We start from the raw sequence: 144179 nt of genomic DNA on the forward strand, positions 1-144179 counted from the left end.
TTTGGCATTAATTCGTGTCACATATCAGTTTGCAGACAATGTAAAAAAAATATCAACAAAAATCATTGTGTTAATAAAGCTGCATACAAACCTGGAGCGTAGGGGTTGGTAATGTTCTCTAGTTGCGCCGTGGGGTTGGTAATGTTCTCTAGTTGCATTCTGTCACTCATGGGGACACTACGTCACCACAAAATGTACGTGTTGGGCTCAAAAATTCAAGCCCCTTGAGTGCTGCCATAGTTACATTAGAAGTGCCCATCCAAGAAGGCTCAGGGTCATTGGCCACAGATAAAATGAAGTCAAATCACATCATATAAAGAATAGCTTTGATTGGACTGAAAACATAGCTAGCAATCATCTTCATGAATTAAGATGACAATCTACTGGCAAATCCTTTTCAATCCTTCTCATATGAAGAGAAATTATAGATAAAACGTATCGGTGCTCATCGTTAATAAACATTACATAAGTTGGAAATCGCAAATTCAACAAATGAGTGGTTTGGACTGAATCAGTGGCTAAATACAAGCATTGCGAAGCCATCACTAGCCTGATATTTAGTGGAGTGGGTGTGTAGTCCAAGTTTGGGTTTAAGAATCTCTTTTCCAAGCTTAAAATGATAAACATTCAACATTGGCCATGCTGTCAATCCAGCATGACTTCTGCACGCTCAAAACAGTTGGAAACTCTGAAAAAAATGAGTTCCGACTGGGAAAATACGTTTTGAATGGTCATCCAACTCGGAATTGCAAGTCGGGAACTCGGTCCTCTTTCTAGAGCTCTGACCTGAAGATCACTGACGTCATCATGATTCAACCTTGTTTTTTCTTGAGTTCTTCTTGAGTTCTTGAAAGCACCATAAATTCAGAGAATGCCAGACTTTGATGACAAAATTGTTCTGTTCAAGTGAGCACAGCAGCATAAAATGTATTGGTGCCTCACCAAAATAAATTGGTCCCTTTTACACTGTTCTGTCCTGGTGGTGCACATGTAGCCTAGAGCCTGTTTTAGAGAAATGTAATCACTGAATATTCTTTCATTTTCTGCTTATGTACCCCCTTTATTTATCCTAATGTTCTGACTTGGTGTACAGGGAGTATACTATAAGAACGACCATGTTCTGAATTATGTAGGTGTTGATTTCAAAAGTGCTGAACAAATAGCTATATTGACTACGTCGGTCCTAGCTCGCTCATTGTTTTAATCGAAATTACGGATTGCCTCTCATCCGCTCAGTCCCTTTATGCCATAGTTTCAACATCTCAATTGTCAGTAGAAACCACATTTGTTTAAGCAAGTTTTTTAAAGGCAGTTAATTAGTCTGAATTATATGTTTCCCTGGCAGACCCGGCTCTGCTGATAGCCAGGTGTAGCAGTAGTAAAGTGTTGGGACTGCTGTTGGGATATCTTTATGTAGGCCCTAACAGTTTGCGGGCACCGTTTGTCACCATTATAGTGAAATGAATGTATTGTTTAGTGCTGTGTTGTGTAGTTAAGACGCATGCCCACACAGCCACTTTTTTTTTGTTGGTATGCCCTACCAAGATTTACGTGCTAAAATCGCCACTGGCTAGAAAGATAACAGTTTTTGTCAAATTGACATCAATTGCATTTTAGCTAACCCTAACCTAATTATCCTAACTTGGACCTGGTTTCCCAAAAGCATATTAAGACAACATTTATTTTAGAACCATAGGATCGGGTAGACTAGTCTACATAATGAGATTATTATGGATAAGAGCAAGAATAGGCTACTTGTATTCGTCAAAAGGCAGTCAAGCATCGATCATCATGTTACCAGAATCAGACCCTCGATATTTATTGTATTGGAGCATCAAGATCACGTCCACTTGAACCCCCTGTGACGTTCAAAAGTTATTTCATCTGAAGCCAAATAAACTGCATTTTTTTCCCGGGTCGTAGAGGGAGGACCACACACACCATATCAGTGCGACTTCAAGTTTTACTTCGATATATTGGTTATTATATCAACATTTGCATTGCGTTGGCAGTGCAATTTCTTGCATAATACATTTTACACACACAATGTTCCCACCTTGTCGAATGAACAAATGACTTGTCGGCATATCTAAAATTGTACTGAAACGTCCTGTTTCCATCACAACTGTTTTTTAAATATTTTTTTCTAGAGTAATGTTACGACTTTACTCACCTAAAAACTGTGGATGGGAAACGTGGTTAGAGGCCTATAAGACACAATACAGGCGTACAGTTTTGACAATCATGTTTTGCATTAGGCTATTTAGTGAATGATGAGTTTCGTCATACAAACAGTGTAATAATTAATGTTATTGCACAGTGGAATTAGGGGTCTTTGTTTCAAGCAGAGCTGATGATCTCTGAGTTACAAGAAGATGTATTGCTGGAATGGAATCAAATCCTGCACAGCCTGTAGATCCCCAGGCCCAAGTTAAAGAGCCAAGATCCTCTTCAAATGGGTAACTTTTAACCAACAGCCCATGAAATGTTTTGCCATGGTGAAAGGCAAGGCCCCCCCCCCCCCCCCCCCAAAAAAAAACAACAACAACATTTTAGAATCTTCTCCAAACTCCAGCTGAAAGGTTAATGATATTTGACTGCGTTTCAGATTGAAGCGAGGGACACAGAACGGGGCAACACAATCAACAGGTCGTAGGCAATAATGACACTTTTAATGGTGAGGCAGTACTGTATGTAACACAGTGACCCGAAACTGTGACACACACTCCCCTCCCCGTGTCACATCAATCATCATCCCAAATATCAGATGCAAAGACTAGAACACAAAGGGACAACAAGAACAGAGGACAAAGCCTTCCACCCAAGCATTTACAAGATTGAGAAAGGAAAACAAACTGCTTTAGAGGCCACTTTAGAGATATAGATTGTATATAGATTGTGTGTGTGTGTGTGTATATATACATACATACATACACACACATACACACTAGGTCCCCCTCACTGGGGGCTGATTAGTACACGCTGTGGGTATTTCATAGGCTTTTTTAAATACACGTTAAAGTGTCATTATTATATATATTTTTTATACAGAGACACGTTGGTTTCGCTACAGGGAAGAAACACTGCCTGTCACAGAGTTTATAACTTCACATAGCTGCATGTCCATTGTTCCACTGGTCTTATTCTTGCACCAGTCACTGGCCATATAGAGGAAGAGACAGGGTATGTCTGGACATAGCCCACAAGTCAAAATGTACTCTCCACTGTCCTTTTTAGGCAGCATAGTAAATACAACAGAGCCAACTGGTCCACCAGGGAAGAAACAGTATGCTTTTCTATTGTTGCCTTCACGAATAAAGATCCAAAGAAAGCAAAATAAAATGATGGTTTGCTAATCATATATAGCTTCCAGATGTATTGCAGGATGCTGACAGTAGGCTACACTGAAACCCGTTGTTCATTTTTTTCTAGCTCGTTTCAAATGGACGATACAGAGAGATACTGCAAAGTAAGACTAGAAAGGGTTAATTCCCCATTACAGAATATAGAAACAAATTTCAAAGAGAGTCTCTCTGGAGGAAACATTTTTCCTAAATGAAAGTGTAAAACAAAGGAGAGGAGGACTATTTCCCCTCTTCTTTTTGACAGGTAATAATAGTACATTCTGCATTGGAAGAAGGTCTTTGATGTTATGTCATTGTCGATGTTCCACAAGTTAGTCAAGGTTGTCGTCTAAGTTGTTGAGCCGCCCGTCACCCTCTCGTCACCCTCCCACACAAAGGCTTGCCGGTGTGCAGGAAGGTACAAGGCCATCCGTCCCTTAGACTGGAGTCGAAACCACGGCGACGACCCTCACGACTTGTTGTCGTCGTAGAGGTCGAGCGATGCCTGGATGTCGGGGAGCTCCATCTCACAGACCACACTGCGCGGGGACAGGGAGTTCCGGTTGAAGAAGTGGCCACCTGCAAAGGAACATGGGAAAATGTCATTGTCAGTGACACCAAGAAATACTACACACCTCCCAGTAAGATACTTACACTACATGGCCAAAAGTACTTGGACACCCCTTCAAATTAGTGGATTTGGCTACTTCAGCCACACCCATTGCTGACAGGTGTTTACAATCGAGCACACATTCATTCAATCTCCATAAACAAACATTGGCAGTAGAATTCCCAATACTTAAGAGCTCAATGCCTTTCAACGTGGCACCGTCATAAGATGCCACCCTTTCCAGCAAATCAGTTCGTCAAATCTCTGCCCTGCTGGAGCTGTCCCGGTCAACTGCAAGTGCTGTTATTGTGAAGTGGAAACATCTAGGAGCAACAATGGCTTAGCCGCGAAGTGGTAGGCCACACCAGTTCACAGAACAGGACCACTGAAGTGCGTAGCATTCAAAAATCGTCTGTTCTCGGTTGCAACACTCACTACAGAGTTCAAAACTGCCTCTAGAAGCAATGACAGCACAATAACTGTTAGTTGGGAGCTTCATGAAATGGGTTTCCATGACTGAGCAGCCGCACACAAGCCTAAGATCACCATGTGCAATGCCAAGAGTTGGCTGTAGTGGTGTAAAGCTCGCCGGCATTGGAGCCTAGAGCAGTGGAAACGCGTTCCCTGGGTTTGGTGGATGCCAGGAGAACACTACCTGCCCGAATGCATAATGCCAACTGTAAAGTTTGGTGGAGGAGGAATAATGGTCTGCGGATGTTTTTTATGGTTCTGGCTAGGCACCATAGTTCCAGTGAAGGGAAATCTTAACGCTATAGCATACATTGTAGACTAATATGTGCTTCCAACTTTGTGGCAACCGTTTGGAGAAGGCCCTTTCCTGTTTCAGGATGACAATGCCCCTGTGCACAAAGAGGTCCATACAGAAATGGTTTGTCGAGACCGGTGTGGAAGGACTTGACTGTCCTGCTTAGAGCCCTTACCTCAACCCCGGCAAACACCTTTGGGATGAATTGGAACGCAGACTGCGAGCTTGGCCTAATCGCCCAACATCAATGCCCGACCACACTAATGCTTTTGTGGCTGAATGGAAGCAAGTCCCCTCAGCAATGGTCCAACATCTAGTGGAAAGCCTTCCCAGAAGAGTGGAGGCTGTTGTGGCAGCATAAGGTGGGACCAACTCAAAATTAATGCCCATGATTTTGCAATGAGATATTTGATGAGTAGGTGTTCACATACTTTTGACATAGTAGTGTATCTAGAGAAGATGATGCCTGGCACCATCAACAAACAACAAAGAAAAATGTAGTGTCATTCATACTTTAGTCTTAGCATCTGTAAATTAACCTCATTACAAGAGTCACTGGGATTGGACACCATCATGGACATTGCAGTTGAGTAAAAGTGTGAGTGTAAGACATGGTGAGGTCAAACTGTGACATTGTGAATCCTCAATGATCCTCAAACTGCTATAGAACCACAAGCCAAGAGAGTTATATGTGGAAGAGCACCCGGACCATCTTTTGAATCATAGTAATCATCAATATCATTGATACCTCAATAAGATCTAAGCAGTGTTATGTAAAAAGGTTTGTGGCCTGACGATTCATATGTGAGGTTAGACATGTAATGTATTATCTAAGAAATAGTGCCATCTACTGGGGATAGTTTTGCATTACGGCCAAATACACAATGAGCAGACAAAACATTAGGAACACCTGCTCTTTCTGCGACACAGACTGACCAGGTGAAAGCCATGATCCTTTATTGATATCACTTGTTCAATCCACTTCAACCAGTGTAGATAAAGGGGAGGAGACAGGTTATAGAATGATTTTCAAGCCTTGAGACAATTGAGACATGGATTGTGTATGTGTGCCATTCAAAGGGTGAGAATATTTAGGTGTCTTTGAACAGGGGTATGGTAGAAGGTGCCAGGCGCACCGGGTTGAGTGTGTCAAAAACTGCAACACTGCTGGGTTTTTCACACTCAACAGTTTCTTATGTGTATCAAGAATGGTCCACCTCCCAAAGGACAATCAGCCAATTTGTCACAACTGTGGGAAGCATTGGAGTCAACATGGGCCAGCATCCCTGTGGAATACTTTCGACACCTTGTAGAGTCCACGCCCTGAGGAATTGAGGCTGTTCTGAGGGTAAAAGGGGGTGCAACTTAATATTAAGGTGTTCCTGATGTTTTGTACACTCAGTCATGGTCACGGATGAGCACAGAAGAACATTCAACTTTCTGTAGAGAGGTGTGTGTGTGTGTGTGTCTGGTTTAGATGAACAAGAATAATTGGTGTCATTCAATCAATATAGTAACGCATGCACACACACACACACACAACGTAGTTTTTGTGAAATTTCCGGACTTTTTGGAGTAAAAATGTTTGACCATTAAAAATCCAGATTTTCCCTAACCCTTCAGCTTAAAATAGCATTGTAACACATTCAAGACCTGAAAAATGTCAGGACATTCGGGTGAAATGTTAGGAAATTGTGGTCCTGATAATGTATGACAACCAAATACAACACTTACATTCACATAACAAGTCAAAAGGAGGGATCCACAGTGGTTTAATGTCTCAAAGCGCTTTGCCCTTTTACAACAACAAAAAAATACTAACAATACAGAAAAGGTACAGTAGTACAAGCTTACAAATACAATACAGAAAAATATGTCACAAGAAGGCAACATTGCCACGAGGCTCCGGCAGAGAAAGGGTCTAGAGGGGCAACCACGTGATGGTCATTACTCCTCCCACTCCAGGCTGGAAGATAAGGAAGAGGAAATGAATGACATTTAGAAAATAAGGTGGCAGAAGAAAGAAATAGCATGCAAGCAGGATCAGAGAAGGGAAATGCAATTGATCTGAACATAAAAAAAATACTTTTCTCTTGTGTAAGGCACCTAGCTCTAACACTTTTTATTTCCATTTGATTTGGAGTAGAGGGGATGGATGGAGGCTGTGGCTTCCGGAAATGGTTGTTCTGATCTAGTGCTACCTTATTGGGCAATATTATGAAACACTACTCACACTGTCTCCGTTAATAGATGTGCAAACATGCACAATCCAATATTATCTTACTTTTTTTTTAAACTCTAACCGCAAATGTATCAGATACATGCCAGTACCCATGTCAACTGTACTTGACTTCAGTACAAATATACACTATGCTACAATTGTGCTGTTAAAGTATTTTTCGATTTATGTTAGCTGGGATCAAAAGTTTAGTAAATTAATGGGACACTACCACATTTGCCACATCTGAATAATAGTCTCAGATTGTTTTGCATCTTTCTGGACTGTATTCAAACTCCATTGTCTTGGCAATGGTTCAAAGTAGTCAGAGTTTAGCCAATTTCAGATATCCACAAATCCAGGAGGATAGGCCTGGATTCCGGCTTAGTTAACAGGAAATTAAATAGACAACAATATTCTGTGACAAAACCATCAGGACTATTTGAAACCAAATCTTGAATGAAAGTACAATTGAATCCAGTAGTAGAAAGATTTATAGAAAGAACTATGGAAGTGGATGGTGGTACTCACTCAGGGCTGGAGAAGCTGGCAGTGGCCTTGATGATCATATAGAACAATGTGAGAGCGCTGAGAAGGCCGAAGCTGGCGATTATAAACCACTCCTCTGTCAATAAAAGGAAAGGAGGGGGGGGGGGGGGTTGTCACTGCAGCCCACCATGCAACGGGTTAAAAACCGAGTCCCCACAGGAAAACACAAAATATCTTTCCTCTCTTTGAAAACCAATGTGAAGCGGAAAAGTCAGGAGGATGAAGAGACGAGAAGATGAAGAAAGATGGGGCGTGTCCTTAAGATCCAGAGGAGAGCGACAGAGGAGAGAGGCAGGATGAGCTCGAAGACAGGAGATAAAGACCTGGAAGCACGGGCATAGTAGACAGAGTGTTATGCACACACAGGCAAATGTGCACATACACAGACAGACACATAGGCATGACCTCCAACGCACCCACACACACACAAAAGCAAAGATCGCACGCACACAAGCACCCACACAGTACACACCAACTGCGACAGAAAGAGAAACAGAGGTGTATGTAGGCCTACAGTGCATGTATCTATACAATGCATGTACACAGAGTATACCAAACATTAAGAACACCTTCCTAATATTGCGCTGCAGGGCATGGATTCTACAAGGTGTTGAAAGTGTTCCACAGGGATGCTGGCCCATGTTGACCCCAAAACTTCCCACAGTTGTGTCAAGTTGGCTGGATGTCCTTTGGGTTGTGGACCATTCTTGATACACACGGGAAACTGTTGAGTGTGAAAAACCCAGCAGCTTTGCAGTTCTTGACACAAACCAGTGCACCTGGCACTTACTACCATACACCCCCCCCCCCCCCCCCCCCCCCCCGTTCAAAAGGCACTTAAATATTTTGTCTTGCCCAATCATCCTCTGAATGGCACACATACACAGTCTCAATTGTATCAAGGCTTAAAAATCATTATTTAACCCGGTCTCCTCCCATTCATCAACCTGTCTCCTCCCATTCATCTACACTGATTGAAGTGGATGTAACAAGTGCCATCAATAAGGGATCACAATGTTTTGTATACTCAGTGTATAGTACTAATGTAAAGGCAGTGGCACTGGACACATTGAAAGAAGGAAATTGAGTCACATTATCAAACAGCATAAATTGGGTGGATTTAGGAAATAATGACTGATTCATTTATGGAAGTAGGCCTAGGTACTAAGAGTTTTATAAGAACTCACCTCACTCTATTATTTAGCTGTTGAAGTATTCACACTGATTAGCTGTGTTGTATGCATTACTGAATTACAATTACTAGCTTTAAGCGAAAGGACAGTACACAAGTAGTTGTCGTAATAACTGCAGTGAAATTTCTCATTTTGTTGCTGCAGCGCTGTGAAAATACATTTCTTTCCCCTTCATAAATAGTTATGCACAGTAAAACAAGAGTGGGGTGTAACATTTGTTTTGGTAGGGGATCGGTACATTACAGAATGGCTTTTTGCCAGTTGTGCTTTTAGCCTTCTCGTGGTTGAGGTTAGGATCAGGGTGGGATAGGGATTATGGATTATACAGACAGTGGCAGCGGGATTCAGGAGGGGGGGGGGGGGGGTGACCTACAAGAGACAAGTCTCTGGGGCTGTATTGTGTGTGTGTGTGTGTGTGTGTGTGTGTGTGTGTCAAAAGAGGGGATGAAGAGCGGTACAGAGGGGGCAGGGAGGGATTTAGGAAAAATATTGTGTGTGTGTGTGTCAAGTCAATTTACCAAAGGTTTGCAGCTCCAGTAAATATTTTGCTACTCTAGTTATTCAGTTTAAAAAGTCTGTTTGGCCTTCACTCATTATTTAAAATAGCATTACCAGAGACATTTTATTTTGTCAAGGTGCATTCCTTCACTTAGTGTTTTGATTTGAAAAGACAGAGCTTGCATTCTGATTTGCCAGGATAAAATACAATTGTGGGACACTTTTAAACACTTTTAATATGTGCGTGGGTCACAGTGTGCCTGAACTCGAAAGGTTGAGAAGGAGAGAGAATTAAACAAAAAAAGAGAGAATTTCTGTTCTATTGTGTTCCAATTTTACAACACTGAATGTAACCTTTCATATCAATAAAGTCACTTGAAATAAGAAAGAGTGTGTCTGAGGCGTAAGCTGCTTACTGGTGACGGCGATGTTGATTTCTCCGGTGCGGGGGGTGAGTTCTCCGCTCTCGGAGGGGATCTGGGGTCCGGTACCGAGGGGGCCTCGGTGCAGAGGCTCCAGGCTGATGGACGTCTCACTGGACAGGTCCACCAAGGCCGTCCGCTGGCTGGCCATCGTCTGGCTGCGCCCTATCCTGTGGTCCATGTCAAAACCGGCGTTGTCCACGCACGGCAGGTTGGGCTAAAGGGGGAGAAGTAGTAAAAACACAGGGGTTAGGGGAATGTTATGGTTAGTGGTTGAAGTCCAATTTGTGATATATTAACTTTTGCCAATGTTAGCTCACGCTAGAAAGAACAGAGGCAAGGCACGTTTTGATCGCTGACCCCGATTTTGACCCTGAACCCTAGCAAGTAGCTCTTGTAGCAGCTCATCAGATCCAATGATACCACTTTAGTCTGTTCTGGTATGACTCTAATTTCTGGTGTCCGAGCGATGGTTCCACAATTTGCCAGCAGGGGGCATACTAGGGCTGTCTATACATGAGGTCACACACAGCTGGCATAAACTGAGGGTTACGCAATCGCCTGGATAAACATCTGTCACAATGACCGGGAGCAGCATGTGAAGGGCAATCACATCTTAATCTACAAAAAAACACATGCAGTTTAATAGACAGTGAAAGAGTTTGTTGTATTCTACAGTTAATCAACATAAACATGTGAAATTGAGACATGTTTACATAATATCTTCTAAGGTCATCTTTTTCCTCTCATTATTTGGGTCAAGAGTATCGTGTGATCAGGTGAGGGGAAAAAAAAGGGCTGAGGCCATACCGGTACTGGCATACTAACTTTAACACATTTCCACTGATAAGGCACTAAGACATCGACAACACTAATACTCACCATGATGCCCAGAGCCTTGAGGATGTTCAGCTTACACATGGGGCAGGTACAGTGCTCGTTCAGCCAGGGGTCCACACACAGCTTATGGAAGACATGTCTGTGCAGAGAGCGAGACAGAAACAAAGAACACGGTTGAAGAGCACAAAGCCACCTCCACAAACGAGCCCCCCCAAATGGTGGACATGGGGCTCTTCAAAATCCGCTTTGGCCCTCTTTTCCCCCCTTTACATCCTACGACTGGAGAATGACTGCTCTGTTTGAGCCAGCTAGGAGGGCATGTTGTGTCTTTAACGGCAGCAGAATGTTGGTGGGAAAAGGAAACGAGTCACGCTTTATAGACACAGTGGTCATTGTGGGGCAACTTAGACACAAAATGGACATTGTGTGTCTTATGACACAAGGCGGCCATTGTGGATATAAGAGAAACATCCTTTAAAAAATATATACAGTGCCTTGCGAAAGTATTCGGCCCCCTTGAACTTTGTGACCTTTTGCCACATTTCAGGCTTCAAACATAAAGATATAAAACTGTATTTTTTTGTGAAGATATTTTTTTGGTCTGTTCCATATTATTACATAACGGCGGATGGCCAGTTTCACTGCACTTCAAAAGGACCATTACGACCACATTCACGGTAGCTTCTCCTGTCTACCTGAGCTCCTTAATGTCTTTATTAAAAGGCATGGTACGCAAACCATTTCAACGTTAAATATCCTTATGTGGAGCATCCATAAAACAATACAAGGCCCCATTTATTGCTAAAGAACACTTCCTTAAGTGCGAGTAAAAACAATGCATAATAGAAAATACTCCTAAGGACAAACATAAAAGTGCAACGGTTGATTCTGCTAAGTGCCTGTCTAACATAGACTGGCATTTCCTGGGCATGGAGTGTAAAGTGCTGTTCCTTTTCAAAGCCTCTAACAGTGGGGGCACCTGGCCTCTAGCACTGCTTTATTGGCTTTCAAGGCAGGCACAGAAAACAAGGGCTTTATACATTAATGAGGAGTCTGTTTACCATACAATGGCTTGGGGAGAAAGTCGGTGTGCAGTCAGAAGCAGAGCTGCAAGAGAGGGACTTCTGGATAAGCCGCGAGTGCAGTCAGACTCGGATAAGAGCTTGCGTTTCAGTTTGTTTGTTTCACAGTTTAAATGTGTGTGTGCCACAGGAGGTCGGTGGCACCTTCATTGGGGAGGACGGGCTCGCGGTAATGGCTGGAGCGGAATGAGTGGAACGGTATCAAATACATCAAACACATGTTTCCATGTGTTTGATGCCATTCCATTTAGTTCGTTCCAGCCATTATCGTGAGGCGTTCTCCCCTCAGCAGTCTGTGTGCGTGACTGTAACGAGTGTTGGTATCGGTCTGTGTATGCTATAAGTGAGCAACTACAGTCAGGGAGAGATTGCGCTCAGAGTATTTGGGTGGTATCCCAAATGGCACCCTATTCCCTATGTAGTGCACTATAGAAGGAATAAGTAGTGCACCACATAGGGAATAGGGTGCCATTTGGGATGCTTCCTTTCTTAGAGCAGCGGGGGAAAAAATTGACGGTCAGACAGACGGGTTATTAGATACCATACCAGATGGCATCACGGAAAAAACGCAACATACCAACCAGAATAAATCACATTTGTTTTTCCTGTCTTAGTTGGTATGTTTGGTTTATCCGGATGGCATCTGTTTTGACATCTAATATGTTTGCCTGCCTGCCTGCCTGCCTGTATATCTGTCTACCTTCCTGTCTGTCTGCATGTATATCTGTCTACCTGCCGGTATAACTGTCTACCTTTCTGTCTGTCTGCATGTATATCTGTCTACCTGCCGGTATAGCTGTCTACCTTTCTGTCTGTCTGCCTGCCTGCTGGTATATCTGTCTACCTTTCTGTCTGACTGCCTGCATGTAAAGTTAAAGTTAGAAGTTTACATACACTTAGGTTGGAGTCATTAAAACTCGCTTTTCAACCACTCCACCATTTTTTTGTTAACAAAATATAGTTTTGGCAAGTCGGCTAGGACATCTACTTTGTGCATGACACAAGTACTTTTTCAAACAATTGTTTACAGACAGATTATTTCACTTATAATTCACTGTATCACAATTCCAGTGGGTCAGAAGTTTACATACACTAAGTTGACTGTGCCTTTAAAACATTTGGAAAATTCCAGAAAATTATGTCATGGCTTTAGAAGCTTCTGATAGGCCAATTGACATAATTTGAGTCAATTGGAGGTGTACCTGTGGATGTATTTCAAGGCCTACCTTCAAACTCAGTGCCTCTTTGTTTGACATCATGGGAAAATCGAAATAAATCATCCAAGACCTCAGAATTGTTTTTGTAGACCTCCACAAGTCTGGTTCATCCTTGGGAGCAATTTCCATAACGCCTGAAGGTACCACGTTCATCTGTACAAACAATAGTACGCAAGTATAAACAACATGGGACCAAGCAACCGTCATACTGCTCAGGAAGGAGACGCATTCTGTCTCCTAGAGAGGAACATACTTTGGTGCGAAAAGTGTAAATCAATCCCAGAACAACAGCAAAGGACCTTGTGAAGATGCTGAAGGAAACAGGTACAAAAGTATCTATATCCACAGTAAAACGAGTCCTATATCGACATAACCTGAAAGGCCGCTCAGCAAGGAAGAAGCCACTGCTCCAAAACCGCCATAAAAAAGCCAGACTATGGTTTGCAACTGTACATGGGGACAAAGATCATACTTTTTGGAGAAATGCCCTCTGGTCTGATGAAACAGAAATAGAACTGTTTGGCCATCATTATGTTTGGAGGAAAAAGGGGGAGGCTTGCAAGCCGAAGATCACCATCCCAACAGTGAAGCACGGGGGTGGCAGCATCATGTTGTGGGGGGTGCTTTGCTGCAGGAGGGACTGGTGCATTTAAAAAAATAGATGGCATCATGAGGCAGGAAAATTATGTGGATATATTGAAGCAACATCTCAAGAAATTAGTCAGGAAGTTAAAGCTTGGTCGCAAATGGGTCTTCCATATGGACAATGACCCCAAGCATACTTCCAAAGTTGTGGCAAAATTGCTTAAGGACAACAAAGTCAAGCTATTGGAGTGGCCATCACAAAGCCCTGTCCTCAATCCTATAGAAAATGTGTAGGCAGAACTGAAAAAGTGTGTGCAAGCAAGGTCTACAAACCTGACTCAGTTACACCAGCTCTGTCAGGAGGAATGGGCTAAAATTCACCCAACTTATTGTGGGAAGCTTTTGGTAGGCTACCCAAAATGTTTGACCCAATTTGTTGGAAATGCTACCAAATACTAATTAAGTGTATGTAAACTTCTGACCCACTGGGAATGTTGAAAGAAATAAAAGCTGAAATAAATACATCTCTCTAGTATTATTCTGACATTTCACATTCTTAAAATAAAGTGGTGATCCTAACTGACCTAAGGCAGGGAATTTTCACTTGGATTAAATCTCAGGAATTATGAAAAACTCAGTTTAAATGTATTTGGCTAAAGTATGTAAACTTCCGACTTCAACTGTATATCTGTCTACCTTTGTCGGTCTGCCTGCCTGCATATCGGTCTACCTTTCTGTCTGCCTGCCTGTATATCTGTCTCCTTTTCTGCCTGTCTGCTGACCTGTCTGAAAAATCCCCATTAGTTCCTGCCAAGGCAGCAGCTACTCTTCCTGGGGATTATTAGGGATTATGTTGGTGTTATGGTTTCAGAACTGAAATACTGGTAATTGTTGTTACTGCATATCCTTGGATATCCTACAATAATTGGCTATCGAGACTGTTCTGTATCTGCCTACCAGCCTGCCTGTCAGTCCATCTAAATCTGACCAGAAAACTTCCCTCCATTGACAACACACTGTCCTATAGACTGATATTAAATGTACAGAGACACAAATTGAGTGGCCGTCAAGTATACGCCCATTACTTCAATGCATTTAGTTATTGATTGGGGATAGCAGTGTGTACTTAAGGGAGGCTCCAATGGGGTTGGTGTTCAGAGATACTGAATGCAGACAGAGAAGGACGCAAACATGCACACACATGATAAGGACTGATAAACTCCATTCTACATAAACAGCCCGGTTGTCGCCACTCGTTCTCTCACTCCCTCACCCTTGTTTACTCGTTTGTCCTCATTTCCTCCCCCTCTCTGTTCGCTCTCCTCCAAGTCCGTGAGAATAAACCATGTGTTTGCCATCGGATCAAGTCTTAGATCTACAAAACTACAAGTACTGAGGTTACCCAGAAAAACTACTAGTGCATTCTTGGTATCATTGCAGTGTGACACACACAGGTAGCGATGAAGGGCAGGAACCAAGGGTACATTTACCTTTGAACCACTAACATGACCAGTCAATCGCACATGTTACTCTAAATCTGTAATTAGCTTATCCATGGATTGTGGACAAAGAAAGATCTCTTTAGCTAGCCTAATTCTGACACTAATTCAGTCATTTTGAAATGGTGATTATCCTGCATTGCATTGTGTCTATTCCTTAAATAAACGATAGCAGGTTTTGAGGCCAGCCAATTCTAACTTTTCAATTTCCTTTCAAATGTTTGAAACATGTAGACAATCAGCATGTCCACAATTTCTGTGAGGACGTACACGCAAAGAAGACTCGCCCCTTTCAGCCTCATAAGAAGGACCTGTGTCCTTCACTTCCCCTTCTCACAGCAATCTGAGTGCTCCTCTTTGACAGAGACTGGATAAGCAGGATGGATGGAGAGCATTAATGGCGATTGGCCAGTTTAGTCCTGGACTGTGTTTACATTTCTGATATCTGATCTGTACTGAGCTGGTCTGTGCTGGACTGAAGAAGGGGGTACGTCGTCCTTGCGTCAGTTGGGCCAAATGAAACACAGCCCCAATGCAATTATGAGATTGGCCGGCTGAGTCAGCTGCTACTCAAGACCAAGGGTGCATCTCCAAAGTCTAGGAGAACTTTGGAGATGCATCTGCAGAGACAGGATAGGTGAAAGCAATGTGGTCGGATGCCTACTGGGAATCGTCATTCACCTGTCCAGTTCTTTCACATCAGTGCAGATGAAAGAGAGGAGGCAAGTAGAGGAACACTTTCTGGATGTGCCATGTTCTGACCGAATGACTGATATGTCTTGACATGTCTTCAGAAGGACACCTTGGGACACATCTTGAGAGTGAGTGACTGTGATTACCAGCAGTGTGCTGTCCCTTAGTCCTGTTTCTTAGTTCCATCAGCAAAGGCCAGAGAGGACACGGCAGATGGCGCAGGGTGTGTATACGTGTGTACGAGACAGAGAAAGACAGTGTCCGTGCCTGCGTGATCATGAGCCTAAGTGTGTGTGTGCACGTTGCAGAGTGTGTGTGTGGGTCGGAGGAGGACGTTTAAGTACGTGTGTGTGTGTGTGGGTCGGAGGACATTTAAGTACGTGTGTGTGTTGGTCGGAGGAGGAGGACGTTAAAGTACGTGTGTGTGTGTGCGGGGGGGGGTGATGGTGCTGGATGCGCCTGGAGGTCATTTGGCAGCGCTGGGTCTAAATATAGCCGGAGCGAGCTTGCAGGGGTTACGACTCACAGCGAGACCCGACGGCCTTGATAGCAGAGCGTCTGCATTTCCAAAACAGACCAGACTCCATTTAGCCAGAGCTCCTCCCTCTCTCCCTCACTCCCCCTCCTTTTTCCTGGCAAGAGCTTAAATGTCAACTCTAACAGACATTACATTTTCCACTTCCTTTGTAAACCTTAGTGATCCACTACACCAACACATGCAGTATGTGTCCTACAACTGATCCTAAATCAGATCCAAATGGTCAAACCAGAGGTGATTGACAGGTAGTAAAAATGGGATTTTATGGATTAAACATTTTTCACCTGACCTGCACACATACAGTAATTAATTTTCGCTCGTCCTGTTTTCATATTCCTGTGGTGTTATGTATGTGTGCAAATGACCTACGGCTAAATTGTTGTGGGGCGTGTCTCTGGTCTAGCCTGATGTGCGTCAGTACATTCGTCCCACTGAGCAGAGCTGCAGGAAAGGTGTGTGACGGATGAGTGTGGTGATTACCTCAGACAGGAGGAGAGATGTCAGGGACGGGTAGAAACGCACGTCACAGGAGGAGGGAGGGAAGGAGAGGAGGAGGGAAGGAGAGGAGGAGGGAAGGGGAGGAGGAGGGAAGGGGATGTAAGTGGATGGTGTGACATTGAGAATGAGTGGATGGCGGACATGTTGCATTCCAAATCCGAGTGAGTGTCTGTTGCGTGTAAGAGGGGCAAGGACGGCGTCAGGCTATCAGCTAAAACTCCTGGTTTAGGATGTATATACTGGAGGTACTAGGACAGACACACACAGTCTTGTACAACTAACATTGTGGGGACACAAAATTCAGTCTCATTAAAGATCCTATATTCCTTAACCCCTAACCCCAAAATGTAACCCCTAACTAACAAAATGTCTCTCCCCCCAATCCCCACACGCACTCACTTGCAGGGCAGGATGCGGACCACGTCGTTGAGCTGGTAACCCTCGATGCACACAGCGCAGTGGTTGAAGTCCGGGTCTGTCTCCTGCAGGAGGGAGACAGTACAGTCAGTGTTAGATAGCCACAACTAACAGGAGGTCATCTACAGAGGGAGTGAATGAACAGTGACAATGAAACAAATGCTTCACTTTTGACCATTCGTATTCAATATCAACCCGCTTACAAATAGCTGTTTTGTGCGACAGACCCGAGGTGGAAATGGCGCCAAACATGGTCAGTGTCTGACGTGTCTGTGGCTAACTGCCCTGGCATGCCCATCAGTCGGGGTGATGCTTAAGCATGACATGGGAGGAAACGAGGGAGAGAGAGAGAGAGAGGGGAGGAGTGGCTGGTAAGTGAGAGAGAAAGAGGTGTGAATAGGGGTGGAGAGGTAGAGAGAGATTGCGTGAAAGACAGTGACAGACAGGGGGATGACAGTGAAAACATGACAAGAGAGGTATAGAGAGCCCAGGAAGAGAGGGGGGGATGGTGGGATTGCTGCCAACGTTCTTTGAATCTAAGAGAGACTGACAGAGAGGGCATGGAGAAAGCGAGAGAGCGAGGTGGGGGGGGGAGCGAGAGAAAAAAAAGTGATGAAGAAAGAGAGAAAAATAGAAACAGTGTGATGAAGAGTGTGATGAAAGAGAGAGAGCGAGAGAGTGCGCGTGATAGAGGGAGGGAGAGAGTGTGAGGGAGGGGGAGAGAGAGAACAGAGTGTGATAAAAAAGAGAGAGAATGTGATAGAGAAGGAGAGATGGAGAAAAAAGAGAGAATCAATGCCATATTATTTATGGAGTGTGGCTATCTGTCTCTACTGACAGAGGAGAAGCCGCCACAGAGGCACAAGGACATACCAGCGCCCAGCCCAGCCTGGTCGGGGACTGAATTAACCAGAGCAAGCAGAGAGGGGCTGATCGATATGACAGGAACAGGGCTCTGAGAGAACACAGACCCGCTGTCTGCTATCTCTCCAGTCATACCTGGGAACACTAGCCTAGTCCGACATGCATGTGCTTTAGATAGCTCCACTGACGGTGTACAATGGTGGCCCCATAGGACCATACAATTGCATGGCAATAATAGTCAGAGGAGTTGGCTTAAGCCCATATAGATATGGGACCAGGCAACGTAAAATACTGATAATAATAACAATAATGTCTGTGTTAAGCTGAGAGTTTTTTCATCCAAAGTGACTTATAGTTATCGAGTATGTAAGGTCCCTGCAGAAATCAAATCGCCAACTTAACTTTGTTCCAACAAACCAAGCCATCATAACTGGCCATGCTGTTGGCAAAATTGGATGCACAGTACTTCTGGGTATTCGAGTATTGATAAAGTCTGATAGCTTGTGTAGAACAGTAAATGATCTGTACCAGGTTGCCATGCAGATATCAATATAGAGAACAAAACATAGTTGTGAGGCCCATCTGACCAAGTGGGGCTGGCTGCTGTAAATGGCCGTCTGAATAAATATGAATGCTGTCGTCTACAGCGACTGCTGGCACAGAATGAGGCCAAGGCACACAGCACAGACCAGGGTTGAGTAAATGTCACACAAAATATCTGGGTGCGCCATTTCTAAAAAGAGAGAGATTTTTTTTTTTTTTTATAGTTTCCCGCTATAAATCGTACCTGTCGTAAACTGTGCATATTAAGCATTATAAATCCACCTGGAAAACGCCCATCGATGACCTTTTATGGTGAAAATAACGCCTTTATTTGCGGTTTGATTTGGAACTTTTGGAATTAGGCCTCAGCAGTTAAAAAAAAAAAAGAAGAGCCATGACAAATTAGATCAAATATTCTTGGAAGTGGTGCCAGAATGTTTTGCAGTGACTCAGACTTTCACTGTAGTATTCAGCAAAGGACAGTGACTATCTCTGAAATAAAATCAACTATGACAAATTGTTGTGGAGTTGGCAGAACATTTTATTTAACAATGTTTTGCATCAAGTTTTACCCCCCAACCTAAATATGCTCACTGCCAGCAAATTCTGAAAAGTTGTCTTGGCCTACTTGAGACATTTGGAAATCAAAGTGAACTGTCTGTTCTACCGTTATCTTAATTAATGTAGCCAACATTTTAACTGCAATCCGGATCCGATTATAATGAGCGAAATAGGCCTACTTGAAATAGCTTATATATTTAGTACTGGGAAGTAGGCCTAATTAAATGAGAGATGGGACGAATTGTTTCCTAATTTGTTTAGGCTACGTTGGGAGTGTGAAACCATCACAGTCGGAAAACGTGAGGAATTTATTTTGCAATGAGTATGCAAATAAAATAAATCAGGAAATTGACTCCTAACGGCCCTAAAGGCATATTATTGTAGTTTGTTGTTATATTTTCAATTTTTTTATGAAAAGGCATGTAATCTTATCTCCCATTTGCACAAAATACCACTTGCCTGCTTGCAATGCATTACTTCAACCACCATAAATTGTGCACACGCATGGTCTAAAGTTCGAGGAAGTCATGTGCACTCTCTCTTAAAGTAACATTTTTTACAAATGTCAACTTCTGTGTGAAAAATGGCGCAGGAACGTTTTGGGGTATATTCTGTACATATGCAGAGTTTAAAAATGAGGCCCCAGTCCCTGTGTGAAATTGGCCCCTGCTAAAATAAAGCAGATCTGTGTCACTAATGGCAGATTTTCAAGATGTCAGAATCTGAGACTTCTAGGGCCCCGGGGATGACAGGGGTTGTAGAAGAGCAGAGATCAAATAGTTACTCACCACAAGTCGATTTGCACTATGAGACACAACGGATGTTTTATCTTTCGGCTACTGATGTGATGGAATAGTCCCTGATGTGGCCTGAACGTGTCCTATGTGGACTGTGATTAATGGCTTACGGAGCTGACCAGTGCACTATTGAACGTGACCAGCATTGGCGTTGACGGATTTGACACGGGCCTGTCCTAGTGCCTGGCAAAATAGGTGACGGCACTGACCTTTTCATGTTGGCACTGGTCTTTTAAATCAATCGATCAATAGCTTGGCCCTTTTGAGTTGGACAGTGATGTTATTGTTCCTGAACAGATACCGGACGACAGGTCCATGAAGGAAATGTCCCTCTGGCTGTGCAGTAATGTTTAATTAAACTAATGACCTTCACAGCTGTAACAACAGACCTCCATAGCAGCCGCAATATAGCAGTGAATGCTGCTACATACAGGTCTGATACACAGTATAAGTTATGTCTCAATTGGTTGGGGCATGTTGCTCGTAACTCCAAAGCTACTGCTTTGATTCCGGCATGGGTCCACAAACAGTGAACTTACGTGTTTGCTGTAATGACCGTATAAAGGTTGTGTCAATAAGGAAAGGGCAGCTAGGCTAGAATGCCTCGTATTGTGTCTGGACAGTATCACGTATAATCTCTTTATCTCTCGACTGCAGCTCTCGCAAGCAGTCCTCGTCGGCTGTCAATTGTAAATGGCCAGGCAAGATCTCTCCATTACGTGCTCTTACGTCCAAACCCTGCCCGTGCTTGATGGCTTGTCCAGAGAGACGTCGTGGCCTGATAACTGGCAGGTTATTTGTGACCGGTGACACTGTAGCCCGTTTTCATCTCCGCCATCACCGTAACAGGCTGTATTTTCTACCAAGGGCCTTGGCCCCTTAGTGCCTGCCGGTAATCTCCAACTCCTAGTTGCCCCCCCCCTCTCTCTTCCTCCTTCCCTTCCTCAATATCCAGCCTTGACATCCGGCTCAGTGCGGTCAATCACTCCCAGGCGGACTTCCTCCTGATGGAAGGTTTCAATTTCTGCAGCGCACTCCAAGGCCCATGGTTAATTCATGGCCAGAGACCTGTCTCACCCTTGACGAGGGCTCAGAGGTGAGAAGGGAAGAGGCCTGGACGGAGGGAACCAACACTCTCCCACAACGCCAACCAATTCTCCTCCATGCCCCGTCAGCCCTGACGCTTGTCTTCACTCGAGACATTCTAAGGATCTCCGTTACACATCAATAGCATTATACATTTTCAGTCAGATGTGATTTGCACTTTTTCCTGCATGTGTCAATGTGAGAAATACATTTGGTGTGCTCATAGAAGGATTTAGAAAGGTTTTGAACCTTGGGTCTTTGTTTAGTTGTTCTGGTTACTCATGTTGACTACCAACCACATATTCTGGAATATTTGAATAATAAACACAAGCAGGTTTTGTATTGAACATTCACAAGAGTGGAAGATCCCTTGATCAATAAATCTCCTTTGACACGTATGGCTTTAGCCATTCTCTGCTTGTATTTTATAACCTACCCACCCCCACAACCCACGTCGGTGCTAAACGACATCCTTTAAGCTGATCCTTCAGCAGCCTGCCATCCTGCCCTATCATCCGTCCATAAACTCATCAGTCACCTTTGATGACCTCATCCAGAGCTGTAAACCCTATGCCTCTGCGAAGTAAATAAAGAAGAAAGCCTAATACAATGATAAACGTCCCGGTGTCAGATGCCACAGACCCTAGAAGGACTTGATTAGTGAGAGAAACATGGCCGATGACATATCATCAATGGCAAACCTTACACCAATCATTGGTCACGAAGGGAAGAAGACCCAAGAAAGGAAAGTATGGACGGGTATTGGGAGGGACATCTTAATCTGGACTAGTTGCTGCATTCATCACCTCTTCCTAACATCAATTAGACAAGGATTGACCAAGGTCAGCTAGACTGGATCTTCTCCAGATCTGGAATGGAGCATGGTTCCCGCTATGGACTATGTTGTTCTGTAGATCTGTTCTACTGTATTCGTATGGACAGGGGGTGACATTGACAAGCTCGTAACCAAGCTTAGGACCCTGGGACTGAACACCTCCCTCTGCAACTGGATCCTGGACTTCCTGATGGACCAACCCAAAGGTGGTGAGGGGAGGCAACATCACCTCCGCCAAGATTAACCTTAACACGGGGGCTCCCTAACAAGGTGTATGCTTAGTCCCCTCCTGTACTCCCCGTTCACCCATGACTACATGGTCACGCACGACTCCAACACCATCATCAAGTTTGCTGACGACACAACAGTTTTAGGCCTAATCACCGGCGACAATGAGACTAACAGGGAAGAGGTCAGTGACCTGGCAGTGTGATGCGGGGATAAAAACCTCTCCCTCAACATCAGTAAGACCAAGGAGATGATTGTGGACTACAGGAAACCGGGGGGTGAGCACGCCCCCATCCACATCGACAGGGCTGCAGTGGAGTGGATCGCGAGCTTCAAGTTCCTCGGTTTTCAAATCACTAACGACTTAAAATGGTCCACTCACACGCGCACAGTCAAGAAGAAGGCGTGACAACACCTCTTCCCCCTCAAGAAGTTGAAGAGGTTTGGCAAGGGCCCTCAAATCCTCAACAACTTCTACAGCTGCACCATTGAGAGCATCTTGACTGGCTGCATCACTACTTGGTATGGCAACAGCGCCACCCTCGATCGCATGGAGCTACAGAGGGTGGTGCAGACAGCTCAGTAATTCACTGGGGCCGAGCTCCCTGCCATCCAGGACCTCTATATCAGGCGGTGTGAAAGGAAGGCCCAGAAAATCATTATCCAGCCACCCAAGCCATAAGACTGTTCTCTCTGCTTCCGCATGGCAAGCGGTACCGGTCCATCAAGTCTGACATCAACTGGCTCCTGAACAGCTTTTATCCCCAAGTCATAAGACTGCTACATAGCTAACAGAATAGATACATGGACTATCTGAGTTTACCCTTGTATTTTCTTTCTCTATGCACACTAACAGGACTCTCTACACACACACGCACATACAATCCACAGATACGCTGCTGCTACTCTGTTTATCATATATCCTGATGCCTAGTCACCTTACCCCTGTACATATCTGCCTCTATCACTCCAGTATCCCTGCACGCACATTGTAAATGTGGTATTGAAACTGCCCCCGTATATATCCTCTTACTTTCTCATGTTCTTCTTATTTATTCTTTCTATTTTTCTCGTGTGTTACTGTTCTAGCTTATGTTATTTTTAGTGCTACATTGATATTCATTACTGCATTGTTGGTTTTTGGAGCTCGGAAGAAAGGCATTTTACTGTACTTGTGCGTGTGACATAAAAAAAAAAAAGTGAAACTTGAAACAAGAAAGCAGTGCTGGCAGGTGTACCTTGTCCCCTTTCTTCACCGTCCTGGTTGTCAGCTTCCCGATGGCTTTCTTAGCTGCATCTCCAAGTCGACGCTGCCAGAGAGAGAGAGAGGGAGAAAGAGGAGTGGAGAGAGAGGAGGGGTGAATATAAAAAGGCGAACATGGAGAGAAAACGCAGCCTGAAGGTTGAATTAACAAGAACAATTAAATATACCTTACTCAGCACAAATTACTCTTCTCAAACTCATTTCCCAAAACTCCATAGTGTAGCACTATTAGAAATAGCTAATTGAAGGACATAAAATGACATTCACACTCATTTCAATGGTTGGGAACCTTTTTTGCTTTAAACATTTTGAACCATTGGAGAATTGGAACAAAAATAGTGCAGTACATTGAGCTCTAGCCCAGTCAACCGAAGACATGGCAAGTTCTACTGTAAAAAATAACGTTAATAATTGACCTTTGGACTTTTCAACCGAGGGCAGAATAAGGTGCCAATGAGTGAGGTTCAGTACATTGGGACAATGTTGAAAGACCTAGAGCCAGAATCATAAGCATTTTGCAGTATTTTACATTGGAGAGGAATAACAGGAAAATGTTAATTGGGAGGTCACAGTGTACAAAGAAACAGAACACCATCTCATCTTTAAGGCATGGTTCTTCACGTTTCTAGAACCCCTCTAGAACCCTTCACGTTTCTAGAATCCTTGCACAGATGCCGAAGCTTAGATGTCAGGGTCTAATTTTAGCTATGTACTCACAGTGTGGAGAGAGACAGACATTTGTAAAGCACATTTGCTGCAGAAGGGAAAGACCCGGGTTCAGTTTCTTTCCACTGATTAAACAGGCTGCTGATTTTGCACCAGTACTGTAGACACAGTGACATTGATTGAGAGTGAGAGCGAGAGCGAGACAGTGTGTGTGAGAGTGAGTGACACTCCCCCTGTGCCAAGTGATCAGCAGCATTAATAGGTCTGGTCTATCCTATTAACTACTACTAGGGCTCAGTGTGTGTAGTGGACTTATCTCACTGACCTAAGTGGATCTTCACTCATTAACACAGCCCCCACTGATAAATACTGCACTCTAGTGTGAAAGAATACACTGCGGTGTGTGTGTGTGTGTGTGTGTGTGTGTGTGTGTGTGTGTGTGTGAGAAGCAGTTGACTAGGCAGTTTAATTAGTTTGTGGGGTTAAACTAAAACAAACAAAAGTTGGTGACCTCTTGCCGCCTCAGAGAGGAGAGACAGTCTTTAAACTCCCAGTACTTAGTATTTAGTGACCACAGTATTTAGTGGCCCACAGTATTTAGTGACCACAGTATTTAGTGGACCACAGTATTTAGTGGCCCACAGTATTTAGTGGCCCACAGTATTTAGTGACCACACATAAACACAGATGGTGAGGGGTTGTTTCCGATAGATAGCTAGCTAGAGAGGAGTCTCGCCCTGTCAGATGCTACATAGATCAGCACTGTTTGTAAACAGTCTTAAATGGCTCCTTGTTTTGTCTCCTTTTCCCACAGTTGTGAAATGACATTGAAGGTTTATACCACAGAGGGAAGGACAAAAGGAAATTAGGCTATTTAAAATAATTGGGACAGGACCCACTAACCTCCACTGTCCTCCACTATCCTGGATTAAATTTCTGGCACAATTACGGTACTAAAGGTAGTGTCTTAGACCAGACCAAGTGAAAAGGGGTGTGTGTGTATTTTTAAAGATGCCAGACGCTAAGGAAGCAGAGTTTTACACCAACGACCCTCCATTAAGGATTCATGAACGATTTACCACATAAACATTTCATGGCTGCTTCCTCTCACAAAGAGAGAGCGAGAGAAGGGGGGGAGACAGAAAGAGAGAGAGAGCAGAGGAAGGTCAACCGAGCCAGACATACAGTCAACATTTGGAGGTCATGAAGGTGACTGGCGCTTCACCTGCCATCCACTTCCTTTACCTGATATGAGTCCTCACAGACAGTCGACTGAATACTAGTATGTCAAAGTGACATTGAGAGCATATGCCTCAACAACATTTGTCACCACTATCTAAAGATGTTTGCACTCAATTGTTAACTTCCATTTTTTAAAAGAAGCTGGATTTTTTTGTAGCGCTGTGTATTAATATGGGGACGTCTGCCTCCATTCTTAAGAAAAATATGATGGGAGAACTAATTCTATTAGTACCTGACTGCAATAAAACCATTCAAGTGTGGTAACTATGAGCTAGATGTGTGGATCTCAAGTTAGGATTGTATGCGAAGAAAAGATGTGCAGTTTTTCTGTTACATATATTTGAAATACGTAATACAAATACTTTGTGGAGTATTTTGTCATTTGTATTTCAAATGGCCTGAACTACAATCCAATGTACTGTATTTTGTAACATGATACTTTTGAGACCTGTACAATTGTATTTATCTGTACATTTTTTTTTAATAGTGGTTCATAATTTGGTGGCCCCCCTTTCACCCTGCATTGGTATCGGAAGTCTGATGGCACTATTGTGCGATAAGTGTCTGCTAAATGACCAAAATGTAAATGAAAAAATTATCACTTGCAAAGCATGCTGGGTATTATTATAATGAGCTCCACCCCTGAAAGAAGGCCAATAATAATAATACCTGTTGTGCTTTGCAATTGTTCATTTTTACATGTACATTTTGGTCATTTAGCAGACACTTTTATCCAGGCAGTGCATTCAACTAATTTAGATAAACAACCACATATCACAGTCATAGCAAGTTAAGTGTTTATTTGTTACCGTTACTGAGAATGTTGTTGTAGTGAAGGCGTGTACTTGGAAATGTATTTTGAAAATACAAAATACCTGTAGGTATTTGTATTGTATCAAAATACAACTCTATAAAAGTACATTGATAAATTGATATTTTTGTAACGAGATTCATTTTGATGTATCTTCTTGCCCACCTTTGACCCTAAGTACATAAACGCCAAATAAATACCATATTGTTAAAAAAAAAAAGCGTAACCATTAGCAAACATACTCTATGTCCTACCTGGCTGCGGTCACGTGCGTTCGTAAAGCGGATCTTCTGGATGAAGTAGAAGATGAGCCAGGCAGAGGAGATGATCATGAGTACGATAAAGGAGATGGAGACGAAGACCAGGGAGCCGCGGTTGATATTCTTGGCCTGGCCACGCTGGCCCACCACCACACTCACCAGCACCGTCAGGTTCCTCTCCAGCAGACCCAGGATCTCCTTGCCGTACGACTCAGTGATCATCACTGCCACAGTGTCACCCGTACCTGATGAACACAGTAGAGGGGAGTTAATAGCATAGTGGCTAGGTTTTTGTGGTAAACCAATCAGTTTTTGCATGTTTTCTTGTGACACGTCAAGTCAATGAAAGCAATAACCAGTTAGTCCCGATCCATGATTTTGGAGGCAGTCAGTTAGCATACACTTATTCACAGTTTGCACATGTTCCCTCCACTATATTCAATCTGCCAGCTTTTTTATGTCAGATCCATAACACAATACTACTATTGGATAGGTAATTTTACATCACCCATATTGACAGGATCCACAGAGCAAAGTCAATAACAGAGCCCCTTCCGATCCTGAATCAGTAGATTTAGAGGGTTCCCAACCAATTTCTCTTTAGCCACTATGAAAAGATTACACAGAGCCAGTCAACAGATTCTCATTCCTCTACATGATCATTAATCAGTTCCCTGCGTTAGCATTTCAAGGCGTTAAGGTCCTGGAGCTGGGTTTTAATAGGGTGGCATAGAGAGAGTCTGCCACCCATCTGCATGGCATCACCAGCCAGTCCCAATAGACAGTGTCAGCGGATCAGATCTACTCTCCCTAGATCCGATCTACCCATTCCTCATTTATTAAGACAGGGTTCTGAACCCCTGCACAGCCAACCAGAGCTGTGTAGTGACGGATCGAATATCCCATGGCCTGAGGGAATACATGTGGAGACAAGAGAAACGTGTAAGAGAACGTATAATATATCCATTATGTGAAAAGGGGCTCCTGAATTTTTGTATACCCTATGTTGAAGAAATGTGAAATACGATGCCAACAAAGGTGATGTGGTATAATGGAATTCATTCATGGACAATGACCGCAATGCATTGCAGAGAAATTAGCCAGTGGAAAATAATCATTGTTTATTTTAAACTACATAAGCAGTGGTAGAGCCATCTGTGATCATCATAATCATCTCCATGTTAAGTTGGTGGTAGTAAGAGGGTCCAGACAGCTGACTGCTACAGGCCAGGGGGAGTCATGTTACTGCTGGAGACCACTCCTCTCTGTCCCTCTGGGCTCTTTACCACAGCTTGCCTTACCACTAATGGCAGCTGAAAGTGCACTGTGTGTGTCTGTGTGTGCTCGTGTGTGTAAGTGTGTCTACTGTACATCAGTGTGTGTGTACGGGAATCTGTCTAAATCTACGTGCCTGTTTACTACACATCTGTGTGTGCGTGTGTGTGTATATGCGCAGTTTAACTTGCCTCAGTGTTGACGAATGGCACACTGGTCACACACACACACACACACACACACACACACACACCTGTGATGAATTAGTTTGATGAGGGCTCTGTCTTGGGCAGGAAACATCCACTTTGAGTGGAGAAAACATGAGGCCTCTACCTTTCTCCTGTGGCACACATTCTCTATTTTCTAGAGACAGTGACTACCTGCATTCTCACTGTGACATGAACCTCTTTTTCTTTTTCTTCAGACATCCCTCCTTTTAGAACATGTATTGTTTTTCTTACAGACATCCCCCTTCCTCAAAGATGTCAAAACGACAAACAAGCCAAACGGCTTCATCCTCTTTCCCTTGTCAGATATTCTGTTTGTTTGTTGCACTTCCAGAATTAAACCAACATTGTGACGAAAGAATCATCAAGACTATCCTTCACCGATCATTTGGCTCCTAAAATCTACCTCTCTCTCCATCTCTTCCTCTCCCTCTCCCTCCTTCTCTTTCTCTGTACCTATCCTTCCCTCCCTCCCTCGCTCTCCCTCAGTGGAAGCCCTCTCTTAAAGGTGCCCTTTAGCCAAACGCCACCTGGCTACTGACTCAGTGTGTTTGGGGAGCACGGGTGCCACGGGATATGGGGTGATTGAGAGCACCCTTGCACTGAGCTACCTGACAAACAGCGGGAAGATGGAGGGAGGAAGGGATTTCTTCACGTCAAACTCATGTGTCAACTGACCACAACCATCTTTTTTCACTTCAAATTTGTGTCAACAGACCACTACTTAATTCAACCGCACCAAAACCACATGGCAGTGTCATTCTTGCTAGCAATCTGGCCATCCAGAATCACAACAGGCTGACTTCAGCCTCATGGAAGCGCACACATCGTTTTTGTGACCATGGTCCCAAATTGAAGGGTGTCCACAGAACAACCACATTGTGGTTGGCTTGTGGTCAACCGCCGCAAAACAAGGTTCAAATTAACAGTAAGTTGTTAAACCACTGACCGACAACCTAGTTGGTCTACTGCTGACTATTGCAGTTGAGCTATGTCTACTCAAACACACAAATATGCATACACTTACGGATGACACGTATGCACAGAAAGACCCAAACACAACCCTCTTTAGATAGGAATTGCACCTAATTTCAATAGAAATTGGCCCTCACTTCACTATCTAACGGCCATAAAGCAAGCAGGACAAACAACAAAGAGAAAGAAACCTTGACCTGAGACACGCCCCCTTGCCCCCGGTCCTAATACTGTACATACACACGCACCAGCTCCGCTTATCACGAAAGACGTGCAGCTGGCTTGACAATATGCTCTATTGCCCAGGGTTAATGAGAAATCACGGCCAGTCAAAACTATGGCGCTGCACAATGGGCCGCTCCCATTAATCATTGGTTTTATGGGGCTAGGCTATGCTAGTTCACCATAGACCATGCACTGAACACACATGTAGGGACCTGGCCGGGCTAGACTAGGAAAGGGTACCATATACCCAGCACAGTGCACGTGATGTACCAAAGCCCAGGGGGGAAATCAGCCATGACATGCACGTTGACTTATTAACTCCAGTGCCTCATGCCAAAAGGTGGATGTGAGTTTGGGAGATGGATAGCAAGAAAGCAGATACGAATGTGTGCGTTTCTGAAAATCTGTGGTTATGCCTGTGGAAAACATTTTTTTTTTAAATGTAATATTAACTAGTCCCCTTCCCCCCACTGTAATGCTGAAAACATAAAAACAAGCTGACACAGAAAAAGGAGCGATACCTCGGGTTGACCTTGGACTTTCAAACTTCACTTAATTTGGATTAAACATAACGACTTCTGGACACGTGATGTCTTCTGATGGAACCCCACACCAGTTACTCATAAAACCGAACACATCTAAAGTAGTTTCCTTTTATTACAATTCAATCATTGTTTGTTTTCTACAGCTACTGAGGATAGCTAAGTAATTCGATTTTAGTTGCCAAAATGTCGTCCTACAGTAAATACATGATGGCACAAGGGCAACGTAATGTTAAGTGGAAGGTAGCCTAGCGGTTAAGAGCATTGGACTAGTAACCGCTAGGTATCTGGTTCGGATCCCTGAGATAACTAGTTGACAAATCTGTTGTGCTAATTTTTTGTGTAAATAGCTCTGGATTAGAGTGTCTGCTAAATGACTAAAATGTAAATAATGTTGCTAAGTGTCATTGACTTTGCGCAGAGGGGAATGATATATGTGACCGACCACCTCGATTCGGTCTTATGTAGCAAAATCTGAAAGTGTTTTTTATATTGGATAAAAATAGAGACTCAGAGCTACTAAATGGTACATCATACGCTGCGGTTAAGGAAGAGTGGGAAAGCAATTCTGCTTTGAAAGTTGATGCACTTGTAACCCCACTTTTGAGAAAATGGCCTCGAATGTTTGGTACACCTACAGTACTGGAGAGCTCATTTTTGTCTACAACTATTCAGCCTCTCTCAAACCCTCAAGTCTTAGCCCCACCCATCTCTTTAAGGATTCACATGTGAGGCCATGTACTAAAAAAATGGAAAAAATATGAAATGCTAATGCACTGAGTGTCAGCAAATTGCCCACTGCTTATTGAGGACACACACATGCGCTGCTTCTATTCTGCAGCTACTTTTTGCAGTGAGAAAGTGCAGGGAGGTATCTATTTCGGCATATTAAAACACTACCATTTTTCCCCCGATCACGAGTATCATCCGATCCAACTAACAATTGTCTATTAACAGACACGATTACGAGTATGGCCATGTCGGCACACCCCTACCAGACACACTTGTCTAAATTGATGGGTAATGTGAAAGAAATGCTGTAACCACCCCACAGCCACAACTAGCTAAGTGGATGGGTCACTACTGTCTGGACATGTACACAGTGGTGTAAAGTACTTAAGTCGTATGGTACTTCACTATTTATATTTTTTGATTACTTTTACTTCACTACATTCCTAAAGAATTTAATGTACTTTTTACTCCATACATTTTTCTCTGACATCCAATGAATTTGTTCTTAACTGATTTGCCTAGTTAAATAAAAAAAGATACAAATAAAATAATAATAATAAAAAAACATTTCGAATGCTTAGCAGGACAGGAAAATGGTCCAATTCACGCACTTATCAAGAGAACATTCCTGGTCATCCCTACTGCCTCTTATCTGGCGGACTCTCTTACCTGGCGGACTAAAACACACATGCTTCATTTGCTAATTATTTCTGTTGGAGAGTGCCCCTGGCCATCCGTAAATTTAAAAAAACTAACATTTGAAATTATTTAGACTTTTACTTTTGATACTTAAGTATATTTTTTCCCAATTCCCTTTACTTTTGATAGATAAGTACAGTGCATTCGGGAAAGTATTCAGACACCTTCCCCTTTTCCCCATTTTGTTCCGTTACAGCCTTATTCTAAAATTGATTAAATACATTTTTCCATCGCAAAGATTCAACCAAGACTTCAAACTAAACTTGGTTTTGAGCCCTGCACACACCCTACAGGTTTTGGGCTGATAACCACCCAAAACACAGTAAGACGCTGAACTAGAATGAGACTGCAGGGACAACAAGAGCAGGCATAAACAAGTTGAGCTCTCTCTTGCTCTCTCTCTCTCTCTCAGCAGTTATCTGTAAATCTCCAAAGCTAAGTCAAGTCTCCAGACAGGCATTCACCACAGAGGAAATCAGACAGAGCCAGGCAGGCACGTGCCCAGGCATGTTTACGTGCCTCACACTTTGGCTTTGTTTTATGGGTGGCGCCTAATGGCTGAACCTCGCCCTGCCGTGATGGCTTGCTTCCAGATACTGATCCAAGGTCTGGTTCAATTTTTTCCCCTTATGGTCAAGGGTAGGATTGGCGAAAGGTCAGCTTTTCCTAGACCTGTGACTATGAGGAAATTCTATTCAGAGATTGTGTGACTAAATCACATCCTTTGCACCCCATTACAATTACAAGCAATTCACAGTAAAAGCACCAACGCAAGGCTTTTTCTCATTTTCGTCCGCTCTTTGTCTCACCACCATCCCCCATCCACCACAGTGATCAGAGGCATGGTTATGAACATTAACACGCCCACATAAATCCTCGTCAGCAAAGGAAAACTTGCTGTTGTCAGTGTACCATCTTCTGTGAGGCTGACGTCTCTCTCTGCCCCACATCTCTACACATCATCTCTGGTACAGTGCCTTCCGAAAGTATTCACACCCCTTGATTTATTCCACATTTTGTTGTGTTACAGCCTGAATAAAAAAAAATAGATGAAATAAAACATTTGCTCACCCATCTCAATATAATTACCCCATAATGACAACGTGAAAACATGTTTAGACATTTTTTCTAATTTCTTGAAAATGAAATACAGAAATATCTAATTTAAATATGTTTTTTTTTACATTCCCACCCCTGAGTCAATACATGTTAGAATCACCTTTTGCAATGACTACAGCTGTGAGTCTTTCTGGGCAAGTCTCTAAGAGCTCTGCACACCAGGATTGTGAAATATTTGCACATTATTATTTTTCAAATTCGTCAATCTCGGTCAAGTTGGTTGTTAATCATTGCTAAACAGCCATTTTCAAGTCTTGCCATAGATTTTCAAGCTTATTTAAGTCAAAACTGTAACTAGGCCACTCATGGACATTCAATGTCATCTTAGTATGAAACTCCAGTGTATATTTGGCCTTGTGTTTAGGTTATTGTCCTTCTGAAAGGTGAATTTGTCTCCAGGTTTGTGTTGGAACCAAGTCTTCCACTAGGATTTTGCCTGTGTTTAGTTCTATTCCTTTTCTTTTTATCCCCCCCAAAAACTTTAGCCCTTGACACTGACAAGAATACCCATAACATGATACAGCCACCACCATGCTTGAAAATACTAAGAGTGATACTCAGTGATGTGTTGTGTTGGATTTGCCTCAAACATAACGCTTTACATGTGCTGACCAACTCGCACGATGTTGGACGATGGATTGCACAAGCGATGTATAAGATGCCGGAGCTGTGTCTATTTCGGCCAGTTCCGAGATAAAGAAAAACACCTGAATTTCCAATGGAGCAATTGCCGAAGGCTATAGAGAAGAAGTTGCTACTTTGAGTAAACAAATCGCTAATTTGCACCAGCTATTGGGGAAGCCACGTCCTCCTACCTTCTCATTCTCCACTCCATTGGCAGCAAACACCACCAAGCTGAGGGGAGTCTCACCATCGGGCAGACTATCGTCATTGGATTGGCCATTGCCGCGGGAGGGTGCTGGTTCTTCTACAGAGGCTGCAGCTAGAGGCTGCATCACGGTACGGCGTGGGATTCGATGCCAGCGAGGACCACTATCTTGACCCTCTACAGCAACGAAAGCAATGAGTGTTCTCCAGACATCAAACAGCTTTGGATCCTGACGTTCCAGCTCCTTCAGGTCCAAGGTCGTCTGATCCGGATAATTCTTCTTCTGCCTGTTTGCGCCAGGAGCTCTGATCTTCATGATCTGTGGTGGCCGAGTTGGAGTTGGAAAACCAATAATAAAAATGGAGCTGTGCAAAAGGCTTCGCAAGAAAACAATAATGGTAAACGGCTAGCTACTATTTAAAAAAAATCGGGAGCTCAATGGTAAAGCAAGTGTCAATCTAAGATACACGCACACTTTATTTTCCAGGTGCTAAATTCACCGACTTAATTGGAATTTTACCAGTAGTCAAGAAGCAGATTCCCGACCTGACAACAGTAGTGTTGCACGTTGGTTCGAATGACATTATGGGAGTGAAGTCTGAGAGACTCAGAAACAACTTCTTGTTGCTCTTGGAAACAGCTTGAAGCCTTGCGGGAAGAATCATTATCTCAGGAACCATCCAATCTCATCGCCATTGTGGGACAGAGTTTTAGTCATGTGTTGTCTTTTCATCTATGGCTAATGCGTCTTTCTAAAGACATGGGCACGTCATTTGTTGACAATTTTGATAGCTTTTTCCAAAAACAGAGGAACTTCGTCAATGATGGAATTCATCTGGGTGAAAATGGCGTCCACCTCCTATCATCCAACATGGAAAAGGTACTTAATAAACAATAAAGACGATATAGGGTTAGTCCCAGTATTGCTATAGCAAGTATTGTATCAGACTACCGTTTAACCACGTTTTCATAAACGTAGGGGTAATGTACTTAGTAATCTTTTCCCCATTCACTTGGTTCACACTGGCGATTATACTTGTGCAAACACCTCAAGTACCCCGGTCGATATCAACAATCAACATTTTTAACCTCTTAGAGCTCTAGGGGCGCTATTTCATTTTTGGATAAAAAACGTTCCCGTTTTAAGCGCGATATTTTGTCACGAAAAGATGCTCGACTATGCATATTCTTGACAGTTTTGGAAAGAAAACACTCTGAAGTTTCAGAATCTGCAAAGATTTTGTCTGTAAGTGCCCCAGAACTCATTCTACAGGCGAAACCAAGATGATGCATCACCCAGGAATTAGCAGAATTTCTGAAGCTCTGTTTTCCATTCTCTCCTTATATGGCTGTGATTGCGCAAGGAATGAGCCTACACTTTCTGTCGTTCGCCAAGGTCTTAGCAGCATTGTGACGTATTTGTAGGCATATCATTGGAAGATTGGCCATAAGAGACTACATTTTCCAGAGGTCCGCCCGGTGTCCTTTGTCTAAATTTGTGCGTAATCTTCAGGTGCGGTCATTTTCTCCTGGGATTCAGGAGAGAAAGCATGTTTCCAAGAACGATGTATCAATGAAGAGATATGTGAAAAACACCTTGAGGCTTGATTCTAAAAAACGTTTGCCATGTTTTCAGTCGATATTATGGAGTTAATTTGGAAAAAAGTTTGCGTTTTGAGGACTGAATTTATGGATTTTTTTTGGTAGCCAAATGTGATGTATAAAACGGAGCTATTTCTAATACACAAGGAATCTTTTTGGAAAAACTGAGCATCTGCTATCTAACTGAGAGTATCCTCATTGAAAACATCAGAAGTTCTTCAAAGGTAAATGATTTTATTTGAAGGCTTTTATGTTTTTGTTAATGTTGGGTGCTGGATGCTAACGCTAATGCTAACGCTAAATGCTAACGCGAAATGCTAACTCTAGCTAGCTACTTTTACACAAATGATTGTTTTCCTATGGTTGAGAAGCATATTTTGAAAATCTGAGATGACAGTGTTGTTTACAAAAGGCTAAGCTTGAGAGATGGCATATTTATTTCATTTCATTTGCGATTTTCATAAATAGTTAACGTTGTGTTATGCTAATGAGCTTGCTGATAGATTTACACAATCCTGGATACAGGGGTTTTTTCATAGCTAAACGTGACGCAGAAAACGGAGCGATTTGTCCTAAACAAATAATCTTTCAGGAAAAACTGAACATTTGCTATCTGAGAGTCTCCTCATTGAAAACATCTGAAGTTCTTCAAAGGTAAATGATTTTTTTGAATGCTTTTCTGTTTTTTTGTGTAAATGTTGCCAGCTGAATGCTAATGCTAAATGCTACGTTAGCCATCAATACTGTTACACAAATGCTTGTTTTGCAATGGTTGAGAAGCATATTTTGAAAATCTGAGATGACAGTGTTGTTAACAAAAGGCTAAGCTTGAGAGATGGCATATTTATTTCATTTCATTTGCGATTTTCATGAATAGTTAACGTTGCGTTATGGTAATGAGCTTGAGTCTGTATTCACGAACCCGGATCCGGGATGGGGAGATCAGAAAGGTTAAAAACTGTAAGGGACTTGGTTTTTTACATTTGAATATATGTAGTATATTGTCAAATGTTGATTTCATTAAGATTTTTGTTTCTCAGGCTAGTCCTGATTTCTTTGTTTTCATCTGAAACTTGGTTATCAAGGTGTTCTAATGATGCAGATATTGCACTGGATGGTTACAATGTTTTTTTTTTTAGAGCTGACAGGATGAGTAGATGGGGAGGAGTGGCTATCTATGCAAAAAAATTACCTCTCACTAATTAAATCTGTCTCCATTCCAAATCTATTTGAAATTTTTAGCTCTAAGTCTTACATTGGGTAACAACTGTAAAGTTAAACTTGTTGGGAGTATATCGCCCACGTTCTGCTAGTCAGAATATGCTTAGCCATTTAACATAATTATTAGCCACTTTTATACAAACTGAAGTCATTTTCCGAGGAGATTTGAACTTTTGATTGGAAAACACAGGACTCAGACAGTTTTAAAGACTTTTGTACTGAGGTAAATCTCACACAATTAATCACTGAGCCAACAAGGCCAAATCTTAAGGTGCCTACAAAGTCCTCATTGCTTGATCATATACTAACAAATGCACCTGAGAAATATAGAGCTATGGGAGTATAACCATTAGGTGTCCGTGATCACTGCCCCATTGCATGTGTTAGAGAATGTCAGAATTCATAGGGACAAACCTTGTATTATCACTAAAAGAAATTGCAGAAACTTTAGTGAACACGCTTTCTTACAGGATCTTTCCCATAGTAATCTTGAATCTATTTGTAATATACATGGAGCCGAGTTGGCGTTAGAAAAGTGTACTCATGTTTTTATTTCCATTGCGATAAACATGCTCCATACACTAAGGTTAGAGTGAAACATTTCTGATGCTATGCGTAAAAGAGATGTAGAATTGGCTAAGGCTAGAGACACGTATTCTTGTTCTGACTGGCTGACTTCTAGGCAGCTGAGAAACCTGTGCATCAGACTTGTTAGAAGAACAAAATCGATTTACTATGTTTAAATGACTTATGGGAATCCAGCCAAATTCTGGAAAGTAGTTAAAAACATTAAAGAGCAATATGCACTCCACACTCCCAAATCAGATAGGGTTGGATACTGGACTCATTACTGATACGAATGCCATTGCTAATGCCTTCAACAATCACTTCATTGCAGCAGGCAATCTTAATGAGAAAACGTCAACCACAAATGACGGATGAAAAGATACATATGAAGGGATTATGCATGAGTATGCTGATGGTCAGGGATTCTCACTAAGCCTCTTCACAGAGGAGAAAGTTATTGATGCCTTGCTAGCCATAGACACTAAGAAAGCAACAGGGGCTGACAAACTTGACCAAGGGTTGCTGGCTAGAGCTGCATCACTTATCTCTGGTGCTCTTATATTATTAACCTCATGTTGACCTCTGGGGTCATACCTAAGATTTGGAAAACTGCCTATGTGCTGACTCTGCACAAAGGTGGGGATACTGGTCACCTTGATAATTATCGACCAATCTCTAGGCTGTCTTGTCTTGCAAAAATGTAAAGAGTCATTGGTAAATGTATAGCTGCGCTATTTCTTGTCTGACAACTGCATACTGAACAAATTTCAGTCCGGTTTTAGACCAGGGCACAGTACTATCACAGCCACCACACTGGTTGTAAATGATATTGTAAGAGCCTTGGATAAGAAGTTGAACTGTGTTGCTTTGTTTGTTGACCTGTCGAAGGCTTTCGATACAGTTGATCATTCTCATCTGCTGAAGAGACTGACCTCATTGGGGTTGGCCTCAGATACATGTTTGTGGTTTCAGAATTATCTCAGTGATAGATCTCAGGCTATTATTTCAGATGGGGTAAAATCAGATGTTGTCACTGTACACAAAGGAGTCCCACAAGGTTCGATTTTAGGTCCTTTATTATTCACATAAATGATATCTGCAACTCAGTGAAAAAAATGCAACTTTCAAATCTATGCTGATAACACAGTACTATATGCCACAGCCCCATCACTCGCTCAAGCATTTACATTCCTGCAATCTGACTTTCAATTGCTTCAAGATGCACTTGTAGATCTTAGGCGGGTGCTTAATTCAAGTAAAACTAAGTATACTGTATTTTCACAATCCAATTGTATACAATTGGAAAAGCTGAACATTGCTATCCATGATGGCTCTCTTTTGGAATGTGTTCCCACCTAAAAATACCTTGGAATTTGGTTAGATGATAATATCTCTTTTAAAAATAACTGAGCTGGTAAAGAAGCTGAAATTGAGAATTAAATTTATAAATTTATAAATAATTCTTGTCTGTCATCACAGAAAGGAAATTGCACAGGCCACTTTTATGTCAGTGCTTGATTATGGCGATGTTTTATATATGCATGGATCAGCATCAGTACTGAAGAAATTGGATGCAGTGTATCATGCAGCGTTGAGCTTTGTTACTGGTGCAAACTTTTGCACACATCATTGCTTTTTGTACACTTTGGCTGGGACTCCCTGACATTTAGAAGGACCAGACACTGGTGTATATTGGTTTATAAAGCTGTCTCACAGAAACTTCCTAATTATCTTAACTCAAAAATCCAGTGGTCAAACAGTATTTATCAGACTCGGTCACGGGACATGCTAGCGCTAGAGATACCCCAGATTCACTCCGAGTTAGGCAAAACGGCACTTGAGTATCATACTCCACACTCATGGAATGAATTGCAGAGAGAACTCCAGGTAGATGTTTTGGTGCCTGTAAGACAGTATAAATGCACACTACATAAACGTTTTTATTATGAACTGTGATTGCTTTTTGTAATGTGTGTTTTTCTCATAGATGTGTATTAATTTTAATATTTTCAATCTCCATCTTGTACTTTTTTATGTTTTAAATTTGTTTAGTTTTAAATTCTTATTAATTGCTTTGTTGTTTTTATCGTTGTATCACAGAACACAACTGTAAAATAAACTGTCTCAGCTTGTTTCTCCTGTTTATATAAAGGTTAATAATATGCAGGACATAAAGTGTTTTTCTTTGCCACATTTTCTGCAGTTTTACTTTAGTGCCTTATTGTAAAAAGGAATATTTTATTCTGTACAGGCTTCCTTCTTTTCACTCCATTATTCATCATGTTCGTATTATGGAGTAACTACAATGTTGTTGATCCATCCTCAGTTCTATCACAGCCATTAAAGCTGTTTTAAAGTCAACATTGGCCTCATGGTGAAATCTTTGAGCGGTTTCCCTCCTCTCCGGCAACTAATTTAGGAAGGATGCCTGTATCTTTGTAGTGACTGGGTGTATTGATACATCATCCAAAGTGTAATTAATAGCTTCACCATACTCAAAGGGATATTCAATATTTTTCTTAAAACTGCATTGTTGGATGAGGGCTTGTGCCAAATACAATTTGATTTGTCGAGGAATTGGAAAACCTACCTGGTCTTTGTGATTGAATCGGTTTTAAATTCACTGCTCAGGGACCTTACAGATAATTGTATGTGTGAGGTTCAGAGATGAGGTAGTCATTCAAAAATCATGTTAAAGACTATTATTGCACACAAAGTGAGTCCATGCAACTTATGTTATTTGTTAATAATTGGTCTACTACTGAACTTATTTAAGCTTGCCATAACAAGGGGTTTGAATACTTATTGACTAAAGACATTTCAGATTTTCATTTTTAATTCATTAGATTTTTTTTTAATGGGGTATTGTGTGTAGGCCAGTGACACAAAATCTCAATGTAATCAATTTAAAATACCGTATATACGGTATACCGAGGTATTTAGAAATAGCCGCCAGATGGTTTTTCAAGGTATTTGGTATTTGGAAATAGCCACCGGATTTTTAAAGATTTGAATAATTGTAGAAACCTAAGTAAATACCTGCAGTCAACTTGTGCAAAACGTTAGGAGCAAAAGCCGATTGCGTTCTTCATTTCACCTGCTCATGTAATTTTCATTATGAAACTTACTGGTAGTCCCCAGTCACATGTTGTTTGTTTATAAGCACACAACAACGAGAGACCGAAGCATTGTGAGTCACTCCCTGTTGTGCATCACGCACCAGGTGATTTAGTTATTGTATCTAATTCACAACTAAATGTTTGTCAGTTGGATATCTTATAACAATTAAGTTAACTGTCTAAAATGAGCTAAATGCTCTGCATTTGTGCATTTGGTTTGCTACCATAGTAGCTAGTTAGCTATCTAGTTAACGTAAACTCACTCACTTTTGTACATCGCCTCGGTCCATACAATTGACCTTATTTTAGCGCCCAAATAATGTAATACTTCCAGATCAACTGTAATGTCAATACCATTGTAAAGCACAATTTCTCCCCTTTCCAACAGAATTCATGCAGAGACCTCCACGCTGCGCGTTTCTGCATGGTTCAAGAAGGCAATGAGCTCCGTCGGGTCTTTAAAAAAATGGCGGGTGGGCAAGCGAAACTAATGCGTGGTAGTGAGAAGGAGAGGAGATGTGTGGGAAAACTGCTTTTTTTCACTCGATCTGTCCAACTTATCACCTTATCGCCTCTAAAATGTAAATAAAACACTATAAAGAGTTTATATAATGTGTCATTACATACCTATTTGAAAGTTTGTGTCGAATTTGAAACAGATTTTTAGGACGGTGCTGAAGTGATCTTCAGAAGTAAACAGCGGCTTTGAGAATCATGATCGCTTGCAGTGATGACGCAAAAAATGACTAGGTATCCCCCCTTTACCCCGTCACTGTCCATCTTTTGTTTTTAAACGATGAGAGAAGTGCTACACCTGGTGGAGCGAGATTGTAAGACAGAAATAGTTGCTTTACGAGTGCTTTACGTTGCGGCATGATGACATGTAACGGAGGGTCAGTTTTTTTCAACTTTTCTCCAATACTATAGAGCCATTACCATGTCGATCAACGCTTGAATAGAAACGTAGTTCACACCCCAGATTTTGAAGTCAACGCAGTCGCTACAGTCCCATTAGTTCTCTTTGCAGCCTCGTTTGAATGTCGCGGTTGCGCACATTTGTACGGAATGGGGTGAGTTTACATTAAGTGGTTAGCTTCTTCCAAAATCAACCTTTGCTTGGTAACTGCAGAGAATCCCGCCCTGGATCAAGAGCTTGGCTGTCTAATATTTGGTGTGCGTGCAGCCACCTGTGAGTAGCATTTTTTTGATACTTTTAGAACTTTATGAACTGGGATGTCCGTCCTGCAAATCGTTTACAGTGCCTTCAGAAAGTATTCATACCACTTGACTTTTTTCACATTTTGTTGTGTTACAGCTTGAATATAAAATGGATAAAATGTAGATTTTTTTGTCACTGACCTACACAAATGAATTACAAATGAAAAGCTGAAATGTCGAGTGAATAAGTATTCAACCACTTTGTTATGGCAAGCCTAAAGTTCAGGAGTAGAAATGTGCTAATTTTTTTGTGTGTGCAATAATACTGTTCAACATGTTTTTGAATGACTACCTCATTTCTGCACCTCACGAATATAATTATCTGCAAGGTCCCTCAGTCGAGCAGTGAATTTCAAACACAGATTCAACCACAAAGACCTGGGAGATTTTACAATGCATTGCAAAGGGCACCTATTGGTAGATGGGTTAACTTCTTGGTGGCGGGGCAGAATTTTCACGTTCGGATGAAATGCATGCCCAAATTTAACTGCCTGCTACTCATCCCCAGAATATAAGATATGCAAATTATTGTGGATTTGGATAGAAAACACTGTGAAGTTTCTAAAACTGTTTGAATCATGTCTGTGAGTATAACAGAACTTATTTAGCAGACGAAACCCAGAGGACAAACCATTCAGACTTTTTGTTTTTTTGAGGTCACTCTCTTTTCAATGGGTTTTCATTGGGAATCCAGATTTCTAAAGGGACCTTCTTGCAGTTCCTATCGCTTCCACTGGATGTCAACAGTCTTTAGAAATTGGTTGAGGTTATTCCTTTGTGTAATGAAGAAGTATGGCCATCTTGAACGAGGGTCACTTCAAGTGTACTATTAGATAGAGGCGCGTGACCAGAAAGCTAGCTACAGTTTGTTTTCCTCCTGTATTGAACACAGATCATCCCATCTTCAATTTTAATCGATTATTTACGCAAAAAAATACCTAAAGTTGTATTACAAAAGTAGTTTGAAATGTTTTGGCAGTTTACAGGTAACTTTTGAGATATTTTATAGTCACGTTGCGCAAGTTGGAACCAGTGTTTTTCTGGATCAAACGCGCCAAATAAATGGATATTTTGGAAATATATCGATGGAATTAATCAAACAAAAGGACCGTTTGTGATGTTTATGGGACATATTGGAGTGCCAACAAAAGAAGCTTGTCATATTTAAGGCATAAATTATATTTTTATTTCTGCGTTTTGTGTCGCGCCTGCAGGGTTGAAATATGGTTTCTCTCTTTGTTTACGGAGGTGCTATCCTCAGATAATAGCATCGTTTGCTTTCGCCGAAAAGCCTTTTTGAAATCTGACATCCTGGCTGGATTCACAACAAGTGTAGCTTTAATTTGCTATCTTGCATGTGTGATTTAATGAATGTTCGATTTTTATAGTAATTTATTTGAATTTGGCGCTCTGCATTTTCCCTGGCTTTTGGCCAGGTGGGATGCCCACATATCCTAGAAAGGTATTTTTATTTTTTTGTACCTTTTAGGGATAGGGGGCAGCATTTTCACTTTGGATGAATTGCGTGCCCATAGTGAACTGCCTCCTACTCTGTCCAAGATGCTAATATATGCATATTATAATATTATATTATTATATTATTACTATTGGATAGAAAACACTCTGAAGTTTCTAAAACTGTTAGAATTATGTCTGTGAGTATAACAGAACTCATAGGGCAGGCAAACTTCCAAACAGGAAGTGGAAATTCTGGGGCTGTTTGGTCAACTCATCGCCTATTCACATCCAAATAAGATATGGATCTGTTCGCACTTCCTACGCCTTCCACTAGATGTCAATAGTCAGTAGAACGTGGAATGAAGCATCTAGTGTGATGTGGGACCGGATGGCAGCTATTTGAGTCACTAGTCTGGCAGAATGCCAGTTCCTGGTTACGCGCAGTAGTCATTATGTCGCCTTGCGTTCCATTACTCTGTAGACAAAACGAATGCTCCGGTTGGAACGATATTGGATATATATGATAATAGCATCCTGAAGATTGATTCTCTACTTAGTTTGAGCAGTTTATCCGACCTGGAATATAACTTTTTGAAGTTTTCGTCCGAGTTCGCCTGGACAAGCGCCAGCTTTTGGACATGTGAACTAAACCTGCTAGCAAAAGTAGCTAATTGGACACTAGTAATGGACATTATGGAACAAAACAACGATTTATTGCGGAACTAGGATTCCTTGCACTGCATTCTGATGAAAGATCATCAAAGGTAAGGGAATATTTATGATGTAATTTCGTATTTCTGTTGACTCCAACATGGCGGAGAAATATGTTTATTTCAGATTATTGCATGGTATGCTTTTTTCGTAACACTTTTAAAAAATCTGACACAGCGGTTTCATTAAGAACCAGTGTATCTTTAATTATATGTAAAACATGTATCTTTCATCAAAGTTTATGATGAGTATTTCTGTTATCTGACGTAGCTCTCTAATTACTCCGGATATTTTGGAGGCATTTCTGAACATGGCGCCAATGTAAACCGAGATTTGTGGATATAAATATGCATATTATCGAACAAAACATAAATGTATTGTGTAACATGATGTCATATGAGTGTCATCTGATTAAGATTATCAAAGGTTAGTGATTAATTCTATCTCTAATTCAGCGTTTGTGACTATCTTTGGCTGGGAAAAATGTGGTGGTGATCTAACATAAATCTATGTTGTGTTTTCGCTGTAAAACATAAAAATCAGACACGATGGGTAGATTAACAAGATGTTTATCTTTAATTTGCTGTATTGGACTTGTTAATGTGTGAAAGTGTTAAGAAGTGTGGCTTGGCGAGTCATATTTTGGAGGACGCATGACCCGACCTTCGCCTCTCCCGAGCCCGTTGGGGAGTTGCAGCGATGAGACAAGATGGTAGTCACAAAATTGGGGACACAAAGTGGATAAAAATAAATACAAATTAAATCAAATGTTTGTATGTGTTCGTTAGTATTTAGCTAGCATTTGCTTTGGGATTTACATGTACTTGTTATACCACAAGGTCGGTATGAAGGTATAACAATCTGGATACCACCCCAGCCTAGCATGTGCACAAACACACACACACACACACACACACACACACACACACACACACACACACTCCCTCAAAGTCAAATGCATACATCTCCCATATCCCCATGATATTGACAAATAACTCCCATCCCATGATAAATTACGTGCTTTTCACGCAAACAGTGATCAATACTGAAAGGTTTGCGCTCAGGGAAACTATCAGAATTCCATCATTCGTTCATGATAGAAAATGACCTTATAAATTAGTCATGGCACCCCTTCTATATTTATAAAAGCCCATCGATCCCACCCAGACAGTGCTATCACACCTTCTGACTCATTCTCCCTCTCTCTACACCTACCTCTTCCTCCCTCCCTTTCCCTTGTTGCTCCTCTCCTCCCCACCTACTGTTACTAGACTCAAGCAACCACTGTTTTTCCCAGCTAGCTCTGTCACTTTGTTTAATTTTTTTCCCTCCCTCTCTCCCTTTTTTCCTTTCCTCTAACCACCACTGCCTGCCTGCCTTCCCAGCTTTTGTCTCCTCAGCGCTATAGGGATGCTACACCAGCACCCGCCCTCTATTTCTCTCCCTCTGCTCACTAGACTGTCTCATTCATGCAGGCTTTTCAACGCTACCTTGAATTAGCTCAGGGCATCCCCTGGGGTGGGGGGACGCTAAGGTGAAGTACAAAATGTCTCTAGGCTAGCCGTTAGCTACTTTCACTCACTCACTCATACAGTAGACTCATTCATGAAGTGTCCGATTTATATTTTAACTGATGTTGTTTTCTTAGAGACGCTTCATGTAAAAGTTGTGATCCAAAGATCAGAAGGCCTGAATGTACTCATATGAATTCACATTGTGGCTTAAATAAGCTGAGACTGAGAATATGATGCTAGCAATGACACAGAGTGAGTAGGAAGAAATGCATGTGAAGCAAAGGAGAGAGGCGGAGGGAAGGATAGAGAGAGGTGACAATGCTGTAAATATGTTTGTGTGCCCGAACACGCTTCTGTGTGAGTGTGTGCACATGTTGCAGTGTAACAGAACACCGGCCATGCCCAAGCCCGCTGGCTGTGTTGGTGTTTAGCTGTGGTGGTGGCTGAGGTCCAGCATGCAGGAGTCATTCTCCATATCCTTCAGTCCAGTCAGGACAGCCACACAGTCTGTGCCCTGTACTGTCCCCTGCAGCCACATCACAAACGACAAACTGCCAGAAAACATACTGCACTATGACTGCTACACATACACACACTGTCAATAACCCTTGGCAGACGGTATAATTGTCGTACACCCACCATCACAGCAGACTAGCTGGCTATAGGCACCATATAACAAAAGCTAAATGTTAACTTCACCACCATCACAGGCTAAGACACACCGAGCAGCAGATTCTCTCGATTCTATATGTCAGGGGTACTCAAGTACTATTTGGGAAGGTCCAGTCACACACATTTCCAAGGTGACATAATGGGATAATGTAATTTATCTGCATAGTAACAAACCCCCACCTCGCAACTCTTGTTGGCAAAGAGAAAATGTTGCAGTTTTAAAGCTAACTCCCCACAATTCTACATATTTTGCATGGGGATGTTTTTGTTGTTGTTGTTGCAGTTTTAAAGCTAATTTCCTGCAATTCTATGCATTTTTCCATATCTTATGTGTGTTCATATGACACCAGGGGTCAAAGCCCAACCTGCGATCCGTATTGACCCTGTTCTGGGTCCGGATTCGGTCTGCGGACCACCAGTTGAGTATGGAGGCTATATGTATTGCGATTCGATACTGTGATTTTATTGTGATTCAATGTTTCAAACATATCGCTCACCATATGTCTAATTGGCTCCGTATTTAAAAAGAAGATATTTTGAGATGTTGTCAAAATGATATCGTCAAAAATGATTTCCCGATATGTAACTTTGCCCCCATCACTACATAGAAGCCACATACATACATGAAGCCATAGAACAAACCATATAAATAGGCCAAGCCATATGTACCCATTAGAATGATTCCATATTGTGTAACCTTTATTTAACTAGGCAAGTCAGTTAATTAAGAACAAATTATTATTTCCAATGATGGTCTACCAGGGAACAGTGGGTTAACTGCCTTGTTCAGGGGCAGAATGACAGATTTTTACCTTGTCAGCTCAGGGATTCGATCCAGCAAGCTTTTGGTTACTGGCCCAAAGCTCTAACCACTAGGCTACCTGCCACCCCATATTAACCGGGTCATATATACAAGCCATATAGAGTGCATAAGCCATATGAATAACCCATATGAATATCAATATGCCCCAGATCTTCACTCCTCACCTTCATGGCCCATTTTGACGGTGTCCTCATTGGAGTTGTTGTTGTAGATGAGTACGGCGGAGGCGTTGAAAGCGGAGGCTTTGAGGATCTTCTCTTTGAAGGTGCAGTTGCCGCGCTGCAGCAGGGCCACCCAGTGCCCTGTCCGGGGGGGCACCACGAAGCGAGTGTGGGGGTCGCAGCCCTGGCGGTCCACCACTGGACAGAGGGAAGGAGAGGGGTGGAGTGTTAGGAACCTTAGCAGGCTGTAGAAAAAGGTGAGTGGTGTCAGTGTTTATTTTATTTTTTATTTTATTTCACCTTTATTTAACCAGGTAGGCCAGTTGAGAACAAGTTCTCATTTACAACTGCAACCTGGCCAATATTAAGCAAGTTTATTTGAAGGTCTGCTGATAAACTACTTATAACTCATTAATATGTCATTTAGTAATCAAATAAAGTAATTGTAAATCAAGAGTTAACGCATGGAATGAGTGTGGGGTCCACCCCTGCACTTTACACAGCATTGATAACAGATAACAGATAACAAAGAAATCCATTTTAAAAGAAAACATATGAAGAAAAAAATTAAATAAAACTGTTGCAGATTCTGACATTTGGACTGGTTAGAATCCACATACACACACAAATGTACAACCACAAGGACACACACAGCTCAGTCTCTGTGAGCTGCTTAACCTTTATCAGTGTATAAAGCAGTTTAAACTGCACACAGCTGCCTATGGATAGCAGCCAATGGCTCATATTTCAGTCTAACTATGTAACCCAGTTTAATGCCCTTTTAACAAATCCACAACCAGGAAATCCAGTGCCATATAATGGACCACTAAAGTCCAAGTCACGGATAGAGCAATGACCGAGATGTTTCACCGCATGTATACATCTGAAGCATCCGGTTGGCATTTCCAATCACCACCAAACATGGTGATGAGAGGAAGATAAGTGGGAGACAATCTCAATACAGTTCCCAAAACTAGAATCTGTTAAGAACAGAGTCGACTAAGTTTGGTAGAATTGACCCTTTGCAAAACAAAAAAAAAGAATAATTGTTGTTTAAAAGGAGTGCAAGGTCGAATTGAGTTATTGCACATGCACACTTCACAGAGCGGGCTCTCCCTAACGGAAATACGCAAATACATGCTAGAACGCACCTATAGGATCTCGCAAGCTGTGCCCACCTCCTTGTTTGTTCTGCCCACTATGCTTCACTTGTTCCCACTGGAAACGATAGGCCGTGGTCTATCTTGGGATTGTTATAAAAAATCTTTGGCTAAGAACTGCATGGAGTGAATACTGAGAAGACACAAAAGAAAAAAAGGTTACACTGAATTACAGTGCCTTGCGAAAGTATTCGGCCCCCTTGAACTTTGCGACCTTTTGTCACATTTCAGGCTTCAAACATAAAGATATAAAACTGTATTTTTTTGTGAAGAATCAACAACAAGTGGGACACAATCATGAAGTGGAACGACATTTATTGGATATTTCAAACTTTTTTAACAAATCAAAAACTGAAAAATTGGGCGTGAGGTGGGAGACTCTGTCCATAGGACAACAATCAGTTGTATATTGCACAAATCTGGCCTTTATGGAAGAGTGGCAAGAAGAAAGCCATTTCTTAAAGATATCCATAAAAAGTGTTGTTTAAAGTTTGCCACAAGCCACCTGGGAGACACACCAAACATGTGGAAGAAGGTGCTCTGGTCAGATGAAACCAAAATTGAACTTTTTGGCAACAATGCAAAACGTTATGTTTGGCGTAAAAGCAACACAGCTCATCACCCTGAACACACCATCCCCACTGTCAAACATGGTGGTGGCAGCATCATGGTTTGGGCCTGCTTTTCTTCAGCAGGGACAGGGAAGATGGTTAAAATTGATGGGAAGATGGATGGAGCCAAATACAGGACCATTCTGGAAGAAAACCTGATGGAGTCTGCAAAAGACCTGAGACTGGGACAGAGATTTGTCTTCCAACAAGACAATGATCCAAAACATAAAGCAAAATCTACAATGGAATGGTTCAAAAATAAACATATCCAGGTGTTAGAATGGCCAAGTCAAAGTCCAGACCTGAATCCAATCGAGAATCTGTGGAAAGAACTGAAAACTGCTGTTCACAAATGCTCTCCATCCAACCTCACTGAGCTCGAGCTGTTTTGCAAGGAGGAATGGGAAAAAATTTCAGTCTCTCGATGTGCAAAACTGATAGAGACATACCCCAAGCGACTTACAGCTGTAATCGCAGCAAAAGGTGGCGCTACAAAGTATTAACTTAAGGGGGCTGAATAATTTTGCACGACCATCAGGCTCATGTTGTGTACTAGCCATGCCCTGCTAACCAGTGGATGGCAAAGCTCTTCATTTCAGCAGGAAACCCATGACAAAACATGCTAAGTGCATCTGAAATGGCACCCTGTTCCTTATATAGTTTACTTCTTTTAACATATAGTGCAATACTTTGTGTCAAAAAAATTGCACCCTATATAGTGCACATTTTTTTAGTTTTAAAATAAGGTATGATACTTTTGACAAGGGCCTGCATAGGGCTCTGGTCAAAGGTAGTACACTATAATAATGGGGAGTAGAGTGCCAATTCGGGTAAATAATGTGTAACACGGATGAGTCCCTGTGCATAAGGTCAATCGACCAAATAAACAGGCCAGTCCAAATGTCAGGCTGGTTTAAAGTTAACTACTTTGCGGATATGAAACAGACAGACAATCACAATATCAGTCAAAAATATAAAATTCCCAGTTTTTGCGTCAAAACCAACTTTATAAGAGGTTTTAAAAATAGGTTCTATCTGACTGTAAATTCCATGATGGCATTGTTGGCAGAATAGATGGGTGCAGTTCAATGTATGATTAATATAATTCACCAATACATTTCTTGGTAGTCCAAAAGATATTGCCATCAGGTTGTAAATTATAGCTGGCCTGGTACATTGTTTGCTTCCTCCACCCTTTCGGGATACACGGTTTCAGTTTCAATGACTCAATATTTTGAACAGAAACTGACAGCTGTAACTAAGGCTGGGAATGTCAATACAATCAAACTAGCAAGGGCAATGATCAAACACAAGGCCTGGGGGCCGAATAGGACACACAAGCAAGTATAAATGAGTCTACAGTTGAATCATCTACTTTATGAAATTACAGCCTGATAGGGAAAGGGGGATACCTAGTCAGTTGTCCAACTGAATGTATTTAACTGAAATGTGTCTTCCGCATTTAACCCAACCCCTCTGAATCAGATGCGCTCGCGGCGGTAAATCAAACTTCAATTGGGCTGCTTTCGTGAATGCCGTTTACAGCCGAGGGAATGTGTGATAGAAAAATGACATATTTACCTGATTTGTTTGAGTACAGCGCCCTTAACCACTGCGCCACCCGGGAGGCGACTACAATACATTTTGGGTGCACCATACAGCAATGCTGCATTCAACCGCACCGGTGATTCATGCAGCGCAATTTTTAAAAAACATGTTAAAGTTTAAATGTTACAACAAATCTATAGCTACATTTGTTATTTGGAGGTATTAAATACTTTTTTTATTCGGGTCGCAGCATTTTATGCACATCTGCAAGCATAGCAGCAAAGGCTGGTATAATATTATGTATATCTTCTTTAGTTTTAATATGTTAAAATGCTACATACAGCATCTTATGTACATAATTGTCATGTATTGTCATGTTGTGTCTTTCTGTCCTTTCCTTTCACCCTGTCTCCCTCTGCTGGTCGTATTAGGTTACCTTTTCTCCCCCGCTTTCCCCCAGCTGTTCCTTGTCTCCTCTGACTACCTCATCCACCCCTTTTTCCCACCTGTTCCCTTTTTCCCTCTGATTAGGTCCCTATATCTCTCTCTGTTTTTGTTCCTGTCCTTGTCGGATTCTTGTTTGTTGTGTTTCATGCCTGAACCAGACTATCGTCATGTTTGCTGTAACCTTGTCCTGTCCTGTCGGAATCTGCCGGTCTATCTGAGCCTACCTATGTTTGGTTATTAAAGAAGCTCTGTTTAAGTTAATTCGCTTTTGGGTCCTCATTCACTCACCATAACAGAAGAATCCGACCAAGAATGGACCCAGCGACTTCGGATCCTCTCCACTCAGCCGTCGGGATCCAGGGAGCGATGCTAGGCAGACACGAGCAGGAATTGTCTGCTGCTCGACATGCCGTTGAGACCCTGGCCACCCAAGTCTCCAACCTCACAGAACAGGTTCACCATCTCCGCCTCGATCCACCGGCCACTTCCAGGGCTTTCGAATCTCCGGAGCCCAGAATCAATAACCCGCCGTGTTACTCTGGGGAGCCCACTGAATGCCGCTCGTTCCTCACCCAGTGTGATATTGTGTTTTCTCTCCAGCCCAACACTTACGCCAGGAGCACTGCTCGTGTCGCCTACGTCATATCTCTCCTTACTGGACGGGCTCGTGAGTGGGGCACGGCAATCTGGGAGGCAAGGGCTGAGTGTACTAACCAGTATCAGGACTTTAAGGAGGAGATGATACGGGTTTTTGATCGATCTGTTTTTGGGGAGGAGGCTTCCAGGGCCCTGTCTTCCCTATGTCAAGGCAATCGATCCATAACAGACTACTCTATTGAGTTTCGCACTCTTGCTGCCTCCAGTGGCTGGAACGAGCCGGCCTTGCTCGCTCGTCTTCTGGAGGGGCTCCGCGCAGAGGTAAAGGATGAGATTCTCTCCCGGGAGGTTCCTTCCAGCGTGGATTCCTTGATTGAACTCGCTATTCGCATTGAGCGACGGGTTGATCTTCGTCACCGAGCTCGTGGAAAGGAGCGCGCGCTCTCCGTTGCTCCCCTCTCCGCATCACTACCATCTTCCTCTGCCGGCTCGGGAGCTGAGCCTATGCAGCTGGGAGGTATCCGCATCTCGACTAAGGAGAGGGAACGGAGAATCACCAACCGCCTCTGTCTCTATTGCGGTTCTGCTGGTCATTTTGTCACTTCATGTCCAGTAAAAGCCAGAGCTCATCAGTAAGCGGAGGGCTACTGGTGAGCGCTACTACTCCTGTCTCTCCTTCAAGATCCTGCACTACCTTGTCGGTCCATCTACGCTGGACCGGTTCGTCAGCTTCCTGCAGTGCCTTAATAGACTCTGGGGCGGAGGGCTGTTTTATGGACGAGACCTGGGCTCGGGAACATGACATTCCTCTCAGACAGTTAAGGGAGTCCACGGCCTTGTTCGCCCTGGATGGTAGTCCTCTCCCCAGGATTCAGCGTGAGACGCTACCTTTAACCCTCACTGTTTCTGGTAATCATAGCGAAACCATTTCTTTTTTAATTTTTCGTTCACCTTTTACACCTGTTGTTTTGGGCCATCCCTGGCTAGTTTGTCATAATCCTTCCATTAATTGGTCTAGTAATTCTATCCTCTCCTGGAACGTCTCTTGTCATGTGAAATGTTTAATGTCTGCTATCCCTCCTGTTTCCTCTGTCTCTTCTTCACAGGAGGAGCCTGGTGATTTGACAGGGGTGCCGGAGGAATATCACGATCTGCGCACGGTGTTCAGTCGGTCCAGGGCCACCTCTCTTCCTCCACACCGGTCGTATGATTGTAGTATTGATCTCCTTCCGGGAACCACTCCCCCCCGGGGTAGACTATACTCTCTGTCGGCTCCCGAACGTAAGGCTCTCGAGGATTATTTGTCTGTAGCTCTTGACGCCGGTACCATAGTCCCCTCCTCCTCTCCCGCCGGAGCGGGGTTTTTTTTTGTCAAGAAGAAGGACGGGTCTCTGCGCCCCTGCATAGATTATCGAGGGCTGAATGACATAACAGTGAAGAATCGTTATCCGCTTCCTCTTATGTCTTCAGCCTTCGAGATCCTGCAGGGAGCCAGGTTTTTCACTAAGTTGGACCTTCGTAACGCTTACCATCTCGTGCGCATCAGGGAGGGGGACGAGTGGAAGACGGCGTTTAACACTCCGTTAGGGCACTTTGAATACCGGGTTCTTCCTTTCGGCCTCGCTAACGCCCCAGCTGTCTTTCAGGCATTAGTCAATGATGTCCTGAGAGACATGCTGAACATCTTTGTTTTCGTTTACCTTGACGATATCCTGATTTTTTCACCGTCACTCCAGATTCATGTTCAGCACGTTCGACGTGTCCTCCAGCGCCTTTTAGAGAATTGTCTTTTTGTGAAGGCTGAGAAGTGCACTTTTCATGCCTCCTCCGTCACATTTCTCGGTTCTGTTATTTCCGCTGAAGGCATTAAGATGGATCCCGCTAAGGTCCAAGCTGTCATTGATTGGCCCGCCCCTAAGTCACGCATCGAGCTGCAGCGCTTTCTCGGCTTCGCGAACTTCTATCGTCGTTTCATCCGTAATTTCGGTCAGGTGGCAGCTCCTCTCACAGCCCTTACTTCTGTCAAGACGTGCTTTAAGTGGTCCGTTTCCGCCCAGGGAGCTTTTGATCTCCTCAAGAATCGTTTTACATCCGCTCCTATCCTTGTTACACCTGACGTCTCTAGACAGTTCGTTGTCGAGGTTGACGCGTCAGAGGTGGGCGTGGGAGCCATTCTTTCTCAGCGCTCCCTCTCTGACGACAAGGTCCACCCATGCGCGTATTTTTCTCATCGCCTGTCGCCGTCGGAACGTAACTATGATGTGGGAAACCGCGAACTGCTCGCCATCCGGTTAGCCCTAGGCGAATGGCGACAGTGGTTGGAGGGGGCGACCGTTCCTTTTGTCGTTTGGACTGACCATAGGAACCTTGAGTACATCCGTTCTGCCAAACGACTTAATGCGCGTCAGGCGCGTTGGGCGCTGTTTTTCGCTCGTTTCGAGTTCGTGATTTCTTATCGTCCGGGCTCTAAGAACACCAAGCCTGATGCTTTATCTCGTCTCTTCAGTTCTTCAGTAGCCTCCACTGACCCCGAGGGGATTCTCCCTGAGGGGCGTGTTGTCGGGTTGACTGTCTGGGGAATTGAGAGGCAGGTAAAGCAAGCGCTCACTCACACTCCGTCGCCGCGCGCTTGTCCTAGGAACCTTCTTTTCGTTCCCGTTCCTACTCGTCTGGCCGTTCTTCAGTGGGCTCACTCTGCCAAGTTAGCCGGCCACCCTGGCGTTCGGGGTACGCTTGCTTCCATTCGCCAGCGTTTTTGGTGGCCCACCCGGGAGCATGACACGCGTCGTTTCGTGGCTGCTTGTTCGGTCTGCGCGCAGACTAAGTCCGGTAACCCTCCTCCTGCCGGCCGTCTCAGGCCGCTTCCCATTCCCTCTCGACCGTGGTCTCACATCGCCTTAGATTTTGTCACCAGACTGCCTTCGTCAGCGGGGAAGACTGTTATTCTTACGGTTGTCGATAGGTTCTCTAAGGCGGCTCATTTCATTCCCCTTGCTAAGCTTCCTTCTGCTAAAGAGACGGCACAAATCATCATCGAGAATGTTTTCAGAATTCATGGCCTTCCGTCAGACGTCGTTTCGGACAGAGGTCCGCAATTCACGTCTCAATTTTGGAGGGAGTTTTGCCGTTTGATTGGGGCTTCCGTCAGTCTCTCTTCCGGCTTTCACCCCCAGTCTAACGGTCAAGCAGAACGGGCCAATCAGACTATTGGTCGCATCTTACGCAGTCTTTCTTTTCGCAACCCTGCGTCTTGGTCAGAACAGCTCCCCTGGGCAGAATACGCCCACAACTCGCTTCCTTCGTCTGCGACCGGGCTATCTCCTTTTCAGAGTAGCCTCGGGTACCAGCCTCCGCTGTTCTCATCTCAGTTCGCCGAGTCCAGCGTCCCCTCCGCTCAGGCTTTTGTCCAACGTTGCGAGCGCACCTGGAAGAGGGTCAGGTCTGCACTTTGCCGTTATAGGACGCAGACTGTGAGGGCTGCTAATAAGCGTAGAACTAAGAGTCCTAGATATTGTCGCGGTCAGAGAGTTTGGCTCTCCACTCAGAACCTTCCCCTTAAGACGGCTTCTCGCAAGTTGACCCCGCGGTTCATTGGTCCGTTCCGTATTTCTCGGGTCATTAATCCTGTCGCAGTTCGACTTCTTCTTCCGCGATACCTTCGTCGCGTCCACCCGGTCTTCCATGTCTCCTGTATCAAGCCCGTTCTTCGCGCCCCCGCTCGTCTTCCCCCCCCCCCCCCATCCTTGTCGAGGGCGCACCCATCTACAGGGTCCGCAGGATTTTGGACATGCGTCCTCGGGGCCGTGGTCACCAGTACCTCGTAGATTGGGAGGGGTACGGTCCTGAGGAGAGGAGTTGGGTTCCCTCTCGGGACGTGCTGGACCGTGCGCTGATCGAGGATTTCCTCCGTTGCCGCCAGGTTTCCTCCTCGAGTGCGCCAGGAGGCGCTCGGTGAGTGGGGGGGTACTGTCATGTATTGTCATGTTGTGTCTTTCTGTCCTTTCCTTTCACCCTGTCTCCCTCTGCTGGTCGTATTAGGTTACCTTTTCTCCCCCGCTTTCCCCCAGCTGTTCCTTGTCTCCTCTGACTACCTCATCCACCCCTTTTTCCCACCTGTTCCCTTTTTCCCTCTGATTAGGTCCCTATATCTCTCTCTGTTTTTGTTCCTGTCCTTGTCGGATTCTTGTTTGTTGTGTTTCATGCCTGAACCAGACTATCGTCATGTTTGCTGTAACCTTGTCCTGTCCTGTCGGAATCTGCCGGTCTATCTGAGCCTACCTATGTTTGGTTATTAAAGAAGCTCTGTTTAAGTTAATTCGCTTTTGGGTCCTCATTCACTCACCATAACAATAATTGGACATTATAAAATGACCATATTTTTTCTAATAAAACAATGGCCAGTTTGGGTCGCAGTTGCATGTTTTTTAGTGTAAAAACAAATAGGCCATGTCTGGCCCGCAAATTTGTTGTGTATTTTTAATATGGCTCGTGCACTGATTGAGTTGGACACCCCTGGGCTAGCGTATCTGTTTACGTAGCTAGCTATTTATTTAGCAAGCTAAAAACAAGGAGCCTAACCAAAGACACTTATAGCTAAGAATATGTTGATGATGAAGTGAACATGACCTTCCTCATGCAAGATCAATATGTGAAATCTGAATCAACTCAAATCATGATTGATTATATAAAACTCATTGAGATATTGTAAAAGGACGACGATATGGTTTATTATATTTACATCATCAAGGTTGTGTGAAGAATGACATTGATAAAAAGGGAAAATGCTGCACAGTCTTTTCCATTGACTGTGCGTTTTATATGGATTAGATCACAAATCCATTTAGGGTGGTTTTGGCGATTTGACTTCTATTGTCCGGCCAGTGCCCTTGACCTACCTTGAGGGTTTACACCCTGTAGTGTCATCTAACCTCCCTCTCTCTTCTCTGCCTTAATACTTCAAAGGCACATGAACACCCAAAAGCTCTTTCCTGGAATTTGGCCCAGATAAAACTCAACATCATTTGTATTCTTTATTTTTTTCAAGGAAGGAGAGTGCCAAAAAAAAAGAAAAGCTAAGAGTCATCGTTTAAAAAAAAGAGACAATGCAATTTGCGGCAAATGTCCCCTCCCCTCTTCATTGCTCCATGGTCTAATTCGAATTGCCTGCTTCCGACCCTGTCTGGGAAAGTGAGGAAGGAAATGCACACAGATGGGAATGCAATCTTAATAAGCCGCCTTCCAGGTGAATCGTGGCAGATTAATTTCAGCCACTATCGTTGTGGTGTCAGCAATATCCCGTTCCTGAACATTTATGAGAGTACCAGTAGCAAACATTCAAGGGAAAATGGCTTTACAGCACAGGTTCTCATAGTGCTCCAATCATTTGCACATATTGATTGAGCCCGGTTTTTAGCTACATTTGATGGTTTTGGCGCCTAGTAGTGACAGTTCAGGTCTGCCTTAGATGCATTGGAATTGGTAGTTGGGGCATGCTCATGCACATACCCACCCACAAACAATGGTCCATACTGTATCTATTTCAGGGCTGACATTGGATGGCTAAGCCACCCTGACTCTGAAAATGATGAAGTGGGCCTACTGTTGGGAGAGATACAGGAAGCACAGTATTCCGTCTCATATGAGGCGATGGGATCAAATCAAAAGGCTTGCAATATGACCCAGTAAAGCTGTAAGTAAAGCGCTATGCGCACACACACAAATGTTGGGCAATACTGGCCTGAAAGCAATGCACACAGTATGACAAAAATCCCAGAAGCTTTTTTGCCATCAACACTCATTAGATTGGTAGACAGTAATTAAGGGTCACTGACAGTTTGTTTTAATCGTCGTCGACATTCTAAAGTTGGGCTATAGTCGAAAGATGTGAATTGAACACCCACACCACATGATAAGCAGAGTATTTGTGACCCGTTTCAGGAAGCTAGGCGTATGTCGACTTCATAGGAGAGGCATTTGAACACATTTTATTAATAAAAAAAATGCCTTCTTTAACATGTGAACTTTCATGTACCTTAATAACAAACTTGTATGCCATCTGTAAATACATATACTGTACAATTGTTCAATTACAAGCTTAATTTGTTTAGCCACAGAAAAAGGCAGGAACCTTCTCGCTAGCCATGACTGGATGAGATAATGGATGGGCTGAACATGCTGAGAGATTAGTTTGGATTGGTCTGCCATGTAGCATGCTCCTGTCTATAACAAAAGCTGCTCAGTATACATAGGCAATCCTTGCTACCGCAGCATTTTTTAAAGATATAACATTAGCCATGGAGAACTGCTAAAGTGTTGCTACTGCTCTCAACATTGCTGGCCAGAATTTACCAGACGTTATCTGTAAGGGGTGCGTACTGGCGGCAGAGAAGTCAGGAGAGCAAAAACTGTGTTTCCAAACAGCGGAGTTTAATAACAAAAAAAAACAACGGAAAACAGAACAATCAAATAATGGGTACATAACCTGATGCACACCAGGACAGACGTGCACAAGCACTTACAATAAACAATCACAGAGAAGGACATGAGGGGGAACAGAGGGTTAAATACACAACATGTAATTGATGGGATTGGAACCAGGTGTGATGGAAGACAAGACAAAACCAAAGGAAAATGAAAAGAGGATCAGCGATGGCTAGAAGGTAGATCGCCGAACGCCGCCCGAACAAGGAGAGGGACAAACTTCGGCGGAAGTCGTGACACTATCGACAAAGATCAGTGGGAAAAAGTTGTTGGACAACTTTCTGTACACGGTCAGTGTGAACTGGAGTGACTTGACACAATGCGGGCCAAACAAAATGTCTGCCATGAAATGTTAATCCATGTATATGGGTCAGAGTCTAGCTACATTTCTAATTTTGTCAGAAAGTCGTTTTCATTGCAAGCTTGCTGGCTCGCTAGATAACTTTACGTGTATGATCTGTGTAGTATTATTATTTGTTTCTCATAATCTACAACGCGATTTGCATTGTTAGATATAGCCTAATGTTAGCTAGCTAGCTAACATTGAACATAGATGCTTAGCTTTAGCTACCTCCAGATTCATACTACAGCATCTCATGCGTGGTGGCTAGCTATGACAATCCGTTTGTGTTGCTAGTAGTATGGGTTGGGATTATGGCTCAATGTTTAGCTACCTACATGTCTAAACAAAATACTCCACTTTGTCAGGTGATTACATGACCCATCACGTTAGCCAGGTGTGCCTGGGGGTGATTACGGCCATCTATTGTATTTCATGAACATGTCTAGACGGTAGTGACCCATCCACTTAGCTAGTTGTGGCTGTGGGGTGGTTACAGCATTTCTTTCACATTACCCATCAATTTAGACAAGTGTGTCAGGGGTGTGCCGACATGGCCATACTCGTAATTGTATCCGTAAATTGACAGTTGATAGTTGGATCGGAAAAAAAGATAGTGTTTGAATATGTCTAAATAGATGTTGGCAAAATATCTCCCTGCACATTATCACTGCAAAAAAGCTGAGGATTAGTAGCAGCGTGCGGAAGGGTGGGTGTGTCTGTGTGTCTCCTCAATTTGCAGAGGGCAGCCAAGTTTGCTGTCACTCAGTCAGAATGGGCATTAATATTTCATATGTTTTCCCTACCCTTGCCACACTTGTTAGATATTATGCACATTGATAGCAAACGTCCTCGCCATGTGATGTATCATAGTAGCAGGCAGCAGCAATCTAAACGATCAGACCGAAAACATGCAAGGAAAAGTGATCGGGAGAAATTATGAAGCGAGTGGACAGGGAAATAGAGCTTCACTCTTTCCAATCAGAGCTGCAGGATCAACGCAAGGCCCACCCTTCTCTTTACAGACAGGCAAACTAGCCAGTTTAGTTATTTAGACCACACACCCACACACGACTGCCTCAAAGACAGTACAGTATGGTTTAGAAATTGTGACTGAAACATGAGAAACATGCTTGCTGGAACAATATTTTTTTTATCTAGACACTTTCTATTTCTGATATTGCTACTATGCAAATATGCAAGTAACCATTTCACCGTACCATTTACACCTTCTGTATCCTGTGCATGTGACAAATACACTTTTAATTGATATAGTGTGTGTTTACCAGAGATGGTAATGTGAAGAACAACATGACCTGCACCAAAGTCAGACTAAGACATAGGCAAAGGACTAGATAAAGTGTATTTTTACCTGGAATTTTTCATTTCACTTGACCACTTTTAGTCTTGAAATCTTTGGTCGTTTGACACGACTCACTCTGTTTAGCACATGGCCTCACATGTGAATCCTTAAAAAGATGGGCGGGCTAAGGGTTAAAGGTTCACCCATCTTGAACGTTATATTGTTTTTGTGAAACTCTGCGTGACGTTCTATTGATTTCCTCTGTCATTTCATGTGTATCTGAGTTATTGATGTTCAAGCAGGCAGAAATCCGTCTGGTATGACGTAGCACTCTGATAGAATTGCTCTCACTACACACTGGAAGTTAATAGGAATACGACTTTTAGATTGCGAAACTGTCTATCACACATGTCAGATTTAATTTCTGGCCGATGTCATAACTCGGTAGGATGTCTTCTCTCGAATGAGCCATTGATCAAATGTTTTTGATATTCCTACCTCGAGAAATGTTTGTCTGCTAGTTCAGTCCAGGGTGCATTGCATGGTTCTGTTGCTAGAAATATTATTCGAAAGGAGATAGAAATCATATTACGCCCCGTCCATGCTGCATCACGCAGTTGCTAAGCTAATCGCCACGCAATCCCTTCTCAAAGTCAGTGTATATGTCGAGAAACAGGCACATTTTCCTCAGCTATACGATATTCTAAAGCTATACAATATTACAGATAGCAAGTTAATTATCTCACATCTCAGAAAATATTTGTACTGTTATACTTCTTGTTGACGAAATGCCTGCTAATGTTGGTTTTGGAGCTAGCGCTTAATAGACTTCCATTAACCCCTTGAAAGAGAGCGCTCCTTGTCCTAGAATCGCCCAGAATGCACCATGTGGCCCATTGACGTAGCATGGGCAACGTTGCCCATCTCCTCAAAAGTACACTGCTCCAAAAAATAAAGGGAACACTAAAATAACACATCCTAGATCTGAATTATTGAAATATTCTTATTAAATACTTTTTTCTTTACATAGTTGAATGTGCTGACAACAAAATCACACAACAATTCTCAATGGAAATGTATCAACACATGGAAGTCTGGATTTGGAGTCACACTCACAATTAAAGTGGAAAACCACACTACAGGCTGATCCAACTTTGATGTAATGTCCTTAAAACAAGTCAAAATAAGGCTCAGTAGTGTGTGTGGCCTCCACGTGCCTGTATGACCTCCCTACAACGCCTGGGCATGCTCCTGATGAGGTGGCGGATGGTCTCCTGAGGGATCTCCTACCAGACCTGGACTAAAGCATCCGCCAACTCCTGGATGATGTCCCAGATGTGCTCAATTGGATTCAGGTCTGGGGAACGGGCGGGCCAGTCCATAGCATCAATGCCTTCCTCTTGCAGGAACTGCTGACACACTCCAGCCACCTGAGGTCTAGCATTGTTTTGCATTAGGATGAACCCAGGGCCAACAGCACCAGCATATGGTCTCACAAGGGGTCTGAGGATCTCATCTCGGTCGGGCCCTCATACCACCCTCATGGAGTCTGTTTCTGACCGTTTGAGCAGACACATACACATTTGTGGCCTGCTGGAGGTCATTTTGCAGGGCTCTGGCTGTGCTCCTCCAGCTCCTCCTTGCACAAAGGCGGAGGTAGCGGTCCTGCTGCTGGGTTGTTGCCATCCTACGGCCTCCTCCACGTCTCCTGATGTACTGGCCTGTCTCCTGGTAGCGCCTCCATGCTCTGGACACTACGCTGACAGACACAGCAAACCTTCTAGCCACAGCTCGCATTGATTTGCCATCCTGGATGAGCTGCACTACCTGAGCCACTTGTGTGGGTTGTAGACTCTGTCTCATGCTACCACTAGAGTGAAAGCACCGCCAGCATTCAAAAGGGAGCAAAACATCAGCCAGGAAGCATAGGAACTGAGAAGTGGTCTGTGGTCCCCACCTGCAGAACCAGTCCTTTATTGGGGGTGTCTTGCTAATTGCCTATCATTTCCACCTGTTGTCTATTCCATTTGCACAACAGCATGTGAAATGTATTGTCAATCAGTGTTGCTTCCTAAGTGGACAGTTTGATTTCACAGAAGTGTGATTGACTTGGAGTTACATTGCGTTGTTTAAGTGTTCCCTTTATTTTTTTGAGCAGTGTATATCTGCCGTTGCGAATGTCAGACACGACTCTGTGGCACATTGATCTGCAGGTTGAACATGGTGAGATTGTAGATTCCTAAATTGATAATGCAGATTTTTTTTTTTGCCGATTCTACAGCTATCTAGCTACTTTACATGCTGATATTGTCTTTGGTATTATTTTGTGTAGCTACATTTGCATTCTGGATTTTGTAGTTGACTTGAGCGGCAACAGATTTCCACAACGATTTTCCAAGCTACCAACCTTATTATAATAACAAAATGAAACATTTGTTCACAAGAAATTGTATTCTCACATATTAGTATTATTTAACACTGTAAATTAAAGGAATGAGTGGTTTTGAGTGGATGTTTCCTTTAAGATGGTGTGAACGATGCTCAATAGGAGTTGACAAATAAGAGCTCTCCAGTAGCTGTACCAAAAACATTCAAGGGCCATTTTCTCAAAAGTGGAGTTACAAGTTAATCAGCTTTCAAAGCAGAATTACTTTCCCATTGTTCCCCAACTGCAGTGTATGACATACAATTTAGTAGCTCTGAGTCTCTACCTTTATCCAATCTTTTTTTTATTTTTTATTTTTATTTTTTTTTAAAATCGGGCTCGAATCAAGGCAGTGGGTAACATTTCCGCTTGAAATAATGAAGTAACCTCTATTCTTTTCACCTGAGGTAAGTTTATATAAAATACGTTGACCGACATCTGAACTGATAAGCCAATTGACAAATAGAAATTCAACCAATGGAGGCATGGCCTAGTTCTCAGGCTTAAAAACCCTACATGTATGCATGGTGGAACCGTCAGAGCATTTGCAGTAGCTCTTATAGCAAAGGCCCTTGAAAACAAATTAGGCTGTGACTTTTTCCACATTCTGTTGTGTTGTGTTAAATTGAGATTTTGTGTCATTGGCCTACACACGATACCACATAATGTCAAAGTGGAATTATGTTTATTTTTTAATTAATAAAAAATCAAAAGCTGAAATGTCTTGAGTCAGTAAGTATTCAAGTACCCCTTTGTTATGGCAAATTTGCTTAACATGTCACATAATAAGTTGCATGGACTGTGCAATAATAGTGTTATAATAAGCGTTATGTTTGGGCCAAATCCAACACATCACTGAGTACCACGCTTCATATTTTCAATGGCGATGGCTGCATCATGTTATGGTATGCTAGACTAGAGAGTTTAATCAACAACAACAACAAAATTACAGAATACGCAAAATCCTAGAGGAAAATATTGCTCAGTCTGCTTTCCAACAGACACTGGGAGACATTCACCTTCCAGCAGAACAATAACCTGAAACACAAGGCCAAATATACACTGGAATAGCTTACCAAGACGATATTGAATGTTCCTGAGTGGCCTAGTTACAGTTGTCTTAAAAATGGCCTGGAAATCTATGGCAAGACTTGAAAATGGCTGTCGAGCAATGATCAACAACCAACTTGACAGAGCTTGAAGAATTTTGTGCACAAAGAAGAATAATGTGCAACTATTGTACAAGGAAGGTGTACAAAGCTCTTACAGACTTACCCAGAAAGACTCGCATGGAATCGCTGCCAAAAGGTGATTCTAAAGTGTATTGACTCAGGGAGTGAATACTTATGTAAATTCGATTTCTGTATTTAATTTGCAATAAATGTGCAAACAGTTCTAAAAACATTTTCACTTCGTCATTATGGGCTATTGTGTGTCGGTGGGTGAGAAAACACATGAAACATTTGTTAATTCAGGCTGTAACACAATAAAATGTGGAACAAGTCAACTACTTTCTGTCGGCACATGTCACCACAATGACGATTCTGAAGTTCGCAACAGGGTCATTTTCACTCCTACTAATTTCTGAGAGTTACGGTGCAATTCAGAACTATGTTTTTTTTTTGCCCCCAAGGACAGCACTCGTCATCCACGGGCCTTGTACAGAAAATAAGACATCTCGTGGTGCACTTCAATTTGACACTGCCCATATGTATTTCTGCAGAGCCTTCTTGGGTGATATATTCCATTGGAAGAAGACCGATGCAATGCTTTGCTGTTAAGCTGAGTTACTTGCTAGCCACTGATAGTGTCTTCATAATAGAGTGTGTGGGGTGACTCAGAGCAATGTTGCACTATGCAGCGAGAGAACACGAACAGAAAGTGTGAATCTGCGACAAGACCCACAAGACAGTAAACCAGCTTCTGGTATTGTGGTGAGAATAGACAACGCTTTGCACACAGATCTTGTGTATCTCCTGTTGCACAAGGCTTTAAATGGCACATGTCAAATGTGGGATGTTGTGAAACGCATTGGTATTAAACTGAGACATACAGTACTTTTGCAAAATGCAAGACTTGTTCAACATTTTCTGTGTGACCTAAATATTTATGTTTTCTGGGTGACCTAAATATTGACTGGATTTCATCAAGCTGCCCACTCAAGAAAAAGCTTAAAATTGTAACCATTGCCTGCAGCCTGGTTCAGGTTATTAGTCAACCTACCAGGTTATTAGAAAACTTAGACAACAACAAATTCTGAACATACACATCCATGCATAACTGACCAAACGTAGAAAGACAAGCATTGTAATGTTGATTTCCATAAAGTGAGTGTGGAAGAGGTGAAACAATTATTTTTGTCTATCAACTATGGCAAGCCACCTTGGTCTGACAACTTGGATGGAAAATTACTGAGGATGACAGTGGACGATATTGCCTCTCCTATTTACCGTCTCTTCAATATAAGCCTATAGGATAGTGTGTGCCCTGAAGCCTAGAGGGAAACAAAAGTTATTCCGCTACCTGAGAATAGCAAAGAACTCTTTAGTGGCTCAAACAGCCGACCAATCAGCCTGTTACCAACCCTTAGTAAACTTTTGAAAAAAACTTGTGTTTGACCAGGTACAATGCTATTTGCTACAGTAAACAAATTAAGCACGCTTATAGGGAAGGGCACTTAGCATGTATGGCACTACACAAATGAATGATGATTGGCTGAAAGAAATTGATAATATAAAGATTGTTGGGAGCTGTTTAGTTAGACTTCAGTGCAGCTTTTGACATTATTGACCATAAAAGGCTGCTGGAAAAACATATGTGTTGTGGCTTTATATCCCTTGCAGTCATGTGGTCAGGTGCCACAAAGAGGGATTTAGGAAAATTACAATTGGCCCAGAACAGGTCAGCACGGCTGGCCCTTAAATGTACATGGAGAGCTAACATGAATAATATGCATGTCAACCTCTACTGGCTCAAAGCAGTGGAAAGACTGCTGAGTTAACAAGTACTGATGAAGTCAAAAAAAGAAACGTCCTGTCACTGTCAACTGCGTTTATTTTCAGCAAACTTAACATGTGTAAATATTTGTATGAACATAACAAGATTCAACAACTGAGAAATAAACTGAACAAGTTCCACAGACATGTGACTAACAGAAATAGAATAATGTGTGGGGGGGGGGGGGTCAAAATCAAAAGTAACAGTCTGTATCTGGTGTGGCCACCAGCTGCATTAAGTACTGCAGTGCATATCCTTCTCATAGACTGCACCAGATCTGCCAGTTCTTGCTGTGAGATGTTACCCCACTCTTCCACCAAGGCAAGTTCCTGGACATTTCTGGGGGGAATCCGATCACCATCCTTTCAAACAGGTCCCAGACGTGCTCAATGGGATTATGATCCGGGCTCTTCGCTGGCCATGGCAGAACACTGACATTCCTGTTTTGCAGGAAATCTAGCACAGAACGAGCAGTATGGCTGGTGGCATTGGCATGCTGGAGGGTCATGTCAGGATGAGCCTGCAGGAAGGGTACCAGGGGAGGAGGATGCCTTCCCTGCAGCGCACAGAAGTGAGATTGCCTGCAGACCGCCCCAGACCATGACGGACCCTCCACCTCCAAAATCGATCCCGCTCCAGAGTACAGGCCTCGGTGTAACGCTTATTCCTTCAACGATAAACGCGAATCCGATATCACCCCTGGTGAAACAATATCGCGACTTGTCAGTGAAGAGCACTTTTTGCCAGTCCTGTCTGCTTCAGCGACGGTGGGTTTGTGTCCATAGGCGACGTGTTGTTACACGTGGTCTGCCACTGCGAGGATGATCAGCTGTCCGTCCCGTCTCCCTATTGCGCTGTCTTAGGCGTCTCACAGTACGGACATTGCAATGTATTGCCCTGGCCACATCTGCAGTCCTCATGCCTCCTTGCAGCATACCTAAGGCACATTCATGCAGATGTGCAGGTACCCTGGGCATCTTTCTTTAGGTATTTTTAAGTCAGTAGAAAGGCCTCTTTAGTGTCCTAACTTTTCTTAACTGTGATCTTAATAGCCTACCATCTGTAAGCTGTTAGTGTCTTAACAATCGTTCCACAGGTGCATGTTCATTAATTGTTTATGGTTTATTGAACAAGCATGGGAAACAGTGTTTAAACCCTTTACAATGAAGATCTGTGAAGTTATTTGGATTTTATGAATTATCTTTGAAAGACAGGGTCCTGAAAAAGAGCTGTTGATTTTTTGCTGAGTTTATTTGTGAGAGGTATTGACATGTTGAATGCACCGAGCTGTCTGTTTAAACTACTAGCACACAGCTCGAATACCCATGCCTACCACACAAGACCTGCCACCAGAGGTCTCTTCACAGTCCCCCAGGACTATGGGAGGCGCACAGTACTACATAGAGCCATGACATGGAAATCTATTTGAACTAATGCAAGAAGTAAAATCTGATGTTAAAAAACAACAACATTTGACTTGGGCAGTACACCGGAAATAGCCATGGGATTGTTTTTCAAAATCGTCAATATCGTTGCAACTATTTCTTTTAAGTTTTTCTATACATTTTCATATTTGTAGCTATTTTTTAAGTGAATAACTGCAGTCAAAGTTAGGAGATGAAACAGATTGTGTTCTTTATTTCAGCGGTCACATTATTTTACATTATGAAGAGAGAATAGCTGAGCCAGTCACGTGTTTTTTTGTAAATAGCACAACAGGAGAAAGCGGGAGCAGGCGAGTCCAGCTGTGTATTGACAGGGGTTGCGGTTTATATTGAAAGTCAACAGTGTTTTTTTTGCTTCAATAGAGTGATCAGGGACATGCAACTATCGTTTTCCTTCACAGAATATACATTTGTGCAACACATTCGGCAGAAAATAACTTAATTTCCATCCGATGACAGAAGTGCAACGCTATTCGGCTGGGAGTTACAAGTAAATGAGCTTACAACGAGAAAGCAAGGTCCTTTTAGTAGTGGCCTGAGGGCGCACAATGTGTGGTAAAATCTATTGTGAAATGTATTGTGGTGTATTTAAAATTGTATAACTGGCTTAATTATGCTGGAACCCAGGAAGAGTAGCTGCTACTGCTAATAATAAATACAAATACAAATCAGCCTTCAAAAAGTATTCACACTCCTAGACTTTTTCCACATTTTGCTGTGTTACATCCTGAATTGAAAAATTAAAGTCAAAGTGAAATTATGTTTTTAGAAATTAAAATTAAAAGCTGAAATGTATTTCGCCAATAAGTATTCAACCCCTTTGTAATGGCAAGCCTAAACAAGTTTAGGAGTAAACATGTGCTTAACAAGTCACATAATAAGTTGCATGGACTCACTACGTGTACAATATTTAACATGATTTTTGAATGACTACCTTACCTCTGTACCCCACACATACAGATAATTGTAAGGTCCCTCAGTCGAGCAGTGAATATCAAACACAAAGAAGGAGGCATTGAATATCCCGTTGAGCATTGTGAAGTTATTTATTACAATTTGGACGGTGTATCAATGCACCCAGTCACTACAAAATACAGGCGTCCTTCCTAACTCAGCTGTCGAAGAGGAAGGAAACCGCTTAGGGATTTTATCATGAAGCCAAAGGTGACTTTAATACAGTTAGTTTATTGGCTGTGATAGGAGAAAACGGAGGAACGATGTATTTACTTCACAATAATAACCTAAATGACAGAGTGAAAATTAGGAAGGCTGGACTGAATGCAAATATTCCAAAACATGCATCCTGTTTGCAATAAGGCAAAAAAAAATTGACAAATATATCGATTTCTTTTAAAAATGCTAGAATTTTTCTTCCACTGTGATACTATATTATTTTGTGTAGATCGTAGACAAAAATGACAAATCCATTTTAATCCCACTTTGTAACAACAAAATGTGGAAGAAGTCAAGGGGTGTCAATACTTTCCGAATGGCACTGTATATTTACCAGATTAGTTTTCAACCAAGAAAGCTCTCAGAACATGGCTAGTGCTATTTATTAAAGCTACAGTTTTAACTTCACAGTTCCAGTAAACCACTTGTCTGTGGGACTCCTCCAGTTCCACACTCCCCGAGGATTGCTCTCCCTCAAAGCTCAGACTTCTGTTTAATGAATGAGTTAGCGTAATGGTGGTGGGGAGCAGGATAACCATTGGAATCACATAACCTCGCCTGACTCACTCGGCTTAGTGGGCTCGGCTCACATAGGTGACAGAGAGCCAGCAGGACCACTGTGAGGTAACAGGAACACCAACGTCACAGCTGAACCCTCTTAAGGTCAAGGTCAAGGTTATTATAACCTACATATTACTGCTAATAATCTAATATTCAGAATAACTGATTAAAAAAATTATATAAAAAAATTCTGCCGATATTTACACGTCTACTTTGTAAGTGTGTGAGTGAGGAGGAAAACTCATCCAATTTTGCCATGAATGTCAATCCCTTGGGCATCATACTGTATAAGTAACAACACACTGTACAAAAGTCATGGTCAAATGACAAAGGCAAACTAAATTTGAGTGACATCTTCCCCAAACCTGCTCCGTTTCCTTCCAGAGGCAACCAATTGGGGTATATTCTATATCCCAACATGGCCAATGTACAGTGAAACTCCAGAGAGATGATGACAGAGTGTAGGCTGCTGCCCTTTGTTCTAACATTCATCTCGTCTGTGGTTAGGCTGGTGCGTCCAAGGCAATTTAACGGCACATTTTCTCCTTAATGCTGCGGATGGAGCGCTCTGTTCGACCCACCAACCTCCAACCAATCAAAATGGCTCATCCGTCATCATCACTGAAGGCTTAGGAGACTGCTCTCTCTCTGTCTGCTTCAGAGCTGCCCCCCCCCCCCCTCCTCCTCACATTCACAGAGCCACAGCTAGCAGCCCGCAGATACTGTGGCAGCACACAATGGAAATAATACACTGCAGTCTAATAGCAGAACACCGGATGGAACTCCACTACCAAGGCTTTCATTAGTCACCACTGACTAAGGGTGTTTTCACACATAGTTCTGAGCTATAGTTTGAAACAGTGTTTGATTATTAGTTACATAGAATTATTTTCTAATTTGGTCCGGTTGGTTTCACATTGCCAAATGTCAAACAAACTGAAATGCCTAAACAATACCACGCGTTCATGCAAGCCATTTGTTTATTGGAGAAAAATGCTCACATTTAATCCATCTATGATTAGCAAGAAGCATACCTTGTGTCCAAAAACATCATTTTACTTTCGCTTTGGTCTTCAAAAAACATGCGGGAAGAATAGCCAATCTAACTGCGTCTATATTCAGTAGCCTATATCCCTGGTATAGCCCCCGTCTCCCCTAATCTTACTACTGCTCTTCCCTGCAGTCTCTAGGAGGGGTGCATCACTTGAGTGAGTTGAGTCACAGACGTGATCTTCCTGTCCGGTTTGCGTCTGTTCGGTGGAGAAGATCTTTGTGGGCCATACTCAGCCTTGTCTCAGGGTAGTAAGTTGGTGGTCTGTTGATATCCCTTTAGTGGTGTGGGAGCTGTGCTTTGGCAAAATGGGTGTGGTTATATCCTGCCTGGTTGGCCCTGTTCGGGGATATCGTCGGACGGGGCCACAGTGTCCCCCGACACACCCGTCTCAGTCTCCAGTATCTATGCTGCAATAGTCTTTGTGCCGGGGGGCTAGGGTCAGTCTGTTATATCTGGTGTAATTCTCCTGTCTTATCTGGTGTCCTGTGTGAATTTAAGTATGCTCCCTCTAATTCTCTCTCTCTCTCCCAGAGGATCTGAGCCCTTGGATCATGCCTCAGGACTACCTGGCCTGATGACTCCTGGCTGTCCCCAGTCCGCCTGGTCGTGCTGCTGCTCCAGTTTCAACTGTTCTGCCTACAGCTAGGGAACTGTGACCTGTTCACCGGACCTGCTGTTTTCGTCTCTACCTCTGAATGCTAGGCTATGAAAAGCCAACTGACCTGATGTACTGACCTGTTGCACCCTGTACAACCACTGTGATTATTATTTGACCCTGCTGGTCATCTATGAACATCTTGAACAACAATCTGGCCTTAAATGGCCATGTACTCTTATAATCTCCACTTGGCACAACCAGAAGAGGACTGGCCACCCCTCCAGAGCCTGGTTCCTCTCTATGTTTCTTCCTAGGTTCCTGCTTTTCTATGGAGTTTTTCCTAGCCACCGTGCTTCTACATCTGCATTGCTTGCTTGTTGGTGTTTATGCTGTGTTTCTGTATAGCACTTTGTGACATCTGCTGATGTAAAAAGGGCTTTATAAATACATTTGATTGATTGATTAATCTGATGAGGTTATAAAAGCACTGCTACTCACAGAATGTTTCAGAGATATTAAGCCATCGTACTGCATGCATTTTTATCAAATGCTGTACGCCTCTGGTTCTTTTCCGGTGTTTGGTCCGGACTGCGTTCTCACCTGGAGCGAACTGCATCATGGTACTAATATAATCGGACCAGGACCACCCTTTTTTGAGCAATCCACAGTGCGTTGTTTAGTGCACTCCCTAGTGCGGATAGAGTGTTCACACCAGTCCAAACGAACCAAACTAAGGAGGAACACGTGCCAGAGTTTAGAAAAAACGATCCAAACCAATTTGGTGTGAAATTAAATTATCTGTTTTTCCTATTTGTCCTGCATACATTTCCTATCCTGCGTGTGTGGTATTACAATGTTACAGCCCACATAATTGTTTTGTGTTAATTGTGAGACACAGTAGATAAAGGAGATACTGAGCAGGTTCACAAGGCATACAGTATTAAGGCATCCCCCCAGAGTGAAAGATCATGCCTTTCAGATATGGTCAAGATCCATATCTGCTCATATTCTCATCAGATTGTCCAAGAAACCTCCATGGTAACTAGCTAACTAGCTGGCTTGTAATCCTAGAAGCGTAGTAACAGTAACTTTACGCTAGTTAGATCATTTTTGGGATTAATATAGAATTGGCTGGTGATGTCATTGAGATCAAGAAATACAATTAAACTGTCCTCAATATTCAGATGAGTTTCAATGGAAGATAACAATATAATTAAAATGTTGCCACTGCTGCTCAAAATAAAAATCATAGGGGGAAAAAAACTCTACATTTGATATAGCCACAGGAAGCAGTTTGGGGGTAAGGGTGCTGCAATTTTGGTGGATGCAACAAAATAAGTTTACCATAATTTTTAACTTGCGTCTGAAAATTATCTGTACAAAACAGTTAACCTGTTTTGTGAAATAAAAAAATACTTGCTTGATATTTATTCCAGTATCTTGAAATATCTTGCAAATGTAACTTATTTCTATGTGATTAATGAATTGACAATTTCAGTTATTTTCCATTTTAGTAGACACTCTTATCCAGAGCAACTTACTTAGTATGAAAATGTATGCACTCACTTTTTTTTTTAAACTGGTCCCCCGTGGGAATCGAACCCACAACCCTAACATTGCAAGCACCATGCTCTACCAACTGAGCCCCATCATCACAGCACCAAACCACTTGATGTCTCAATGTACTCAATTACTGTATTATGCACTGTTTCTCTTCATGGTGATGGAAAGTCTACAGGTATAAACCTAGATGACCAGCCTATGTACAATGCAGTAATGTACATTAAGTGGTTTGTAAGGATGGTAAAGTAATACTGCACAAAAAATGGTTGTTTTCCATGTTATTTGATCAAAATTTGGATGTTTTGTGTCTCTGCCCAGAACTTTTTGATGTAAATGTTTGTGGACAGGGTTTTGTTCTTTCTAGATTCCATTAGAAGGACAATTGCAGAGAAAGGGACAGGGCAACAACTCTTACAATTCCAACTATTAAATCCTGAAAGACACTGTTCTTAATTATACAACTACCTTTTTGCCAAAGCGGAGATGCTTAACATTTTTTTTTGCCTGCACTACAGACGTCTATATCGGCCAGCTAATACTCGTAAAGACCCAGTGCACTACTTTTGAGAATTTATTATACATCTTTTATTAAAATACATTTTTTTTAATTCAGATTTTTCAGGGGGTACAGCAGCAACCTCAGTATCCCTACCTACTGCAAGCCAATATTTCTTCCCAGTAGCGAGGGAGTGTTGGTCATCCATGGCCTGGGGTGAGGCTAATTAGCCTACATCCCCAACGAGCCATGCCATGCTAGGGTCATTTATCGCCATGTGGGCTCACTCGAGCTTCCCAAATCACCTGGCTCGGCAACTACGCAACGGCACAACAGGGTTTCCATTGACACACGGTCTTACTGGCCAAGTACTCTATACGGACAGGCTTCCATCCATCTGACAAGGCTGGTTACTCTGGCTGCTCTGGGTCTGACTTCTGATTGGGTGGTACTGTCTTGATAGCTTGTCTTGGTTTTGGAATGATTTCTCATTCCTAAACTATGATTTCTAGGCCTAAGGTGCTGGCACTGGCTGGTGAGGAGAGACTGGGCAAAGTGAATGGAGCGGAGGCGAGGAGGGGAAAGAAGAACATTTATCCGAGCGACTGCTCTTCTTTATGGCTCTAGCGAAGGCAGAGCAGCTTGGGCTTCGATCGTTTGATCTCGCCACCATATGTCCTATGCCCTTGGAGACCGCCTCAGTCCTACGGTTGGGCAGCCAGAGACGCAGAGAGATAGAGATGGAAAGGCAGAATGGCCCGAGGACAAAATTCTAATGCTACACGACTCAAAACAGGAAGCGATAAATCAACAGGTTTATGTTCCAAGAGATCTGGAGGCTGTGGACTGTGTTTAGAATGGCTTTCAGAAATGTAAACTTCTCTCCTGAAGTACTACCAGTACTCACACTCTGTATAACAAATCATATTTAATTCAGGGGCTATTGAAAAGGTTATGTGAGGATGTTACAAGATAAACTTTCCATTAACATAAAAGAGAACTGAATTAAATGGATACGATCAGTTTGACACCTCACTTAACAGACCACAGACAGAGTTCAAAATCAGCAGAGCGAAGTGGGTTTGATTGAAATGTCCTAGGCACAACTAAGGGTCAAGGTTCAAAGGGTACAGACAAAGGTCAAGGCGCTCTGCGAAGACAGTTGTTGTACTTTATAGGTGCTCTGATACATTCTATATCTCTGCCAAGACTCCAGAGTAAACCAGTTTGATGAAGCCAAGATTTTGTTTCTGTTTCTATTCATGGCCTCCATAGAAGTGACAGCTGGCAGCCACCGCAGCAACATAGTTGCCATTTTTATGAAGTCCTTACAATATTTGGTCCTCGTGGAGAACGTGTTAGCTTTGTAATAATAGCAGTCACCAAATTTAGAACACAGTACTTTAACGAGCTCCCGAGTGTCTCAGCAGTCTAAGGAACTGTATCTCAGTGCTAGAGTCATCAGTACAGAACCTGGTTCGATCCCGGGCTGTATCATAACCAGCCGTGATTGGGAGTCCCATAGGGTGGCACACAATTGGCCCAGCGTTGTCCCGGTTAGGGGAGGGTTTGGCCGGGGTAGGCCGTTCTTGTAAAATAAGAATTTGTTCTTAACTGACTTGCCTAGTTAAATATAGTGTGTGATTGCGGCCTGCAATTCAAGGCGCCCCTGCATGTGCGCATGCCTAGGGCTGATCTCTGACCTGCCACACACACCGAGCTCCATTGACTCTGCAAAATCAGGTGGATGAATTGTTGGATTGATAAGAGACAGTGGACAAAGAGGATTGTGCCTAGTGGTTAGAGTGTTCAACTAGTAACCGAAAGGTTGCAAGTTCAAATCCCAGAGCTGACAAGGTACAAATCTGTCGTTCTGCCCCTGAACAGGCAGTTAACCCACTGTTCCTAGGCCGTCATTGAAAATAAGAATTTGTTATTAACTGACTTGCCTAGTTAAATAAAGGTAAAAAAGATATATATATTTAAATACCCTGATTTTGACCTGTCCCCAAATTAATGTCATTGGTTCAGAGTTTGTTTTGATATTTTAACCTGCATGTCATGATCGTGTTTGGTGTAGGGGGACAAAATACATTTATGCACGATGGCGCACGCACCCAGCCGGTTTGGGTTCCATGTTAGTCTCATACCTACACCTCTGAGGAAAAGGCTGTATTGAAATCAAATGTCTCTCATTCCCTCAGGTATACGAACACAAAAGTGTCAAGTGGAATGCAGGTAACTGCCAAGGTCGAAGAATTCAACAGGCATGTGACTTCCTTGAAATCGAGTGCTGGTGATAATTCCATTGAGTCAGGTTCATGTGTGGTGCTATGAAAATTGATTTCTGTCAGACCTATTGAACTGAAGAAAGACCAGCACAGGGAAGTGTTCCTGCTCACCAAGTTACAGACGCGATGGCCGAACTGACCCTCAGCAGAGTAATGGAATCCTGTGTAGGTAGGCAGTGTGAAAACCAGTTCTAGCCCAGTTAAGTAACCCCTTCAACAGAAGAACCTTACCATGACAGTAATAGCAATTCCGACTGACCCTCAGCAGAGTAATGGAATCCTGTGTAGGTAGGCAGTGTGAAAACCAGTTCTAGCCCAGTTAAGTAACCCCTTCAACAGAAGAACCTTACCATGACAGTAATAGCAATTCCCGTTGAGTACGGTAAATGGACATTAGTGTTGATGTGATACCAAACATCAGAGATCTCCTAAGTAACTACGACCCAAGACATACAAACTCGTTCTTTTGTTACTTTGTTGAACATTATTCCATGTATGTTTTTTCACCCTTCTCTTGGTCATATGCCTGCTAACATGATGTTGATGTTCCACTTTGCCTGACCCGAGTTTGGGGTTGGTGGTTTGCTGGAAGGGTTGTGGCACAGGTCACGCCACCCCACCCAGGCCGAACTGCCACCACGGTGCCATCAGCAGATGATGGTAACTAGGCCTTTGGCAGTCAACCTGAGTGACACCAAAAACAAGTCCTAGTCTAGGACTCAAGGCTAATCTACAGTGCCTTCAGAAAGTATTCATACACCTTGACTTATTCCACGTTGTTGTGTTACAGCCTGAATTCAAAATTGATTAAATATGTTTTTTTTTAACCACCCATCTACACACAATAACCCATAATGAAAATGTGAAAACATGTTTTTAGATTTTTTTTGAAAATGTATTGAATGTTAAATACAGAAATATCAAATGTACATAAATATTCACACCTCTGAGTCAATACATGTTACAATCACATTTGGCAGCGATTACAGCTGTGAATCTTTCTGGGTAAGTCTAAGAGCTTTGCACACCTGGATTGTACAATATTTGCACATTATTATTTTTAAATTATTCAAGCTCAGTCAAGTTGGTTGTTGGTCATTGCTTGACAGACATTTTACAGTCTTGCCATAGATGTTCAAGCCAAGCCAAGTCAAAATTGTAACTAGGCCACTCAGGAACATTCAATGTCTTCTTGGTAAGCAACTCCAGTGTATATTTGGCCTTGTGTGTCAGGTTATTGTCCAGCTGAAAGGTGAATTTGTATCCCAGTGTCTTTCTGGGAGAATTTTGCCTGTGCTTAGCGCTATTCCATTTATTTGCATCCTGAAGAAAAACTCCCTTGGCCCTGGCGATGACAAGCATACCCATAATATGATGCAGCCACCACCATGCTTAACAATATGAAAGGTGGTACTCAGTGATTTGTTGTGTTGGATTTGCCCCAAGCATAACTCTTTGTATTCAGGACATAAAGCTTTTTGCAGTTTTACTTTAGTACCTTATTGCAAACAAGATGCATGTTTTGGAATATTTGTATTCTGTACAGGCTTTCTTCTTTTCACTCTGCCATTTAGGTTAGTATTGTGGAGTAACTACAATGTTGTTGATCCATCCTCAGTTCCCATATCACAGCAATTAATCTCTGTAACTGTTTTAAAGTCACCATTGGCCTCATGTTGAAATCTCTGAGTGGTTTCCTTCATCTCTGGCAACTGAGTTAGGAAGGATGCCTGTATCTTTGTAGTATTAGAAAACTTCCCTGGTCTTCGTGGTTGGATCTGTGTTTGAAATTCACTGCTCGAATGAGGGACCTTACAGATAATTGTATGTGTGGGGTACAGAGATGAGGAAGTATTCAAAAGTCAATGTTAAACACGATTATTACACACAGAGTGAGTCCATGCAACTTATTACGTGACTTGTTAAGCAAACCTTTACTCCTGAACTTATTTAGGCTTGCCATAACAAAGGGGTTGAATACTTATTGACTTAAGACATCTCAGCTTTTCATTTTTAATCATTTGTTAAAAAAAAGGGGGTCTGAATACATTCTGAAGGCACTGTACATCAAATCAGATTTCAACCAATGAAGTTCTCTGTCATACTTTTGGACACCACAAGGCTGCCCATACTGAAGTTTGAATATACACTTAGACGATTCAAAAGGCACCTTCTGTCCACAACAGAAATGGAAACAGTGGTATTACTTTTCTGGCCATTTCAGTTTCCATAGCAACTGTACACCTATCATGTTCTATATCAAGTAAAACCTTTACAAAAAGGGTATCATTTTGTTCTTTGTGAACAAGGAAGACAAAGAACTGTTCAGAACAAAGAACCCTTATGCCAAGAACAAAGAGAGGTAGGAAAATTGAAACTGACTGTTTGCTTGTATCCTCGCTCTTCCTTTGACAGAAGTCCAGGATATGCTGTCACTCCATGATTTTGCAGGATTTTTTTTATACATTTGCGGGCAAAAATGCCAGATTTTGCTGCGGCAATTCTGACATTTTGCATGGCAATATGCAATGATTTTGTCCAATTTGTGGCAAAAATGCAGTGATGAGGGAAATGTGGATGTTTGGCTTGATTGAACCAGATTATGTGATAAATGTGTGATTAGTTGGAGCCCACTTTTTGTACTGCAGTGATTGGTCAGTTGTATGCTATAATATTGCAATGATTTCACAGCTAATAGTGCGGTGAATGTTAACATTTGCAAGCCCTTGCATAATATGTGGGAAATTGTTGATTTTGCCAAAAACATTGCCATTGCAGAATCACAGAATCCTGGAGGGACTGGCTAGGTGAAGATGTTTGACCTCATTTACACTTTCTCTCAATGTCATGCTCTTTTTTGTGCATCCTGTATCCTGAACAAAGCTAGCGACCAGAGCAGAGAGACGAGGGTTCACGCCTCCGATGCCGGGAAGATGATATGGCCCCATCACCATTGGCCTATCATTGCAATACATCTCAGGGCCAGAATGATTCAGCCAAAACGTGTTTAAGTGATCCATTATGTAATGTTCTACTACAGAAGCTTAGAGACCCGGTTAATGGTTTTTTGAATGTTTGTTGGAGTAGGGAAAAAGTGGACCAAGAGTGTACTAGCACACAATGTTCATAGCTAAAGGATGAAATTACGCTCAGTAATACAGTCACACACAAAATCATGGACACATTCAAAACACACAGCCTGTGGTGAATGCACAGTGCACACCAGTGGTTGTAAGGGGTGGGTGGAACATGATGTTGTGGTTGTAAATAACAAGCATGCGAAATGGCCCTCAACCCCCTTCTGAGTGTTCTTCAGATTCCTTACCAAGCCAAGCCCTCACAAGTCAGCCAGGGCCTCCTCAGAATGATTACATAAACCCTGGGGAAGGGTGTTTTGGGGACACTGCTGTTAAGTGTTCATCGAAAGCTGAGGGGAGAGATACAGGACAGCTACAGTTGCAATGTGTATTCAGCCCATCCAGTCTGTTTACAGATTAGCCTGAAGGCACTCAAACAAGGGGCTTAGGGAAATGGGGTAAATATGAGTTTACACAGCAAGGAGATCCCGAAGTCCAATGAAAAAAATGGTTAGGGCCTCCCAAGTGGAGCAGCATCGCAGTGCTAGAGACGCCACTACAGATCTGGGTTCTATCCCAGTCTGTATCACAACTGGCCGTGATCGGGAGTCCCATAGGGCAGTGCACAATTGGCCCAGCGTCGTCTGGGTTAGTGGAGGGTTTGGCCGGGGGGTCTTTACTTGGCTCATTGCGCTCTAGCGACTCCTTGTGGTGGGCTGGGCGCCTGCAGGCTGACCACGTTGTCAATTGAACAGTGTTTCCTCCGACACATTGGTGCGACTGGCGTCCGGGTTAAGTGGGCGGGCGTTAAGAAACGCTGTTTGGCGGGTCATGTTTCGGAGGATTCGCGACTCGACTTTTGTCTCCTGAGCCCATTAGGGAATTGAAGCATTGAGACAAGATCGAATTTGGGGAGAAAAAGTGAGGTAAAAATACAGAAAATAGATAATAACTAAACGGGTCGAATTAGAAGAGTGTCCTTTTTTCATGATTTGAAAGGTTACCACTGTTTGCAAATCCTGAAAAGGAAGTAGTGCTCGATTTTGAACAAAATATAATTTAAATGACAATGTCCAGAAAGTATGTCAGAGATCCCCTTTGATATTTTAAGAAGTGACCAGAAATCAGCTTGGCTTTGCAGAAACATGAGCTATTTCCAATATGTGGCCCCATAACAGATAATGACAAGGGCCGAAAGGGGAAATGCGACTACTGAAGAAAATAAATATAGCATCTTGGAATAACAGGAAAATATTGCCTAAACAATTGTGTATTTATTAATACAGCAACGGTTTGGTAGAAGGCCCTTCAAACTGGATCGCAAATATCCCAGTAGTTTGTTACTGTGTGTCATTTGGAGAGACACTGCATTTGTCTTGTTACTGTGTGCGGCGTGTGTCACCAGCAGAGCCTGGCAAATAGTTCAGATGTTTTTTATAGATACAATTGCCTGAAGAAAACCATACATTGACCCCTATTATTTCTGACAAGTGTTATCTTAGATGTTAATAGGCAACTTTGTCTACTTCCCCAGTCAGGTGAACTCCTGGGTGCCATTTTTATGTACACCCCCACCCACCCACACAGTATGTGCCCCTCTTGATGATTACACAGAAGCAATGTCTGGAACTAGAAAATATTATGGGAACAGCTTTCACTTGCCATTTTCAAGCACAGTTTGCATGCTGGTAGTAGTATTATTGACATCTTAAGTAGCCTACAAAGCAATTCCTCAATATCATTCAAACAATTGCATTAATGGGGTAAGCTACTTAAACATCACGCATGCATTAACACCATGTATTTACCTCTGAATGCAACTATACATCACTGCTGATAAATGATATATGACCTACCTCCATGATTCGGTGCAGGTCCAATCACGATTCCTTTCGCGTCCACTTTCGGTGAATTCTGACCGTAGGTGCCATCGTCCTTGGTTAGAATTTGCTTTGGATTGCCTTTGGAGTCAAGTACGGTGGCATTGACCGTAGCAGTAACATGGTCTTCCTTGCTGATGGTTTTGTCAGCACGGATCGACAGTATACACCTGGGCAGAACGATCACCAACAAGACGACAGGGAGATAGCTGCATGGCGTTGCTGCGGTCCACCTCTTGGGCATCTTTGGAATGTCTTACTGTAACGTCCCCTTTACATCCAAGCTGTTACTCAGGGAATTGAACCACTCCAACGATTTTCCCCCAAATAAACTGACGGGGGCTCGGCGTCTTCCCTGCGGCGTCCCGTCATAAAAACATTCTGTGCTCTTCACATCGTTTTCTTATTCCAATACATGTTGCCTACGCTGCCTTTGGAACGAACAAAAACCCGCACATTAGAACTGTAGAATGAAAAGCTGAAATAATAATTGAATCAAATCAAATGGCTTTAGAGAGGTGTAGGCTATATACTTAAGATGTTATGGGTTGCCTATTTGCTGTAAATGGCTTAATCTTACAACACAAGCCGTGTTACCTTTTATCGCATGACAGCCTAAGGAGTGCCCATTATTTGAAAATAATAAGCTCTATATTAAATGTCAACTATAATGCGCATTTATATCGTTCGATTATTTAGTAGGCTATCCCGAATATATCCCAAAATACAAAGCCTTGACATTAAAATGAGATACACTTCTTAATTTAGGAATATAATTATTTTCAATAGTGGCAATGTCTTTCTAATGACAATTATTTGTTTTTACAGATGTGCATTATTGCCACAAGTGAACAGCTGTCATCGCTGCTTTTTGTTCACAATAGCGTGCCAATGATAGCGCGCTATCCTTGATCGGAGCCATTAATGTACGCATTTCGCATTAACTCGCACCTCCGAAAGCCATGATGCGCAACCTACCTTCTCCATTTCGTCGAACCAAAACGATATTGACACAAAATCTCTTGCCTTGCTTTATTAAATCGAATCCACTCTCTCGTCTTTTTCTTCTGGCTCTTCTGGTTCCACAGCGCAAGCGCGACGTGGGCACACACAAAGCTCGCGCACATAGAAGGGGGCGAGAGCGGCGGGTGTACTATCACGACAGTATACAACCGTTCGTTATCTAAAGGGTCGCCCACCTGTAACCTTAAATCAGCCTTACATCACCTGTCGACATTAATTAATACATTACAGAGCCCAGGAATACTGATATATCGTTTTGGTTCCACAGTGTCCCTCATATCCAATTGTAAGAACATATACACTCGTAGAAAACAAGGGTTCCCGAAAGGGCCCATATGGGCACGTGCCCCCTCATATTTATCCTGTTTATATTTTTGAGTTGACTGGACCAGGCACAGAGCTTTGATCAAGCTATAGGGTATTGAGTCCTTCTTGATTAATAAATACAACGATTTTTGGGGGGTTGTTTCTCTGTGGTACTAGCCACCCACCTTCCTTTCAATATTTTTACCCAGATTTTAGCAGAGATGCAACTAATATTTTGTTTCGTTAATAAATAAATAAAACAACCACCAGTCAGGAGGATACAGATAGCTCAAGATGTGTGCTTAGATATGCAGAAAAATACTTGGTTTAAATGTAATCTGGCACCTAATTATGATGCCTGATATGTGCCTGTATTGATGATGTGTGTCATGATCCCATGTACTGTGTTATAATTTGGATGTAATATCCTAAAGTATAGTTCAGTAAAATAGAGTTCAGTATAATGTACTGTATCCTCCTTTATTCTAACATTCTCTACTCTAATGAACTGAACAGTACAGTACTCTACTGAATTAAACTCTACTTACAGGGTCCATTGTCTGTCACCAATGTTAAATAAAATTATATTTGAACTTATTCTACTAATTGTCTTTGGGGTTGCTTCTCATATTTTATTTAACTAGGCAAGTCAGTTAAGAACAACTTCTTATTTACAATGACAGCCTAGGAACAGTGGGTTAACTGCCTTGTTCGCAGGCAGAATGACAGATTTTTACCTTGTCAGCTCGGGATTCGATCTAGCAATCTTTCGGTCACAGGCCCAACGCTCTAACCCCTAGGCTACCTGCCACCCTAATATACAGTATGGGGGAATTTGAGACAAAATATCCAAAGGCACCAACGTACTGCAGGAAATTATTTAACAGACTTTCCAAACATGAGTCTGTTGTCGACTCACATCCTCTCTGCTTTCCTCATGTCACAATAAAAATCCCCAACATGTTATAGCTTCTTTGTGCATATATGGCGCATATGCAGGACTATTTTGACAGAAAGAAAGTTGAGAGGAAGTGGCTTGAGACCCAAGTTTGAGAGGCCTGTTTAATACTACGTTCCTTTGGGTATTTTGTCTCAAATTCCACCCTATATAACAACCAATCTCATTGACAATTGGTAGAGTAAGTTCAAATGTAATTTTATTCAACATTGGTGACAGACAAGGGACGTTTAGGTTTTAGTAATTTTTTTTTTGGTTTAAAAAAAAAGAACAAGCAAATTGTGCCATTTGGTTTGCTTAATATTAAGAATGTGAAATGATTTATACTTTTAATACTTAAGCATATTTGAGCAATTACTTGAGTCATTTTCTATTAAGATATCTTTAATCACTTATGACAATTGGGTACTTTTTCCACCACTTCTAGATAGCACCTTTTCTATGCAGCTAATTATGAAAAAAATGTGTCAGCTGGACCCATGTTCTATACTGGTAGCCTATAGTCTGTTATTGATAAGGGCAAGCAATATGTCACTATCCTGCAGTGACAGGTACAGTATATGCTAGAAAAATCTAACTAAGCTAAGCTCTTTATGTAGCCTATTCAATGTTGCTTGTGAATTTGTTTATTTTATGATAATGTTTTCACAAAGGGACATTTCAGGGGAAATGGGAAAATACGGCTTCACACACATCCAGACAAAAAACTTAAAGATGTGCTTATGTCTTTCCCCTTCTTACACAGTGTGTGTAACACTCTTTCAACCTGAACACATAAAAATGGCTTCCCCTGGTGTTCCACATCTTTGTCCATTTGTCACTATACCGTCTAGACCCCCTCTAACCATTGTTGACAGATTCTTGTATTTTCCCTCCTTTGCTGTGCTCTGCACAAAAGCCAGTTGATTTTAGACTAACAGCCAACAGTAGCCATAAGAAGAGGCGGGGGAGTTGGAGATGAGTCTCCAGTGCATGGCCAGTGTACAGACTTTTAGCCATTATTAAAAACATAGATGACTAGGAGGAAGGCCATGGAGGACGAGGAAGAGAGGGAATGTGGAGGAGAGGAGAGGAGACGAGAGAGGGATTCTGGTAGAAAAAGATAGGAGTGGGGGACTGATGGGGAGGAGAATAGGAAGATTGTTGTGAAGGACAGGGGAGAGCAGTGGAGGAAGAGAGGACAGGGGGAGTCTGGCTGAGGAGGAGATGAGGAAAGGAGAGAGTACAGTGGAGGAGGAGAGGAGACAGTAAATTGGCTCCCCTTAGACCAGGCAGGCCGCTACATTGAGGGATCGGCTTACATTTAATTCTCAATGGAGCCGTGCAGTAAAGATCAGAGAGGCGGAACTTGGGGGACAAATACAGTGCATTGAGAAAGTATTCAGATCCCTTGACTATTTCCACATTTTGTTACGTTACAGTCTTATTCTAAAATGGATGAAATTGACACACAATACCCCATAATTACAAAGCAAAAACAGGTTTTTACAAATGTATTCAAAATAAAAACAAAAATACCTTATTTACATAAGTATTCAGACCCTTTGCTATGAGACTCGAAATTGAGCTCAGGTGCATCCTGTTTCCATTTATCATCCTTGAGATGTTTCTACAACTTGACTGGAGTCCACCTGTGGTAAATTCAATTGATTGGACATGATTTGGAAAGGTACACATGTCTATATAATATCCCACAGGTGACAGTGCATGTCAGAGCAAAAACCAAGTCATGATGTTGAATGAATAGCACAGATCTGGGGGAGGGTACCAAAACATTTCTTCAGCATTGAAGGTTCCCAAGAACACAGTGGCTTCCATCATTCTTAAACGGAAGAAGTTTGGAACCACCAAGACTCTTCCTAGAGCTGGCCACCCGGCCAAACTGAACAATCGGTAGAGAAGGGCCTTGGTCAGGGAGGTGACCAAGAACCCGATGGTCACTCTGACAGAGCTCCAGAGTTCCTCTGTGGAGATGGGAGAATCGTCCAGAAGAACAACCATTTCTGATACACTTCACCAATCAGGCCTTAATGGTAGAGGGGCCAGACAGAAGCCACTCCTCAGTAAAAGGCACATAACAGCCCACTTTAAGTTTGCCAAAAGGCACTTAAAGGACTCTCAGACCATGAGAAACAAGATTCTCTGGTCTGATGAAACCAAGATCGAACGCTTTTGCCTGAATGCCAAGCGTGACGTCTGGAAGAAACCTGGCACCATCCCAACTGTGAAGCATGGTGGTGGCAGCATCATGCTGTGGGGATATTTTTCAGTGGCAGGGACTGGGAGCCTAGTCAGGATCGAGGCAAAGATGAACAGAGCAAAGTAGAGAGAGAGATCCTTGATGAAAGCCTGCTCCAGAGTGCTCAGGACATCAGACTGGGGCGAAGGTTCACCTTCCAACAGGACAACGACTCCAAGCACACAGCCAAGACAACGCAGGGGTGGCTTCAGTACAAGTCTCTGATTGTCCTTGAGTGGCCCAGCCAGAGCCCAGACCTGAACCCCATCGAGCATCTCTGGAGAGACCTGAAAATAGCTGTGCAGCGACGATCCCCATCCAACCTGACAGAGTTTGACAGGAACTGCAGAGAAGAATGGAAGAAACTTCCCAAATACAGGTGTGCCAAGCTTGGAGAGTCATACTTAAGAACACTCAAGGCCGATATGGGGTATTGTGCATAGATTGATGAGGGGGAAAAAACAATTTAATCAATTTTAGAATAAGGCTGTAATGTAACAAAATGTGGAAAAAGTCAAGAGGTTTGAATAATTTCAGAATGCACTGTAGAACAATAAAGACGGTAGAGAGATGGCTGAGTTGTTGTTATAGTACAATAAACATGTATGTGTATGTGACCTTGCACTTAATCACAGATGCTTTCGTGGGCGGTTGAAATTACAGTAATGTGATATGAAATAATACATTTTGGCCTTAGAATCCTTGACAGTGCCTGTCATTTGTTTTTATGTGGGGGCTCTTTTGCTTCTTCTGCTCTCTCTCATCAGTAGTGCAGTTAGGCTTGAGATGGCTAATATTCATACTTACCACTGTTGCTGTTTTGCTGATGCTCTGATAAATCAGAGACTGAGTGCAGGCATCAGAGCATTTTCCAAATTCCACCCACATATTTCTTCAGTGAAGAACAGGTTTAGCTTTTTTACTTCTGTTTGTCAAGACTGACCTCTGGTGGCTGAAGTAGGTAACAGTGAACAGTCTGGAAAAAGCACAGCACATTTTACGTCTTGTAATTTCCTGTTTCATTTTCCACTGAACAAAAATATAAACACAACATGCAACAATTTCAAAGATTTTACTGAGTACAGTTCATATAAGGACATCAGACAATTGAAATAAATAAATTAGGCCCTAGTCTATGGAGTTCACATGACTACAGATATACAGATATACATTTGTTGGTCACAGATACCTTAAAAAAAGGTAGGGGTCGTAGGGGTCGTGGATCAGACATTTTTTTAGTATCTGGTGTGACCACCATTTGCCTCATACAGCGCGACACATCTCCTTTGCATAGAGTTGATCAGGCTGTTCATTGTGGCCTATGGAATGTTGTCCCACTCCTCTTCAATGGCTGTGCGAAGTTGCTGGATATTGGCGGGAACTGGAACACGCTGTAGTAAACATCAATCCAGAGCATCCCAAACATGCTCAATGGGTGACATGTCTGGTGAGTACGCAGGCCATGGAAGAACTGGGTCTTTTTTAGCTTCCAGGAATTGTGTACAGATCCATGCAACATGGGACTGTGAAACCAGGATTAATCTGAAGAGCACACTTCTCCGGCGTGCCAGTGACCATCAAAGGTGAGCATGTGCCTACTGAAGTCGGTCACGACGCCAAACTGCAGTCAGTTCAGAACCCTGATGAGGACGACGAGCATGCAGATGAGCTTCCCTGAGACAGTTTCTGACAGTTTGTGAAGAAATTCTTTGGTTGTGCATACCCACAGTTTCATTAGCTGTCCAGATGGATGGTCTCAGTCAATCTCGCAGGTGAAGAAGCCTGATGTGGAGGGCTGGCGTGGTTACACGTGGTCTGCTGTTTTGAGGCCGGTTGGAAGTACTGGAAGCAGCTTAAGGAAGAAAAATGAAAATTAAATTATCTGGCAACGGCTCTGGTGGACATTCCTGTAGTCAGCATGCCAATTGCACACTCCCTCAACATTTGAGACATCTGTGGCATTGTGTTGGGTGACAAAACTGCACATTTTAGAGTAGACTTTTATTGTCCCAAGCACCAGGTGCACCTGTGTAATGATCATGCTGTGAAATCAGCTTCTTGATATGTCACTCCTGTCAAGTGAATGGATTATCTTGGTAAAGGAGACATGCTCACTAGTGGGGATGTAAACAAATATGTGCACAACATTGGAAAGAAATAAGCTTTTAGTGCATATGGAACATTTCTGCAATCTTTTATTTCAGCTCATGAAACATGGGACCAACACTTTACATGTTGTGATTACATTGTTGTTCAGTGTCATTAAATACAGACCAACTCTACTGCATTAAGCAAAAGTGGCTTTGTGAGAAAAATATCAAAATCTACATTCATTCTTCTCTGCATTAAAACAATGAACTAGGTCAAAGGAAAATTACACTGTAGTTCTGCCTAGCTTGCATGTGGGCATTTGCATGTAAAAAGTCCCATGAGCACTAACGTGTAGTTCATAGGAACAGATTGTAACGGATTTCTTCCATCGAATGAGAGGAGGACCAAAATGCAGCGTGGTTAGAGTTCGTGGTTTTTAATATGAGAAACTAAACATGAACACAATTTCAAAACAACAAATGTGGCAAAACCCGAAACAGTCCTATCTGGTGCAGAGAACACAAAGACAGGAAACAACCACCCACAAACCCCAACACAAAACAGTGAGCATGCAACAATTGCTCTATATAATTGCTCTATATAATATTGTACGCGTTCTTGAATTTGTTCTGGCTTTGGGGGTTGTAAAAAGACCCCTGGTGGCATGCCTGTTGGGGTAAGTCTGTGTGTCAGAGCTGTGTGTAAGTTAATTATGCAAACAATTTGGGATTTACATCACATTTCTTATAAAGAGAAGAAGTGGTGCAGTCAGTTTCTCATCAAGAGAGAGACTGGCATGCATAGTAATTACATCAGCCCTCTGATTACAATGAAGAGCAAGACGTGCCGCTCTGTTCTGGCCCAGCTGCATCTTAACTAGGTTTTTCCTTGCAGCACTCAACCACACGACTGGACAATAATCAAGATAAGACAAAAGTACTTGCTTCTCTTTATTAGAATCTCTTTATTATGGACAGACCTCGTCAAATCTTTACAACCATTGAATCTACACTACCGGTTAAAGGTTTTAGAACACCTACTCATTCAAGGGTATTTCTTTATTTTTACTATTTTCTACAATGTAGAATAATAGTGAAGATATCAAAATTATGAAATAACACATATGGAATCATGTAGTAACCAAAAAAGTCAACCAAATCAAAATATATTTAATGTTTGAGATTCTTCAAATAGCCACCCTCTGCCTTGATGACAGCTTTGCAGACTCTTGGCATTCTCTATACCAGCTTCACCTCAAATGCTTTTCCAACAGTCTTGAAGGAGTTTCCACATATGCTGAGCACTTGTTGGCTGCTTTTACTTCGCTCTGCGGTTCAACTCATTCCAAACCATCTCAATTTGGTTGAGGTCGGGGGATTGTGGAAGCCAGGTCATCTGATGCAGCCCTCCATCACTCTCCTTACACAGTCTGGAGTTGTGTTGTATCATTGTCCTGTTGAAAAACAAATGCTAGTCCCACTAAGCCCAAACCAGATGGGATGGCATATCGCTGCAGAATTCTGTGGTCGCCATGATGATTAAGTGTGTCTTGAATTCTAAATAAATCACAGACAGTGTCACCAGCAAAGCACCTCCACACCATAACACCTTCTACTCCATGCTTTACGGTGGGAAATACACATGCGGAGATAATCCGTTCACCCACACCGCATCTCACAAAGGCACGGCGGTTGGAATACAAATCTCCAATTTGGACTCCAGACCAAAGGACAAATTTCCACCAGTCTAATGTCATTGTTCATGCTTCTTGGCCCAAGCAAGTCTCTTCTTATAATTGGTGTCCTTTAGTGGTGGTTTCTTTGCAGCAATTCGACCATGAAGGCCTGATTCACTCAGTCTTCTCTGAAAAGTTGATGTGATGTGTCTGTTACTTGAACCCTGTGAAGCATTTATTTGGGCTGCAATTTCTGAGGCTGTTAACTCTAATGAACGTATCCTCTGCAGCAGCGGTAACTCTGGGTCTTCCTTTCCTGTGGCGGTCCTCATGAGAGCCAGTTTCATCATAGCGCATTATGGTTTTTGTAACCGCACTGGAAGAAACTATCAAAGTTCTTGAAATGCTCCGTATTGACTGACCTTCATGTCTTAAAGTTATGATGGATTGTTGTTTCTATTTGCTTGTTTGAGCTGTTCTCGCCATAATACAGACTTGGTATTTTACCAAATAGGGCTATCTTCTGTATACCCCCCTACACTGTCATAACACAACTGATTGTGTTGTGCATTAAGAAGGAAAGAAATTCCACAGATTCACTTTTAAGAAGGTACACCTGTAAATTGAAATGCATTCCAGGTGACTACCTCATGAATCTGGTTGAGAGAATGCCAAGAGTGTGCAAAGCTGACATCAAGGGTAGCAATTTGAATTGATTTTATTTGTTTTAACACTTTTTTGGTTACTACATGATTCTTTAGGTGTAATTTCATAGTTTTGATGTCTTTACTATTATTCTACAATGTAGAAAAGAGTTTAAAAAATAAAGAAAAACCCTTGAATGAGTAGGTGTTCTTACAATTTTGACTGGTAGTGTATATGTTTTGCCCGTGACAGTTTACAATCTAAGGTAACATCAAGTAATTTAGTCTCCTCAGCTTGTTCAACAGCCACACCATTCATTACCAGATTCAGCTGAGGTCATGAACTTGTGTAGCAAATACAATGTTCTTAGTTTTAGAGATGTTCAGGACCAATTTATTACTGGCCACCCATTCCAAAACAGACAGCAACTCGTCGTTAAGGGTTTCAGTGACTTAATTTGCTGTGGTTGTGGATGTGTATATGGTTAAATCAGCAGCATACATTGACACATATGCCTTGTTCAATGTCAGTGGCAGGCCATTGGTAAAAATATAAGAGTAGAGGGCCTAGAGAGCTGCCCTGAGGTACACCACAATTTTCATGTTTGACATTAGATAAGCTTTTTTTTTATTAAAGAAAACCCTTTGAGTTATATTAGATAGATAGCTCTGAATCCAAAATATGGCAGAGGTTGAAAAGCCATAACACATGTTTTTTAAACAACAGGCTATGGTCAATAATATCAAAGGCTGCACTGAAATCTAACAGTACAGCTCCCACAATCTTCTTATTATCAATTTCTTTCAACCAATCATCAGTCATTTGTGGCAGTGCAGTACATGTTGAATGCCCTTCTCTATAAGCATGCTGAAAGTATGTTCTTAATTTGTTTAAAGAGAATTAGCAATATACCATATTTGGTCAAACACATTTTTAGGGGTTTGCTAAGAGCTGGCAGCAAGCTGATGGGTCTGCTGTTAGAACCAGTAAAGGCCGCTTTACCACTCTTGGGGTAGCAGCTTTGGCTTCCCTCCAGGCTTGAAGACAAAGACTTTCCTCTCGTCTCAGATTAAATATATGACAGATAGGAGTGGCTATAGAGTCACTTCAAGCTATTTTCTTGTTGTTGTAACAACTGCTTGTAGAACTATTTTATTCGTTTGAAAGACCCTTCACCTGTGATAGAGAGACACCACTGTCCTCAATGGTACTCCGCCAGCTTTGGTCTTTGTCATGGTAGCTAGCAATGTAGGTTACACTGTTACTCCTCGCAGTTCTAGACAGGACAGGTCACAGGGATGATTGAAAACAACAAACAGCAGGAATCTAGACAGCAACAAACCCGGTTAGCCACAATGGCTAACCGGGTCGCGGAATACGTTCAAGCCCTCAAGAAAACCCTGCTAGCTTGATAGACAGCTAGCTAGCAGCTAGGCTAGCTACTATGCCAAATAGCTCCTCAGACTTGGCCTTGGTAGGCAGGATATCAGAGAGTAGCAGTCCCAACAACTGATGCCAACTGCGTTGCGGGATCCAAACTAAAAAGTTAGCTAGCTACCAAGAAACTTTTCAATACACTTTCAAAACAACAAACATTCCAAAATAACAAACCGATCTCTCCCTCGTTCTGCATTCAACAGGTGGCCAACCTTGCTCCACTCCCTGATCTACTGGGTGAGCAGACTTCTATTCCAGCCCAGCAATAATATACATTATTATCAACTCATTGGGTTTGATAAGTTGAATCAGGTGTGTTAGTGCTAGGCTGGAACAGAAGCCTGCACACCCAGCACATCTCCAGGAGAAGGATTGGCCTGTTACAGTTATAATACATTTGTAGCCTACATTGTGTGTGACTTTTAACTGTATTGTTGTATACAACATTTGCTAACATACAGTGCCTTGCGAAAGTATTCGCCCCCCTTGAACTTTGCGACCTTTTGCCACATTTCAGGCTTCAAACATAAAGATATAAAACTGTATTTTTGTGAAGAATCAACAACAAGTGGGACACAATCATGAAGTGGAACAACATTTATTGGATATTTCAAACTTTTTTAACAAATCAAAAACTGAAAAATTGGGCGTGCAAAATTATTCAGCCCCCTTAAGTTAATACTTTGTAGCGCCACCTTTTGCTGCGATTACAGCTGTAAGTCGCTTGGGGTATGTCTCTATCAGTTTTGCACATCGAGAGACTGACATTTTTTCCCATTCCTCCTTGCAAAACAGCTCGAGCTCAGTGAGGTTGGATGGAGAGCATTTGTGAACAGCAGTTTTCAGTTCTTTCCACATATTCTCGATTGGATTCAGGTCTGGACTTTGACTTGGCCATTCTAACACCTGGATATGTTTATTTTTGAACCATTCCATTGTAGATTTTGCTTTATGTTTTGGATCATTGTCTTGTTGGAAGACAAAACTCCGTCCCAGTCTCAGGTCTTTTGCAGACTCCATCAGGTTTTCTTCCAGAATGGTCCTGTATTTGGCTCCATCCATCTTCCCATCAATTTTAACCATCTTCCCTGTCCCTGCTGAAGAAAAGCAGGCCCAAACCATGATGCTGCCACCACCATGTTTGTCAGTGGGGATGGTGTGTTGCTTTTACGCCAAACATAACGTCTTGCATTGTTGCATTGTTTCATCTGACCAGAGCACCTTCTTCCACATGTTTGGTGTGTCTCCCAGGTGGCTTGTGGCAAACTTTAAACAACACTTTTTATGGATATCTTTAAGAAATGGATTTATTCTTGCCACTCTTCCATAAAGGCCAGATTTGTGCAATATACGACTGATTGTTGTCCTATGGACAGAGTCTCCCACCTCAGCTGTAGATCTCTGCAGTTCATCCAGAATGATCATGGGCCTCTTGGCTGCATCTCTGATCAGTCTTCTCCTTGTATGAGCTGAAAGTTTAGAGGGACGGCCAGGTCTTGGTAGATTTGCAGTGGTCTGATACTCCTTCCATTTCAATATTATCGCTTGCACAGTGCTCCTTGGGATGTTTAAAGCTTGGGAAATCTTTTTGTATCCAAATACGGCTTTAAACTTCTTCACAACAGTATCTCGGACCTGCCTGGTGTGTTCCTTGTTCTTCATGATGCTCTCTGCGCTTTTAACGGACCTCTGAGACTATCACAGTGCAGGTGCATTTATACGGAGACTTGATTACACACAGGTGGATTGCATTTATCATCATTAGTCATTTAGGTCAACATTGGATCATTCAGAGATCCTCACTGAACTTCTGGAGAGAGTTTGCTGCACTGAAAGTAAAGGGGCTGAATAATTTTACACGCCCAATTTTTCAGTTTTTGATTTGTTAAAAAAGTTTGAAATATCCAATAAATGTCGTTCCACTTCATGATTGTGTCCCACTTGTTGTTGATTCTTCACAAAAAAATACAGTTTTATATCTTTATGTTTGAAGCCTGAAATGTGGCAAAAGGTCGCAAAGTTCAAGGGGGCCGAATACTTTCGCAAGGCACTGTAAGTACATGTAACAGTACTCGTCTTGCGTTGTGTACAATCAGTCATCGACACGGAACTCCAACATGTAGCACCAGTCATGTAGCTTTATTCTGATAAGAACGACACAAAATTGCACGTCATGCAATGCACGTCTCACCATCGCACGCTGGTTTGGTGCTTGTTCACTGGGACGATTCTAACTGGAACATCCCCCCTCGTAAGCAAGCTACGCAAACCAGCCAATAAGATGCCATGTTGAGTAGGTGAAGGCAAAACAAACTCAAACCAAAAACCCATTGGCTTAACAATAAAGTGGCAAGGGGAATCACCAATATAACCCTGTTACATACACATACAACCCATGGAATACAAGGATGTTGAGCAGTCTTTTGGGACATTCACTTGGACCTCTTAATTGGCAGACAAGCTTCCGCAGCTCTCCATATCTGAGGACAGACATCACAAAGAAACAGGCTTCATTTTATTACATTTAGACAGCCCTGACTATTATATATCTGACAGTCTTCTTAGTTTTCCTCTCTAGGGAATAAAACTGGAGAATATTTTCATAACGTCATCATACAACCTGCCCTATCTAACTAGTACACTTACTCAATTTCTGACCGCTGGAGCAGAAAATAATTTCACCCTCTTCCATTGCTGTTATCTACAAATGCATTTGGAGCATGCATTTTTTTTATTTACAATGACAAATAGGCCTATATCAAGATAAGCTAATATGAAGTTAACTACAGGTAGCTGATGATATTTCACTTAGCTATAGTATGTACAGTTGGCTAGCTAGCTAACAAGCAGTTCATTAGCCTACACAGAGTGGCCTGCTTTAGCTAGCTAATAATATATATATTTTGTTTACATTTTCAAAATGTATTTACTTACTTACTTGAATAGGTTCACGCACACACCCACGAAGCGGCCAATCTTTTGAAATGAAGAGTTGTCAAGCGGCAGTCCCCTTCTGGTCGAAATGTACAGTTGGTGGTAACTCCTTTTAAATCCCATTGAGATCATCCATCAATGACAGAAAAACTTGAATTGTTGCATCTCATTGTGTAGTTGTCCTCCGGTGGCTAGCTAGCTAAAATTGTCCCTTTCCAAAATTAGCCATGGATGGAGATAGGGATTTGGACTTGTGGTTTTACTTAATTATCTGTACTGGCCATTGATTATAATGGCGATTCTGATCCAACCGTCATGTATGATAGAGTGATAGACCGTTTCGTCAAAACGAAAGAGAGGAAGATGGCATTGGCTTTTCTCTACAAGTAGGGTGAGTCAAAATATTTTTCTTCTTGCACACACACACACACACACACACACACATACATACACGCACGCACGCACGCACGCAGACACGCACACACACATAAATCAGAACCATGGACAGCCACAAAATATTTAGCTGACGTTGATTGGACTAAATTGTTTTTGGTATCTTTTAATTGTCACTGTATTAGACGAAGCAGAGGTGATTTGATGTTGTTGGTGAAATGGTGCGGGAATAGTGGAGGCAGCTCCTGTTTTCTTTGCGACTTGCGATAACTCTCTGTCGAAAATGTCGGAAACAACTTGCTTGACAATGCTGTAGGTCATGTAACTAACTGCCTGTTACACGCACATGCATTCTGGACTTCACCGGACAGAGGTTGCTATCCGGTTTGGTGATAAAACAAATGTGTGTTTGAATTTACTCTGCCACTGTCTTCTTATTGTCTATGCATTGAGGTCTATATATGATGGTCGCAGGGCACATTAATGAACAGGTTATAGAGCGAACAGCGCAGGGGGGAATAAGTGGGTTAGGTGGGTCTAAATCAGGATAATAACCTTCGTCTTCATTACAATACATTTGACTAGGTATGTTGTTTTTTGTTCACGTCCTTTTTGTTTAATTTGATTAATAACCTCCCCTCCTCTCAATGAAGACAGTTTTTTTTTCATCATGCCCAATGCGTTTCACCAAGTAGACAAGACTATCGGGTTTGGCTAATGATACCGCTTTAAAATAGATGTTCATCTTCAAAGCTTTATTCAAAAGTTTGTCAGCAGCAAAACAGTGAGTGGACATCCCCTTTTTATCTACGTAGGCTATTACGATATTTTAGCCAGTTTCTGTTATTATTTTGGATGTACATATATGCTCATCATGGTAGGAGAGATGGTGACCTTGTGACACTCCTATTTTGAAACATTTAAGTTATTTTCCTCTAGCAATTTCTTGTTTTCTTGTTTGATTAATTAAAAAAACATTACCCTACTTTGACAAAAGCTGGTTCCACAGTAATGCATCTGGTGTCTTTTTAAAAATCCTGGCCATGCATAAGTAGCCTATCCATAAAAGGTTTCTAAATGGTCTACTTGTGAGGCTTTTGCAAGGCCATACAGACAGGACCAAAAAAAAAAGCATTGCTTTTTTCTGCACAACTGGCTATCAGAGTTTACCCACCTATTTTTTTTTTACCACTACATCACTGGTTATGACCTGCTTATTGTGGGTCTTAAAACTTTCCATTAGCAATGCATGAAATTGTAACTTTTGTGCTCGTTTTTAAAGGACAAAGCTAAATTATTGCCACCCCTCCCATCTCAGTGCAAACGAGCTGAGGTTAGAACAGGTAAATTGCCGATTCTGGCATTAGGGCTGGAAAATGCCAATGTGGCAGTTTTTACATGACAAAATGTCAAACTAACATGCGTTTGACACTTGGGCCTCAGCGCCAACCAAAAACATTTATTTAATATTTATTTATTAAATGATTAAAACTCTTCATTCTGTTACCAAATCGGTAACAATTTGACCAAAAAATCCGTAACAGAATGACTGTAACTGAATTGGCGACAATGAGAATTCAAACTAGTCACAAACCACAGTTCAGTCACGTGCTACTGTCCTCCCTTCCACTGGCATACTGTTTTGTTCAGCTTGTAACTTTTTTCTTTCTCTTTCTGTTACGTGGTAGTCAAAGCAAAAGAGTGTGAAAACAGTCTGGACAACCCCTCCCTCTCGCTCACTTCTCTTCTTTCTCTCTTCAGTTAATGTCACCTCTCCTCGTTCTTATGGATACCCACCCATGAGTGGTAGGTAACCTAGCAGTTAGCGTTTTGGGCCAGTAACTGAAAGGTTGCTAGTTCAGATCAAACCAAATCAAAATCAAATCAGATCAAATTGTACTAGTCACATGTGCCGAATACAACAGGTATAGATAGTGAAATGCTTGCTTGCGAGCCCCTAACCATTAGTGCAATTTCCAAAAAACACAGATAAGAATAAGAAATAAAAGTAATAAGTAAATATAAAGTGCAGCAGTAAAAAATAACAATATATACAGGAGGTACCGGTACCGAGTCAATGTGCGGGGGCATCGGCTAGTTGAGGTAGTATGTACATGTAGGTAGAGTTATTAAAGTGACTATGCATAGAGAGTGGCAGTGGTGTGGAGAGGGGAGAGGAGGGGGGGGGGGGGGGGGGGGGGGGCATTTGACTAGATGTTCAGGAGTCTTATTGCTTGGGGATAGAAGCTGTTTAGAAGCCTGTTGGACCTAGATACTTGGCACTCCAGTACCGCTTGCCATGTTGTAGCAGAGAGAACAGTCTATGACTGGGGTGGCTGGAGTCTTTGACAATTTTTAGGGCTTTCCTCTGACTCTGCCTGGTATAGAGGTCCTGGATGGCAGGAAGCTTGGCCCCAGTACTGGGCTGTTCTCACTACCCTCTGTAGTGCCTTGCGGTTGGAGTCCGAGCAGTTGCCATACCAGGCAGTGATGCAACCAGTCAGGATGCTCTCGATGGTGCAGCTGTCAAACCTTTTGAGGATCTGAGGACCCATGGCAAATGTTTTCAATCCCAGAGTTAATAATGTGAAAAATCTGTCCATGAGCATGGCATTTAACCCTTATTCCTCCACGGTCGCTGTCAATAATGGCAGACCCCTTACCATGACCAGACTCTCAGGGAGAGTTGGCATATGAATAAAAACACATTTGAAATTCACACATGTATTAATACACACATCTACATGTGTGAAATAGGACCAATATAAGCACCCACCAAATAATTATTTTATTATGAGCCCCCTCATACCCACTGAGCACCAACCAACACCAGACGTCGGACATTGAAAAGTAGTTACAATTTTGTTAGAATTTGTGACTATTAGAATAATAGCCAGTGTGTATAATAAAACCCAGAGATGCAAAGGGAGATACTACATTTTTTACCTTTGTGTACCTATTCAGGATACATCACCATGAAGAGAATGACATGAATAATTATGCATTTCTGTATAGTACAGATCAAAGACCCATGATGTCATTCTTTTACCATCATTATTTTATGGGCGTTAATCCACTTCACTTACTGTAATTCAATAACCAATAATGTTTTCAAACTCAAGGTGTTATATCATAGCTAACACCCCATTGTTTCTGCAGACATATTTGAATCTTAATTGGAGTTTTGAAAATGTCGTCACATAAAAAAAAAAGAAGAGACTTCACCGTAGTTTTGCAAAGTTCTTTGAGTAAATGTGTAACGGTTTTCTTCATCTGAAGGAGAGGCGGACCAAAATGCAGCGTGGTGGTTATTCATGTTTTAATTTATAAAGACACTATACATGAATAAACTAAGAAAACAATAAACGTGAGAAAACCTAAAACAGTGCAAACACAGAGACAGGAACAATCACCCACAAACACACAGTGAAACCCAGGCTACCTAAGTATGATTCTCAATCAGAGACAACTAATGACACCTGCCTTTGATTGAGAACCATACTAGGCCGAAACATAGAAATCATAGAAAAACAAACATAGACTGCCCACCCAACTCACGCCCTGACCATACTAAATAAATACAAAACAAAGATTTGGTAACACTTTGCCAGATGCAATAAGAAAATTACAGAAACACATTATCAGTAATAGCCTATTGAGGCTGAATATATAAACACCAGGGTGGAACGCATACACACTTCCCCTACATCCGTGATCCCTCATTTCCGTCAGCTAAGATCCTATCGTTTCCTGTGAGATGTCAGGAATTCACATGAAAACACATCAGCATAACATTAGCTAACATTAGCTAGCTAGTTGAAGTCCCTCTCAATCCACTTGCCCTGTGCTAGAAGGGACAAGGACTGTAATGCTGATGTGTTGCAGACCCTATTTGACTTTGCTATTAGTCCTTTCAAGGCCATTGCCTTGATATGCCCCTGTTCTTCTCTGACCGAAGTGACTGCTCCTCATGCAGGCCTCTACCTCTCTCCTCACAGTCACCATACTGGGGACACAGGACATGTGCTTATCCAGCTTGATAGACTGTGTGTTTGTCATGTTTATTTGTGTGTGTCTGAGTAGGGTTGCTTGGTATATGTGTGCGGAAGGACAGACTGCCAAGACAGGAGGAGCAAATAAACCGAGCTACGTGAAAAATAGAGGTCTCATATAAAACGAATGGTTGGATATTTACACAACTAGAGAGTATTTGGGTGGAAAGCACAGCCTCTGTGCCCAGTGGAAGATTATTGATGCTTATTTGACAACGGCTTGTCCTCCTAAGAACGGCAGGAATGTAATACCCTCTGGCGTCAAGACCTGAAGTTTTTTGTAGGTTGTGTTTTAAATGGCATCAGAGGATGCACGATTGAGTCCAGTATGGACAACAAAGATTGCTGCAAGGGAGAGGGGGATTGGGAACATACGGCTGTTGTTTAGGACAGGATATTTTCAATGAATGTCAGAACATGGAACTCTTGAGCACAATGACACTTACTTATGAAGTGTGTGTGTGGTTGTATGTGTGTGTTTGTTGTTGTATGCTCGTTGGGTCATTGGGTGTGAGTGAATGTCTGTCTGGAATAATGCATGCCTTACTATGGCCCCAGAGGTGAAATGACCATATTTCCTGTTCCTCAAAGCGTGGGGAAGATCAACTCACCGCTCTCTCCTCATATGAATCACAGCATGAGAAGAACAATGTCATGCCCCAACCACCAAACATGCACCTCCCCCAGAGGCAGAACTAGACACACAGCTGGACCATATTAGAATAGAGGATAGGAGTACAGTGTAGAAGAGAGCGGTGTAGTCTGATGAAGTCAAGCTGCTGAACTCATCTGAGACACAGCTGAGACTCTTGACAAACTTCGGCAGGAACACAGTGATTTGAAGGGTGATAATTGTGGCAAAGGAGATAACAATTTTAGACTTCACTGTATTATCATCACAGGATTTGGGACACAGGGTCTGCGTTACACGGAGCAGTGAAAGGAAGGAAGGGAGAGGCAGCTCTCTCTGCTTGTGGAAGTAGCGCCTGACCATAAATTATAGCTTTCGCTGTGAGAGAGCACGGATCCTCTGCAGCACCATGAGTCTCTTTGCTCCAGCCGGGACTCCAGCCAGGACTCTGCTATTGCTGCTCTCTCTCTCTGCTCTCCTCCATGGCTGTTCCTCCTCTCCCACCACGGAGGAGTGCACTGGCATGGGCGTCCGTAAGTTGGTGCATCTTTTTTTCTTCTTCTTTCGATCCAAACTCCTTCAGGTCACTTTCATTAAGCAAACCACAAACTAATGGTTTGCTTAATGAAACCCTTCGTTTGGGTTTCATTGCGTGAATTATTTTCTTTGTGTGAATTATTTTTTTTATTTTGATAGGTATTCATGTACAACAGTAAGTCATGTTTCCTGTGATTTTGAAGATATACCGGCATGCAAGCTAATCTACTGCCTCTTATCTACTGAGTAGGAATGTGTTCTCTATAGGGTAGTTTATGTACATTATTGCCATATACCGGCCAGCTATTTCCTGTAAATTAAACCATTCGCTGAAATGAGCCTGAGCTCTCTGGGAACTGTCACTATAGCCTGCCACTTAACTGTAATGGCTAAAACAACAACAGGCTAAACTGGAATGTAAATTTAATTGGTGATTGAAAAAGTGTTCACAACGCTGAGCCACTACACGCACAGTCAAGGTACTGAACAAGAGAGGTAACCCTCTTAGAAAAAAGGTACTATCTAGAACCAACAAGGGTTCTTTGTCTGTCCCCATAGAAGAATCCTGTGATTTTTGTTTCCAGATAGAACTCTTTTGGGTTCCACGTAGAACCCTCTGTGTAAAGGGTTCTACCTTGAACCCAAAAGGGTTCCACCTGGAGCCCAAAACATTTATACTATGGGGACAGCCGAAGAACCCTTGTGGAACCCTTTTTTCTAAGTGTGTAGGAGCTAAACAAGCTTCAGTCTATCTGCATTTCAAATGTGATAAATATACTGAACAAAAATATAAAGGCAACATGTAAAGTGTTTCATGAGCTGAAATAAAAGATCCTAGACATTTTCCATAAAAGCTTGTGCACAAATTTCTTTACATCCCTGTTAGTGAAAATTTCTCATTTGCCAAGATAATCTATCCACCTGACAGGTGTAACATATCAAGAAGCTGATTAAACAGCATGATCATTACACAGGTGCGTCTTGTGCTGGGGACAATAAAAGGACACTCTAAAATGTGCAGTTTGGTCACACAACACAGTGCCACAGATGTCTCATGTTTTGAGGGAGCATGGAATAGGCATGCTGACTGCAGGAATGTCCACCAGGGCTGTTGCCAGAGACCAGCCACCTGGACAGCTGCTGAAACTGTGGGTTTGCACTACCGAAGAACAAACTACACAAACTGTCAGAAACCGCCTCAGGGAAGCTGATCTGCATGTTCGTCGTCCTCACCAGGGTCTTGACCTGACTGCAGTTCTGCGTCATAACCGGCTTCAGTAGGAAAATGCTCACCTTCGATGGCCACTGGCACACTGGAGAAGTGTGCTCTCACAGATTAATCCTGATTTCAACTGTTCCGGGACAGATGGCAGACAATGTCGCAATGATCTGTACACAATTCCTGGAAACTGAACATGCCCTAGTTCTTCAATGGCCTGCTTACTCACCAGAAATTTCATCCATTGACATATCATCCATGTTTGGGATACTCTGGAACGACGCGTACAACAGCGTGTTCCAGTTCCCGCCAATATCCAGCAACTTCGCACACCTTCAGACATACAGTACCACAGACCACTTTAATGGTATTGCCAGAACCCTCCCATGACCATAGGTTATTTTCAAGCTGATGAGATCACTTTGTTCTTAATGATCTGAATCCTAGCTTGAGATCCACATCGCGTAACTCAAGTTTTCACCCAAAATGTCCTTTCGACTACGGATGTGAAAGTCCTGCAAGCTTTTCGCATTGGGCTGAATCCTAACGTGAGAAATGCAGGCATATCTCCATCCTTTGTGTATATCACACATTGATGTTATTAGAAGTTTGTGTCACCTACACATTTCAAGTTAGGGGTATGCCTTATCTGAATGCTTAACTAGGATGCACAGCTTTTTCTAGGTAAAATATCAGTATATGAATGCATTTATACTGAAAATAATTTCATGCAGAACCTCTAACGAATGATCAAATCTCTTCTGTTTCTACCTTGACAGGGCTGCGCTCCTTCAAGCTGGTGTCCAACTGCAACTTCACCACCCTGAAAGACAAACAGATCCAGGAGGTGCAGGCTCCCACCACCGTGCTCTACGTGCCCATGCTCTACCTGGTAGCCTTCACTGTGGGCCTCCCGGCTAACCTCCTGGCCCTGTGGGTCCTTCTTTTCCGTACCAAGAAGATGCCATCCACCATCCTCCTCATCAACCTCACCGCCACCGACCTCATGCTACTGATGGTGCTCCCCTTCCGCATAGTCTATCACTTCCAGGGCAACGACTGGGTCTTCGGCGAGCCCTTCTGCCGCGTGGTCACGGCGCTCTTCTACGGCAACATGTATGGCTCGGTGCTGTGCCTGGCGTTCATCGCCGTCGACCGCTACGTGGCATTGGTGCACCCGTTCGGTGCCAAAACCCTCCGCAGCTTCCGCACCTCCCTTTACATGAGCCTGGGCGTGTGGGCGGTGGCGCTGGCCGCCATGGTGCCTCTCCTCGTCTCCCGCCAGTCCTACAAGCTGGACGAGCCGAGCATAACCACGTGCCACGACGCGTTGCCTGAGGAGGAGCATGAGAACTACTTCCTGCCCTACTTTCTCACACTCTTCTTTCTCTGCTTCCTGCTCCCCCTGCTGGTCGTCCTCTACTGCTACGGCTCCGTGATACGCACCCTAGTGGCGGGAGGCCAGCGCTACGCCCACGCTGTGCGCGTCACTGTGCTAGTGCTGGTAGTGTTCGTTGGCTGCCTGCTACCCAGCAACATCCTCCTTCTCCTGCACTACTCCGACTCCTACCTGGTGGATGACGGGGAGGACCTGTACGTGCCCTACATGGTTAGCCTAGCTGTTAGCACGTTGAACAGCTGCATCGACCCCTTCATCTTCTACTATGTCTCTGACGACTTCAGGGAAAAGGTCAGGACGGTGCTGTGTTGCCGCGGCGACAACGGGAGAGACTCGACCACGGGGAACCAGGTGTCCTATTCGTCCACCTCAAAGGGGACGCAAAGGTCAAAGGTGACACTGCTGTCCAAGTCTAGTCGAAGCCCGGTGACGTCAGAGGGGGAGGTAGCATGCAGATAGGTATTAGACGTGTAGGCACTAGGATCAGACGAAGACTCAATCTTGTGTTGTTCCTCTGGTTTATGTGAGACTCTCATTTATACAGCCAATGACTTTTATCGTATATTGTGAAAAACAAAAAATGGATGGCAAATTCTGTGCAATTTCCATAAACATGCAGTCAATGGAGGGAGGTGTTTAGGAATCATCATCATACATACATACATGATACATACATCATACAATAGTCTCTTTAGACATCCACTTTGCCTCCCACAAATTTCAAATGCTCTTCATTTGTTGCCTATGGTCTGGTTTTCGAGATGAGGGTTTGTATCGTTAGAGTTCTACAGGATTACACAGTCAATCTATATTAATGGACTGTCTTTTATAAATCTGACAAAATGGGAAAAATACAGTTGCAGTGTGTGTTGTCCCTATTCTTCGGTCTAGGTCAGTGGTTCCCAAACTTTTTATAGTCCCATACCCCTTCAAACATTCAACCTCCAGCTGCATACCCCCTCTAGTACCAGGGTCAGCACACTCTCAAATGTGAATAACATATAATAATCATAATAATATAATAATAATCAATCATTTTGTTCTTTATTTAACCATCTTACATATGAAATCTTATTTGTACATCGAAAATTGTGAATAACTCACCACAGGTTAATGAGAAGGGTGTGCTTAAAATGATGCACATAACTCTGCAATGTTGGGTTGTATTGGATACATTCTTAAATCATTTCCCACACACAGTCCGTGCCTGTATTTAGTTTTCATGCTAGAGAGGGCCGAGAATCCACTCTCAAACAGGTACATGGTTGCAAAGGGCATCAGTGTCTTAACAGCATGATTTGCCAAGGCAGGATAGTCAGAGCGCATCCCAATCCAGACATCTGGCAGTGGCTTCTGATTAAATAAAATTTTCACAGAACCGCTTGTTGCAATTTCGATGAGGCTCTCTTGTTCAGATATCGGTAAGTGGACTGAAGGCAGGGCATGAAAGGGATAACTTTCAATTACGTAGGTACTTTCCTGAAACGGATGAAACAAACAACTGGATTTGTTTGTTTCATCCGTTTCGGGAAAGTAGCTACGTAAGTGCGCACCCAACTCACTCAGGTGCTTTGCTATATCACCTTTTACATTGTCCGTAAGCTTGAGTTCATTTGCACACAAAACAATCATACAATGATGGAAAGACCTGTGTGTTGTCCTTGTTAATGCAGAAAGAGAAGAGCTTCAACTTCTTAGTCATAGCCTAAATTTTGTCCCGCACATTGAATATAGTTGCAGAGAGTCCCTGTAATCCTAGATTCAGTTCATTCAGGTGAGAAAAAACATCACCCAGATTGGCCAGTCGTGTGAGAAACTCGTCATCATGCAAGTGATCAGACAAGTGAAAATTATGGTCAGTAAAGAAAACTTTAAGCTCGTCTCTCAATTTAAAAAAACGTGTCAATACTTTGCCCCTTGATAACCAGCGCACTTCTGTATGTTGTAAAAGCGTTGCCCATTTCATGGGATAGTGCAGAAAATACAGAAGAATTCAGGGGCCTTGCTTTAACAAAGTTAACCATTTTCACTGTAGTGTCCAAAACGTCTTTCAAGCTGTCAGGCATTCCCTTGTCAGCAGGAGCCTCTCGGTGGATGCTGCAGTGTACCCGAGTGTCGTAGGGAGCAACTGCTTGCGCGTGCATTACCACTCCACTATGTCTTCCTGTCATGGCTTTTGCGCCATCAGTAAAGATAAAAACATATTGACCCCCAACGTCCATTTGATGTCACAAAGCTGTCCAGTACTTAAAAAATATCCTCTCCTGTTATCCTGGTTTCCAGTGGTTTGCAGAAGAGGATGTCTTCCGTAACTGACACCCCATAAACGTAACGGACATATACCAGGAGCTGTGCCAGGCCGCCACGTCTGTTGACTCAACCAGCTGTAACCCATATAATTCACTGGCTTGTATGCGAAGCAGTAATTGTTTCAAAACATCTCCTGCCGTGTCACTGATGCGCGTTGAAACAGTGTTGTTTGATGAAGGCATTGTCTGTATAGTTTTTTGGCCTTTTTCCCTAGCATTTTCCCGGCCATTTCCGCGGTAGCAGGAAGAATTAAGTCCTCCACAATAGTATGGGGCTTGCCTGTCCTAGCCACTCGGTAGCTCACCATATAAGACGCCTCTAGCCCCTTCTTATTAATGGTATCTGTTGCTTTTATACATGTCTTACTACTCAAAAGTCATCTTAGTTCTCCCTCTAGAAAGAGGAGTGGGAGGCCCCGGTGCACAACTGAGCAAGAGGACAAGTACATTAGAGTGTCTAGTTTGAGAAACAGATGCCTCACAAGTCCTCAACTGGCAGCAAATGCTTGTCCTCTTGCTCAATTGTGCACCGGGGCCTCCCACTCCTCTTTCTGTTCTGGTTAGTGCCAGTTTGCACTGTTCTGTGAAGGGAGTAGTTCACAGCGTTGTACAGGATATTCAGTTTCTTGGCAATTTCTCGCATGGAATAGCCTTAATTTCTCAGAACACGAATAGACTGATGAGTTTCAGACACAAGTTATTTGTTTCTGGCCATTTTGAGCCTGTAATCGAACCCACAAATACTGACGCTCCAGATACTCAACTAGTCTGAAGAAGGTCTGTTTTATGGCTTTTTTAATCAGAACAATAGTTTCAGCTGTGCTAACATAATTGCAAAAGGGTTTTCTAATGATCAATAAGCCTTATAAAATGTTAAACTTGGATTAGCTAGCACAACGTGCCATTGGAGCACAGGAGTGATGGTTTCTGATAATGGGCCTATGTACGCCTATGTAGATATTCCATTAAAAATCAGCCATTTCCTGCTACAATGGTCATTTACAACATTAAATGTCTACACTGTATGTCTGATCAACTTGATGTTATTTTAATGGACAAAAAATTAGCTTTTCTTTCAAAAACAAGGACATTTCTAGGTGACCCCAAACATTTGAACGGTAGTGTATATATATTTACGGCATTGTGCGGTACCCCCAGTTTGAGGATACCTGGTCTAGGTGAAATGCCTATATAGAGTGGGTATTACCCTTTCATTATCTACATGTATTGATACAAATATCTCATAGTATGGAATCAGCATTACTACACAGTATTACATATTTGTTTTCATTGTATTATCTAAAAAAATCCAGGGGTACTTTCCTTCAGGTAGGGTGACCTATTCCATAGCTTATAGCTCTGTGGTAAATGTTTCAATTGTCCGTGGAATAGCTGAACAGTTTGTACCTGGAGGTCAACAACAGCATTTTACATTAAGCCGTTCTAAGTGATGCTATAATTTTTTTCCCATTTAGACGTGTTGGCCAAATTTAGGCATGTCCATGTGAAAATGGGTACGCGTCTGGAATGGATTTTGTTCATACCATGCTGTGACTGCTTGTCTGGAACACATTCAAGTTTTGGATATTTCCCTCAAAAATTGTAGATCATGGAGGGTTTTTAAGGTAAAGCATAGAGTCAGCAAAACATCATAATGTGGCTTCGTCAGGATTATATACCCTTAAATTAGCCGTTAATAATGATTTTGATGTACATTAGGCTGGTTTATACTTGAATACTTGAACTGGTGGCCTGGTATTTTACAATATTGTTTCCACTGGTATTTATTCAGTTGGCATTTACTAAGAAAGTATGTTGTATTATTTGTACTTACTTATATTCACAGATTGAAAGAAATCACTAAAATAAAGTGCTATAATTTTTGGCGGGAATGGGAGTTATATCATATAATATGCTGAAGCACACATATATCGCCCCAAATGTATCTTTTCACACTCTCTCAAACTTCCCTGACATAATTTGAGTGGAAACCAAATTTATTCTTTGCTTAACTACTGACAATGGGTTTTCTTTCAAAACAAGACACAGAAGGAAGTTTCCTCGTCAATTCCGGAGCCAAGACATACACAGTGCACTTGCCTTCGCTGTGGAACATTCCACAGTGGCAGTAAATCAATACTAGCTCCCACTATCAACATGTAAATGGTTGTTTATCTGGGCGCTCAAAACACATTGAAACACCAAACCACTCTATCAAGAACAATTCATATTTCAAAAACAATACCAACGTTTATACATGCACACTTATTTAAACAAAGGGATTAATATCAATGTAACACCAAGTAGACAAAGCCTATGAGTGTGTAATCAAGTGCCAGCAAGCAGTGGATTCAACGCCTTCGTTTGGCCAAATGTGTGGAGTGATAAGGCGTATCATGGCATAGCAGTCTTGGGGGTAGGGTGGGGGGGAATAAGTGAGTGACACTCATGACCAGTTGAAGCGTCTGTTGGGTGGGTCTAAACCAGGATAATAACCTTCGTCTTCATTGGGATTCCAATACATTTGACTAGGTACGTTGTTTTTTGTTCATAAACTTTGAAAATACCGATATTGATAACAATATCTGCATGTGTCTAACGGAATATTTGAATTTACGACGTAGTCTGACATGCAAAGAAAACCATTTGTTAAAAATAAACTTTTTCAAATGCACAAAGGCTTTGGCATCTGAAACACTGTAAGTGTACGTTTGAAAACAGCTTGGTTAGACAGCTGTCACTTTTGCAATGTGCCAAGTTCTCCTTTTCCTTTTTGGTTAATTTGGTTAATTCAATCGAGATTAAGGTTGAGCTGAATGAACAACAGAGACAAAATGCAAGTATAAACCCTTCTTAAAATAGTTTGGGGAATGGCCTCGTCTCTGAGGGATGATCCTCAGAGCCTGATCCTTTGATGGCAGGTAGCCCTATGCGGGGCAGTTGGCATTGAAATCTCCCCCTCGGGGATTAAGAGGTTCCAATGACAGGTCTTAGGTGGTGATGGTGGGGAGGTGGAGGGTTGTCGGTAACTTTTGCTGTGACACAGCAAGTACGAGATCATGGGTAAGTTTGACATATAAACACATCCCAAGATTTATGCCCATTGGTTGAGAGAGAGGAATGTGATAAGAGTGTGCCCATTGGTTAAACAGCAAGCGTAAGGAATTTGCATTATTCTGCTCATAGCTATAAGGCAAATAGGTGAATGACATTCTGTACGTTGATAATGGAAAACAGCAAGAGAGACACGATGCCATGCTGATGATGTTAATATTTTGTAAACACTAACATACATTCCCATTATGCACATAGAAGAGGAAGCAATGTGAATTGTATTGTGCTTACTGAAAGAAGCAAAGCGAGCTATCCATTCAGACCAGCCATACCGGTTGAACCTCTGAGATGAACTACATTTGATTAGAAACTTCTCTTCAGCATGACATTATTTCCTCTCCAATTGCTGAGCATCAAATCACATCTCATTACATGTTATTAGTCACATGCGCCGAATGCAACAGGTGTAGTAGACCTTACAGTGAAATGCTTACTCAACCAACAATGCAGTTAAAAAAAAAATATGAATAAAGAATAAGAAATAAAAGGAACAAGTAATTAAAGAGCAGCAGTAAAATAACAATAGCGAGATTATATGCCGGGGGTACCGGTACAGAGTTAATGCTAGGGCCTTCTTCTGACACTGCCTGGTATAGAGGTCCTGGATGGCAGGAAGATTGGCCCCAGTGATGTACTGGGCCGTTCGCACTACCCTCTGAAGTGCCGTGCGGTCGGAGGCCGAGCAGTTGCCATACCAGGCAGTGATGCAACCAGTGCTCTCGATGGTGCAGCTGTAGAACCTGAGGACTCATGCCAAATCTTTTCAGTCTCCTGAAGCTGGACGGAAGATGAGAAGGGTAGCTATAGATGTGAGACAATGCAAATCTGAAAAATCTATAAAAGTAATGGCCCATTTGAACTTCCCAAAATAGTTAAGTTTGGTTAAAATGCCAAAGAATTATTAATTGTACTCAGTAACTAAATGAAGGAGGGAGAAAGAGTATGAATGTTGGTGTGTCTACACCCTTGTATGGGCACTTTCTGTACAGTATGTATAGGACAAAGAAACACACATTCATACCTCTATGTTTGTGAGTGTTCCTCTATGTTTGTGTGTATGCATGCTGTGTGTGTACGTGTGTGTGTGCATGTGCATTAGAGCAATTAGGATGCACACACTTAACTACTAGACCAATCAATGGACTTTCTCCTTGTCAACAGGCTTAGCTTTGGCAAACCCATAACAGACACTACCAGCCTCATAGTAGGCTGACAAAATGGAGGCTAAATGACCTGTGAGGCTAATGGTTTCTTCCTCTAATGGTCTGGAAAGCCTTAGCATGGCCATTAAAACACAGACAATCAGGTTTAGCAATTCACAGCACCCCCAGAGTAACTCCCCCACGTCATTTCAATTGATTCTCCAAAGAGGCTCTGAAAGGTAATTTATTTTCTCATGAAGATTATTAGAAAAATAGGATAACCGTCAGAGAACCCAGCGTCTGAACACAGGAACCTAAACTGAAACCTGAATGACATTTGGATGAGGTTTTGATCTATTGTAAGGGTTGTTGAGGTGAAATCTGTTTGGTGACACATGCAGTATACTCAGGAAAACAAATACATTGTTTGTGGTGGTCAGTGAGACTCAAAATACAATTGAAGAGAAATGAGTGGGAGTACAAACGGAACATCTAAACTGTCATCGTCATCTCAAATTCTCTGTCACTAAATCATGAACACGGGCCCTTATGTAAGTATTTGTGCAATATGTGAGTAACATAAACAATACTGGCCATTGGTTGTAGTTGGTTTGATTGGCTGTAGTTCAAATATCTAGCTAATTGGTGAAACAGAGGTGAAATGAGGTGAAGAACCAAGACATGCCAGAAATAAAAGTGGTGTAGCCCGACATCTAGTGGAGAAGTTGAGATTCAGCACATTTTGATCATATTCAGGGCCCTGAGCTTAGGCCACGTCTGTGCTTAGTCCTACTGACGTGAATGTGGCTGCAAAGAGCTGATGTCATATGTTCAACTTAAGATCAGATTCCCTTTTGTACTTTCCTATGTTATTACTATTGCTATAACTCTGTTATGGATGATGACACTGCTATTGATGCATTCACTGAAAAACGGAGATAAACCGTAGCGTTGGTCATGCAACAAAAATCCAGTGTGTGTCATGAAGTCTCACTTTGTCGTAAAGTTATGTATCATGTGACTCTCTGTTAATACGTTGTGACTTACCTGTCATTTTTACCTATTGCAGCCTTTGCAGGTGACACTAGTCCTGTCTTGCTTTGTTTGACGGCACAATGGATCTTGACGCAATGAGTGGTGGTGAGAGAAGGCTAAGAGTTCACATATTCCGATGTCACAGACACGGACGATTTGTCTAAAGTTAAGCACATAACACTCTAAAACCTGACAAACAAAGTAAAAATTCGAACTAAGTCCTACCTCATCTCCCTTTAGCCATATCCACTGCAGTGATGGCTGGTGCTCTGGTCACTCTCCTAGTTGTGGTCACTGTGACAATGTGAGTTTACCGACAAAGGACCATGACGAGGGCAAGCATGGTCAAATAGACCAATGTCAAATAGCAGGACAGCAGGAAGTCCCCCAAAATCCTCGCCCAGGGCATCCTGAAGCGAGGTAAAGTTAGGCCTATAAGCATAGTTATACTGCAAGTTGAAGCTCCAATAGTGGTTCCACTTTATTCTGATCGTCTGACTGAAACGTTACCAGCTTTCCACAATCTAGGTTTCATATGCCTAACAATACGTGTCTGTGAAAATAGTCACTCCCTTATTTTATCGAAGCTTTGCACTCAAGTCTCTAATGTGTGGTTTGTCTCTTTTCTTGTGTCCAGCCAGAGAAAGACAGATGTCACTGAGGAAGAGGAGGAGGGTGATGATGAAACGGACGTGAACACTGTAAGTTAGAAAACTTAAACTTAAACTGGACAGCACGCTTTCAAAAGTTTACTCCTTGATGGAATTTGTCTGTGTTATATGTCGGCAGGTAAATGCTGCAAATATGATATGTTTTGAACAGCATTCACATTTCATTAAAATATGTATTGTTAAACCAAAACAACAACCTAAACTACAAGATGTTTGGTTAAGTAATACTGATTTATGCCATGAAAAATAGATATAGAAGCAGTGAAATTATTCTAACAGTATTGTTACAGTAATTAACCCTTTGCAAAATAACCCCCCTTGGTTACTGTTGTTAACTCGGACAAGCTTTTATCTTCCTGTGAACATGGAGAAACACACAGTTTCTGCGCCATCGTGCCATCGTGCATACATTTATTTTGTCCCCCTACACCAAACACGGTCACGACACGCAGGTTAAAATATCAAAACAAAATCTGAACCTGCCACGCCCTGACCTTAGAGAGCCGTTTTATTTCTCTATTTGGTTAGGTCAGGGTGTGATTTGGGGTGGGCATTCTATGTTGTCTATTTCTTTGTTTTTGGCCCAGTATGGTTTCCAATCAGAGGCTGTCGTTGTCTCTGATTGGGGATCATACAGCCCTTTTTCCCACTTTATGTTGTGGGATATTGTCTTTAAAAAAAAAATTATAACAATTTTTTGAATTATTAGGCTGAATGTCATGCGTCCTCCGATACACAACCCAACCAGCCATACTGCTTCTTAACACGGCACGCATCCAACCCGGAAGCCAGCCGCACCAATGTGTCGGAGGCTACACCGACACATTGGTCGGCACACTGCACCATGCACCATACACACTGCACCTGGCAACCTGGCCAATTGTGCGTCGCCCCACGGACCTCCCAGTCGCAGCCGGTTACGACAGAGCCTGGGCGTGAACCCAGGGACTCTGATGGCACAGCTGGCGCTGCAGTACAGCGTCCTTAACCACTGCGCCATAGCACTTAGACATACAAAAAAATCGAAATATGACCACTTCTTGTGACTGTCACGATTGTCGTACTACTCCTCTGAGGAGGAGTAGTTGGAAGGATCGGACGACCAAAATGCAGTGTGGTATGTGATCATCGTGAATTTAATGAACAGAGAACACTTGAACAAACTATACAAAACAATAAACGAATAACGACCGTGAAGCTATAATAAGAACTGTGCTGACACAAGCAACTAACATAGACAATCACCCACAATGACAAAACAGGCTACCTAAATATGGTTCCCAATCAGAGACAACGACTAACACCTGCCTCTGATTGAGAACCATATCAGGCCAAACAAATAACAGACAAACTAGACATCCAACATAGAATGCCCACTCAGATCACACCCTGACCAAACAAAGCATAGAAACATACAAAGCAAACTATGGTCAGGGCGTGACAGTGACTCTCACCGACTCCACACTTTCCTCCAACTCATTACAGATTTTCCTTGAAGATCCTAAATGGATTTCCCAAGTAGCATTGATCCATAATTCACTCTGTCTAAAAACAAGTCTAGTGGTTTCCTATTTTCCACCACAGCTATACCTCTCTTGTTTGGCCTTTGATATCTATAGGTTGGCACGTTTTTTTCATGGAACTTCCTATGTGATTAAATGCAGCGGTAGGCCTAGAACTTCCATCGTCGACTAAGTAAATACATAGGCCTAAAGCCAACAAATAAAAACAGTAGAAAATATGATGAAAATTCAGATTCTTTCAATCACATTCATCTCTCTACTCCGCCTGTCTGCCTCCGTTTCTATCTGTCTTGACTTGAGCTATTGCTAGTGAAGTGACTTGCCTAGTTAAATAAAGGTTCAATTAAATAAAAAACTGGATCTGGACCGAAGCAGTTGCTAGCAAACTTGCAACATTGTATCAAGTAGCCTATTCACGGCCCTCAGAGTTTCCCGCGCCAGTGAGCTCGGGACAGACAGCTCAGGACAGACAGCTGTTTCCAACTGGATATATGGGATGATCAGATCATGATATTTTTATCTTCCACACCGAGGCTTGGTGATTAACGAGGCCGGGAGTGTTGGAAAGATTTTTCAAATACTGAGGAACTATCTTTTGCAATGGATGTAAACAAACACTTAATTTACAATGTGTGAGGTGAAAACAATGACTGAGCTGCTCAGTATATTAGTGGTGGACCTGTTGAATTAAGACAATCAGAAATCATACATTGCCAAATGGGCACTTTCCTACATTTGTATGCAGCAGGCCAGGTAGGACTACCTCAATGCATGCTCAGGTGACATGCACTCACTCAACGTTATCAGGACATAGAGACACAACAGTGGCACAAGCCAAGAGACAAGAAGATTGATGACAAGCCTATTCCAGCGGTCTTGGAAACAAGGGCAAAAGTGAGCTGGAAGAGAAGTCTACTGCAGTTATAACTTTGACTGGTGAGCTACACGTGAATGCATTGTTTACATCTAATGCATGTAATAACCAATTCAACCACAACAGGATATATTTTTTATCACAGATGCAAGTCCATTATATCTTCAACTTTTACGTATCAAAGAAACCCATGTTTTAGATATTACTGTATAGGCACAAATCTATGGTTAGCAGCAGAAACAGTATGGTATCCATAAACAAATGTCATCAAATGTTTCCACCTCCATGGTTGTATGTTTATGTTCTCAGGACAGTGTCAGAAGTAACAGATGAAGATGGGTGGGCGTATAACGTGAACGTCTAGCAACCCGAAGGTTGCAAATTTGATTATCATTACAGACAACTTACACATTTTAGCTAATTAGCAACTTGTCAACTGCTTACTACATTTGAGTTACTTTTCAAATACTAAGTATGCTAGCTAACTCTTCCCCTAACCCTAACCTTAACCCTTTTAGCTTACCCTAACATGAACCCTTTTAGCTAACCCTAACTCTAACCTTTACTCTTTAAGCTAACTTGTAAACATAATCCTAACCCTTAGCCTAGCTAACATTAGCCAGATAGCTAACGTTAGCCACCCAGCTAGATTTCGTAACATATCATATTATAACGACACAGGGCGAGACGCAGATGCGTTATTGAAAAACAAGGGGCAGGCAAGAGGCTGGTCGAGGACAAGCATAAGTTCATAAACCAGGTCAGAGTCCAGAAGGTACAGGGCAGCAGACAGTCTGGAGGTCAGGCTGAATGGTCAGGCAGGCGGGTACAGTGTCAGGGCAGGCAAAGGGTCAGAACCGGGAGGACTAGAAAAACAGGAGCACGGAAAAACACACTACTTGACTTGACGAACTGGCAACAGACAGACAGAAGACACCGGTAGAAATACACAGGGAATAACGGGAACAAATGGGAGACACCTGGTGGGGGGTGAAGACAAGCACAAGACAGGTGAAACAGGGTGTGACACATATGTTTCGCAAATTCATAACATATACAGTAATAAAAATTGTAATTTGTAACAAATCATAGAAAATGGTTGATGGCCATCCACAAATGATTACATACCATATGAAACGTAATATATCATACTAAAAGGAGTGTCTCGGACTTACACAGATAATAATACGAAATTCTCTGAGACCAGGTTGAGAATACCCATACAGATTTCTGTCTGTGTGCATGGGTGTGTGAGGACTAGCCTATAATAAGAATGTGTGGCTGGAAGTTGGACAGCAGACTCCAGTCACCCAAGTCATAGACTGTTTTCTCTGCTACTGCATGCCAGGTCTAGGACCAAAAGGCTCCTTAACAGCTTCTACCCTCAAGCCATAAGTCTACTGAACAATTAATCAAATGCCCCCCCCCACCATTTGTTATGTACACTGCTGCTACTCGCTGTTTATTATCTATGCATAGTCACTTCACCCTAACCTCCATGTACAAATGACCTCGACTAACCTGTACCCCTGCACATTGACTCGGTACCAGTGCCCCCTGTATATAGCCTCATTATTTTATTATGTTACTTTAGTTTATTTGGTAAACATTTTCTTAACTCTTTCTTGACCTGCACTGTTGGTTAGGTCTACACTTGTTGTATTCAATTTGATTTTAATTTAATTTGATTTGAGCATGTTAACCACAAACCATGTCCGGTTTATGTTTCCTAATCTGGAATTAGGGATCTTGCGAGATACTATTTTAAACTTCTTAGTTTGTTTTTTGCCCTTTTCACGTGCACCCTATGCTTCACAATTGTCATCTCAAAATCTAGTTCTGGCATTTGTAGGTTGGACATTGCAAAGTGATGATACATGTAGTGTGTTATTCATTCAGTTATTCATTTAGTGTTGAGGTTATATTTTTTGAGGTCTCCTGAGTCAAATTATATGTAAAGACTTCTGTTGCTAACGTTGTACTTGTGATTGCACTAAGTTGTGTAGTTATGTATGAGTTATGTAAGTTGTTATAATTGATTGTCATGACTGGCCTGTGAGCATCAGGGTACAATCGATCAGGGCTCTACAGAGATATCAAAATCAAATCAAATCAAATCAAATTGTATTGTTCACATACACGTGATTAGCAGATGTTATTGCGGGTGTACCGAAATGCTTGTGCTTCTAGCTCCAACAGTGCAGTAATATCGAACACGTAATCTCTAACAAATTAAACATTCACCCAATACACACAATTCTAAGTAAGAATGTATGAAGACTATATACATGGATGAGCGATGTCAGAGCAGAATGGACTAAGATACATTAGAATGGTATAGAATATAGTATATACATATGAGATGAGTAATGGAGGATACACAAAGATATAAAACTGTATTTTTTTGTGAAGAATCAACAACAAGTGGGACACAATCATGAAGTGGAACGACATTTATTGGATATTTCAAACTTTTTGAACAATTCTAAAACTGAAAAATTGGGCGTGCAAGGACACCAAGCGAGCACCTGGTAAATGTAGTCTCTTATGGTCAATCTTCCAATGATATGCCTACAAATACGTCACAATGCTGCAGACACCTTGGGGAAATGACAGAAAGTGTAGGCTCATTCCTTGCGCATTCACAGCCATATAAGGAGACATTGGAACACAGCGCCTTCAAAATCTGGGGCATTTCCTGTTTGAAATTTCATCTTGGTTTCGCCTGTAGCATCAGTTCTGTGGCACTCACAGATAATATCTTTGCAGTTTTGGAAACGTCAGAGTGTTTTCTTTCCAAAGCTGTCAATTATATGCATAGTCAAGCATCTTTTCGTTACAAAATATCTTGTTTAAAACGGGAACGTTTTTTTATCCAAAAATTAAAAGAGCGCCCCCTATATCGAAGAAGTTAAGCAGGGGGACACGTCTGGCACTGCAGGATTTGAGTCCCTGGCGGCGTAGTGTGTTACTGTTGGTAGGCTTTGTTACTTTGGTCCCAGCTCTCTGCAGGTCATTCACTAGGTCCCCCCGTGTGGTTCTGGGATTTTTGCTCACCGTTCTTGTGATCATTTTGACCCCACGGGGTGAGATCTTGCGTGGAGCCCCAGATCGAGGGAGATTATCAGTGGACTTGTATGTCTTCCATTTCCTATTGCAGATTAAGTCTTCCCAGCCTGGTGCAGGTCTACAATTTTGTTTCTGGTGTCCTTTGACAGCTCTTTGGTCTTGGCCATAGTGGAGTTTGGAGTGTGATTGTTTGAGGTTGTGGACAGGTGTCTTTTATACTGATAACAAGTTCAAACTGGTGCCATTAATACAGGTAACGAGTGGAGGACAGAGGAGCCTCTTAACCTTTCTGATCTCCCCATCCCGGATCCGGGATCGTGAATACAGACTCAAGCTCATTACCATAACGCAACGTTAACTATTCATGAAAATCGCAAATTAAATGAAATAAATATGCTAGCTCTCAAGCTTAGCCTTTTGTTAACAACACTGTCATCTCAGATTTTCAAAATATGCTTCTCAACCATTGCAAAACAAGCATTTGTGTAACAGTATTGATGGCTAACGTAGCATTTAGCGTAGCATTTAGCATTAGCATTCAGCTGGCAACATTTACACAAAAAAACAGAAAAGCATTCAAATAAAATAATTTACCTTTGAAGAACTTCAGATGTTTTCAATGAGGAGACTCTCAGATAGCAAATGTTCAGTTTTTCCTGAAAGATTATTTGTTTAGGACAAATCGCTCCGTTTTCTGCGTCACGTTTAGCTATGAAAAAAACCCTGTATCCAGGATCTATCAGCAAGCTCATTAGCATAACACAACGTTAACTATTCATGAAAATCGCAAATGAAATGAAATAAATATGCCATCTCTCAAGCTTAGCCTTTTGTAAACAACACTGTCATCTCAGATTTTCAAAATATGCTTCTCAACCATAGGAAAACAATCATTTGTGTAAAAGTAGCTAGCTAGCGTAGCATTTAGCGTTAGCATCCAGCACGCAACATTTCAACAAAAACATAAAAGCCTTCAAATAAAATCATTTACCTTTGAAGAACTTCAGATGTTTTCAATGAGGAGACTCTCAGTTAGATAGCAGATGCTCAGTTTTTCCAAAAAGATTCTTTGTGTATTAGAAATAGCTCCGTTTTGTACATCACATTTGGCTACCAAAAAAACCCGAAAATTCAGTCCTCAAAACGCGAACTTTTTTCCAAATTAACTCCATAATATCGACTGAAAACATGGCAAACGTTTTTTAGAATCAATCCTCAAGGTGTTTTTCACATATCTCTTCGATGATGTATCGTTCGTGGAAGCATGGTTTCCCCTCTCAATCAAATGGAAAAATACTTGCACATGGCTTTGCGCACCAGTTTCGACGCAGGACACCAGGCGGACACTTGGAAAATGTAGTCTCTTATGGTCAATCTTCCAATGATATGCCTACAAATACGTCACAATGCTGCCGACATCTTGGGGAAACGGCAGAAGGTCTAAGCTTATTCCTGTCGCATTCACAGCCATATAAGGAGACATTAGAAAACAGAACTTCAGAAATTCTGCTCATTTCCTGTTTGACGTATCATCTTGGTTTCGCCTGTAGAATGAGTTCTGGGGCACTTACAGACAAAATCTTTGCAGATTCTGAAACTTCAGAGTGTTTCCTTTCCAAAACTGTCAAGAATATGCATAGTCGAGCATCTTTTCGTGACAAAATATCGCGCTTAAAACGGGAACGTTTTTTATCCAAAAATGAAATAGCGCCCCTAGAGATGCAACTGGGTAAAGAAGAAGTTACAGGTCTGTGAGAGCCAGAAATCTTGCTTGTTTGTAGGTGACCAAATACTTATTTTCCACCATAATTTACAAATAAATTCATTAAAAATCCTACAATGTGATTTTCAGGATTTTTTTTCTCCTTTTGTCTGTCATAGTTGAAGTGTACCTATGATGAACATTACAGGCCTCTATCATATTTTTAAGTGGGAGAACTTGCACAATTGGTGGCTGACTAAATACTTTTTTGCCCCACTGTAAATGTGATGAGTAATGCCAGATATGTAAACATTATTAAAGTGACTAGTGCTCCAGTCTTTAAAGTGGCCAGTGATTTCTAGTATATGTCTATGCAGCAGCCTCTAATGTTTTATGATGGCTGTTTAACAGTCTGATGGCCTTGAGATAAAAGCTGTTTTTCAGTTTCTCGGTCCCAGCTTTGATGCACCTGTACTGACCTCGCCTTCTGGATGATTCCGGGGTGAACAAGCAGTGGCTCAGGTAGTTGATATACTTGATGATCTATTTGGCCTTCCTGTGACATCCGGTGCTGTATGTGTCCTGGACGGTGGATGGTTTACCCCCCCCCCCCCCCCCCCGCCCCCGGTAATGCGTTGGGCAGACCACACCACCCTCTGGAGAGCCTTGTGGTTGCGGGTGGTGCAGTTGCCATTCAAGGAGGTGATAGAGCCTGACAGGAGGCTTTTAATTGTGTATCTGCTAAAGTTTGTGAGGATTTTAGGTGACAATCAAATTTCTTTAGCCTCCTGAGATTGAAGATGCTCTGTTGCGCCTTCTTCACCACACTGTCTTTGTGGGGGTCCATTTCAGTTTGTCAGTGATGTGTATGCCAAGGAACTTGAAGCTTTCCACCTTCTCCACTGCGGTCCCGTCAATGTAGATAGGGAAGTGCGCCCTCTGCTGTTTCCTGAAGTTCACGATCATCTCCATTGTTTTGTTGACGTTGAGTGAGAGGTTGTTTTCCAGGCACCACAGTCCCAGAGCCCTCACCTCCTCCCTGTAGGCTGTCTAGTAATCGTTGATTATCAAGCCTACTACTGTTGTGTCGTCTGCAAACTTGATGATTGAGGCGTGCATACCCACTCAGTCATGGATGAACAGATATCCCTCCCACAGAGGGGGAGCGGTATAGAGGGATTGATGGGGGGTGGGGTTTAAATTCGTAAATTATAAGGCAGACTCCTTCCTAGTCTCTAATGTGAGAGACTGGAATGCGTGTGCCTTATGGAGAATCTACCTCAGAATTGTAACGTGCAATAAATGGACTTTGGGACATTATATTTCTCCAGCCAAAATGGTCGTAACAATGACAGATGGAATATGAAATGAATGTTATTTTTGCTATGTTATTGTTAAAGGGAAATGTCACAATTGTTCAACTTCATTTTCATAATCTCCAGCACCACCCCAATATCAACATATGTGAAAATTACGTGTTTCTATGTTCTGTCATCATCGGTGTGCATCCTGTGATTTTAACCAATTATGATTAGGAATTGCCCACAAATTGTCTACTAATTGGTTCATTATGTCATTGGGAACACTGATCTTATGAAGTTGAAACATTTTGAAATGTCCCTTCAACCAGGTGGCAGCTGGCTTCTTTTTTCTCTTTGTAATATGTTGAGATATTACACATTATGCAAAAGGTTAACTTCACTTAGTTGCTTAACTTGGAGCAAAAGTATGTGTCCTTCGTTATCTTCGTTATGACCACAAAGCTTTATCCACAACCTACACTTCTCTCCGTTAGATTTTGGTTTTGGAAAGGGTATAAAAAAGACACCACTCTCTTACCTCTCCAGGTACAGACTGTCAGTATTACATGTGCCCCAGGCACACTGTTTTACCATTTTCTGTTCACTTGTATCAGAGAAAGGAAAAGTATCCCAGCCTGTAGCCCACAGAAACCATGAGGATTTTTTTCAAGGTTCAAGGGTCAAAAGGGTCAATTATGTAAAACTCATTTGTGATACCTTTGATGGTTTCTTATAACCAGGTGCTTTACATACTAACCAATACACTTGAACATTAACAGGTCAAAGACGGCCATTATGTGTTTTTCTTTATTATAATTTGGTATTATTGTATAATGTACACCATGTGTTAGGCACTTTTTCTGTTATAAAGTTTACGTTTATTCTCTATTGGAGTATATTCATTGCTTAAAGTGATAGTTGACCCAAATGTCATAATTTGTCAACCTTTTTCTGTATTTAAAAAAAAAACCCAATCAGAGTATTCTGAACAAACCTTATTTGCCAAGAAACAGGTGAAGGTCAGGGACAGGCTTCAAGTTTCAAGTCCAAAGAAATGTTTTATTGGATGTTCCTTCTCGACAATGCAAAAACCATAAAACATTATACAATATAAGAATTTTGAACATAAAGTCAATTAACTAGAAGAATAGAATAAACATTTTAGCATAACACCACCTGTTTACCCTGCTGTCCACCATTTTGTTCTACCAAATATATGTTTTTCTGGATTTCACAAAGTAAACAAAGTATTTCCAAATTCAGGGTTTCCTACTCTGATGAAAGAGTGTGAAACAAGGGTGTGCAATTTGGGAAAGTTGAACTTCAACCGGTATTTAAGCACAGACATTATGCAGTCAGAAACACAGATGGAAGCTGAGCAAGAATTTCTTGTAGATTTTCTCCATGAGTGAAAGCATCATCTAAGGCTTTACCATGAAGACTGCTGTTCTTTTGTTTACTGTGGTGCTCATAGGTAAGAATAACCAAAAATGACATATATTCATTCAACTATTAGGTCAATCCATTGCAATATCAAATCAAGTAGCTGTCCAGCTCGCACATGCAATTTGGTTGGTTCTGGATGCAGTTTGTGTTCAATATAATTTTGGCATTTTAATATAAATACACTTAAATAGTTTAGTAGAAAATATCAGCATAACAGGTTTTCCTCCTTAGTCATTATATCTGTGGTTCATCCCATCTCTAGCTGTGTTGTCAGAGTGTGAGATGGTCAAGTTTGGTCAGCTGTGCAGCGACAACTCCAGTAACAGGAGGAGGACAGGGGACAGATGGGGACAAGGACACCACGGCGCAAGCAGGTATGGCAAGTGTGTGTGTCTGTAGTATTTGTGGCATGCATTTTGATGTATCAGTTTGGTTTTATATTATTTTACTGTCCGCAATTTACCTCATACTTTAGTTGATAAGATGTTAACTACATTCCATGACAATGATTGAAATCTAAAAACCCATTAATTCAATATTAATGCTCTTACTGTATACAATACAAGAAATAAAACATACCATAGTGTTGCGAATGAGATACTCTCTGAATACTTTGTGAACCCCCCAGCTTTAATACCCTTTCCTATCTATGTCCAGAGGAGGCCGTGCGCATCAGGGTCTGGACATTGTGTGTAATGATGGGGCCACAGTGTACGCTCCATTTGACGTGAAACTCAACGGGAAAGTGATCGTGTACACAGACCCGAAGAAGGCAGCCATCAACGATGGGATCAACCTCAGTGGAGAAGGTCAGTGTCTATCCTGAATCAATTTTTTTAAATAACCAAGATAAATAGTTAAGTTAATGCTATGCTTGTAAATATGCACTGTATTCCGATGGAACTCCCTAAAAACCAACCACTTCACTCTGTGATTGTCGTAACAGGTTAGGAAAGCATTTTCGCTACTCCTTTTCTTTTGTAACAGTATTTTTATTGGAATTTCACAATATTCACCCATATTAAGAGATACAACAACAGAGACAAAGTACACAGAAAAAAAACAAGAAAAACAGCACCCACTTACACATATCTACGCATATAAATATATATACATACATACACACACACACACACACACATACATATATATATATACACACACATACACACATACATACATACACACACCCATACATATACATACATACACGCGTACGCACACACACACATACACAACCATACATACGTACACCATTTTCCTCTTCCCGCTCGGTGCTTCTCTCACCCCATCACCATCATTGCGTCTCTCAATACATACATTTTAAACAAACTTACAAACAGGAATTAAACAAAAAAAGCTCAGTTTAAACCAAGAAGTTAGGTTCCACACAGGGAACGTGCTACTCCTTTTCTTAACTTTAACTTCATTCTCCTAACCTGCTACATTACTTCTCCTTACCTGCTGTGTAAGTTCTCCTAACCACTAAGAAAAAAATCACTTTTGATCATGGCTGTATTGAAGTGGCGTGTTTTTAGGCTGTCCCGTAACCCAATATTCTGGCTCTGTTGTGTCACTGAGGTATACGAGCAACTAATATGTCACATGGCGGAATGGATATTGGAAGAATAATGTGGCATATAATTGGGTAATGGTTGAATCAATTGTCTAATTGATTGATTGACTGACACTGTGGTTGTCTCTGTTTTCTAGGTCTGTGCTTTAAGCTGTTCTACGTAAAGCCTGACAAGTACTCTGGGGTGGTGAAGAAGGGCCAGAGGATTGGGACCATGCTGACCATGCAAAGTGTCTACCCAGGGATCACTTCTCACGTCCACGTCCAGATGTGTGACAAGTCTGACCCCACCAAGTTCTTCTAATGGAGTCCCTTTTGACCTCTCAATCAACCAATAACATGATTGTAATCATTGGCCAATAGATGGGCTTACTGTGTTTAAAAATAATAATTTGCTTATTATTATAAACATTTTTATTACAGTATAAAATCCATGCATGCTGCACATTTCTGGAATAAAGTTTTACATGAACCCTATAAGCATCAGGGGTAAATTCATAATTTTTTATAAATCCTTTTATGCAACTAGTTACAGACATGAAAATAGACAATGATTTCTGTGTTAATATATAATTTCTGTGGTATATATATATATATATATATATATATATATATATATATACTCTTTTTGTATACTAGTTGTACGTGGCTCATCTGACAATGTGTACTCAATAGTAAAATTTGTGAAAAAAACATGATAGATTTAAAACAAATAACAACCCTGTACCATGACTAGACAGTGGAAAAAAACACCCATCTCTTTAATAAGTTCTTTAGACAATAAAAGCTAATTTACCAACATTTCTGAAAATTTGAAATTAAACTTCTATTGATCAAAATAACTGTTTAAAACATGAAAAACATACTAAAATTGTCACGTTCGTCGTAATGATGAGACCAAGGCGCAGCGTGATAAGAATACATTCTTCTTTAATTAACGAAAAACACTTAAACAACTGTGACGCTATGCTAAACCAAGTGCTGACATGCAACTACACATAGACAATAACCCACAAAACCAAAATGGAAAATGGCAACCTAAATAGGATCCCCAATCAGAGACAACGATAAACAGCTGTCTCTGATTGGGAACCAATTCAGGCCACCATAGACCTACATATACCTAGACATACCAAAACCCCATAGATTTACAAAAACCCTAGACAAGGCAAAACTCACATACCACCCTCGTCACACCCTGACCTAACCAAAATAATAAAGAAAACAAAGAATACTAAGGTCAGGGTGTGACAATTTAAAAAAAAAAAAACATTAAATTTGACTATAAATGTGTGAAAATGTAAAAATAATGCATATTTTGGGGAATTTAAACCATTAGCTTGTGTTACAAAAGGTTAATAAAAGAAAAAGTGTTACTGTTTGACAGAAAATGTAATTTTGCCATCATTTCCAATTTGGGGTCAAAAATGACCCATGTTGGTGCATTTAGGGGTCAAAATATGTTGGTACTTTTGGGGTATTAACAACAAAATAAATACACCATAAATCATTCCTGATAAATAATGTGTATTTTTGTATCTGAGCCTCCGTTTTGGATTTTTTTCATATTTTTGTCTCAATAAAAACAACGGCGTGGCTGCGCAACTTGTGTTCAGGAAACATTTTTCCAGTGCACTCAACAACCTAATATTCTGAGCATGTGATACTTTACACAACTAAAACCAAACAAATTTAGCGCAGCCAGTAAGGCAATGTCGAGCCCAAGTGGAGGTGGAAGGGAACGAGGAAGTAGATGTGCTAGCTAAACAGTCCCTTCGAAGAGAGGAAGTGGAGGTGCCAATGAACAAGGCGGCTAAGGGACTGATATGGAAACTAGTGGTGCAGAGATGGCAGGAGCAGTGAAGCAGAGGCACTTAGGGCAGGCATCTATTCCAAATACAGAGGAATAACAAACTTAGGGTTAGAAAACAATTAAATTTTCTGCAAAAAATGATTGACCTAATAAAGCATACGTGGTCGGTTGTTGTTTTGGTCAGTTTTTGTTGAGTAAGGCAGCTCCAAAATGCAGCTGTTTCAACCTCGCTCAGTGCTTTATGTGGTGGATGGGCGGACAGAGAAAGTACAGAGCGTAGGCGTCTTTGATCTTCTTTGGTTGTGTGTGATTTGCTCAGGGTGCTGTCATTCACAGGGACACTACGTCACCACAGCACCTGCTGGGAGAGCTAGCTAGCAAAACCCCTCTTCGGTGCTCCATCGATTTACAGTAGAAGTAGCCGCCCAAGAAAGCCCATTGTCATTGGCCACAGATAAATCAACATCTAATGCCCGGTAACTTTGTCAACTTCATAGCTAGCTAGTTGTTTACCACACACTGTTACCACGTCTTGAAGCTTAGCTAATCTTAGCTAGTTGAAACATATCTACTAGCTTAGCTAATTCAGAGCAAATGATTTTCAAACACAGTGTTATGAAGGAAATGTAGAGATAAATGTATTGGTGCTAATTAGCCACCTAAATAAGGTTATCCATTCAAAATAAAGCAAGCTGGTAAAGAAGATTCTAGTCGAGTGGTTGGTGGTGGATCATAGAGCAATGGCTATTGTCGTTGTTTGATGGCAGACTGTAATACCGATGGAACCATATGTAGAAGAAGGATTAGTTATAAATGTCTTTGATGGAACTGGAACTGTGCAATATATGAAGCGAGGGAATAGTGTTACAGACATTGCATATTGTTAATTAACCAGGCCCCTTTGTGTCACAATATTACAGACCGATTACTAGTTAGTTAACTCTATAAAAGTATGCTCGACTACCGTGGTCTTTCGTGCAATAAGAGCTAAAGATATGGGACGTACCCATAAACTGATCATAACCCAAATGTTATAACGTTTGTGTGTGTGGCTCCAAATAAGTTTTTGAGATGAATTATTAGTGCATTCAATGTGTAGCCAGTGCAGTGTACTGGTTTTAATGCAAATGAGCTTTGTTGATTGACTTTGCCCCACCAATATTTTCAGGTTAAATTCAGCACTGGACAGGAGGTAAAATGGTATTGAAAAAAGAGGAGTAAACTAACATTTAAATTAACCTGGTCAAGAATAGGAGTAAACTGACATTTAAATGAACCCCAACCCTATAACTCTTTTAGATTTTTGATGAAAGCATTTTTCAGAATAATATTATTACTCTCTCTCTCTGCTTCTTCAAATGTGTTGCTGAAACAATCACTGACCGACTTCCTGTTCTCTCAGTGACAGTAAGGCAGAGAGTCAAAGTTTGACTGACGCCACAACTCAGAGAAAAGCTCACTTCTGTCACAACCCACTGGGCACAGCACGTCATTTCAACATGGGATAATTGGGTAATATTTGGTTGTGACGTTGAGCAATGAGATTACAACCTATATTAATCCACTCAAAAAGACAGCCAAAAGTAAGTTGAATTTCCAATGTGTTATCACTATGCTTTCAACTATCTAAAAGCACAACCAAATTCCTATCGATAAACAATGTCTGATTTTTGGTTTAGCTGTCACCCAAATGTCTATCACTGCGCTTTCAACCATATAAAAGCACAGCAAAGTTTAAATGGGAATACAGTGTCAGCTATTTTGTTTATTTACACACAGGTTTAATATTAAATCAATGTGCAAGCAGAACCAAATGACCTGGATTGCAGTTGAGATTACATTAAAGCACATTGTGCAAGTGACCAATCCCGTTCAAGATTCTGCACAGACCTACGGCGACCTATGCATGCACTCTTGAACATGCACACTTAATATGATTACATAACACATTTATAGTTAAAGTAACATCAAAATGTAGCCACGGATGTGGTACTCATTTGAAGGTTATTTTTACATTAGTTTGTACGATAACCACTGAAAGTGTAGCCTGAAGTTGATGATCCAGCCAACCTACGGAGGAGGAGGAGGAGGAGGAGGAGGAGGATACGCCGAATATGCCCGATGAAGAGCTCCAGGCCTGTCTATCCGACTGACGCTTCTCCCTCCCTGTATCATCGACACGCCCTGCATTACTATTGCTTTTCTGAACAGCCTCAGCACCCTGTCAGCTGTGGAAGACCATCGTCAAGACCTGCCACTGCCAGTATCCTACATTTGTTTTGTTTAGTTTTTAAAGCGTATTTGAGATTCTCTTTGTAATGAAAAGTGCTACATGAAATACATACATTATTATTGGGCCCACATCATGCCAATGTGGGCATGTTTGCTGGGTTGCTGCTGAAGAGTGGGTTAAATTGCCAGTAGAAGAATGCAGCAAGCTCAATGATGGCTACAAAAAGCTTTTATCTAGGCCAAAGGCTGTGCAAACATGCACTAGCTCCGGGGTGCCAATCATGTTGGCCGGTCCTCTGGCAGTCTCTATGGGGGTACCACAGGGTTCAATTCTCGGGCCGACTCTTTGCTCTGTATATATCAATGATGTTGCTCTTGCTGCGGGCGATTCCCTGATCCACCTCTACGCAGACGACACCATTCTGTATACTTCTGGCCCTTCCTTGGACACTGTGCTATCTAACCTCCAAAAGAGCTTCAATGCCATACAACACTCCTTCAGTGGCCTCCAACTGCTCTTAAACACTAATAAAACCAAATGCATGCTTTTCAACCGTTCGCTGCCTGCACCCGCACGCCCGACTAGCATCACCATCCTGGATGGTTCCGACCTAGAATATGTGGACATCTATAAGTACCTAGGTGTCTGGCTAGACGGCAAACTCTCCTTCCAGACTCATATCAAACATCTCCAATCCAAAATCAAATCTAGAGTTGGCTTTCTATTTCGCAACAAAGCCTCCTTCACTCACGCCGCAAAACTTACCCTAGTAAAACTGACTATCCTACAGATCCTCGACTTCGGCGATGTAATCTACAAAAAGGGAGGATAAAATAGGGGGACACTGAAGAGAGGATAAAATAGGGGGACACTGAAGAGGGGATAAAATAGGGGGACACTGAAGAGAGGATTAAATAGGGGGACACTGAAGAGGGGATAAAATAGGGGGACACTGAAGGGAAGAGAGAAGAGCGTAGCAATCTAAACAGTGGTGTGATGTACCAGGACCAAAGATGAGACTGAGTGCCCTGAAATGCTTCATGTCAAAAGTTGTATCTCCATGTTGTAGCACCAGGGTGAGGACACAGGCACAGACACAGTGTTACCAGTGTTTCCTCTGTCTCTCTCTCTGTCTCTCTGTTTAAATGTCAAACGTTTTGTTATATTTCAGTCTTCTGTGATTTATTGGGATGCAAACTCAAAATGTAATACATTTCAACTCTATGTCTGACATGGTCTTCTTTTTAAAGGCCACAACCATGTGTGTGAGGTGTATACTTTGTTTCAAAGTAGATTCCTTTGACTACAAAGTAAAACTAGGATAAAAGCCCTGTAATTTCCCCAGTGATCAAAAGCTCCACTATACAAATGCACACACACACACACACACACACACACACACACACACACACACACACACAAAGTTCTCTTATAGCTTTACTTTTTCAAGTTTTAAAATGAGTTGCTCTTTCCAGTGGATGACATCACACAGAGAGTTAAAGAGGAACATAAAGCCAGTCTGAGGACGTTTGGATTTCTGAGTGAAAAGCCGCTACATACAGCTCTACATCACACAGGGAGAGAGTAAAGGGGTTAATAACGAACATGAGGTTTGGCAGATTGAATTCATTGAGGAGATTTCCAGGAGAAAAACATCCCCAGACGCTGCCATGACATCTTCAAACCCTTACCTGGACAGAAGAAAGAAATGGAGAGACCAATCAGAACCGTAATGATGAAGGGCAATCACTGGCATCGTAAAAAACAGTCTCTATGCAGAAGTTTATCCATGACTGGGCAGAAGGAAAAGCCAATCAGGATGTGGATTTCATCTTTCCCGAAAATATGAAATAGATTAAATAAAGGCAGTACAGTCTTCATGGGCTTATAAATTATGCCCACCCTGAACAACAACAAAAAAACGACACACATAAATATGCCGACTGTAAAGTCATGCTCATCTTGGATGGTCTGGATGAAAGCAGACTTCAGTTAGATTTCAGTCCGAACCTGATGCTGAGTGATCTAACTAAACATCCACACTAAACTGGAGGCATGGAGGATAGTACTTTTGAAGGCTTCTTCACATGACTGGTTGTTGGACAGTTTGTTAGGGTCAACTTGTCACCCGTAGAGCATGTTCGGATGCATTTTTTCTAAATTATTGTTTTTACTTGGAAGTTAGGTCCAAAGATGCATACCTACAGGTAGGTATAACTGGATATTAATACTAGCAGACCAATAACATTTATGTAGTGAATCATGTGCTTTATGTTCCTCGACATATATACGTTCTTGGTCGACAACGTGAAATGAACCAAATAGATGAACCTGGTTTAATGTAATTGTGTATTTGACTTTGTCGACTTAAAAAAAAAAAAAGGATTTACCAACATTCTTTTACAACTTGTTACTCATTACGTTACAATATATCACCCCGTTTAGGCTGAACAAACGTTATCTGACAGAGAGATGTTGTGAAGTGTTAGCCTCAGCTCTCAGCTTACAGTTTTTTTTGATTGCTAAACGACAGTGGACACAACTGGAGTCACATGTGCAAAACTCTAACTACAGTCTGCACAGCAGCAGTTCATGTGGACCAAACTCTAGTTCGTTTTTCATTGCTTGAACACAGTTTTCAAAACTCTACACACTTATCCCATGACTTTAACCACAACCTGCACAACACTGTGGATTTACAGCACTTTGTTCAAATGCTAACACACTGCTGTCAAAACTGTGAACCACACATTCAAAACGGAATAGATTTCAGCCTTGTGCCTTTCAAACACTGCTGATTGCAATTTCAGCTGAAAGGCTAAGCAGGTGTCTTGTTTTAGACTTGTTAGTGAACACACACACATATTACAGTATATATAAGTAGAGCTCAAAAATACTCATTTTGGAAATGGAACAAGGAAGATGGGTTCGTGGAGGGAGAAGGGTGGCAGGGAGAGGGCGGATTCGTGGAGGAAGACAAAGAAGACAAAGAGCTATTATTTCAGATGAAATAAGGGCTACACTTATAGACCATGTCGTGAACCATGGTCTCTCATTGAGAGAGGCAGGGTTGAGGGTGCAACCCAATCTGCAAAGATCCACAGTGGCATCTGTAATACGAATTTTCCATCATACAAACAGGTGAGAGTTACATCCTTACAGTAAATGAAAACATTACAGGAATCTATTTTGTATTGCAATTATAGAATATTTACACAGATATATATTACAGTAAGTTTGACTGTAAAATATATTTTTACAACAGGACCCAAAGGCTGCCCCCAACAGGGGGAAGAGGAAAAATATTTTCAGATGCGCAGGAAAATGCTATTGTTGACATGGTTGTTGTCAACAATGCAATAAAACTGCGGGAGATTCAAGATAGAGTGCTGGCTGATAATGATATATTTGAAAATTTTAATTCTGTCAGCACAACAACAATTGCTCGAGTCCTAAAGAAACACCAAGTTACAATGAAACAGTTATACACTGTACCGTTCGAGAGAAACAGTGAACGGGTAAAAGAGCAAAGATACCAATATGTCCAGGTAAGACGTCTGAGGTTACGTACACAGCTATACAAAATATTTACAGTAAAAAAAAAACACTAGCATTTCTACAGTAAAACTGTGCACTTACTGTTTTTCAGAGAGTAATGGAGGTGGAAGCACTGGAAAGACCACATTCATTTGTATTTATCGATGAAGCTGGATTTAACCTTGCCAAAACACGGCGCAAAGGAAGGAATGTTATAGGTCAAAGGGCCACTGTGGAGGTTCCAGGCCAAAGGGGGGGAAATATCACCATGTGTGCTGCAATGGCCAATGATGGTTTGCTTCTCAACACACCACTCATTGGCCCATACAACACAGAAAGGCTTATAGCTTTCCTAGAACAGCTCTATGCTCAGCTGGTGCCAGCAGAACAGGGGGAGCCAGTAAGAAACCCTCAAGTTTTTGTCATAGTTTGCGATAACGTTGCTTTTCACCACTCTGCAGCTGTCACAGATTGATTTGCAGCACATCACAGATTTATGGTTTTGTACCTGCCTGCATATCCACCCTTCCTCAACCCAATAGAGGAGTTTTTCTCTGCCTGGAGGTGGAAAGTGTTTGGTCACCACCCACATGACCAAATGTCTCTTTTGGAAGCCATGCGTGCCGGATGTGAGGACACGAGTCCAGAGGACTGCCAGGGATGGATAAGGCACTCCAGAAGGTTCTTCCCCAGGTGCATGGCAAGAGAAAACATTAGATGTGATGTTGAAGAAAACCTGTGGCCTGATGCTAGAGAGAGGAAGGATTAGCCCCTCAATTATTTGTTCGAATTACAGTATGTACTTTTAGTTTCTACCCTTTTTTTCTCATTACTGTAATTCCGTAAATTACTACAGACTATTGAAGCAAACTGCTAATTTTCATTTACCTTAAAGAATTGTTATGTTCTAAAAAATGTAATAAATCATGTGAAAGAATGTCACTCTTTTTCTTTGAAGAAAATATTACTCTGTATGAAGTCACTGAAATTGTTCAAACTGTAAAGATGAAAAGTTTGTATTTTCTGTATTGGTGTTTGATGCTAGTGTTTTTACTCTCAGTGTGTTCTGAGTGACAGTGTGTGTTATCTCAGTGAGGGTTGTGCATAGTGTTTGGCTGCACTGAGCGTGTTTTGAGCCATGTGTTAAGAGTTGTGTTGATTGGAATGAGTTTTGCAGGTGATGTGAACTGTTTAGCTCAGGTGACTGTTGGTAGTGCAGACTGTAGTTAGAGTTTTGCACATGTGACTCCAGTTGTGCCCACGGTCGTTTAGCAATAAAAAAAACCTGTAATTTCACACATCTGGTGTCACTGGTCTAAATCAGTCCCTGATCAGAGGGGAACTGTCATGTATTGTCATGTTGTGTCTTTCTGTCCTTTCCTTTCACCCTGTCTCCCTCTGCTGGTCGTACTAGGTTACCGTTTCTGTCCCTCTTTCCCCCAGCTGTTCCTTGTCTTCTCTGACTACCTCATTCACCCCTTTTCCCACCTGTTCCCTTTTTCCCTCTGATTAGGTCCCTATATCTCTCTCTGTTTCTGCTCCTGTCTTTGTCGGATTCTTGTTTGTGTGTCTCATGCCTGAACCAGACTATCATCGTGTTTGCTGCAACCTTGTCCTGTCCTGTCGGAATCTACCTGTCCATCTGAGCCCACGTGTGTTCATCATTAAAGAAACTCTGTTTGTTAATTCGCTTTTGGGTCCTCATTCACGCACCTGACAGGAACAATGAAAAAAATGTAGTGGAACTGGCTTAGAGGTTCAGAGTTGAGTTTGAGGGACATAGACTGACCAGGTGAAAGCTATAAACCAGCACTGCCAACTCCCACGCATTGGCTGTGAAACACATGCATTTGACCCTCTTCTCCGCTCTTATGGCACACCTCTTATATCTCACGCAATGAAAACTACTGCTTTCATTATTTTACTTTGTCTATTGTATAGTCAGCTCGTTTACTTTTCAACTGTGTCCCAAATCTTTTTGAAATCTGCGCCTGCAACTGAAGATCAGGAGCAGAACCTCTATGTCCTGTCTTGTTACGTCACTTTGAAGCATATGATTGGTTTTGTTATTGAAGGATCAAGGGGATTGGAGGCATGTGTCAAACAAACGCCCAAGATTAGAGCGGAGCTGAATGGAGAGAGAGAGAACGTTCTCCGCTGAGTTTATAAAACTGTAAATAGAGCAGCACCGTAACGCTGTTTTATGTCAAATGTGGTCAACAAAATTAGGCTGGTGTTACTCCTGTCCATTAATATATTGTACAATGCAGCCTTTTGTATTGAATTCTATTTCATCCACACTTGCATTAGTCCCCTTGTTTTGATGATTGGCATTTGTTTTAGCAGGGAAGTTTGTTTTAGCAGGGAAGTTTGGTCGGGTGACCTGTTAGTAACTATGAAAATGTATATTTTTTTTACAACAGATTGTGAACCCTAAAGTGTATGTTTGATTCTAGAGTGGGGAAATAAATAGACAAATAATTTGGTTAGGGTGTAAGGGCAGATTAATTAGGATTAATTAGGAATCTTCTCTTCAGGAGATTTTATTATCTATTTATTTTGTCTGATTAATGGAAAAATTCTCATTCTTAACAATGGGCTAAAATAAATGGGCAATTACTGTGTTTGTCAGCAAGAACACTACTGTTATTAACTTATTTTATTATTCCACTTCCAAATGTTGCCAGTGTAATAACATATTTGAAATCTGATATTCCTGCTTGTGTCTTTGTAGCTATTCATGGACAATTTTGAATACGCATTGGTGGAAAAAGTACCCACATGTAATACTTGGGTAAAATTAAAGATACCTTAACAGAAAATGACTCAAGTAAAAGTGAAAGTCAGAGTAAAATACTACTTGAGTAAAAGTCTAAAAGTTTTTGGTTTTAAATATACTTAAGTATCAAAAGTAAAAGTAAAAATGTAAATCATTTTTTAAACCATTTTCTGGTTTTCCTAATTTACGGATTGCCAGGGGCACACTCCAACACTCAGACATAATTTATAAATGAAGAATGTTTATAAAGGTAGTCAGGATGATCAGGGATAAGTGCATGAATTGGACCATTTCCTGTCCTGAGTAATTGTGTCTGCCAGGGAAAATGTATGGGGTAAAAAGTACATTATTTTCGTTAGGAATGTCGTGAAGTAAAAGTAGTAAAAAATATAAAGAGTAAAGTACAGATACCCAAACAAATCTACTTATGTAGTACTTTAAAGTATTTTTACTAAAGTACTTTACACCACCGCGAATAAGTCCTACAAATAAGCATTGGATATGAAATGCTCCTGAAATCAAATATAATTAAAGACATTTTAGTATTGTGCACACTCTAGGCAGAGATGGTAGAGGGACTCACAACTCATAAAGGCATCATATTTTGTCTATGTAGAGTAAGATGATGGCAAGGATCTTTAACTAGTAGGCATAAACTACCTGAATATTGATATTCATTAGATTTTTCTTGAAGTTTGGGTGATTTTGAGAAATACATTTTCATAAAAAGAAACATAGATCAAGGGAGGCTAATCCTCCTGGAGAGCAAGCAGGATTTTCTTCCAGCCCTATTTTAAAGAGAAAAAAATGTTTGTGTCCTTTACTTGAAAGCAGTTTATGGACAAGGAGACTACAATCTATGATCCTGTGCCGAGCCTCGCATACAACTTTCCACCTGAGAACAGGGATCAATCCCTGCTTCCAACCTTCCCACTGTTTCTAGCATTTGCCCATCTCCCTATCTATTCATTACTGTCTGAATGAAGTCTCGAAACACCTAAAAAAAAAAGTAACAAAGCCGTCGAATTTTGAGTGTTCATTTACTGTTCAAAGAATCCTGATTACACCTGACCGTTTTGTGTGTGTTTTTTCCCCACCCTGGTCATAGGCCTAAGCCATGTCAAAATACGTAGAAAATACGTAGAATTGCAGGAAATGTACTTTAAAACAGGACAATTTTCCTGGGGGCAATGGGGGTTGTGCCAGGGGGAAGCGCTGTATGATCCCTCATTGATGTCATTTGTTGAATCCACTTCAATCAGTGGAGCTGAAGGGGAGGAGACAAGTTAAAGAATTATTTTATTTTGAGACAATTAAGACATGGACTGTGTATGGGTGCCATTCAGAGGGTAAATGGGCAGGACAAAAGATTTAAGTGCCTTTGAACAGGGTAGTAGGTGTCAGGCGCACTGGTTTGAGTGTGTCAAGAACTGCAATGGTGCTGGGGTTTTCACTCTCAACAGTTTCCCACCCAAAGGACATCCAGCCAACTTGACACAACTGTGGGAAACATTGGTTTCAAATCTAATCAAGCTTTATTAGTCACATGTGCCGAATACAACAGGTGAAATGCTTCCTTACTACAAGCCTTTAAAACAATGCAGTTTTAAGAGAAATAAGAGTATAAGAAAAATATTTATGAAACAAACTAAAATAAACAACTAAAAGAGCAACAATAAAATAACAATAACGAGTCTACAGTTGAAGTCGGAAGTTTACATACACCTTAGCCAAATGCATTTAAACTCAGTTTTTCACAATTCCTGACATTTAATTACAGTACAAATTCCCTGTCTTAGGTCAGTTAGGATCACCACTTTATTTTAAGAATGTAAAATGTCAGAATAATAGTAGAGAGAATTATTTATTTCAGCTTTAATTTCTTTCATCACATTCCCAGTGGGTCAGAAGTTTACATACACTCAATTAGTATTTGGTAGCAGAGCTTGGGTCAAACTTCCACAAGCTTCCCACAATAAGTTGGGTGAATTTTGGCCCATTCTTCCTGACAAAGCTGTTGTAACTGAGTTTGTAGGCCTCCTTGCTCGCACACACTTTTTCAGGTCTGCACACAACTTTTCTATGGGTTTGAGGTCAGGCTTTGTGATGGCCACTCCAATACCTTGACTTTGATGTCCTTAAGCCATTTTGCCACAACTTTGGAAGTATGCTTGGGGTCATTGTTTATTTGGAAGACCCATTTGCGACCAAGCTTTAACATCCTGACTAATTTCTTGAGATGTTGCTTCAATATATCCACATAATTTTATTTTGTGAAGTGCACCAGTCCCTCCTGCAGCAAAGCACCCCCACAACATGATGCTGCCACCCTCGTGCTTCATGGTTGGGATGGCGTTCTTCGGCTTGCAAGCCTCCCCCTTTTTCTTCTAAACATAACGATGGTCATTATGGCCAAACAGTTCTATTATTGTTTCATCAGACCAGAGGACATTGCTCCAAAAAGTACAATCTTTGTCCCATATGCAGTTGCAAACAATAGTCTTGCTTTTTTATGGCGGTTTTGGAGTAGTGGCTTCTACCTTGCTGAGCGGCCTTTCAGGGTCTGTCGATATAGGACTCGCTTTACTGTGGATATTGATACTTTTGTAACTGTTTCCTCCAGCATCTTCACAAGGTCCTTTGCTGTTGTTCTGGGATTGTTATGCAATTTTCGTACCAAAGCACGTTCATCTCCTATATATGACAGTTGCATGGTCCCACGGTGTTTATACTTGCGTACTATTATTTGTACAGTTGAATGTGGTACCTATAGGCATTTGGAAATTGCTCCCAAGGATGAACAAGGCTTTTTGATTTTTGATTTTCCCATGATTTCAACCAAAGAGGCACTGAGTTGGAAGGTAGACCTTGAAATACATCCACAGGTACACCTCCAATTGACTCAAATTAGGTCAATTAGCCTATCAGAAGCTTCTAAAGCCACAACATCATTTTCTGGAATTTTCCAAGATGTTTAAAGACACAGTCAACTTAGTTAATGTAAACTTCTGACCCACTGCAATTGTGATACAGTGAACTATAAGTGAAATAATCTGTCTGTAAACTATTGTTGGAAAAATGACTTGTGTCATGAACAAAGCAGATGTCCTAGCCGACTCGCCAAAACTATAGTTTGTTAACAAGAAATTGGTGGAGTGGTTGAAAAACACGTTTTTCAACCACTCCACCACTCCACCAGTGGGGAGAACAAGTATTTGATACACTGCCGATTTTGCAGGTTTTCCCACTTACAAAGCATGTAGAGGTCTGTAATTTTTATCATAGGTACACTTCAACTGTGAGAGACGGAATCTAAAACAAAAATCCAGAAAATCACATTGTATGATTTTTAAGTAATCAATTAGCATTTTATTGCATGACATAAGTATTTGATCACCTACCAACCAGTAAGAATTCCGGCTCTCACAGACCTGTTCGTTTTTCTTTAAGAAGCGCTCCTGTTCTCCACTCATTACCTGTATTAACTGCACCTGTTTGAACCCATTACCCGTATAAAAGACACCTGTCCACACACTCAATCAAACAGACTCCAACCTCTCCACAATGGCCAAGATGAGAGAGCTGTGTAAGGACATCAGGGATAAAATTGTAGACCTGCACAAGGCTGGGATGGGCTACAGGACAAGAGACAAGCAGCTTGGTGAGAAGGCAACAACAGTTGGCACAATTATTAGAAAATGGAAGAAGTTCAAGATGACGGTCAATCACCCTCGGTCTGGGGCTCCATGCAAGATTTCACCTCGTGGGGCATCAATGATCATGAGGAAGGTGAGGGATCAGTCCAGAACTACACGACAGGACCTGGTAAATGACCTGAAGAGAGCTGGGACCACAGTCTCAAAGAAAACCATTAGTAACACACTACGCCGTTATGGATTAAAATCCCTGCAGCGCACGCAAGGTCCCCCTGATCAAGCCAGCGCATGTCCAGGCCCGTCTGAAGTTTGCCAATGACCATCTGGATGATCCAGAGGAGGAAAGGGAGAAGGTCATGTGGTCTAATGAGACAAAATTAGAACTTTTTGGCCTAAACTCCACTCGCCGTGTTTGGAGGAAGAAAAAGGATGAGTACAACCCCAAGAATACCATCCCAACCGTGAAGCATGGAGGTGCAAACATCATTCTTTGGGGATGCTTTTCTGCAAAGGGGACAGGACGACTGCACCATATTGAGGGGAGGATGGATGGGGCCATGTATAGCGAGATCTTGGCCAACAACCACCTTCCCTCAGTAAGAGCATTGAAGATGGGTCGTGGCTGGGTCTTCCAGCATGACAACGACCCGGAACACACAGCCTGTGCAAGTAAGGAGTGGCTCCGTAAGAAGCATCTCAAGAAAATCTTTGGAGGGAGCTGAAAGTCCGTATTGCCCAGCGACAGCCCTGAAACCTGAAGGATCTGGAGAAGGTCTGTATGGAGGAGTGGGCCAAAATCCCTGCTGCAGTGTGTGCAAACCTGGTCAAGAACTACAGGAAACGTATGATCTCTGTAATTGCAAACAAAGGTTTCTGTACCAAATATTAAGTTCTGCTTTTCTGATGTATCAAATGCTTATGTCATACCATAAAATGCAAATTAATTACTTAAAAATCATACAATGTGATTTTCTGGATTTTTGTTTTAGATTCCCTCTCTCACAGTTGAAGTGTACCTATGATAAAAATACAGACCTCTGCATGCTTTGTAAATAGGAAAACCTGCAAAATCGGCAGTGTATCAAATACTTGTTCTCCCCACTGTAAGTGTATGTAAACTTCCGACTTCAACTGTACAGGGGTTACCGGTACCGAGTAAATGTGCTAGGGTACAGGTTAGTCAAGGTAATTGAGGTAACATGTACATGTAGGTAGGGGTAAAGTGACTATGCATAGACAATAAATAGTGAGTAGCAGCTTCCTAAAAAAAGGGGTGTGTCAATGCAGTGAAATGCTTACTTACGAGCCCCTAACCAACAGTGCAGTTTAAAAAATACGGATACGAATAAGAGATAAAAGTAACAATTAATTAAAGAGCAGCAGTAAAAAATAACAATATATATGGGGGGTGCCGATACAGAGTCAATTTGCGAGGGCACCCGTTAGTTGAGGAAGTATGCAAATGTAGGTAGAGTTAATTAACGTGACTATGCATAGATGACAACAGAGAGTGGCAGTGGTATGGAGAGGGGGAGAGGGGGGGGGGGGGGGGGGTGTTGATGTTCAGGAGTCTTAAGGTTTTGGGGTAGAAGCTGTTTAGAAGCCTCTTGGATCTAGACTTGGCGCTCCGGTACCACTTGCTGTGTGTTAGCAGAGAGAACAGTCTATGACTAGGGTAGCTGGAGTCTTTGACAATGTTTAGGGCCTTCCTCTGACACCGCCTGGTATAGAGGTCCTGGATGGCAGGAAGCCTGGCCCCAGTGATGTACTGGGCCGTTCGCACTACCCTCAGTAGTGCCTTGCGGTCGGAGGCCGAGCAATTGCTATACCAGGCAGTGATGCAACCCGTTCTTGATGGTGAAGCTGTAGAACCTGAGGATCCATGGGATCTGAGGACCCATGCCAAATCTTTTCAGTCTCCTGAGGGGGATTAGGTTTTGTCGTGCCCACTTCAGGACTGTCATGAAGTGCATGGACCATGTTAGTTTGTCGGTGATGTAGACACCAAGGAACTTGAAGCTCTCGACCTGTTCCACTGCAGCCCCGTTGATGAGATTGGGGGCGGGCTCGGTTCTCTTTTACCTGTAGTCCACAACCATCTCCTTTGTCTTGATCACGTTGAGGGAGAGATTGTTTTCCTGGCACCACACGGCCAGGTCTCTGTTCCTCCTCCCTATAGGCAGTCTCGTTGTTGTCGGTGATAAGGGCTACCACTGTTGTGTCATTGACAAATTTAATGATGTGTTGGAGTCATGCCTGGCCGTGCAGTCATGAGTGAACATGAAGTACAGGAGGGGACTGAGCACGCACCCCTGAGGGGCCCCTGTGTTGAGGATCAGCGTGGCAGATGTGTTTTTACCTACCCTTACCACCTGGGGGCAGCCTGTTAGAAAGTCCCGGATGCAGTTGCAGAGGGAGGTGTTTAGTCCCAGGGTCCTTAGCTTATTGATGAGGTTTGAGGGCACTATGGTGTTGAACACTGAGCTGTAGTCAATGAATAGCTTTCTCACATCGGTGTTCCTTTTGTCCAGGTGGGAAAGGGCAGTGTGGAGTGCAATAGAGACTGCATCATCTGTGGATCTGTTTGGGCGGTATGCAAATTAGAGTGGGTCTAGGGTTTCTGGGAAAATGGTGTTGCTGTGAGCCATGACTAACCTTTCAAAGCAATTCAAGGCTACAGACATGAGTGCTATGGGTCGGTAGTCATTTAGGCAGGTTACCTTAGTGTTCTTGGGCACAGGCACTATGGTGGTCTGTTTGAAACATGTTGATATTACAGACTCGGACAGGGAGAGGTTGAAAATATCAGTGAAGACACACTGGTCAACGCATGTGCACGTCTTGGTAATCCGTCTGGCCCTGCAGCCTTGTGAATGTTGACCTGTCTTAAAGGTCTTACTCACATCGGCTGCGGAGAGCATGATCACACAGTCTTCTGGTACAGCTGGTGCTCACATGCATGTTTCAGTGTTATTTGTGTTGAAGCAAGCATAGAAGTAGTTTAGCTCATCTGGTAGGCTCGTGTCACAGGGCAGCTCTTGGCTGTGCGTCTCTTTGTAGTCTGTAATGGTTTGCAAGCCTTGCCACATCCAACTAGCGTCAGAGCCAGTGCAGTGTTGGTTCGTCGGAGGGCATAGCAAGATTTCTTATAAGCTTCCGGGTTAGAGTCCCACTCCTTGAAAGCGGTAGCTCTGGCCTTAGTGTGCTCAGTGTGGATGCTGCCTGTAATCCTTGGCTTCTGTTTGGGGTATGTACGTATGGTCACTGTGGGGACGACATCATCAATGCACTTATCGATGAAGCCATTGACAGATGTGGTGTACTCCTCAATGCCATTGGAGGAATCGCAGAACATATTCCAGTCTGTGCTAGCAAAACAGTCCTGTACCTTAGCATCTGCTTCATTTGCCAACTTTTATATTGATCTAGTCACTGGTGCTTCCTGCTTTAATTTTTGCTTGTAAGCAGGAATTAGGAGAAGAGAATTATGGTCAGATTTGCTGATTTAAGTTTCCCTGCATTAAAGTACCTGGCTACTAGGCCGCCTCTGGGTGAGCATTTTCTTGTTTGCTTATGGCGGAATACAGCTCATTCAATGCTGTCTTAATGCCGGTCTGGTGGTATTTAAACAGCTTCAAAGAATACAGATGAAAACTCTCTCGGTAGATAGTGTGGTCTACAGCTTATCACGAGAAACTCTACCTCAGGCGAGAAATAGCTAGAGAAATCCAGCTGTTGTTTACAAAAATACATAGACAGCCAGCCCTTGTCTTACCAGACGCCGTTGTTCTATCCTGCCGGTACGTTGTATAACCAGCCAGCTTTATGTTGATGTTGTCCTCGTTCAGTCACGACTCCATGAAGCATAAGATGTCACAGTTTTTAATGTCCCCTTGGTAGTTTAATCCTAAGTGTAATTCGTCGATTTTATTGTCCAAAGATTGCACAGAATTGAGGGAAGTGGGGGTTTGACTTCTCAGCAGGCAGCCTGTTCTCCGGCCTCTCTGTCTCCCTCTCCTGGTTTTTATCACATTGAGGGAGTGGTTGTTGTCCTGGCTCCACACTGCCAGGTCTCTGACCAACCTATAGGCTGTCTCATTGTTGTCGGTGATAGACTATAATATTGTGACCATAGGTTCAAAAGAAACTCCCAAGGATTGTGGACAAGATACATTTTTAAACATTTAATCACAAAAAAATATCAAAATGATTTGGCTGCTGTACCCTGTGAGCTGATTGATCTAGGATCATTTAAGTCACACTCCAGAATGTTATATTAATTTGCTCACTTGGGTAATGGACCATCATGCCCCAGTAAGAAGGACTACAGTTGGGACTCGTCAATCTCCATGGATTGATGATGAACTGGGTGAAAAAAAAAATATGGCAAAAATCTTCGCAGCCAAATATAAACTAGAAATTATGTAACATAATTGTAGAATACTATGTAATTATGCAGTTAAAATAAATAACTATTTTACAAAAATGCTTTTATTGATTGTAAAAATAATTTGGAATACAGTTAAGGGCTTACTTGGTACATGTATTTCATCATGCCCATCTAGTGTGGAAGTTGACGGGAGAACAATACCATACTGTATATCATTTTGCAAATAACCAAATTTACTGAGCAATAATGTAAACACCCATTCTTCCAAACAAGCTATTGTTCAATGGATTGATGATCATATTATGAGCAAAAAAAACGCAGCTCTTTTAGTCTACAATTGGTGTCAGGAGAGGTGTTAAAACTATTGAAGTCATTACCCAATGGTAAATGTGCAGATTATGATCTTATGGATAATTTTTGCTTCGCTATGCTGCTCCCCAGAATGCAGCTCCACTGAAATACATATTTAATTGGTCACTGGAAAAGGGGAAATTTCCAAATGTATGAAAGCATGCTAAACTGTGTCCAATCCCGAAAGACAGCAATGAACCCATTACTCCTGCCAATAGTCGAAAAATTAGTCTACTCCCTTCACTCAGTAAGACATTGGAGGGTATTGTGAATAGACACATATGGGAGTATATGGAAAAGAATGATCTGATCACAGCCAATCACCATGCTTATCGCAAAAACCATTCCACTAGCACTGTACTGGTTGACATGACTGACCAGTGGCTCAATGCTATGGATAATAGCAGGTTTGTGGGTGTACTATTTTTTTGATTTTAGTGCAGCATTTGATTTAGATATTCATGAAAATGATTGCATTATGGGTATCTAACTGACAGGAAACAGTCCACCTATATATCAATGGGTCGTTTTCTTCCCCTCATGCTCTAAACTGTGGAATACAGGGCAGTTAACTGTGGCCACTTCTTTTCTTAATGTATACCAACAACCTTCCTTATGCCTTATCTGAAACTCAAGCTATTATATTTGCAGATAATACTACAATTTATACAGCAAGACAATTGGTTCAACAGGTACAGCAGGCTCTACAAGTAGAAATGGGACATTTCAGGGAGTGGGTTTGCCAGAACAAACTTGTTTTGAACAACATGAAAACCAAGGTTATGTTGGTCTGTTGCATCCCACCACAGTATGGGATGCAATTAAGTATGGGGGAGTACAAATTCTGGAAGTGGCAGAAACCAAAACTACTAGGGGTGCAGCTAGACAACTGCTTATCATAACTAATAACTAATCTATGTAAATTAATAATGAAAACTGCATGTATGATCAGAAGGATAGCTAAATATTTGCTTGGAAAGATTCTTAAGCAAACAACCCAAGTATTAATTGGGAGTCAGGCTACAGATTTCACAGAACAAAGCAGCAACGATTGTTTTAAGGTGGAGACAAGATTTTTCTGTTGTAGTCATGCACAATGCTCTTGGTTGGTCATCAATCAACAAGATAATTGAAAAAAACATTATTTCACAATGTACACTATTTAAAACGGCCAAACTCTTTTCACAACAGTATTCAGTTGGTTAGAGACAGATATTCAGTCAATACTAGGAATAGATTGTCCATATGTTAGCCAAACGAAAACGAGAAATAGGCTAAATAAAATGTAGATTCAGAGCAGTAAAAAAATATATAATAATTTAAATGATCAAAGCAGAAACCTTTCAGTATATAAATTCCAACAATACTTTTTAAATAAAATATTTTGGGAAGGTTGTGCAAGGACTATGGTATATGAAGTAATCAATCTATAATTTCAGACTGTTAGAGTATTTATCTGGTCAATATGTCAGTGTATTATGTCTGTTTTTAACAGTGTGTTATATACACTACCGGTCAAACGTTTTAGAACACCTACTCATTCAAGGGTTCTTTTTTATTTATTTTCTGCATCGTGGAATAATAGTGAAGACATCAAAACTATGAAATAACACATTTTGCCTTGATGACAGCTTTGCACACTCTTGGCATTCTCTCAACCAGCTTCATGAAGTAGTCACCTGGAATGCATTTATATTAACACGTGTACCTTCTTAAAAGTACATTTGTGGAATTTCTTTCCTTCTTAATGTGTTTGAGCCAATCAGTTGTGTTGTGACAAGGTTGGGGTGGTATACAGAAGATAGCCCTATTTGGTACAAGACCAAGTCCAAATCATGGCAAGAACAGCTCAAATAAGCAAAGAAAAATGGCAGTGCATAATAACTTTAAGATATGAAAGTCTGTCACTTCAAGAACGTTGAAAGTTTCTTCAAGTGCAGTCGCAAAAACCATCAAGTGCTATGATGAAACTGGCTCTCATGAGGACCGCCACAGGAAAGGAAGAGCCAAGGTTACCTCTGCTGCAGAGGATACGTTAATTAGAGTTACCAGCCTCAGAAATTGCAGCCCAAATAAAAGCTTCACAAAGTTCAAGTAACAGACACATCTCAACATGAACTGTTCAGAGGTGTGAATCAGGCCTCCATGGTCGAATTGCTGCAAAAACAAACATGACTAAAGGACACCAATAATAAGAAGATAATTACTTGGGCTAAGAAACACGAGCAATGGACATTAGACTGGTGGAAATCTGTCCCCTTTCGTTCTCATTTGGATTAATCTTACAAGAGTTCTTAAACATTAAAATACAATTTAAAATACAATCACCTTTTCGCATAATGTACCGGTCAAAATTTTGAGAACACCTACTCATTCAAGGGCTTTATTCTATTTGTACAATTTTCTACATTGTAAAATAATAGTGAAGACATCAAAACTTTGAAATAACATATTTGCAATCATGTAGTAACCAAAAAGGTGGCTGAGATAATGAGTTGGCTAGACATGCCGAGAGATGAGTTGGGATTGGTCTGCCCTTCTGTCAATTTGAGCTGGTCAGTATGTCTAGGTAATCCTAGACATACTGGCCGGTGTTGGGCAGTAAACGTAATTAAATTGTTGCCAGCATCACAGTTACAGTCGCCAACGCTCTGGATAACATGAAAACAGCCTAACCAGCTCTGCTAGGGTCAGAGTGAGGTGTTCTCTCATTATGTGTCTGGAAGTAGCTAATAAGCTAGCCAATGTTAGCCAGTTAGCTCGGTTGCTTGACTGCTGCTTTTAGGGAAGAACGTTCCGGTCAACCCTACTAATCGGGCAGAGAGCCCGGTGTGCGCTCTGAACGTGAAACGTTCTGAATTTACAAACATATAATCTAACAGCACAGTTGCAGTCACCAACGCTCTGGATAACATGAAAACAGCCTAAACAGCTCTTATAGGGCGAGTAAAATTGTCAGATTAGGGTGTTCTCTCATTATGTGTCTGGAAGTATCTAGCCAATGTTATAGCCAGTTAGGTCGGGTGCTTGACTACCGTTGTGAGATGATCAACCCTACTAATCGGCCCGAGCGTCCGATGTGCTCTCCGAACGTGAAACACATTGAATTTACTAACGGACAATCTGACAACACAGTTGCATTCACCAACGCTCTGGATAACATAACAGCCTAACCAGCTTTGTTAGGGTGAATAATGTTCAGTGAGCTGCTCTCTCTCACTGAGATGTCTGGAAGAAGCTAGCAAGTTTGGGTGCGTGACTGCTGTAGTTACTTACATTCGGATCAACCCTTAAAGAGATGGGTGGGGCGAAAGCTTAACTTCTTATGGCTGCAGGGGCAGTATTGAGTTGCTTTGACAAAAAGGTGCCCAGAGTAAACGGCCAGCTCCTCAGTCTCAGTTGCTAATATATGCATATTATTATTAGTATTGGGTAGAAAACACTCTAAAGTTTCCAAAACTGTCAAAATATTGTCTGTGAGTTTAACAGAACTGATATTGCAGGCGAAACCCTGAGGAAAATCAAACCAGGAAGTGGCTTCTATTTTGAAAAGCATATTTTCAAAATCTGATACGACAGGTGGATTAACAAAAGGCTAAACTGTGTTTTGCTATATTGCACTTGTGATTTCATGAATATAAATATTTTTAGTATTTTTAGTAAGGCTGCTCCAAAATGCAGGTGTTTCAGTGCTTTCTGTGGTGGTGAAGCAGCCAGCAGAATATATGGAGCATAGGGGTTGGTAATGTTCTCTAGTTGCGCCGTGATTGGCTCAGTGTTCTGTCACTCATGGGGACACAATGTCTCCGGGTAGAGCTCAAAAATTCAAGCCCCCTGGGTGCTGCCATATAGTTACATTAGAAGTACCCATCCAAGAAGGCTCAAGGTAATTGGCCACAGATAAAATGACATCAAATCACATTGTATCTACCATAGCTTTGATTGGACTGATCATGTCAACATCATACCTTCAAAATCTTAGATAGCAAGCTAGCAGTCATCATCATGAATCAATTTGACAATCTATTGGCAAATTCTTTTCAATCCTTATCATATGAAGAGAAATTATGAAGAGAAATTATAGATAAAGCGTATCGGTGGCTATAAAATAAAACGCTAGCAAATTACTAACTGCAATGCACAACATGCAAAGTCTAAAATTACATTAAAATGAAGTGAATCTCTAATAATTTCAATTTTCTTATGTCTGTGTCCAGAACTGGCTGTTGCAAACACATGGGGGTTGACGTAGCATGATCGGATGGCCCGGGGCATCAGTCTATATGCCAATCAACGTGAAATTCAACGGCAGATCTATGCCATACTCTGCCCCTAGAAAGAGGGACATTAACAATGGGGTTTCTGTCTAAAAGGATTTACTTGGAAAACGAATTGCATGGAAAACGAATTGCATATTATATCTAATCTACCGTAGTGTACTTTGGACAATATCATTATTAGCACCCAGTTGGAAGGCAGACCTTGAAATACATCCACAGTTACACCTCCAATTGACTCAAATTATGTCAATTAGCCTATCAGAAGCTTCTATAGCCATGACATCATTTTATGGAATTTTCCAAGCTGTTTTAAAGGCACTGTCAACTTAGTGTATGTAAACTTCTGACCCACTGGAATTGTGATACAGTGAAATAATCTGTCTGTAAACAAATGTTGGAAAAATTACTTGTGTTATGCACCCATTGAGGAAGCACACGGGAAGCACACAAGCTATTCGTGTTTCAAAATACATTTAAGTGTCTAAATAACAGATATGTTTAGATTTTTACTACAAGTGAATTTTTTTAACAATAGTTCTATATTGGGGTCAAAATGATCCAAAATACAGCTAGGTACCTGCCAAAATAAAGGAACAAACACCAACATAAAGTGTCAGTGTTGGGTCACCATGAGCCAAAACAGCTTCAATGCACCTTGGTATAGATTCTACAAGTGTCTGGAACTCTATTGGAGGTTGCAACACCATTCTTCCACAAGAAATTCCATGATTTGGTGTTTTGTTGATGGTGGTGGAAAATGCTGTCTCAGGCGCCGCTCCAGAATCTCCCATAAGTGTTCAGTTGGGTTGAGATCTGGTGACTGAGACGGCCATGGCATACATATATTATAGTTTACACCGTTTTCATGCTCATCAAACCATTGTCATGGTAGCCAAAATAAGGGCCTGCCCAGAATTTGTATACATGACCCTGAGCCTGATGGTATGTTAATTACTTAATTAACACGTGGTTGAAAAACGAGTTTTAATGACTCCAACCTAAGTGTATGTAAACTTCTGACTTCAACTGTATGTACACGTTTTTATTGGGTAAAGTAACATAATACACACTTGTGCGGAAGCACCTGTTTTCAATATACTTTGTATCCTTCATTACCTCAGGTTTTTGGCAGTTAACTGTACTTTAGCATCTTGAGGGTTAATGGAAGCTATTGGTCAAAAGGAAACTGTATACAGAGTGGGTACCCAGGGTCCAGAGCCGTGAAAACCTGGTGTTCAGTTAAGTGTAACATTGGTTAATATCATGTTCTCCTTTTTTCCAGAAGTCTGTGCTTTAAGCTGTGGTGTGTGAAGCCAGTAAAGTACAGTGGCATAGTGAGGAAGGGCCAGCGGCTGGGGACAATGATGCCCATGTAACTTGTCTATCAAGGGATCACTTCTCATGTCCACCTTCAGATGAGCAACAGATCCAACCCCACCAAGTATATCAGATAGATGAGGGGGGTAGTAATTGTAAAAACTGGATGAAATACTGATGCAACTATGAAATGTATATTCATGTACGTATATTATGCTACTTTACCCAATAAAAACGTGTACATACAGTTGAAGTCAGAAGTTTACATACACTTAGGTTGGAGTCATTAAAACTCGTTTTTCAACCACTCCACACATTTGTTGTTAACAAACTATAGTTTTGGCAAGTCGGTTAGGACATCTACTTTGTGCATAACACAAGTAATTTTTCCAACATTTGTTTACAGACAGATTATTTCACTGTATCACAATTCCAGTGGGTCAGAAGTTTACATACACTAAGTTGACAGTGCCTTTAAAACAGCTTGGAAAATTCCATAAAATGATGTCATGGCTATAGAAGCTTCTGATAGGCTAATTGACATAATTTGAGTCAATTGGAGGTGTAACTGTGGATGTATTTCAAGGTCTGCCTTCCAACTCAGTGCCTCTTTGCTTGACATCATGGGAAATTCAAAATAAATCAGCCAAGACCTTAGAAA

The 144179-nt window shown here is 41.9% G+C and overlaps 3 protein-coding genes across 8 annotated transcripts; 2 read left to right on the plus strand and 1 right to left on the minus strand.

The window, feature by feature from the left end:
- Nucleotides 1-2650: 2650 nt before the first annotated feature.
- rnf130 (ring finger protein 130) lies at nt 2651-78983 on the minus strand. Of its 5 annotated transcripts, none has more exons than XM_021584092.2 (10): nt 78840-78983; nt 77838-78292; nt 45819-46013; nt 26121-26371; nt 23122-23193; nt 16952-17034; nt 10483-10579; nt 9595-9817; nt 7470-7563; nt 6478-6686 (listed from the first exon to the last, which is right to left on the minus strand). In XM_021584092.2, exons 2-10 carry the CDS (start codon nt 78103-78105, stop codon nt 6668-6670), a joined length of 1302 nt encoding a protein of 433 aa, XP_021439767.1. In that variant the 5' UTR covers nt 78106-78292; nt 78840-78983; the 3' UTR covers nt 6478-6667. The 5 variants fall into 5 exon arrangements, with proteins under 5 accessions (XP_021439768.1, XP_021439766.1, XP_021439767.1 ...); XM_021584090.2 differs by having other exon boundaries at nt 26109-26371; XM_021584093.2 differs by lacking the exons at nt 6478-6686; nt 7470-7563 and adding an exon at nt 2651-3923.
- Nucleotides 78984-96325: 17342 nt separating this feature from the next.
- On the plus strand, nt 96326-100410 carry LOC110505112 (proteinase-activated receptor 4). Its single transcript, XM_021584095.2, has 2 exons — nt 96326-96778; nt 98781-100410. The coding sequence occupies exons 1-2, from the start codon at nt 96655-96657 to the stop codon at nt 99857-99859; spliced, it is 1203 nt and encodes a 400-aa protein (XP_021439770.2). The 5' UTR covers nt 96326-96654; the 3' UTR covers nt 99860-100410.
- A 3725-nt stretch (nt 100411-104135) lies between these two features.
- lect2 (LECT2 neutrophil chemotactic factor) lies at nt 104136-119642 on the plus strand. Of its 2 annotated transcripts, XM_021582973.2 has the most exons (5): nt 104136-104241; nt 107638-107701; nt 117849-117960; nt 118244-118395; nt 119300-119642. In XM_021582973.2, exons 3-5 carry the CDS (start codon nt 117869-117871, stop codon nt 119464-119466), a joined length of 411 nt encoding a protein of 136 aa, XP_021438648.1. In that variant the 5' UTR covers nt 104136-104241; nt 107638-107701; nt 117849-117868; the 3' UTR covers nt 119467-119642.
- Nucleotides 119643-144179: the final 24537 nt, after the last annotated feature.

Source organism: Oncorhynchus mykiss, chromosome 31 (assembly GCF_013265735.2).
Source record: "Oncorhynchus mykiss isolate Arlee chromosome 31, USDA_OmykA_1.1, whole genome shotgun sequence".
Lineage (NCBI taxonomy): Eukaryota > Metazoa > Chordata > Actinopteri > Salmoniformes > Salmonidae > Oncorhynchus > Oncorhynchus mykiss.

Coding starts and splice junctions, on each gene's coding strand:
- rnf130 (XM_021584090.2), bottom strand. CDS start 78,105: ATGCCCAAGAGGTGGACCGCAGCAACGCCATGCAGCTATCTCCCTGTC. Junction 26,372..45,818: donor CGTCAAAATGGGCCATGAAG/GTGAGGAGTGAA, acceptor TGTGTTCATCAG/GTACGGGTGACACTGTGGCA. Junction 10,580..16,951: donor GTCCGCATCCTGCCCTGCAA/GTGAGTGCGTGT, acceptor CTCTCTGCACAG/ACATGTCTTCCATAAGCTGT.
- LOC110505112 (XM_021584095.2), top strand. CDS start 96,655: ATGAGTCTCTTTGCTCCAGCCGGGACTCCAGCCAGGACTCTGCTATTG. Junction 96,779..98,780: donor GTGCACTGGCATGGGCGTCC/GTAAGTTGGTGC, acceptor CTACCTTGACAG/GGCTGCGCTCCTTCAAGCTG.
- lect2 (XM_021582973.2), top strand. CDS start 117,869: ATGGTCAAGTTTGGTCAGCTGTGCAGCGACAACTCCAGTAACAGGAGG. Junction 117,961..118,243: donor GGACACCACGGCGCAAGCAG/GTATGGCAAGTG, acceptor ATCTATGTCCAG/AGGAGGCCGTGCGCATCAGG. Junction 118,396..119,299: donor GATCAACCTCAGTGGAGAAG/GTCAGTGTCTAT, acceptor TCTGTTTTCTAG/GTCTGTGCTTTAAGCTGTTC.